Source organism: Rana temporaria, chromosome 6 (assembly GCF_905171775.1).
Source record: "Rana temporaria chromosome 6, aRanTem1.1, whole genome shotgun sequence".
Taxonomy (NCBI): Eukaryota; Metazoa; Chordata; class Amphibia; order Anura; family Ranidae; genus Rana; species Rana temporaria.
In genome coordinates, this window is record NC_053494.1 from 4,627,661 (window position 1) to 4,748,062 (window position 120,402).

At 47.6% G+C, this 120,402-nt stretch overlaps 3 protein-coding genes across 5 annotated transcripts; 1 reads left to right on the forward strand and 2 right to left on the reverse strand.

The window, feature by feature from the left end:
• Window positions 1-6,870: 6,870 nt before the first annotated feature.
• On the reverse strand, window positions 6,871-14,590 carry LOC120942931. Its single transcript, XM_040355895.1, has 4 exons — window positions 14,229-14,590; window positions 12,304-12,430; window positions 9,219-9,292; window positions 6,871-7,197 (listed from the first exon to the last, which is right to left on the reverse strand). The coding sequence occupies exons 1-4, from the start codon at window positions 14,548-14,550 to the stop codon at window positions 6,920-6,922; spliced, it is 801 nt and encodes a 266-aa protein (XP_040211829.1). The 5' UTR covers window positions 14,551-14,590; the 3' UTR covers window positions 6,871-6,919.
• A 32,697-nt stretch (window positions 14,591-47,287) lies between these two features.
• Window positions 47,288-84,400, forward strand: LOC120942932. Its single transcript, XM_040355896.1, has 15 exons — window positions 47,288-47,957; window positions 51,466-51,707; window positions 55,107-55,313; window positions 56,328-56,377; window positions 58,777-59,128; window positions 61,133-61,363; window positions 64,175-64,200; window positions 65,774-66,023; window positions 67,680-67,880; window positions 69,093-69,188; window positions 71,354-71,428; window positions 74,266-74,461; window positions 81,260-81,392; window positions 81,530-81,637; window positions 83,270-84,400. Exons 1-15 carry the CDS (start codon window positions 47,626-47,628, stop codon window positions 83,702-83,704), a joined length of 2,934 nt encoding a protein of 977 aa, XP_040211830.1. The 5' UTR covers window positions 47,288-47,625; the 3' UTR covers window positions 83,705-84,400.
• Window positions 84,401-86,175: 1,775 nt separating this feature from the next.
• Window positions 86,176-112,155, reverse strand: PFAS (phosphoribosylformylglycinamidine synthase). Of its 3 annotated transcripts, none has more exons than XM_040355898.1 (29): window positions 111,858-112,155; window positions 107,827-107,970; window positions 104,523-104,658; window positions 104,175-104,280; window positions 102,322-102,508; window positions 102,121-102,226; window positions 100,793-100,933; window positions 100,540-100,664; window positions 100,150-100,278; window positions 99,932-100,063; window positions 99,721-99,849; window positions 99,492-99,565; window positions 99,239-99,395; window positions 99,102-99,163; window positions 96,445-96,606; window positions 96,245-96,355; window positions 95,407-95,538; window positions 95,085-95,315; window positions 94,813-94,993; window positions 94,644-94,727; window positions 92,105-92,260; window positions 91,826-91,945; window positions 90,730-90,875; window positions 90,136-90,346; window positions 89,967-90,058; window positions 89,770-89,884; window positions 88,304-88,456; window positions 87,976-88,131; window positions 86,176-86,520 (listed from the first exon to the last, which is right to left on the reverse strand). In XM_040355898.1, the coding sequence occupies exons 2-29, from the start codon at window positions 107,942-107,944 to the stop codon at window positions 86,207-86,209; spliced, it is 3,966 nt and encodes a 1,321-aa protein (XP_040211832.1). In that variant the 5' UTR covers window positions 107,945-107,970; window positions 111,858-112,155; the 3' UTR covers window positions 86,176-86,206. The 3 variants fall into 3 exon arrangements, with proteins under 3 accessions (XP_040211832.1, XP_040211831.1, XP_040211833.1); XM_040355897.1 differs by lacking the exon at window positions 111,858-112,155 and adding an exon at window positions 111,722-111,824; XM_040355899.1 differs by lacking the exon at window positions 111,858-112,155 and adding an exon at window positions 111,722-111,823 and having other exon boundaries at window positions 87,976-88,128.
• Between the last annotated feature and the right edge of the window lie 8,247 nt (window positions 112,156-120,402).

Below are 120,402 nucleotides of genomic sequence, written 5' to 3' on the forward strand. Positions count from 1 at the left end.
TGATGGGCACATATGGGTGGCACTAATGGGTACATATGGGTGGCACAGATGGGTACATATGGGTGGCACAGATGGGTACATATGGGTGGCACTGATGGGTGGCACAGATAGCTGGGCACTGGGCATGGATGGGGACTGAGAAGTAGCACTGATGGAAACTGAGGGGTGGCACTAATAGACACTGAGGGGTGGCACTTGTTTATTTACAATTTTTCCAATCAGTGCCCATGTTGCCAGTCAGTGCCCATTTGTGGTCACTGATTGACATCCCCTGTGCATATTTTTTACATGTGGATGGCCATGGGGGATGTACCTGGCCATCCACATGTTTCCTTCAATCCCTGGTGGTCCTGGCGGCTTCCCTGTGGTCTAGTGTGGGCAACCGAGGGGGGGCTGCGCTGATAAACAATCAGCGTGAACCCCCCCCCTGTCAGGAGAGCCGCCGATCGGCTCTCCTCTACTCGCGTCTATCAGACGCGAGTGAGGAAGAGCCGATCAACAGCTCTTCCTGTTTACATTGTGATCATCCGTGATTGGACACGGCTGATCACGTAGTAAAGAGCCTCCGCCACAGGGTCTTTACCGAGATCAGGGATGCAGGGTGTCAGACTGACACACCGCTCCACCGATCGCCGCGCAGCGCGCCCCCACCAGCGCGCGCCGGCATGAAATCCTGCAGGACGTCAATAGACGTCCAGTCAGGATTTCATAACCACTTCCCGGACGTCAATTGTCCATTGACCGGGTGGGAAATGGTTAAAAAGGAGGTCCAGCAGATATAAATACTGCAGCTGCTGACTTTTAATTCTAGGACACTTATGCCGCATACACACCATCAGAATTTCAGATGGAAAAAGTCTGACGGAATTTTTTCATCGGATATTCCGACCGTGTGTGCCTGATCTGAGTTTTTCCACGGACTTAGAAAAGCAACATGTTCTCCTATTTTCCGATAAAAAATCTTCCTATAGGGAATTCTGTTCGTCTGTATGGAACTCCGATGGAGAAAAAAACCACGCATGCTCAGAATCAAGTCGATGCACGCTTTGAAGCATTGAACTTCGTTTTTCTCGGCTCGTCGTAGTGTTGTAGGTCGCCGCATTTTGGACGGTCGGAATTTGGCGTGACAGTGTGTATGCAAAACAGCTTGAACGGAATTCCGTCAGAAAAACCCGTTGGAGTTTTGTCCCTGACGGAAATTCCGCTCGTGTGTACGGGGCATTACCTGTCCAGGAGTCCCGCGATGTCGGCAACCCAGCTGATTTATCAGTCGGCTCTTGGGTGCTGTCACCGCCTTTCATTGTAAAGGAAACTGGCAGGGAAGCCTTGCGGAGCGCGGGGAAAGGAGGAGGCCAGATTTCCAGGGTACCTCGCTGCAGAAGTGGGGACAGGTACCTATCAAAAACAGATAGTCGCTTCCCCCCCGAAAGGTGCCAATTGTGGCAGTGGAGGGGGGAGAGAGCAAACAAGCAGAGCTTCCCCTTTTGGGTGCTGCACCTTTTAACCACTTAAGCCCCGGACCAAAATGCTGCCCAAGGGGTTTTTACAGTTCGGGACTGCGTCGCTTTAACAGACAATTGCGCGGTCGTGCGACGTGACTCCCAAACAAAATTGGCGTCTTTTTTTCCCCACAAATAGAGCTTTTTTTTGGTGGTATTTGATCACCTCTGCGGTTTTTATTTTTTGCGCTATAAACAAAAATAGAGCGACAATTTTGAAAAAAATGCAATATTTTTTACTTTTTGCTGTAATAAATATCCCCCAAAAACATATATAAACATTTTTTTTTCCTCAGTTTAGGCCGATACGTATTCTTCTACATATTTTTGGTAAAAAAAATCGCAATAATCGTTTATCGGTTGGTTTGCGCAAAATTTATAGCGTTTACAAAATAGGGGATAGTTTTTTTGCATTTTTATTTATTATTTTTTTTTTACTACTAATGGCGGCGATCAGCAATTTTTTTCGTGACTGCGACATTATGGCGGACACTTCGGACAATTTTGACACATTTTTGGGACCATTGTCATTTTCACAGCAAAAAATGCATTTAAATTGCATTGTTTATTGTGAAAATGACAGTTGCAGTTTGGGAGTTAAACACAGGGGGCGCTGTAGGAGTTAGGGTTCACCTAGTGTGTGTTTACTAGTGTAGGGGGGTGTGGCTGTAGGAGTCACGTCATCGATCGTGTCTCCCCTATAAAGGGGATGACGCGATCGATGCGCCGACACAGTGAAGCACGGGGAAGCTGTGTTTACATACGGCTCTCCTCGTTCTTCAGCTCCGGGGAGCGATCGCGACGGAGCGGCTATAAACAAATAGCCGCGCCGTCGTCCCGGATCGCTCCCCGAGCGGACCCGACCTCCGCATGTACCGGGGGGGGGGGGGGGGGTCCCCACCCACGTCTAGCAGAGGACGTACAGGTACGTGATTGTGCCTGTCCGTGCCATTCTGCCGACGTAAATGTACATGAGGAGGTCGGGAACATGCGCGAGTCGCGCTACACCTGCCAATTGGCTCCCGCTATGTTCTGGGAGCCGCGTGTTCCCAGAACACAATGAGGGGGGGGGGGACAGGAGGTGACGTCATGCCCGCAGTTTACCTGAGACTGAGTGGCCGGAAGTGGGTGCAAATACCTGTCTTTAGATCCTATTGAGACACCACAAAGTTGGAGACAGTGAGTGTCCTATAGAGATGCATGCACCATAAAGGGGTTCAATACTGTACGAGTGGAAGGGACTCGGGGAGCAATAAATGTCCGTGGGTTAGGGCTGAAAATTACTTGCCTTGCCCCGGCGGGTGCTGACAGCCCACGATAAGAAAATTATTTTACTGTTAGGGGTCCCCACAACTTAGGACATTTTATCAAGGGGTCACGGCACTAGAAAGGTTGAGAACCACTGATTTAAATGGATCACGCCCACCGTCCACCTACTTTGAATTAGGCGGGCTTACGCCGAATAATTTACATTACGCTGGCGCAACGTTGGGAGCGAGTGCTTTGTGAATACTGTGCTCGCCGATCTGCGCTACGTCGGCGTATCGCATATGAGATGCCCTACGCCGGCAGAAAGATGCGCCGATCTACCTGAATCCGGCCCGATAACTTCTGCGAAAACCAATCAATATACACTTATTGGGATTTTTTTTTTTACTAAAAACGTGTAGCAGAATATATATTGGTCTAAATTGATAAAAAAAAAAATGATTTTTGAAATTTTTTATTTGATATGGTTTATAGCAGAAATAATAATAATAAAAAAAAATACGAAAAATATCACCAAGTGTGGGGAAAAAAAAGACGTAGGGGCAGATCCACAGACATCTGCGCCGGGCGCAGCGTATCTAAGATACGCTACGCCGCCGTAACTTATCTTTTTTAAATGGAATCCACAACAAATCCGCGCCATAAGTTACGGCGGTGTAGTGTATCTATCGCGGCGTAGGGGGAGCGGAATTCAAATGGATGTAATGGGGGCGTGTTTTATGTTAATACGTCGTGACCCGACGTAAACAACGTTTTTTTGGCACTGTGCATGCGCCGTCCCTGGGGGTATCCCAGTGCGCATGCTTGAAATTAAACCGGAACCCGCCAATGCTTACGACGGTGACGTCATTCTACGCAAATTCCTATTCGCAAACGACGTAAAAAATTCAAAATTGTACGCGGGAACGACGGCCATACTTAACATTGAGTATGCCTCATAATAGCAGGGGTAACTATACGCCGGAAAAAGCCGAACGCAAACGACGGAAAAAAATGCGCCGGGCAGACGTACGTTCGTGGATCGCCGTAAATAGCTAATTTGCATACTCAACGCGGATTTCGACGGGAACGCCACCTAGCGGCCGCCGAAAAAATGGCAGCTTAGATCCGACGGCGCACAAAGACGTACGCCTTTCGGATCGATCCCAGATGCAGTCGTATTTTGTTTTGTGGATACAAAACAAAGATACGATGCGAGAACTTTGAAATTACGCCGGCGTATCAATAGTTACGCCGGTGTAATTCGTTTGTGGATCTGGCCCTTATTGGGATTTTTTTTTACCAAAAACGTGTAGCAGAATATATATTGGTCTAAATTGATAAAAAAAAAATAAAAGATTTTTTAAATGTTTTATTTGATATGGTTTATAGCAGAAATAATAATAATAATAAAAAATAAAAAAACGCAGAGGTGATCAAATACCACCAAGTGTGGGGAAAAAAAAGACGTAAATTTTATTCATGACCAGGCCATTTTTTGCGATACGGCACTGCGTCGTACGACGCTGCACCCAAATAAAAGTGATGTTCCTTTTTTTCCCCCACAAATAGAGTTTTATTTAGGTGGTATTTAATCAAATCTACGGTTTTTATTTTTTGCGCTATAAACAAAAGAATAGCCGCGATTTTGAAAAAAAAATAATTTTTTTACTCTGCTCTATAAAACATTCCCTCTAATTTCTTCATCAATCAAAATATCGTGCCTGGGGGGGAGTGTATAGTATGCCTGTAAAGTGGCACGTGTTTCCCATGTTTAGAACAGTCCCTGCACAAAATTACATTTCTAAAGGAAAAAAGTAATTTAAAACTGCTTGCGGCTATAATGAAATGTCAGGTCCCGGCAATGTAGATGAAAATCATTGAGAAAAACTGCATGGGTTCTCCCTCATTTTACTAACTCCTCCCCTTTACAAATGTTTCTATGGCAATGACTCAACCACAGAGATGCTCCCCCACAAAGTCTTCATTAATCTGGGATCCTTACATGATCTCTTAACAATAAACAAAATACAGGAAGAGAAGCAGAGTACTTTATTGGGACCTGGAGGGGGGCCTCTCTCATGGACACAGAGAGGGCTTCTGTTAGAAAGACCCCCAGACATACAACAGACATGATACAGGAGATGGTCAGAGACTGCAGACATGATACAGGAGATGGTCAGAGACTACAGACATGATACAGGAGATGGTCAGAGACTGCATACATGATACAGGAGATGGTCAGAGACTGCAGACATGATACAGGAGACGGCCAGAGACTGCAGACATAGTACAGGAGACAGTCAGAGACTACAGACATGATACAGGAGATGGTCAGAGACTGCATACATGATACAGGAGATGGTCAGAGACTGCAGACATGATACAGGAGACGGCCAGAGACTGCAGACATAGTACAGGAGACAGTCAGAGACTGCAGACATGATACAGGAGATGGTCAGAGACTGCAGACATAACACAGGAAATTGTCAGAGACTACAGACATGATACATGAGACGGCCAGAGACTGCAGACATGATACAGGAGACGACCAGAGACTGCAGACATGATACAGGAGATGGTCAGAGACTACAGACATGATACAGGAGACGGACAGAGACTGCAGACATGATACAGGAGACGGCCAGAGACTGCAGACATGATACAGGAGATGGTCAGAGACTGCAGACATATCACAGGAAATTGTCAGAGACTACAGACATGATACATGAGACGGCCAGAGACTGCAGACATGATACAGGAGACGACCAGAGACTGCAGACATGATACAGGAGATGGTCAGAGACTACAGACATGATACAGGAGACGGACAGAGACTGCAGACATGATACAGGAGACGGCCAGAGACTGCAGACATGATACAGGAGATGGTCAGAGACTGCAGACATATCACAGGAAATTGTCAGAGACTACAGACATGATACATGAGACGGCCAGAGACTGCAGACATGATACAGGAGATGGCCAGAGACTGCAGACACGATACAGGAGATGGCCAGAGACTGCAGACATAGTACAGGAGATGATCAGAGACTGCAGACATGATACAGAAGACGGCCAGAGACTGCAGACATGATACAGAAGACGGCCAGAGACTGCAGACATAGTACAGCCTGTACTATGTCTGCAGTCTCTGGCCGTCTTCTGTATCATGTCTGCAGTCTCTGGCCGTCTTCTGTATCATGTCTGCAGTCTCTGATCATCTCCTGTACTATGTCTGCAGTCTCTGGCCATCTCCTGTATCGTGTCTGCAGTCTCTGGCCATCTCCTGTATCATGTCTGCAGTCTCTGGCCGTCTCCTGTACCATGTCTGCAGTCTCTGACTGTCTCCTGTACTATGTCTGCAGTCTCTGGCCATCTCCTGTATCATGTCTGCAGTCTCTGACTGTCTCCTGTGCTGCACAGGAGACAGTCAGAGACTGCAGACATGATACAGGAGATGGCCAGAGACTGCAGACATAGTACAGGAGACAGTCAGAGACTGCAGACATGGTACAGGAGATGATCAGAGACTGCAGACATGGTGCAGGAGATGATCATAGACTGCTGGAGACATAGTACAGGAGATGGTCAGAGACTGCAGATATGATATAGGAGATGGTCAGAGACTGCAAACAATAGTACAGAAGATGGTCCATTAGTCTCCTTTCACACTGGAGGGTTTTTTCAGGTGCTTTAGCATTAAAAATAGTGCCTGACAAAAGCCTTGTCTGCAATCCCAGTGTGAGAGCCCAAGTGCTTTCACACTGGAGCGGTGCACTGGCAGGGCGTCCAAAAATGTCCTGCAAGTAGCTTCTTTGAGGTACTTTACTTTGTGTATACACATCGGCGCCCCCACCCCTGCAGGCGCCTGGGTCCAAAGCACCCTGCCTAGGATCGGCACTGAGTTAGTCAATCTGCAGAGGTTGCCAAAAAGCATGCAGGCATTAGAAAGCCCAGCCCACATTGTAGAAGCATCTAAGGAGTCACACAAAATAAAAAGTTTACATGAACTTGCAGTAAAACAGATGAAATACCGTTATAGCATATAATAGAAGAATCTTAGTGAAATATGTTGATACTCCATATACTATGCACCATACTCATAGAAGATTCCAGAAGCTTGAAGAACAAAGTGGCGAGTCATTTAATAGAGAAGAATTATCTTGATGCTACTTCCTGGAGTGCAAGAAAGAAAAGAGAAATGTTTTATGTTTGGCTCGTTCTTTTTTCGGGTTGATTGACTTTTGCATTTTGAAGTCGACGTCTTCCAGAACTTTGTGCATGAGGTTCAGGAACTGAAGGTGTCTTCCCCGGGTCTCGGTGTGGTCCTCCGCCGTATAGTTCTCCACGGCAACGATCTCCTCCGCCCCCATCCCTTCAAACAGGTCACGGAACTTGGAGAAGTTGCCGCTTGTCTTGTGGGTGAGGACGATGATCGGGAATATTCCTGAGGGCAGAGAAGACCTTCAGTGTGAGGAACCAGAAGCAGAATGGAAGGGGTTGCCTCAAACATATTAATCTGGGGGGGGAGGGGGGGTTACCATCAACCTTAGTAGTAGGATATTGGAAAGGAATACCTGGGGCTGCCCAAAGCATGCCACCAGTGTATTAGGAGAAACAGGACTATCTCAGTACCCAAGGATTAGGCCAAGTTTATGATTAACCGCTTGCCGACTGCGTCACGCACTTATACGTCGGCAGAATGGCACAGGCAGGCAAAGCAACGTATATATCGTATTTATCCGGGTAAAGCACGCACCCCAAACCTAGAATGGGAATTCTAAGGAAAAAAAAGAAATACTTACAGTTTGAATGCCCCTCGTCGGTGTCTTGCGCGGCGTCCATTGGCGGCCTTGTCCGGTCCAGCGTCCATCTGCGGCCTTGGTGGTATCCTCCCCGCTTCTCCCGCGCTATCTCTGAGCGCCGCCGCCGACATATACCTAGCGCAGTACACTCGACTAGGCTCGGCCACGCTCGGTTCCTCTCGCATAAAGCTAGGAGGCGTGACCGCGAGCGGAGCCTAGCTGAGTGTACCCGAGTGTACTGCGCTCGGTATATGTCGGCGGTGGCGCCCGGGAACAGCAGTATCGGCGTATATCGCGCACCCATGATTTTCCCCTGATTTTAAGGGGAAAAAAGTGCGCATTATACGCCGATAAATACGGTATACGTTGTTCTGAATCTGCCGCCTCCGGCATGCACCCGCCACTGTCTCTGTGACCGTGGGACTCGATGTCTACCGGTGTCCCGGCGATCGGGTCACGGAATGGCAGAACGGGGGGATGTCTTTGTAAACAAGGCATCTCCCTGTTCTGCCTGGTGACAGGACAGTGATCGCCTGTTCCCTCTCATCGGGAGCAGTGATTAGTGTCGTGTGACAGTAAGTCCCGCCCCCTAACAGTTAGAATCACTCCCTGGGACACACTTAACCCCTTCCCCGCCCCCTACTGGTTAACCCCTTCACTGCCAGTGTCATTTGCACAGTAATCAGTGAATTTTTATAGCCACTGATCGCTGTATCAATGACAATGGTCCCAAAATAGCGTCAAAAGTGTCCGATCTGTCCGCCATAATGTCGCAGTCACGATAAAAATCGCTGATCGCCACCATTACTAGTAAAAAAAAAAATATTAATAAAACTGCCATAAAACGATCCCCTATTTTGTAGACGCTATAAATTTTGTGCAAACCAACCGATAAACGCTTATTGTGATTTTTTTTTTTTTACCAAAAATATGTTAAAGAATACGTATCGGCCTAAACTGAGGGAAAATGTTTTTTTTTATATAGATTTTTGGGGGATATTTATCATAGCAAAAAATATAGCTTTTTTTCAAAATTGACGCTCTTTTTTTGTTTATGGCGCAAAAAATAAAAACCGCAGAGGTGATCAAATACCACCAAAAGAAATCTCTATTTGTGGGGGAAAAAAGGACGCCAATTTTGTTTGGGAGCCACGTCGCATAACCGCGCAATTGTCAGTTAAAGCGACGCAGTGCCGAATCGCAAAAAGTGCTCTGGTCTTTGGGCAGCCAAATGGTCCGGGGCTGAAGTGGTTAAATAATGGATAGTACAACTAACTTTTGAATATCAACCTGAGACCATTTTATGACTAATGTATGTCCTTTTTTCTGATGTTGGATTTTGGAGATTTTCTCTGTTCCTATGTTATTTACATGCGCCTTGCTATGAGGACAACCCGAGAAATCTGACTTTGTTCAAATGTGATTTCTGTTGATATCGGATCTTTTCAATAAAATTATTAAACGTTTAAAATGAAATGCACCAAGAAATGTGGATTTCTGTATTTTAGTCCCAGTCTTCCTCTGAAAAGCCAAGACCACTCAAATAATAATGATGGCTTTGGACATGACCAGTTACCACATTACCCCCCGGTAGATGCCATCTGATGAGCTTCAGGGTTGAGTGTCTGAGGACGGAGAATGTTGGATTATAGACCCCCTGTACCTGTTAAATTGCGGCAGTTGGTAAGGAAAGTATTTATCTCTTGGGCTTCTGCAGGGGCGACATCTCTCCTCACACTGTAAAAAACACAGATATGATAAACCCCATGGATAGAACCGATAAAATCAATACGAAGACGTTCAACTACCATATATACCCGAATATAAGCCAAGGTACCTAATTTTACCACAAAAAAACTGGGAAAGCGTATTGGCTTGAGTATAAGCCTAGGGTGCCCATCTGCATGCCTCACTCTGCCCATGCCTCCCTTTGCCTCACTGTGTCCATGCCTCACTGTGTTTGACTGTGTCCATGCCTCACTGTGTCCATGCCTCACTGTGCCCATTTGCATGCCTCACTGTACCCATGCCTCACTGTATTCATGCCTCACTGTGCCCATGCCTTAATGTGCCCATGCCTTACTGTGCCCATGCCTCACTGTGCCCATGCCTCACTGTGCCCATGCCTCACTGTGCCCATGCCTTAATGTGCCCATGCCTCACTGTGTCCATGCCTCACTGTGTCCATGCCTCACTGTGCCCATGCCTCACTGTGCCCATGCCTCACTGTGCCCATGCCTTACTGTGCCCATGCCTCACTGTGTCCATGCCTCACTGTGTCCATGTCTCACTTTGCCTCACTGTGCCCATGCCTCAATGTGCCCATGCCTCACTATGCCCATGTCTCACTGTGTCCATGACTAGGCTGCATTTAACATGGGAGTCTATGGAAGGGGTGCCTGGCTTTGAAAAATCGGTGCTCCCCGGCCGTAGGTCCTCCAGACAACAAACTTTGCACACTTGTAGAGGAGAAATGGGGCTATATTGCCTCGTTTCCACTGAGCGGATCGGTTCGGTACGGTTCGGTTCGGTACGCTATTTTGGGTGTTTCCACTACGAAAGTGTGCCATTAAACCGAACCGTACCGGACCATTCTGGGTCCTGCTTCAGATGTGGGGCCATAGGAAATGGAACGGTTCCATTAGGGGAGGAGATGCAATACATTCCACTGATTGGTGGACGTGCTAGGCATTTTTTCTAAATCCTGAATGGTCCCCGACGGTCCGATTTGCAGTGGAAACGCTCACGAGAATAGACCGGTCCATTCTAAACCGCTCCATTCTTACTGACCCGAACCGTTCCGTGCAGTGGAAACAAGGCATTTGTGTGCCAAGTTCCGGGTCCAGGAGACCTACGACCGGCCAGTACCGGGTCCACAAATTCACCAGAAAAATTACCATTTAACATGGGAGTCTATGGAAGGGGTGCCCGACTTTGAAAAATCTGTGCTCCCTGGCCGTAGGTCCCCCGGACAAAATTTTTTGCACACTTGTAGAGGAAATAAGGCTACATGTGTGCCAAGTTTCGGGTCCAGAGGACATACGATCGGTCAGTACAGGGTCCCCAAAATCACCGGAGAAATGACCGTTTAACATGGGAGTCTATAGAAGGGGTGCCCGGTTTTGAAAAATCGGTGCTCCCCAGCAGTAGATCCCCCAAACAACAAACTTTGCACACTTGTAGAGGAAGAGTGTCGCTACATGTGTGCCAAGTTTGGGGTCCAGGGGCCCTCTGATTGGTCAGTACCAGGTCCCCAAATTCCGGGAGATCAGGCGCAAAAAGGTGACTCGAGTATAAGCCGAGGGGGCATTTTCAGCACAAAAGAATGTGCTGAAAAACTCGGCTTATACTCGAGAATATACGGTATATAGAGAGTGTATAGAGTATATACGGTAATTCATTTTAGGTCCCCAAAGTGGACTTAGCATCAGATATATTTTTCACGTTAATTGCGGCGTGCCAGAAATGTGTTATTTTTCTGTCCCTTCTAAATGATCATATTGACATGTAATGATTTGAGTGTTAATGGTCTAATGTTTGTACCTCATGCATTGATATTGTATTCTGTACTTTAAAAAGTGTTTTTTGTCCCTGATGAAGAATTTACATGCACTTTTTTGAAACGTGTCGGTCTCTTCAACTACCTACTACTGCTATGTTATATTATGGTCTCTCTGTCCAATGTAGTTGCATTTCACCACTTGTTCATGTCTATGTATATCCATGCATCAAACATTACATTGCCTTCGGTTACATCCATAGGACTACTGGGCCAGAGACGCCGTCGTATCTCTGTGATCCGCCCGTCCTAACTATGCGGCTGATTCATAGAATCAGTTACGCATAGATAGCCCTAAGATCCGACAGGTGTAATTGACTTACACTGTCGGATCTTAAGGTTGCAATTCTAGGCCGGCCGCTAGGTGGCGAGGCCATTGCGGTTGTCGTAGAATATGCAAATGAATAGTTACGGCGATTCCCGAACGTCCGCGCTGCCCGTCGATCTAACTTTACGTCGTTTCCGTCGAGTTACGCCACGTAAAATTAGGGCTGAGCCCTAGTTGTCCTAAGCCATGTTACGTATGGCCAACGTTCCCGCATCGAAATTGAAAAAATCACGTCGTTTGCGTAAGTCGTCCGTTAATGGCGCTGGACACCATTTACGTTAACGTCAAAACAAATGATGTCCGTGCGATGTCATTTAGCGCAATGCACGTCGGGTAATTTACCCGACGGACCATGCACAGTACGTTCGGCACGGGAACGCGCCTAATTTAAATGGTGCCCGCCCCATTTGAATTGGGCGGGCTTGCGCCGAGCGCATTTACGTTACACCGCCGCAAGTTTACAGGTAAGAGTTCTGAGAATCAGGCACTTACGCTGTAAACCTGCGGCGGTGTAACGTAAATCACATACGTTACGCTGCCCAGGAGCAACGTAATTCTATGTGAATCTTGCCCACTGTTCTTAGGATCTTTTTGTATCAATAAATATATTTTTACTTTTAATGAATTTTTCTTTATTGTCCAAATTGCCTTAAAAATCCCAACATTTTAGGTTATACCTTTTCCATTTAGAAAGGGATGATGGCAATTAACATGCCAATCTACATGAGTCTAACAAAAAAAAATTTCTAGTCTTCTAGCACCACCTCCTGGTAAAAGCGGGTATCACCTCTCCTCTGGCCAATCATAAATGGCAGTACTAATTGCAATAAGAAAATCTCAAATACTTTTTTCTCTGCTTACCTGTAAACGAATATCGGCACAATAATATCCTTGAAATTTGGCTCCACTTCTGAGTCTTCCAACCGGGTCAGCATTTCCTCGAACCCCTGTGTCCACTCAACGTTCATATCAAGAGGGATAAAGTTTCCTGAATAACCCAAAAAAAGAGAGAGAGAGAGAAGATTTAGGTAGCATAATTGTTAAAGTAAATAATTGGTGTTGGCACCAGAAGGTACTTTAACCCCCCCCTTTATGACCAGGCCATTTTTTGGGATACAGCACTGAGTTACTTTAACCACTTCAGGACACCTTCACGCCGATATACGTCGGCAGAAGGGCATGGCCGGGCACTAGCATTTACCTGTATGTCCTCTTTAAAAGCCCAGCCGTGTGTCCCGCGATCGGTCACAGGAGCTGAAGAGGTGAGTGTAAACACACCTTCCCCGTTCTTCATTGTGGCAATGTCAGCGATCGTCTGTTCCCTGATATAGGGAACGACGATCTGTGATGTCACACGTCCAGCCCCGCCCCCCTACAGTTAGAAACACACATGAGGTCACACTTAACCCCTACAGCGCCCCCTAGTGGTTAACTCCCAAACGGCAATTGCCATTTTCAAAAATCCTAACTTGGTTTGCGAGTGTCTCATAAAACGAGCAGGATTCAGGCCAAAGTGGTGTGCAGTACCGCCTTTGCCCTGAGGAGGGGGGCGCCGGAGCCGAACTGAGGTGTTCAGAAAAACTCAGAAATACTACGTTCCCGAGCCTTCCCGAGGTTTGCCTTTCTGGCTGTTTTCAATCCTCTCCGGTGCCCCCCTCCCCTCTGGTCACATGCGGTATTGCATGCCATTGAAGTCAATGCGGAACAAATTATTTTCATTTTCCTTGACTTCAATGGGGAAACTCGCTTTGATATGCGAGTGCTTTGGATTGCGAGCATTCTCCTGGAACGGATTATCCTCGTAATCCGAGGTTCCACTGTAAATACATTCAGAGTCATGGAAACTGAACTACAAAAAAAGTTACATTTAATATAATGTGTCTCATTTCCTGTCCTAATGGCGACCTCACAAGGCTTTAGGTCCATACTCTTTCCTTATCAGTGACCCAGAAGAAAACAATGGGGTAGATTCAGGTAGCTACGCTATAAGTTACGGCGGCGCAGCGTAGTGTATTTAAGCTACGCCTCCGCAACTTACATGAGCAAGTGCAATATTCACAAAGCACTTGCTCCGTAAGTCGCGGCGGCGTAGCGTAAATGGGGCCGGCGTAAGCGCGCGTAATTCAAATGGGGAAGGGGGCGTGTTTTATGGTAATATGTGATGACCTGACGTGATTGACGTGATTTACGAACGGCGCATGCGCCCTCCGTGTACATATCCCAGTGTGCATTGCTTCCAAGTACGGCGTAACGATGTATTGGTTTTGACGTGAATGTAAATTACGTCCAGCCCTATTCGCGAACGACTTACGCAAACGACATAAATAATTAAAATTTTGAAGCGGGAACGACGTCCATACTTAACATTGGCTGCGCCTCCTAATAGCAGGAGCAACGTTACGCCGAAAAAGCCTTAACGCAAACGACATAAAAAACGGGCGCACGTACGTTTGTGAATCGGCGTATCTAGGAAATTAGCATATTCTACGCCGACAACAACGGAAGCGCCCCCTAGCGGCCAAAGTTATATTGCACACAATTCTACGCCGCCGCAATCAAGTTACGTCGGTGGAGGAAGCCTATTTTTTCAGCGTAACTGCCTTTGTGAATCGGCGTAACGCTACGCGGGCGCGGAATTCAAATTACGGCGGCGTATCTGGAGATACGACGCCGCAAAAGGTATGTGAAACTACCCCATTGAAGCCAAGATGGCAGCAAGGCACCCAGGAAACGCGCATTTTCAGACGGAGAGACCACCCTATGGTTGAATTGTGTCGGTAACTCACCGAGTTGGGCGTAGATCTCTCCGGTCTCAAACCCGTTGAGTGTGGAGCATCCTCTGTTGTCCACCATGGTGATGGTGGGGGTTAGTGGGTAGGATTTCCTCTCCATGGTGAGCCCACCTTGTTCTGCCCCGGACACGGCAAACTCGGTGAAGGGCCGCTCCCTGTCCTGAAGAACATGCTTACAGGAGTTTATAAGGGAAGATTTGCCGTGCCCCAGGTAGCCGAAGAGCTGGAGAAGGACCCGGTTGAAGCCTTGGTTGCCCAGGGGGCAGTTACTGAGGTTGTAGGAGAGGACGTGTTCTCGGAGCTTGTCAACATTCATCTTTCTTCTCGTTTTCAGGAGGAAGATCTAAAATCCCCACAAAGATGGAGAATTCTATTGTTACGAAGATGAAACTGAAAGAAACTTCTACGAAACTCCGCCCAGGTTATGGTGGGGAGATGTGGAGGCGACTAAGTGCCGTATACCCTCGGGGACGGAAATCCCTGAATACGAATGTTCAGCGACTTCATTACATCCTTAAAGTGATACTAATACCGTATTTATCGCGGTATAACGCGCTCTGGCGTATACCGCGCACCCCCAAAGTGGCCCCCAATCCTGTGGGAAAAAAAGATTTTTTGTTGTTTTGTACTTACAGTTTTGATGTCTTGCGCGGCGTCCATCTGCGGCCTCGTCGGGTCCGGCGTCCTTCTGCGGCCTCGTCGGGTGTCCTCTTCGGCGGGTCGGGCGTCCATCTTCGGCGGGTCGGGCGTCCATCTTCGGCGGGTCCGGTGTCCATCTTCGGCGGGTCCGGTGTCCATCTTCGGCGGGTCCGGTGTCCATCTTCGGCGGGTCCGGCGTCCTTCGGCGGCGTCCTCCCGCTCGTTTCCCACCACGACTTTGAATACTGCGCCCGCATATAGCGAGCGCAGTACACTCGTGAATCTTCGGGCAGGCTCGGGCGCCTCTCGCACTGACGTCCTGTACGCTCAGGACGTCAGGACGTCAGTACGAGAGGCGCCGAGACTGGCCGAAGATTCACGAGTGTACTGCGCTCGCTATATGCGGGCGCAGTATTCAAACTCATGGCGGGAAATCGGGTATCGGCGTATACTGCGCACCCACGATTTTGCCCTGATTTTCAGGGCAAAATAGTGCGCGGTATACGCCGATAAATACGGTAGCTGGATTCAGAGACAATTACGCCGGCGTATCAGTAGATACGCCGTCGTAACTCGAAATCTACGCCGTCGTAAATTTAAGCGTATTCTGGAAACCAGATACGCTTAAATTAGGCTGAGATACGAGCGGCGTAAGTCTCCTACGCCGTCGTATCTTAGGGTGCATATTTCGGCTTGCCGCTAGGTGGCGCTTCCGTTGAGTTCGGCGTAGAATATGCAAATGACTAGATACGCCGATTCAGAAATGTACGTGCGCCCAGCGCATTTTTTTTTTTTACGTCCTTTACGTAAGGCTTTTTCCGGCGTAAAGTTAGTCGAACAAATAGCTGGCCTAGCCAATGTTAAGTATGGCCGTCGTTCCCGCGTCAAAATTTGAAAATGTTACGTCGTTTGCGTGAATAGGGCTGGACGTAATTTACGTTCACGTCGTAACCAATACGTCCTTGCGGCGTACTTTGGAGCAATGCGCACTGGGATATGTCCACGGGCGGCGCATGCGCCATTCGTAAAAGACGTCAATCACGTCGGGTCACGAATCATTTACATAAAACACGCCCCCCTGTTCCTCATTTGAATTAGGCGCGCTCATTTACGCTACGACGCCGTAACTTAGGAGGCAAGTGCTTTAGGAGTCCCTGCTGCTTGCCGCTGGGTGCCAGAGAAGGAGAAGGTGCCGAGGTGGGTGGGGACAGCAGTGCTGCACTAGGCGCAGGCCTCGCTCCCGGTCTCACTGTCTGAGAGTAAATTGTCACTGGTTGCAAGATGCCAGGCAGCGCCAGCTCTAGCAACCAGTTCTGGAAATGTAGTTACTAGTTAGTAGGGGGGTGACTGTGTCCTCTATTTCATTCCGGGACATTGTATTGTCCCGGAATGAAGGTGCCCGGGACCAGGGACAGACATGTCAATTGCGGGACAGTCCCGGGCAATTCGGGACACGTGGGCACCCTAGACTACATCCCTGGGGGGACACGCTGTGTACATTCACAGGCACGGGAGGAAGGGGAGGCGTGGGGGGGTGACGCTAAGACGCTTTAGCTCCGCCTTCCGTGCCTTATTATTGTATTGAATGTGCGTCTCATCTTAGTTTTTTCGAATTCTATGGGCGTGCTGGGGTGGTGGGAATGGGCGTGTTATCTGGGCGGCGTGTGTTCACCGATGGCAGAACCAGAAATGAGAGCTAGGCTTGTTCTCGTTCTGTCACACGGCGAAAAAAAGCGTCACTGCGCCAATGCGTGATCTCTGAGGAACGTTCCCAACACCTTGTTTTATCTATGCCACCGAAAATGAAGGCCAAAGGGGGGTCCAACCCGCTACCAGCAAGGGGGTAGATTCACGTACGGGCGCGCAATGTTACGGCGGCGCAGCGTATCGTATTTACGCTACGCCGCCAGAACTTACAGGAGCAAGTGCTGTATTTTGTTTTATTTAAATTAAGGATGACCTGACGTGATTGACGTTTTGCGCCGTCCGTGTACATATCCCAGTGTGCATTGCTTCCAAGTACGGTGTAACGACGTATTGGTTTCGCCGTGAATGTAAATTACGTCCAGCCGTATTCACGAACGACTTACGCAAACGACGTAAAAAATTCAAATTTCGAAGCGGGAACGACGTCCATACTTAACATTGGCTGCGACACCTAATAGCAGGAGCAACCTTACGCCGAACAAGCCTTAACGCAAACGATGTAAAAAATTCAAATTTCGAAGCAGGAACGACGTCCATACTTCCCATTGGCTGCGACACCTAATAGCAGGAGCAGCCTTACGCCGAACAAGCCTTAACGCAAACGATGTAAAAAATTCAAATTTCGAAGCGGGAACGACGTCCATACTTAACATTGGCTGCGACACCTAATAGCAGGAGCAGCCTTACGCCGAACAAGCCTTAACGCAAACGACGTAAAAAACGAACGCCAGGCGCACGTACGTTTGTGAATCGGCGTAAGTAGGTAATTTGCACACTCTACGCTGACAACTACGGAAGCGCCACCTAGCGGCCAGCGTGAGAATGCACCCTAAGATACGACGGCGTAAGAGACTTACGCCAGTCGTATCTTAGGCTAATGTCGGCGTATCTTGCTTTCTGAATACAGAAAGTAGATACGCCGGCGTAGCTTTGAATTTACGCTGCGTATCTATGGATACTCCGGCGTAAATCGTTTGTAAATCTACCAGCAAGGTGTTCCTAATAAAGTGGCCGGTGATGTATACTGAGCCTGGAATTCTTTACACTCAGAAGACTGGGGACACCTTGTGTTGTGAAAAGGGTACTGCAGGGGACAACCCTGGATTGAGGGTGAGTATTGCAGCCAGACCTGTTTTTTTTTTTTTTATGTTTTACACAGCATGAGGGGGGGGGGGGGGTAATGAAAATATAACAGTCGGGAACTGAACGCTGATTTGGGTGTTTTTCATGTTATTGGGAATAAAATGAGAAGATGAAATGACGTGAGAAATGTGTTTGCTGTGTGTAGATTCTGGGCTCTGATTGGTGTTCAGACGCGGCGGGGAAAGTAGAATGGGAGGATCAGGCGGAACGTTCACAAGAATTCTCTCCAGTTCCAGGAAATCAGAAGAGAAAGAAAGCTGCAGAGATCTGGAATGTGGAAGTTCCCTGATGTGGGGGAGGGGTCCTAATCCTTTACTGCAGAGAACATTCTGATCCCTATATATATATATACAGTATATATGTACCGTATTGGCTGTCCCCTGATATCGGGACTGCTGGGACTTGTAGTTCTGTATTGGCTGTCCCCTGATATCTGGACACTGGGACTGCTGGGATTTGTAGTTCTGCATTGGGTCTGTGCTGATATCTGGACACTGGGACTGCTGGGACTTGTAGTTCTGTATTGGCTGTCCCCTGATATCTTGGCACTGGGACTGCTGGGACTTGTAGTTCTGTATTGGCTGTCCCCTGATATCTTGGCACTGGGACTGCTGGGACTTGTAGTTCTGTATTGGCTGTCCCCTGATATCTTGGCACTGGGACTGCTGGGACTTGTAGTTCTGTATTGGCTGTCCCCTGATATCTGAACACTGTGACTGCTGGGACTTGTAGTTCTGTGTTGGCTGTCCCCTGATATCTGGGCACTGGGACTGCTGGGACTTGTAGTTCTGTGTTGGCTGTGTCCTGATGTCTGAACACCGGGACTGCTGGGACTTGTAGTTCTGTATTGGCTGTGTCCTGATATCTGGACACAGGGACTGCTGGGACTTGTAGTTCTGTATTGGCTGTGTGCTGATATCTGGACACTGGGACTGCTGGGACTTGTAGTTCTGTATTGGCTTTGTCCTGATATCTGGACACAGGGACTGCTGGGACTTGTAGTTCTGTATTGGCTGTGTGCTGATATCGGGACTGCTGGGACTTGTAGTTCTGTATTGGCTGTCCCCTGATATCTGGGCACTGGGACTGCTGGGACTTGTAGTTCTGTATTGGGTGTGTGCTGATATCTGGGACTGCTGGGACTTGTAGTTCTGTATTGGCTGTGTCCTGATATCTGGGCACTGGGACTGCTGGGACTTGTAGTTCTGTATTGGGTGTGTCCTGATACACTGGGACTGCAGGGACTTGTAGTTCTGTATTGGCTGTCCCCTGATATCTGGACACTGGGACTGCTGGGACTTGTAGTTCTGTATTGGCTGTCCCCTGATATCTGGAGACTGGGACTGCTGGGACTTGTAGTTCTGTATTGGCTCGGTGCTGATATCTGGGCACTGGGACTGCTGGGACTTGTAGTTCTGTATTGGCTCGGTGCTGATATCTGGACACTGGGACTGCTGGGACTTGTAGTTCTGTATTGGCTCGGTGCTGATATCTGGACACTGGGACTGCTGGGACTTGTAGTTCTGTGTTGGCTGTGTCCTGATATCTGGGCAGTGGGACTGCTGGGACTTGTAGTTCTGTATTGGGTCTGTGCTGATATCTGGAGACTGGGACTGCTGGGACTTGTAGTTCTGTATTGGCTGTCCCCTGATATCTGGAGACTGGGACTGCTGGGACTTGTAGTTCTGTATTGGCTGTCCCCTGATATCTGGAGACTGGGACTGCTGGGACTTGTAGTTCTGTATTGGCTCGGTGCTGATATCTGGGCACTGGGACTGCTGGGACTTGTAGTTCTGTATTGGCTCGGTGCTGATATCTGGACACTGGGACTGCTGGGACTTGTAGTTCTGTGTTGGCTGTGTCCTGATATCTGGGCAGTGGGACTGCTGGGACTTGTAGTTCTGTATTGGGTCTGTGCTGATATCTGGAGACTGGGACTGCTGGGACTTGTAGTTCTGTATTGGCTGTCCCCTGATATCTGGAGACTGGGACTGCTGGGATTTGTAGTTCTGTATTGGGTGTGTCCTGATATCTGGACACAGGGACTGCTGGGACTTGTAGTTCTGTATTAGGTGTGTCCTGATATCTGCACTGCTGGGACTGCTGGGACTTGTAGTTCTGTATTGGCTGTCCCCTGATATCTGGACACTGGGACTGCTGGGACTTGTAGTTCTGTATTGGGTGTGTGCTGATATCTGGGCACTGGGACTGCTGGGACTTGTAGTTCTGTGTTGGCTGTTCCCTGATATCTGGACGCTGGGACTGCTGGGACTTGTAGTTCCGTATTGGGTGTGTCCTGATATCTGGACACTGGGACTGCTGGGACTTGTAGTTCTGTATTGGGTCTGTGCTGATATCTTGGCACTGGGACTGCTGGGACTTGTAGTTCTGTATTGGGTCTGTGCTGATATCTTGGCACTGGGACTGCTGGGACTTGTAGTTCTGTATTGGGTCTGTGCTGATATCTGGAGACTGTGACTGCTGGGACTTGTAGTTCTGGACACTAGTAATGAATCTCTATCTAATAAAACGCGGAGATGAGGAAGATTCCCCGCGGAGAGCGGTTGGTGAATGTCACATTCTCCTCGTTATGAATATATTTTGTATCTTTGAATCTCTGGATTGGATACAAAATAAAATCCTTTGTAAGGAGATATTTCCTGTGTGTGTTACTTTGTTATGATGTCATCGATGTATCTGTGACCTCATATCGGGGGGATCTAGGGATTGCTCAGTTAGTATACAGTTAGCGGTGATGAAGGGGTTAATCGGTACAGCGGGGCCCCCTGCTGGTATCGCACTATGACGGTTATTGTGTCACCACCAGCCGCCCGCCCTCTGAACTCCCCGCCATAGAGACCGGAGACAACAAACCGGAGGGAGGATAGAAGAGGTGGATGCGGAGAGGAGGCGCGGGGGGGACGGAGGAGAGGAGACCGTCGGGATGGGTGGGGTACGTATCACTCAGGTCCCCAATCACACCTCGCTGGAAGCTCCAAAACGCTGGAGGAGAAAAAATCTATTATTCTCTATGGAGACGGATCAAATCTCCGTGCCGAGGAACCTGAAAACGCCTGGAGATCAGGAAAGTTCTGGAGATTTCTTTGTAGCCAAAATCTGACAGATTCGAGCGCTTTTGGCGTGTTTTTATACCCATAGAAATTAATGGAAACGCACCATTCGTGCGTTTTTGTGCACATTTGCAATTTTTTTTGCGTGATTTTCTGCTCAATTTAATAATAATCAAAAAAAAATTTAATGGTATGTGAATAAATAAATGTAAAATAAATACAAATAACAAAAAATCATCGTAAATAAATAAGAAAAAAAAATAATAATAATAATAATAATAATACATTAACAACAATGAACCCACCACCTAAAAAAAGAATAAGAAAAAAATAAAATGTATTATTATTAATAATAATAATAATAATAATAATAATAATAATATTAAAATCATAATAAATAAAAAGCCAAACCCAAACAAAAAATAAACACATTGGGCTGGATTCAGGTACAATTGCGCTTTTTTTACGGAGGCGCAGGGCAACGATTTTGCCCTGCGCCCCCACAAAATTACTGCGCTGCCCTTGATTCACGGAGCAGTAGCTTGCCCGGCGTAAGCGCGCGCAATTTAAATGATCCCGTAGGGGGCGGGAATCATTTAAATTAGGCGCGTTCCCGCGCCGATCGTAGAGCGCAGGCTCCGCCGGGAAACTTTCCCGACGTGCACTGCGGCAAATGACGTCGCAAGGACGTCATTTGCTTCAAAGTGAACGTGAATGGCGTCCAGCGCCATTCACGAAATCACTTACGCAAAGTACGTAAATTTCAAATTTCGCGACGCGGGAACGACGGGTATACGTAACATTGGCTGCTCCTGCTAACCGCCGTACGGAAACGACGTAAATTGCGTACGCAGGGCACGCGCAACGTTGTGAATCGGCGTGAGTATGCAATTTGCATACTCTACGCTGAGCACAACGGGAACGCCACCTAGCGGCCATCGCAAGAATGCAGCCTAAGATATGCGGGCATAAGAGCCTTATGCCGCGCATATCTTAGGCTGCAGTCGGCGTAACGAGCAGCATTCGTTACGCCGGAGCAAGTAAGCAATTGCGCTGTGTAACTATGGTTACACAGGCGCAATTGCTTCTTGAATCCAGGCCATTAATAATAATAATATGTATTTATTAATTTTGTGTTAGGATGTTTAGTTATTTATTATTCTTTTTTTCTTTTTTTAAGGATTTGGGGTTAATTATTTATTTTTACTTTAATTTATTACATTTATGTATGATTTATTAATGATTTGTATTATTTATTTATGTATTTATCTTACATAAATGTATTCATTTATTATTAATATTATAATGGCTGACTGGCTTTGATTGGCAGCCACGGGAGCCAATAGCGCCTCTTCTGTGTCTCAGCCAACCAGGGGGAGTGTCCCGGACGGCTTAGACATTCGTGGACATCGCTGGACAGAGATGGGGCTCAGGTAAGTATTAGGGGAGCTGTCTCACACAGAAGGTTTTGTTATCTTAATGCATTAGGATAAAAAAACATCTGCCTTTAAAACCCCTTTATACACAGTACAGGGGGGGGGGGGGCAGAATGGCACAGTACAGGGGGGTAGGAGGGCACAGTACAGGAGGAGGCAGAAAGGCACAGTACAGTACAGGGGTGGGGGGCAGAAAGGCACAGTATAGGGGGGGGGGGCAAAAAGGCACTGTACAGGGGGAGGCAGAAAGGCACAGTACAGGGGGGTCAGGAGGGCACAGTGCAGGGGGAGGCAGAAAGGCACAGTACAGGGGTGGGGGGGCAGGAGGGTACAGTACAGGGGGGGTCAGGAGGGCACTGTACAGGGGGAGGCAGAAAGGCACAGTACAGTACAGGGGTGGGGGCAGAAAGGCACAGTACAGGGGGAGGCAGAAGGGCACAGTACAGGGGGAGGCAGAAGGGCACAGTACAGGGGTAAGGGGCAGGAGGGCACAGTACAGGGGGGCAAAAAGGCAAAGTGCAGGGGGGGTTTCAGGAGGGCACAGTACAGGGGGATCAGGAGGGCACATTACAGGGGGAGGGAAAAAGGCACAATACAGGGGGAGGCAAAAAGGCACATTACGGAGGGGCAGAAAGGCACAGTACGGGGGGGGGGGGGGGGGTCAGGAGGGCACAGTACAGGGGGAAGGCAGAAAGGCACAGTACAGGGGTGGGGGGCAGAAAGGCACAGTACAGAGGGATCAGGAGGGCACCGTACAGAGGGAAGGCAGAAAGGCACAGTACAGGGGTGGGGGCAGAAAGGCACAGTACAGAGGGATCAGGAGGGCACAGTGCAGGGGGAGGCAGAAAGGCACAGTACAGAGGGATCAGGAGGGCACAGTACAGAGGGATCAGGAGGGCACAGTACAGGGGGAGGCAGAAAGGCACAGTACAGAGGGATCAGGAGGGCACAGTACAGAGGGATCAGGAGGGCACAGTATAGGGGGGAGGCAGAAAGGCACAGTACAGGGGGGTAGGAGGGCACAGTACAGAGGGAAGGCAGAAAGGTACAGTACAGGGGTGGGGGCAGAAAGGCACAGTACAGAGGGATCAGGAGGGCACAGTACAGAGGGATCAGGAGGGCACAGTATAGGGGGGAGGCAGAAAGGCACAGTACAGGGGGGTAGGAGGGCACAGTACAGAGGGAAGGCAGAAAGGTACAGTACAGGTTGGGGGCAGAAAGGCACAGTACAGAGGGATCAGGAGGGCACAGTATAGGGGGGAGGCAGAAAGGCACAGTACAGAGGGATCAGGAGGGCACAGTACAGAGGGATCAGGAGGGCACAGTACAGAGGGATCAGGAGGGCACAGTATAGGGGGGAGGCAGAAAGGCACAGTACGGGGGGGTAGGAGGGCACAGTACAGAGGGAAGGCAGAAAGGTACAGTACAGGGGTGGGGGCAGAAAGGCACAGTACAGAGGGATCAGGAGGGCACAGTACAGAGGGATCAGGAGGGCACAGTATAGGGGGGAGGCAGAAAGGCACAGTACAGGGGGGTAGGAGGGCACAGTACAGAGGGAAGGCAGAAAGGTACAGTACAGGGGTGGGGGCAGAAAGGCACAGTACAGAGGGATCAGGAGGGCACAGTATAGGGGGGAGGCAGAAAGGCACAGTACAGAGGGATCAGGAGGGCACAGTACAGAGGGATCAGGAGGGCACAGTACAGAGGGATCAGGAGGGCACAGTATAGGGGGGAGGCAGAAAGGCACAGTACAGGTTTCAGGACGTTGCCAGGATATGGCCATCCTGGGATAGTGTAGTAAAAAGCGTGACTGTTCCAGCAAATCCGGGACAGTTGGCAGGTATGACGTAATGCAAGATTATCATGGGGGCCCCCATGCACCTGTGCCCATGCATTAAGATGGACCTACCCTTCACACTGGTGTAAGGACCAGTTCATCCATATGAATGAAGCCTAACATTCGATCTGCAGGGAATAAAGCCTGAGAACATTCGATTTTGTCCCGTTCACACACAAGGAATGCACATGCAGTTTCATTGGATGGGCAGCTATGAATTGTTTAGAAATGCGCCCCATAGAGATGACCGGCCCCACAATGCGATGGACGCAAACAACCCCCACCCAGACTATAATGCGATGTGATTGTATAGCTGTGAGATAAAGAGAAACGTTTGTCTTTCCCGGTAAGTTGCTGTCCCGTTGGGTTGCTGTCCCGGTGGGTTGCTGTCCCGGTAAGTTGCTGTCCCGGTGGGTTGCTGTCCCGGTGGGTTGCTGTCCCGGTAAGTTGCTGTCCCGGTAAGTTGCTGTCCCGGTGGGTTGCTGTCCCGGTGGGTTGCTGTCCCGGTAGGTTGCTGTCCCGGTAGGTTGCTGTCCCGGTGGGTTGCTGTCCCGGTAGGTTGCTGTCCCGGTGGGTTGCTGTCCCGGTGGGTTGCTGTCCCGGTGGGTTGCTGTCCCGGTAAGTTGCTGTCCCGGTGGGTTGCTGTCCCGGTGGGTTGCTGTCCCGGTAAGTTGCTGTCCCGGTAAGTTGCTGTCCCGGTGGGTTGCTGTCCCGGTAAGTTGCTGTCCCGGTGGGTTGTAAGACGATTCCTTCTTCCTCTTCTTTGCTCCAGAGGTTGAGTCGTAAAGAAGTTTCTTTGGCCGTCTGCTCCAGAGACAGTGAGGAGAATTACCGATGGCTACGAGACCATCTGGAGAACAAGATGTTTCATCGTACAAAGGTGGTCGTCCACCCCGTCTACATATCCAACAATGCCAGCGAGTTCTATAAAGTGGCCCCCCGCCATGACTTCGCCATCCTGTACCACACCAAGAAACGGGGGAGGGTAAACGTCACCAACGTCACCGACTCTCTGTATGACCAGGAGCTGAGATATCTTCATGACAAGCTGGGTGAGTGTCGTCTTCGGGTTTCATTTTAGGAATTCTGTGCCTTCCACACATTCAGCGGGAGCGCAAAGCTGAACTCCAGAATAACGCCGAAATACACACATAAAATACACCGAAGAGAACTGGTCTACCTTCCCATCCATTCCTGAGATCTGGGGGAAGGGGTCTGGATTTTTGGGTTAAAGTGGTTGTAAATCTCTAAAATGAAAAATGTATAAAGCATATGCCTCTAAAGCACGTGCGTCTAACATAAGGCCCGTGGGCCAAATCTGAACTATGCACTCTGTACATAGCGCACTCCTGAACTCTGCACTCTGTACATAGCACCCCCCTGAACTCTGGACTCTGTACATAGCACACTCCTGAACTCTGCACTCTGTACATAGCGCAACCCTAAATTCTGTACATAGCACACCCCTGAACAACCTCTTAGGCCCCGTACACACGAGGAAACATGTCCGATGAAAACGGTCCGTGGACCGTTTTCATCGGACATGTCTCCTGGGAGCTTTTGGTCTGATGTGTGTACACACCATCAGACCAAAATCCCCGCGGACAGAGAACGCGGTGACGTAGAAGACACCAACATTCTCAAACACGGAAGTGCAATGCTTCCACGCATGCGTCGGGATTTCGGGACGCTGGTTACACGTCATAACAAGCGGACATGTCCGATTAGGTGTACTAACCATCGGACATGTCCGACGGACATGTTTCCAGCGGACAAGTTTCTTAGCTTGCTAAGAAACTTTCGTCCGCTGGAAACCTGTCCGCTAGGCCGCACACACGGTCGGACATGTCCGCGGAAACTGGTCCGCGGACCAGTTTCAGCGGACATGTTCGACTGTGTGTACGGGGCCTCACTGGTTGTGGGTAAGTGCACATGAACAGGGACTTGTCCTGGACCAGGAGGAATCTCAATGGCTGAAAATTCACCCCAATCCTCCAAATTGATTCAACTTCTTGACCAATAAAACAGTAAAAGGGTACTTTTGACCTCATTCAATTCTTAGGGAGAGTTCACATCCATAGCTCAGGTCCATACTAGAGCCATGTCCTCCTAATCCAAGGACGGTTCTTCTTATTTGGATTCACAAGGGACACAGTAAAAGGATACTTTGGAGCTCTATTGTTGGGTGAGCCCATGTGTATAGCCCACACCCATAGTAGAGCCATGTCTTTCTATCTAACCCAAGGACAATCCTTCTTATTTGGATTCACAAGGGATGCAGTAAAGGGATACTTTGGAGCTCTATTGTTGGGTGAGCCCATACTCTTAGCCCATGTAGAGCCACGTCTTCCTACCTAATCCAAGGACGATCCTTCTTGTTTGGATCCACCGGGGAAGCAGTAAAATTAAACTTTTAACCTCATTCTATTGTTAGGAGAGCCCACATCCATAGCTCAGGTCCATACTAGAGCCATGTCCTCTCTAATCCAAGGACAATCCTTGTTTGGATCCACAGGGGAAGCAATACAAGTTTTTTTTAGAGCTCTATTGTTGGGGAGCCGATATTCTTAGTCCAAGCCCTTAGTAGGGACTTGTCTTCCTCCCTAATCAAAAGATGATCCTTTTTGTTTATATCCACAAGGGAAGCAGTAAAAGAATACAGTACTTTGGAGCTCTATTGTTGGGGGAGCCCACGTGTAAAGCCCACGTCCATAGTAGAGCCATGTCTTTCTACCTAACCCAAGGACAATCCTTCTTATTTGGATTCACAGGGGAAGCAGTAAAAGGATACTTTGGATCTCGTTCTATTGTTAGGGAGAGTTCACATCCATAGCTCAGGTCTATACTAGAGCCATGTCCTCCTAACCCAAGGACAATCCTTCTTATTTGGATTCACAAGGGACACAATAAAGGGATACTTTGGAACTCTATTGTTGGGGGAGCCCATGTGTACAGCCCACACCCATAGTAGAGCCACGTCTTTCTTTCTAACCCAAGGACAATCCTTCTTATTTGGATTCACAAGGGACACAATAAAGGGATACTTTGGAACTCTATTGTTGGGGGAGCCCATGTGTAAAGCCCACACCCATAGTAGAGCCACGTCTTTCTTTCTAACCCAAGGACAATCCTTCTTATTTGGATTCACAAGGGACACAGTAAAGGGATACTTTGGAGCTCTATTGTTGGGGGAGCCCACATTCTTAGCCCACATCCATAGTAGAGCCATGTCCTCCTACCTAATCAAAGAACGATCCTTCTTGTTTGGATTCACAGGGGGAAGCAGTAAAAGCATCCTTTGGACCTCATTCTATTGTTAGGGAGAGTTCACGTACACAGCTCAGGTCCATACTGGTGTCATGTCCCCCTAGGGCCAAGGAAAATCCTTGTATTTGGATCTACAGCGGAAGCAGTAAAAGGTCACTTTTGAGCTCTATTGTTGGGGGAGCCCACATTCATAGCCCACGTCCATAGTAGAGCCATGTTCTCCTCTCTAATCCAAGGACAATCCTTGTTTGAAACCACACGGGAAGCAATAAAAGGATTTTTTGGAGCTCTATTGTTGGGGAGACGATATTCCTAGTCTATGCCCTTAGTAAGGACTTGTCTTCCAACTGATACAAAGATGATCCTTCTTATTGGATTCACGGTGGAAGCAATGAACGGATATTTTGGACCTCATTCTAGGCCTCAAACACATACATTTACATTTATCAACATTAAAGCTCACTTGCCATAGGATTTAAGTATGTGGTAGCAAAACAGTCTCTAGTAGACAGGTAAGTCACCGACCGTTTGGCTGTGTGTTGATTCACCTGGCAGTATGGTGTTTGGTGAACATTCACTCACTTCACAATGACACATCACGAGTGAGCACCGCTATAGGCCGTATCTAAATAAGTAACAAAACTTTAATTTCTTTCTTTAAAGGTAAGAAAAAGGTTGTGGTTGTGATAGACGATCTGGAGGAGAGCGGTGACCATGAGAAAAACAGAATTCAAAGTGCGCAAGAAGACCTTCATAAGTACGCGTGCAATTTATTCCTCTTCTCCACGACAGATAAAAATCATATCGATGGACAGGGAATGGCCCAAGGAGGAGGAGCAGAAAAACTCAAAGCTTTAAAGAAAGAAATTAAAACAGGTAACGTGTTAAAGCTTTGCCTAAAAGAAGTAAATATTATATAAATTATGTGGCCACAAGTTTGTGAACCCCTGACCATCACCCCAATATAAGCTTGATGGATTGATGGACATCCAAAAATAAACCATGGTCACTATTATGGAGCTGCCCCCTCACCTATTGCCATTAATATGGAGCTGTCCCCTCCCCCATGGCCATTACTATAGACTTGCCCCATCTCCCATGGTCATTAATTTGGAGATGTTCACTTCACCCTTGGCCATTAATATGGACTTCTTAACCCTCCCCTGTACTCCCCATGACCATGGAGCTGTCCCCTCCCTCATGGCCATTACTTTGTACTTGCCCCCTCTCCCATGGCCAATAATATAGAGATGTTCACTTCACCCTTGGCCATTAATATGGAGATGGCCTTGAAGCTATAACATCCTCCGATCTTCTGGGAAGGCTTTCCACATAATGTTGGACTGCAATTGTGAGAATTTGTGGCCATTTGTGATGATGGATGAGAAGACCTGGCTCACAATTTGTATTCTGATTCCTCCAAAATCTGTTCAGTAGAGTTGAGGTCAGGGCTCTGTGCAGGTGACTTGAGTTCCTCCACACCAAACTGGTGAACCATGTCTTTATGGAGCTGGCTTGGTGTGGCTGGTGTGGTGGGGCTCAGTCATGCTGGGGCAATCAAGGGACATCATCAAACTGGGAAAAAATAGGTTGAATTTTGGTCCAGAGCACGAGATTGTGGATTTCTTCAGATGTCTGGCAGAATTGCAGAATTCCAACAGGTGAAAATAGCAGAAACCCAACTAGTATCATCTCAGCAGTCTTCCCATGAAGATGTTCTGTTGTCACCTATGCAGGAGAAAATATATTAAATAATGTATTTAAGTTCTACTTTCACTCTTTCATGTTCACTTTAATTTCATCCACAGGAAGGAGAACAGCAAAGAGGGGAAAAAGCATCAAGGTAAATAGACCGTCAATAGATTTCATTAGTTTATGACATAAAGATCAGGGGTCAAGTCCTGGGGAAAAAAGTGTGGGAACTCCCACCCAAGATCCACTCCCCCACCAAAAAAAAAAAAATGATACGCTCATATGCATCATTACTAAACCGCATGTTTTTTTGTTTTTTCGACCCACTGTACCTTAGTAATCCTTTATGTTACTGGCCGCTTCCTGTATATGGATTCATCGGGTAGTGTGCGGGTATTCCGTCACTTCCTCGATGCCGCAATGACTCCTGGGAGCTTTTGTCATTGTTGCCAGGAGACATTGCGGAGGTCTGCCGCGAGTTATCGTGGGATTTAGAAAGAACTTTAAGCAGACCTCCGCAATGTCTCCTGGGAACAATGACAAAAGCTCCCAGGAGACATTGCGGCATCGAGGAAGTGACGGAATACCCGCACACTACCCGATGAATCCATATACAGGAAGGGGCCAGGAACATAAAGCATTACTAAGGTTCGCCTGCCCCTGACAGTGACTCGAGCTGGGCATCGCCGCTTAGTGAAGGATCGGCTCGGGCGGCTCGGCTGCTCTAGTCCTGCAAAGGGAACTGCGTTCCTGCTGTGAAAAAAGTGCAGGGACTCCGTTCCCACGCGTTCCCGCAGGACTTGAGCCCTGATAAAGTTGGATAGATAGAACAAAATAGAGAATGAGAGACAACAGCAGGGGGAGAGGTGAGAGGTAAGGAATGGAGGTGTGGCCTTGACAGGAAGGGGTGGGTCATATTTACGTTAGAGAGTGCACGAGTTTAGTCAGGCCTAGGGCAGCACAGAAGCTAAATACACCACTGGATAAGAACTGAAAATACACACCCAGCGGTTTCTCTTTATTATTCCTCATTGTCGATCAAACTCTTCTGTTGTTCTCTTCTGTAGTTTCCACCAAACAGGAAGACGCAGCCAGCTGAGCCAACCGGCGACCACCAATGAGGATCCTCATGTCATTGGACTGATTGGGAGAACATGTACTTTTTTTCAGTGTTAATTTGAACCCTTACACTAATCCATGGAAAATAGAAAGGTGTTTCTTTTTTTTTTTTTTGCATTTTGAGCAGAAACAGAAAAGGGGCGGAGCTGTGTTCACCATGATGGTGCTTGTGGATGACTCCTAGGTTGGCATGGATATTGAGTCAGCACCAGACCTCAAAATATACAAATTGTGGATCAGTTTGGCCAGAAAGCTGTAACGGGTCTGGCAAAGTGGAGCAACACAACTCAAGCCGCACCATGATGATGCCGCCTCCTCATAAAAGCTTTCTTTAGCCACAAGCATTTACAGAACGTCCTCCTAACTGCTCCTCCTTGGCATGTTGCACCCCAATATTTGTAGTCCTTGGGTCTTTGGGTCAAATCCTCATAAAAGGAGGATGGAGCGTCATGTTGTTTATTATAAATCTAGAATGAAATATTTTGAAATAGAATATTTACATCTTCGTAAGCCAACGCGTTTCGAGGGGCTTCATCAGGGCTAAAAGAGTATCCATTTTTTTTTTATAAGGTTCCTTTTAGTAAGCGCATGTAAATAATATAATTAATTTAACAATATGAATGAAACATGAATGTAATATTGTGAAAAGCAAAAAATATTTTGTAACTTTTTTAGAGCTTTATTATTATTATTATTATTATTTGAAACCAAAATAAATCTCCTGTTTATATATTTTTATATGACTGGTACACAGTTTAATATTCTGTCACTCTGTATTGTTTTTATGAAAACCAGTAACTGTGGTCACCTTGGATGATCGTGGTGATCACATGACTGGAATCATCTTATAGCTAGATTCACGTACCTGTGCCTAACGTTAGGCAGGCGTAGCGTATCGCATTTATGCTACGCCACTGTAAGTTAGAGAGGCAAGTGCTGTATTCACAAAGCACTTGCGTCCTAAGTTACGGCGGCGTATCGTAAATGTGCCGGCCTAAGCGTGCCTAATTCAAATTGTGATGAGGTGGGCGTGTTTTATGCCAATGAATCGTGACCCGACGTGATTGACGTTTTTTACGAATGGCGCATGCGCCGTCCGTGGACATATACCAGGGGGCAGACTTATTGGTTTCGACGTGAACGTAAATTACGCCCAGCCCCATTCACGGACGACTTACGCAAATGACGTAAAAATTAAAAAAATTGACGCGGGACCGACGTCCATACTTAACATTGACTGGGCCAGCTTTTTGGTGGACTAACTTTACGCCTGAAAACGCCTAACGTAAACGGCGTATCTTTACTGCGACGGGCAAGCGTACGTTCGTGAATAGGCGTATCTCGCTGATTTACGCATTCTAGGCGTAAATCAGCATACTCGCCCCTAGCGGCCGGCCTAAATAGACAGCTAAGATACGACGGCGCCCGCGGTCGTATCTTAGCTACATTTAAGTGTATCTAAATTTGAGAATACACTTAAATATACGACGGCGCAGATTCAGAGTTACGACGGCGTATCTACTGATATGCCGGCGTAACTCTCTCTGAATCTGGCTATTAGACTGGGTGCTATCAGAGCATAGTCTCTGCATCTTTAGGATGTCAGCTACAGCCAGGTCTGGGAACGCAAAACAATGTATTAAAAAATAAACTCATATACTCTCAGCATGGTACAGACTGATGGAGGATGTGACTTCACATTGGGCTGATGTGGTGTGATGATGACATACGGTACTGCACTTCATTTTTTTTTTTCCAAAGAATTAATAAAAAAGCACGCACCTGCCAGTGCATGGGACCTTCATCTCATTGCTAAGGTCTCTGACGTTGCTTTTTGTTCACTTTGTTATTACCAACACTAAAACCACTTCCACCCAAAAAATAGTCCTGCTATCAAACAAGGCTGGACTGGGACAGAAATGTGGCCCTGGACTTCATCCAGACCGGCCCACTTTAACTTTGAGTGTCCCCTTTGCATCAGAGTGTCCCCCATCAGATTCCCCCTTGCATCAGAGTGTCCCCCATCAGAGTGTCCCCCATCAGAGTGTCCCCCATCAGAGTGTCCACCATCAGAGCCCCTCTTGCATCAGAGTGTTCCCCATCAGAGTCCCCCTTGCATCCGTGTCCCCCTTACATCGGTGTCCCTCCATCAGAGCCCCTCTTGCATCAGAGAGTCCCCCTTGCATCAGAGTGTCCCCCATCAGAGGCCCCCTTGCATCCGTGTCCCCCTTACATCAGTGTCCACCATCAGAGCCCCCCTTGCATCAGAGTATCCCCCATCAGAGCACCCCTTGCATCGGAGTGTCCCCCCTTGCATCAGAGATCCCCCCCTTGCAGAGAGTCCCCCTTGCATCAGAGTGTCCCCCATCAGAGTGTCCACAATCAGAGCCACCCTTGCATCAGAGTATCCTTCATCAGAGCCCCCCTTGCATCAGAGTGTCCCCCCTTGCATCAGAGATCCCCCCTTGCAGAGAGTCCCCCTTGCATCAGAGTGTCCACCATCAGAGCCCCCCTGGCATCAGAGTATCCCCCATCAGAGCCCCCCTTGCGTCAGAGTGCCCCCCCCCTTGCATCAGAGATCCCCCCTTGCAGAGAGTCCCCCTTGCATCCGTGTTCCCCTTCAGTGTCCCCCTTTGCATCAGAGAGTCCCCCTTACATCAGAGTATTCCCCCTTACATCAGAGTGTTCTCCCCTTGCATCAGAGTGTTCCCCCCTTGCATCAGAGTGTTCCCCCCTTGCATAAGAGTGTCTCCCCTTGCATCAGTGTCCCCCCTTTCATCAAAAAGCCCCCCTTGCATCAAAGTGTCCCCCGTTGCATTAGAGTGTCCCTCATCAGAGTTTCCCCCTTGCATCAGAGAGTCCCCCTTACATCAGAGTGTTCCCCCTTGCATCAGAGTGTTCCCCCTTGCATCAGAGTGTTCCCCCTTGCATCAGAGAGTCCCCTTTACATCAGAGTGTTCCCCCTTGCATCAGAGAGTCCCCTTTACATCAGAGTGTTCCCCCTTGCATCAGAGTGTTCCCCCTTGCATCAGAGTGTTCCCCCTTGCATCAGTGTCCCCCGTTGCATTAGAGTGTCCCTCATCAGAGTTTCCCCCTTGCATCAGAGAGTCCCCCTTGCATCAGAGAGTCCCCCTTGCATCAGAGTGTTCCCCCTTGCATAAGAGTGTCCCCCCTTGCATCAGTGTCCCCCCTTTCATCTGTGTCCCCTAGGGTGACCACGTGTCCCGGATTGCCCTGGCCGGGAATGCCTGGAGGAGCAGAATCCCGCCCCCTTCTTGTGATTGGAGAAATTATAAATTCCGTCTCTTGTGTCCAATCACTGCGCTGTGATTCGTTTCAGCACAAGCTGATTTTTGGGAAGGGGGGGTGTCCCTGAATGGTAGTTTGGAAATGTGGTCACCCTAATCTGAGGCACCTTTAAAACCAGGAAAAAAGTGATTGGAGGTTTCTCCAGCAAAAAATAAAAGCTTATAGCAATAGGCCAACAGCGGGCACATAGAAATGTCTCTGGTCTATGAGGAGTATGGAGATGCCGGAACTGAAGAGGTTAAAAGTCCAGGACGATGGGTGGTGGTGAAGCCTTCCTTTGCCTTGTACAGGAGCGCCCCCTGCTGGGATCAGTTTTCCTGCCAATAAACTGTCAATAAAGATTCTCCTTTTTATTTGGCTGATTGGACCTCCCAATATACTGGCTCTGAGGTTGGGGCGCCTGCACAGTGGGCAGGATAGCAGAGCTACGGGCACATTAGATCTACCGTAGGTCTCCCCCGACGCCAAGCTTCAGAGGTTCTGTCTGTAGGGTTGTCATTGTCACTGATAGGAGTCGTAGACCTGCAATGAAGGCAGGAAGAGGAAAAGTGAAAGAGAAAGTAGCTGAGCGATTGTTCTCCTCCCCATTCTGATCTAGGAGGAGGAAGAAGACGGTGAGGGCCAGAGGAGAATCTATGAAAGGGTTTCACCGGAGGGAATCACACAGACAGCCGAGGTATGTATCATACGTGTGTCATACTAAGACAGCGGAGGTATGTATCATATGTGTGTCATACTAAGACAGCGGAGGTAGGTATCATACGTGTGTCATACTAAGACAGCGGAGGTATGTATCATACGTGTGTCATACTAAGACAGCGGAGGTATGTTTCATACGTGTGTCATACTAAGACAGCGGAGGTATGTGTCATACTAAGACAGCGGAGGTATGTATCATACGTGTGTCATACTAAGACAGCGGAGGTATGTATCATACGTGTGTCACACTAAGACAGCGGAGGTATGTGTCATACTAAGACAGCGGAGGTATGTATCATACGTGTGTCATACTAAGACAGCGGAGGTATGTATCATACGTGTGTCATACTAAGACAGCGGAGGTATGTATCATACATGTGTCATACTAAGACAGCGGAGGTATGTATCATACGTGTGTCATACTAAGACAGCGGAGGTATGTATCATACGTGTGTCACACTAAGACAGCGGAGGTATGTATCATACGTGTGTCATACTAAGACAGCGGAGGTATGTATCATACGTGTGTCATACTAAGACAGCGGAGGTATGTATCATACGTGTGTCATACTAAGACAGTGGAGGTATGTATCATTCGTGTGTCACACTAAGACAGCGGAGGTATGTATCATACGTGTGTTATACTAAGACAGCGGAGGTATGTATCATACGTGTGCCATACTAAGACAGCGGAGGTATGTATCATACGTGTGCCATACTAAGACAGCGGAGGTATGTATCATACATGCGTCATACTAAGACAGTGGAGGTATGTATCATATGTGTGTCATACTAAGACAGCGGAGGTATGTATCATACGTGTGTCATACTAAGACAGCGGAGGTATGTATCATACGTGTGTCACACTAAGACAGCGGAGGTATGTATCATATGTGTGTCATACTAAGACAGCGGAGGTATGTATCATACGTGTGTCATAGTAAGACAGCGGAGGTATGTATCATACGTGTGTCATACTAAGACAGCGGAGGTATGTTTCATACGTGTGTCATACTAAGACAGCGGAGGTATGTATCATACGTGTGTCATACTAAGACAGCGGAGGTATGTGTCATACTAAGACAGCGGAGGTATGTATCATACGTGTGTCATACTAAGACAGCGGAGGTATGTATCATACGTGTGTCATACTAAGACAGCGGAGGTATGTATCATACGTGTGTCATACTAAGACAGCGGAGGTATGTATCATACGTGTGTCATACTAAGACAGCGGAGGTATGTATCATACGTGTGTCACACTAAGACAGCGGAGGTATGTATCATACGTGTGTCATACTAAGACAGCGGAGGTATGTATCATACGTGTGTCATACTAAGACAGCGGAGGTATGTATCATACGTGTGTCATACTAAGACAGCGGAGGTATGTATCATACGTGTGTCATACTAAGACAGTGGAGGTATGTATCATTCGTGTGTCACACTAAGACAGCGGAGGTGTGTATCATACGTGTGTCATACTAAGACAGCGGAGGTATGTATCATATGTGTGTCATACTAAGACAGCGGAGGTATGTATCATACGTGTGTCATACTAAGACAGCGGAGGTATGTATCATACGTGTGCCATACTAAGACAGCGGAGGTATGTATCATACGTGTGTCATACTAAGACAGCGGAGGTATGTATCATACGAGTTTCATACTAAGACAGCGGAGGTATGTATCATACGTGTGTCATACTAAGACAGCAGAGGTATGTATCATACGTGTGCCATACTAAGACAGCGGAGGTATGTATCATACATGCGTCATACTAAGACAGTGGAGGTATGTTTCATATGTGTGTCATACTATGACAGTGGAGGTATGTATCATACATGCGTCATACTAAGACAGCGGAGGTATGTATCATACGTGTGTCACACTAAGAAAGCGGAGGTAGGTATCATACGTGTGTCATACTAAGACAGCGGAGGTATGTATCATACGTGTGTCACACTAAGACAGCGGAGGTATGTATCATACGTGTGTCATACTAAGACAGCGGAGGTATGTATCATACGTGTGTCACACTAAGACAGCGGAGGTATGTATCATACGTGTGTCACACTAAGACAGCGGAGGTGTGTATCATACGTGTGTCATACTAAGACAGCGGAGGTATGTATCATACGTGTGTCATACTAAGACAGCGGAGGTATGTATCATACGTGTGTCATACTAAGACAGCGGAGGTATGTATCATACGTGTGTTATACTAAGACAGCGGAGGTATGTATCATACGTGTGTCATACTAAGACAGCGGAGGTATGTATCATACGTGTGTCATACTAAGACAGCGGAGGTATGTATCATACGTGTGTCATACTAAGACAGCGGAGGTATGTATCATACGTGTGTCATACTAAGACAGCGGAGGTATGTATCATACGTGTGTCACACTAAGACAGCGGAGGTGTGTATCATACGTGTGTCATACCAAGAGACAGTGTCATGCTAAGACAGCGGAGGTATCAGAGGAATCAGAGAACAGGGATCACCGCTGGAGAATCAGAGGACAGGGATCACCGCTGGAGAATCAGAGGACAGGGATCACCCAGGAGAATCAGAGGACAGGGATCACCCAGGAGAATCAGAGGACAGGGATCACCCAGGAGAATCAGAGGACAGGGATCACCACTGGAGAATCAGAGGACAGGGATCACCGCTGGAGAATCAGAGGACAGAGATCACCGCTGGAGAATCAGAGGACAGGGATCACCGCTGGAGAATCAGAGGACAGGGATCATTGCTGGAGAATCAGAGGACAGGGATCACCACTGGAGAATCAGAGGACAGGGATCACCGCTGGAGAATCAGAGGACAGGGATCACCCAGGAGAATCAGAGGACAGGGATCACCGCTGGAGAATCAGAGGACAGGGATCACCGCTGGAGAATCAGAGGACAGGGATCACCGCTGGAGAATCAGAGGACAGGGATCACCCAGGAGAATCAGAGGACAGGGATCACCGCTGGAGAATCAGAGGACAGGGATCACCACTGGAGAATCGGAGGACAGGGATCACCTCTGGAGAATCAGAGGACAGGGATCACCCAGGAGAATCAGAGGACAGGGATCACCCAGGAGAATCAGAGGACAGGGATCACCGCTGGAGAATCAGAGGACAGGGATCACCCAGGAGAATCAGAGGACAGGGATCACCGCTGGAGGATCAGAGGACAGGGATCACCCAGGAGAATCAGAGGACAGGGATCACCGCTGGAGAATCAGAGGACAGGGATCACCGCTGGAGAATCAGAGGACAGGGATCAGCGCCGGAGAATCAGAGGACAGGGATCACCCAGGAGAATCAGAGGACAGGGATCACCCAGGAGAATCAGAGGACAGGGATCACCCAGGAGAATCAGAGGACAGGGATCAACTTAGATCTGGGGGGGGGCAAGGCCATGTGACACAAAATCTGGAGCCTGCATCCCCTCAGGAGGTGTTAAGGGATTTGTTTTAGGAATTTCTGAAGGTTCCTCTGTCAGTATCAGTATTGGGGGAAGGTCACCTCCCAGAGGTTTGTGCCTCTTCCCCAGTTGTCAGGGAAGTGGGGTAAGCGGATATCCCCGGGTGGGGGGGGGGGGTACAGAGAACCCCAGCAGGTGACTAGGAGACACATGAGCGGTGTCTTACCTCACCAGTGACAGCGGTCCCATCGTGGCCACAGGACGGCACTCTCCTCCTTATCCCTCGCTGAGCTCAGTTACCATTCCATGTTGCCAGCACACAGCACAGACACTTTCCCAACCTGGGCTGTTCTCAGCCCTTGCTCCTCTCCATTCAGGAAATGTCTCACAGCTTCTCCCCAGAAAATGAGAACGGAGGGGTGTGGACGGTGGAAGGCATAGTGGAAGCCCAGTACTGGAGCGTGACTGTGGGGCCCTAGGGCAGTTTAGAGCTGGACTTTGTGGAGGATATGATAATAATATCACAGGGGGGGCTGCAGGGGCCCCCTGCAGCTAGGGGCGGGGTTTACGATTGTGACCCCTGCAACCCCTTATGCTACGCCCATGCACCTACCCATGTTCTTTGCTGGAAGCGGATGAGAAGAAGCTAGAGGGGAAAGATCGCACAACCCATCCCTTCTCCCGCATCTTTCCTCTTCTCCAGATCTGGCTTGTCCCCTCCAGTGCTAGGCTGATAGGAGTAATGAAGCTGGAGTCACTACTCCTGTCAGCATTGGTGTGCACAGCCTGTTGAATTAGGGTGTGCACCCCAAAACTCAGACACACATGAACACCACCTGCTGTTACAGGGAGGAGGCTTTGATGCTAAGAGACAGATGATTAGGAGCATATTATGTTACACCCTAAATACGGGTGTAATGGGTTCCTTAATTTGAACCTAGCCCTTATTATTTATAATGGCAACTGGCACCCCCAACCACCCATCTGGTGCCACCCATGGATAATGCTAATGTACATGGGGTGATTATGGTGTGCCCAGGCACCCCCGGCACACCCTGTGCGCATGCCTATGCCTGTCAGCCTGTAGATAGGAGCTCTCCATGTGGTGCCCTCCCCACTTCACATGATGCCACCATGCCCAGGGCAGCCTCCCCTTCTGCCCATCCCTTGTCCTGACCCTACCGGCCACTGCTGCTCTCTCTCCCCTTGAGCAGAGTTACTGGTCATGTCTCCCTCCTGCAGTGGGTGGACCCTGATAGACCCCTCCCACAGCTCTCCTCTCTGCACAATTATGTACAGCACAGGGATGGTGACACTTCTACTTTTACAAGGTCATATTTGAGTTTGCAAAGGCATTTTGTGCACACAAAGCAGATTTCTGTCCTTTATGGCTATTTAGGAATGTGTTAAAAATTTAAGTTTTTGTGTTCCCTAGAATTCAGCCTTAAAGATCACGCACCTCATGTCACTCTTATGAACAGAGATCTGGATTGCTGTGGAGTAAACCATAAAATGCAAGCAATGAAATAAACTGTTCCTCATGACTTATGTCTGTTGGTTATTCCAGATGGGGCGGAAAACGGTGGCAATCTGCTCCAGAGACAGCGAACAGAATTACGAATGGCTGGTAGATTTTCTAGAGAACAGAATGTGTAAGAACACAAAGATCAACGCCCAACCTGTGTACATAACCAACGACATGTCTACGTTTCGTCAAGAGGTCTCCGGGTATGACTTCGCCATCTTGTATCACACCAAGAAACGTGGAAGGATAAATATCACCAACGTCACCGACTCCCTCTATGACGAGGAGCTGAGATTTCTTCACGCCAAGTTTAGTAAGTAATAGGTCTTTATTCCTCATATGTATTGTAGCGCTACCCTGACAAGGGCTGCAGATGTTAACTGGTTCTTTGATATAGGGCAACGTTCCAAAGCTGGTCTTTAATACCGATTTAAACAGAGACAAATCTATCAGGTGACCCGCCCACCACTCAGCATCCCCCCCCCCCCCCCCATGTACAGCTGAATAATGGAATTTCCTTTTCCCCCTCAAGAAAAGAATGTTGTTGTGGTGATTGACGATCTGGAGAAAAGTGATGAGGATGAGAAGAGAAGAATTATGGAGGGACAAACAGACCTGGGGGAACATGCCCAAGATGTATTCCTCTTCACACAGCAAGATAAAAATCTCACGGAAAAACCTTTGAAGACAATGGGAAATGGAAAAGTACAAAAGAACCTAAAAGATTTAAAGATGTACATTAAGAAAGCAGGCTCTGTCCCAATGAAGATGGGATTAAAGTGGACACAGAGGCCCGGATTCAGGTAGTTCGGCGCATCTTTGTGCCGGCGTAGCGCATCTCATATGCGATACGCCGACGTAACTTGGAGAGGCAAGCTGAGTATTCACAAAGCACTCGCTCCCATATTTGCGCCAGCGCAACGTAAATTGGCCGGTGTAAGCCCGCCTAATTCAAAGTAGGAAGGTAGTGGGCGTGCTACATGTAAATTAACCGTGGCCCCATGCAAATGAAGGGCCTAACGAACGGCGCATGCTCAGAATCACGTCGCATATACTCCCTAAGATACGCCGGCTCAATGCCTATGACGTGAACTTAACCTACGCCCAGCCCCATTCACGTACGACTTACGTAAACGACGTAAAATATGACGGCTGTTCCGACGTTTTCGACGCCCATACCTTAACATGACTTACTAGGGTTGTCCCGATACCACTTTTTTAAGACCGAGCACAAGTACCGATACTTTTTTCCAAGTACTCGCCGATACCGAATACCGATACTTTTTTTTCAATGTCATATGAAGGAAATACTTGCCTGTTTCCACAGTGGGGTTACCTCTCTGGAAGGAGGAGCGAGGTGTCACTGAGAGAAATGCTAAGAAAATGCCACCTCACTTATCCAGCCGGTAAGGGAGTGTGACACCATGAAAACCGACGGGTATTTCTCTGCCACGTATAACGAGAGAACTCCCCAGTTGTCCATCATCAGGACCACCAATGTGCCATGGCCCCTACGATCCAGACCCAGCTAGGATAATAAAATGATTCTCACTCATAATAAATGTAACACATTGCTTTTCTGTTCTACAGATGGAGAAAAACCGAAGAAGAAAGGGAAAACTAAAGAATAGAAGACTAAGCGGACTATCTTAGGATCCTGGACAAGTTGAGAAGAACGCGTGGCCAATGTTGAATCCCAAAGATTGTAAACAATAATTATAGATCACTGTAACCTTCAATCTTCTCTGTATAAAAGATTATGTAATATCATCCCCTATTATAATACAATCTCCTATTACTCTGGACCAGACCTTCTTAAGTAGGGTTCCTCCAGAGGTTGCTAGAGGTTCCTTAAGCAATGGGAAATTTCTGCCTCACAGATAAATTCCTACTGACACCACTGCTGCCTAAACAGGGGGGTACTGGAGTCGGATCAGGTAGGAGGAAGCCTCCAGTGTGTCCAAAATGTTTTATTAGTTACGTTGATTCATAGAAAGAAAACTATAAACAGACAACACATTCCTCAGGGCAATAAGACAGACACAGAAATGACATACAGTGGAACCTCAGATTGCAAGCATAATCCGTTCCAGGAGAATTCTCATAATCCAAAGTACTTGCATTTCAAAGCGAGTTTCCCAATTGAAGTCAATGGAAACGAAAATAATTTTTTCTGCATTGAATTCAATGGCATGCAATACCGCATGCGGCCAGAGGTGGGGGGCGCCGGAGAGCCTCAGAAATGGCCGGAAAGACCCGAGGACAGCTTGGCTGACCTTGGCAAACCTCGGAAAGGCTCGGGAATGTAGTATTTTAGAGTCGTTCCGAGCATTTTCAAATGGCTCTGAACAACGCCGGCGCCCCCCCCCCCACCTCAGGCCAAACGCGGTACTGCACACCGCTTTGGCCTGAAACCTGCTCGTTTTGCGAGAAAACACTCGCAAACTGAGTTAGGATTTTTTTAACCCTCCTCTTATGTTAGCTTTCTGTTACTATCCATGATGTTAATGGGTCGGTTTTGACCCGTGTCTTAAATCAGCCATAAAATACCCTCTGAACAATTATTTATCATCCAATTTGTTTCTTACCTCTTGGTTACCTTGTTAGGCTTCTTTATCCTTGAAAAGATTGGTTTTAATATTTTTGGTGTGATCCCTTAGGCCCAGTACACACCATAGAATCCATCCGCAGATAAATCCCAGCGAATGGGTTTCAGCGGATAGATCCTATGGTGTGTACACGCCAGCGGATCTGTTTCCGCGCATATTTATCCCCTGGGATGGATTCCAGCAGATCGAATATTCGCTGACATGCAGAACATATCCATCTGCTGGAGTCCATCCCAACGGATGGATCCGCTGGTCTGTATAGACTCACCGGATCCATACGTCCGAAGGGATCCCCCGCATGCATCGTAATGATTCGACGCATGCGTGGAATTCCTTATATGACAGCGTCGCGCACGTCGCCGCGTCATAATCGCGGCGACGGCGCGACACGTCATCGCCAGAGGATTTCGGCGCGGATTTCAATGCGATGGTGAGTACACTCCATCGCATTAAAATGTGTGTATGGGGCCTTAGACCTTTCTTTTGATAGCATACCTCTCATTTTCAAATTTAAAAAATGGTAAAATAGTCAGCAACTCTGAAATGTATTGGTCCTATGTTTCTTTACTTTATTTAGAGAAGCAGACAAGCAGGCAAAGAGATAGGCCCCTCCCTAACTACAGCTCACAGGGTTGAGAGGTGATTGGCTGTCAGTGTTACTAAGCAGAGAGAGTGTTTATGATTTCAGTTTTGGCACTTATTAGTGTCCTATAATTCTATATTATAACTGGGTCAGAATTGACCCTAACACCATAAACGTCTAAATTTTTTTACCACAGTATTTAATAATTTAGTGAAAAGGATTCTTTTTCTATTACATTGTTTAAATAGAGGTTCCTGACAAAGTAAAAAAATCTTGATGCAATAAACAAATTTATGTGATACTTATAGACATTCAAAACCTGAAAACGGGTCGGTTCTGACCCTAACACAAGAGGAGGGTTAAATACAATGCTCGTATTGCGAAATGCTCGTTAACCGTGTTACTCGCAATCCGAGGTTCCACGGTATATAAATATGTCACAATCTGGAGTCATGATTTTAAATTGATTACAATTGCCCTGGGGTGGTAATCAAACACCCTATGAAAAATAGGTGCCACATCCTAGAATATATGGATTAAAGAAAAAAGCATTACAGAAAATGTTGTTTTCTAAGAACAAATGGACTTTGTAGGTACATTTGCCTACAAAGTCCATTTCTTCTTAGAAAAATACATTTTCTGTAATGCTTTTTTCTTAAATCCACAATCTGGAGTCAGGATTAGACAGTAGCTGGATAAGTACAGAAGCAGGTCACCCTAGTGGATGACACAGGCTCTCCTGAGGTGCGGAGTCTAAGCACTAACTGGTGTTCACCAGAGCTCCTGATGGTGGAGATGGGTTTCGCTCTATGATAGTACCAGGTCATGGTCCTCAGGATCACCCCACCAGTAGGTGAGCAAGCCAGGATCCAGTAGAAAATATAACAGGTAGGGATAAGCAGAATGTCAGGTCACCTGTGGCCAGGTGACAAGTGCACAGGGTAGTGAACCCTATAGCCGACTGCTGCAATCAGAGAGGAAGCGTGAACCCAAGATTCCCCAGGGCGCGGAGTCTAAGACCCAGCTTTGTGTTCACCAGAGCCTCTAGTGGTGAGGATGGCCTTCGCCGCAGCTGGATCCAGGTCGCGACCCCTGGCATCCCCTAGGTCACGCTCTGCAGGGAGAGAGGGGAAGCAGCAACCAGGACAAGCAATAGTGATGGGTAAGCCGAGGTCAGGGCAACTGGCAGACAAGGGTAACCGAGGGACAGGCAAAAGGTCAGGGTCACAGGCAAACAGGAGAAGTCAGGGACGAGCCAAAAACAGTACACAGGAAGGTAAACGTAGCACACTGCAGACAGGAACTTAAGCTAACAACACAGAAGAAAAGCAAAGCAGACCTGCAGTGCAACAGTTTATATAGACTTCCTGGGATGGCCTGGGGTGGGGCCATACAGGAAGGAGATGTGATAAAAAGGCAGCCAGATGAGAGTCAGGCCTCTGATGGAGACATGAGAAGAAGGTAAGCTGCCAGACATTATTGCATGTCCATGACACAGAAGCATAGTCAGTAACAAGCCAAAGCGTTTCCCCTGATCCCGCTGACGTCACACGCCATTCCACGAGCAGACTGTCACCATCTCCTCTGAAGGAATCAGCCGGCTTCCTCTCTGGCTCCTTGCGGCTTTAATAGCCTGGACTTGGGACTGCTTTGGACACGGTCTAGATGCCGGCAGAAACTACAATGAGATGTTATTCTCCTACGAGCACATCTGTTCTTACCTAGATGTAAGTGTAAGATACTTCTATTGTATTATGTATTAAACTTTACACTCAAAGGCGCTTTTCTGTGCTTTTTTCCATGTTGATATCCTGAGTTGGCTTCACTCTTGAGAAGAGCTGGCCCTTAGTGCTTGTTATTTAAAGACCCTGCCATACATTATCATCATTATCAGCTTTCAAGATCCACCATCTTCCATAATATTTTTATCTTACATGTGGACTTTTTATATTTGAGATTATATCCAGCTTTAGCCCTGTTTTTACTTATTAGTTTTTATCTTTTCTAATTGATTGCGAGCCACTCTGCCAGTATCCTGAGTGCCTAGCATTTTCTGTTTTTATTAACAATCCAAAGGTTGGTAACGAGTGGTTGCAAGTAGGAATAAGCAGAAGTATACTAGAGGAACAAGCCGAAGGTCGGTAACGAGTATTTGCAAGTAGGAATAAGCAGAAGTATAGTCGTGGAACAAGCCAAGGGTCGATAACGAGTGGTTGCAAGTAGGAATAGGCAGAAGTATAGTCGTGGAACAAGCCAAGGGTCGATAACGAGTGGTTGCAAGTAGGAATAGGCAGAAGTATAGTTGTGGAACAAGCCAAGGGACGATAACGAGTGGTTGCAAGTAGGAATAAGCAGAAGTATAGTCGTGGAACAAGCCAAAGGTCGATAACGAGTGGTTGCAAGTAGGAATAGGCAGAAGTATAGTCGTGGAACAGGCCAAGGGTCGATAACGAGTGGTTGCAAGTAGGAATAGGTCAAAGTATAGTCGTGGAACAAGCCAAGGGACGATAATGAGTGGTTGCAAGCAGGAATAGGCAGAAGTATAGTTGTGGAACAAGCCAAGGGACGATAACGAGTGGTTGCAAGTAGGAATAAGCAGAAGTATAGTCGTGGAACAAGCCAAAGGTCGATAACGAGTGGTTGCAAGTAGGAATAGGCAGAAGTATATTCGTGGAACAGGCCAAGGGTCGATAACGAGTGGTTGCAAGTAGGAATAGGTCGAAGTATAGTCGTGGAACAAGCCAAGGGACGATAATGAGTGGTTGCAAGCAGGAATAGGCAGAAGTATAGTCGTGGAACAGGCCAAGGGTCGATAACGAGTGGTTGCAAGTAGGAATAGGCAGAAGTATAGTCGTGGAACAAACCAAGGGACGATAACGAGTGGTTGCAAGTAGGAATAGGCAGAAGTATAGTCGTGGAACAAGCCAAGGGACGATAACGAGTGGTTGCAAGTAGGGATAAGCAGAAGTGTAGTCAGTAACAAGCCAAAGGTTGGTAACCAGTGGTTGGCTTGTTCATCGACTATACTTCTGCTTATCCCTGCTTGCAACCACTCGTTATCGACCCTTGGCTTGTTCCACGACTATACTTCTGCCTATTCCTACTTGCAACCACTCATTACCGACCTTTGGCTTGTTCATCGACTACACTTCTGCTTGTCCCTACTTGCAAAGGTCGATAACGAGTGGTTGCAAGTAGGAATAGGCAGAAGTATAGCCGAGGAACATGCCAATGGTTGGAGATGAGTGGTAGCGAAGATATGGATAGCAACAGGACTGACAAGAGCGAGTTATTGGCCCGGATAAAGCACAATCATCTGGCAAACAGGAGATTTAAAGGCATGGCTTTGATAGGAAGTTCATGGGAGGAGCGAAGGGTTCAAGGTTCACAACAAACAAGGTTCAAGGCTGGATCATTTTAGGGACTTGTCCAGGGAGCTGTCCAGTATTCCAGGTGACTCAACAAGCAGAGACACTACCAGACACAGCAGAGGCCCCGGGTTCAGATCCAGGCCCTGAAAATATATATATAGAGTATAATTTCTGTATTTGTCATAGCCCTGACGAAGGGGGAGAGCTCTGAGCCCCCAAAACACATTGACTGCTTTATGTTTTCTTGCTATGAATCAACATCAATATTAAAATATTTTGGTCTTCCGCTTTCATTAGATTTTCTAAAAGCAATAAAACTCAATCGATTTCTAAACCTTCTCTATTTTATCCAAGGATAAAAAAAGTTTTGAATATCCATACCCTTTATAAAAAATAAAAAATAAAAAGTTTATAGGCAATACCTGATGGAAAAAAAAAACAATGAAAAATTGATTATTTTGTTTTATCCCCCCAGCCTGATTGCCCCTGGCCCACCCCTTTCATTCATTGGATTTCAGTTCTTTCAATGATAAGGGTTTAGCATTGCATGTGTGTGTTACCTAGGGGCGGTCTGTATGCAAATCCTAGCTGCCTAGGAACACCCACTCCTCCAGACTGACACCCACCCGTCAAAATATTTTTTGATATTTGCATAACTCCTCCCAAAAGCCAGCCCACTGTTTGCATCAGGACATCACTGGGGCTAAAATGATGTATAAATGTAATTAGCATGTTGATGAGGGGGGAGGGACTAAGAAGTAAAAATATAAACAAATACTGTATATTTATATATGTATATCTAATATGAGCAAGATACACTTTCACTTTAATTCTTCTCCATCTTTTTCCTTCCCCTCTTCTTTTTTCTCCTCTCTCCCCCCTTCCTATCTCTTCTGGTATTTAGTATATTTAAAAAAATCCTTTTCTGAATTTTTATGCATTTCCACTACACTCCGTCTGTTAGCCGGATTTCTCTTACACACACTGGTGTGCCCGTGCTTGTGTGCAGATGCGCGTCTTTTAGCCGGACTTCTCTTACAGTCGTTCATTGGTACATCAGAGTGACAATAAAACAATAATGCTGACGCGTTTCAGCAATAGCCTTAGTCTTGTGTTGGGACACATCGAGCTTCGGCACCTCTGAGTGGATCTGGTGTATGGATTGGGTTGTCCCTGCAGAGAGCGCTGTTACCTTTCTTCTTTTCCAAGTGGTGGAAGGGGGTGGGAGAGGGGGATGTCCCCTCCAGCTGCTTGTAAAACCTATCCAGTGGCCACTTCGCCAATAGAAGTGCTTTTACAAGAGAGCCGTCCTCCGGCTTTAAACAACTGTACTGGAATGATGCCTGGCATCAGCAGACAACATCCCGGTATAACAACCTGAAGTTTAGTGACGTACCGGTTGGTCGTTGGTCCAGAAGTGGTTCTAATTACATTCATAATATTAACGGAGCGCTGTGCAGTGGTGGGCCATCTACGGTGCCAGTCTGTATCTTCAAAAAGGAGCATTTTCATTGTATCATTTATTGTTTATTTTAAACTCTTCTGAAGTTCATCCATGAAATATCAGAGAATGCAGACGTCCATAAATATATAAGGAAATAAGATAACACAAATTCGCTACAGAAATTGTTATCTGTATGTAGGTGTCTCCTTTGTATCAGAGCTCCGCCTTCCCGTCCTACAGACCTTGAACCCAACATAATCTGTGTGACAACTTTTACAGTGACAGAGAGACCCAATCTCTGCCTTAGATGTGTCGTCCTGGAGGACAAAACCTAACATTGAGATAATCTCATGAAATGAGAGCGTAGGATTTACCCTACGGGACGTGTGCTGATGACATCCTCTAGGACCTTCTACACAGAGACACCAAACCCGACAAAATGCCAGAGGCGGAAGTATACAAGTCACTTTAAAACTCAGAAAGATTTCTATTTGAAAAGCCTCAGTGGAAGACTCTAATGGAGCCACCGAGAAAAGCCAAGATGGAAGGTTCTCCTGGTGAAAGGACACCGAAAGTAAAAGGGGTCAAAAAAGACAGGGGTTCCAATAGGAAAAAAGACAAACATCCAAAGTCTCCCAAAAATGATCAAAAGGTGACATCTCCGCTCAGACCTGGAGAACCAAAGGGAAGCAAGAGCCCTGAATTCCAGAAGACGGGAGGGACTCGGGATGGTGGAGGGACTCGGGATGGTGGAGGGACTCGGGATGGTGGAGGGACTCGGGATGGCGGAGGGACTCGGGATGGTGGAGGAACCTTACAGAGACATAGAAAGTTTGACAAGACACAAAGGTTAGCAGCAATCTCTATCATCTACCCTTATCTGTAATTGCCTTGTGCTCCACACTTGTGGTTTTCCCCTTGTTGATAATGATGACTATAAAAATGCTACAATTTGCAGGCAACAAATACCACAGTACATAAAACAGAAGTGCTGCGCTTTCAGTTACATTAAAGCAAGGATCCTCAAACTACGGCCCTCCAGCTGTTGCGGAACTACACATCCCATGAGGCATTGTAAAACTCTGACATTCACAGACATGACTAGGCATGATGGGAATTGTAGTTCCTGAACAACTGGAGGGCCGTAGTTTGAAGACCCCTGCATTAAAGGATCTTTAAAGACAATTTCCTTTTCTTTTTTAAATAACAAACATGTTATACTTACCTCCACTGTGCAGCTCGTTTTGCACAGAGTGGCCCCGATCCTCGTCTTCTGGGGTCCCTCGGCGGCTGTCTTGGCTCCCCCCTGCAAGAAGATTCCAGTACTGTAGACATTGCTGCGGGCGGGTCAGTGGGCGGCAGAGAGGTCACGAAAGAGGTCACGGCGCCCTCGCTGACAGGCGCTCGTGACTCCTCTAGGACAGTGCACTACACATCGGCGCCGCGCTCGGTGCTCAGCACTATTTACCTGCGGGAAAGCACAACGGTGCTCCGGACACTTTGGCACCCCCTCCCCTCTGGCGCCTGGGTGCAGTGCACCCTGTGCACCCCGTCTCGGATCGGCCCTGCATTCCACCTTTATGGGAGCTCTCTCGCATGGTGGAAAGTTCTTCCGGGCGTGCTCCCGTGATACATCCGGCGGCTATAGCCGCTCACTGTATCACTCGGCCCCGCCCCCCGGCACGCCGCGCCATTGGATATGATTGTCAGCAGCGCAAGCCAATGGCTGCGCTGCTTTCAAGCAACCAATGAATGAGCCGAGAAGCCGACCGAGAAGCCTGCACGTTCACGGCGCGGGACTTTCGAAGGGTCAGGTAAGTAAAATGGCGCTTGGGGGGGGGGGCGCTAATGCTGAGATGTTTTTTCACCTTAATGCATAGAATGCATTAAGGTGAAAAAACATGAACCTTTACAACCCCTTTCGCACCTAAGGGTAAAACAAATGTTAATGCCTAAGCACAATTTAGCAAAAATTGTTTAAAATTAGATTTTTATCTGATATTATGTAATAAAATGTAATACTTTTCTTAAATATCTTATCGTATTTGTGCTCTCCTCGATTACAGACGTTAATACCTCCAATTAAAATCCCATTATCCTTGCGGGAGCGTTGCGTCTCTTATTCTCTTTTTAAAACTACTTTGTATAATAAAATCACACATTGCCCTTTCCCTGGATTCTTCGCAGTGTAGGAATCTCTCTGCAGAAAATATTGTTACAATTTGTAGAATATAAGAAGATCCAAGGTGTGGAAGGATTTATCACAACAGGTGTTTTGTGGGGATCAGCAGTGTTATCTGCTCCCTTTATGGCGGATAGTAAAAGTGATTATTCGCTGATCTGACACTTCGTTCCTCGTTCTGCCTTCTATGGAATGTATAATATCGGCATTTCCTCATTTAGACTCCAGTACAGGGTCATCTCCAGGAAGTATGGGAATAAAAATAATGAAATACACAGAAACGTTCACGTACTCACCTTACAATCTCATTGTACCGTATCCTATACACGTAAAACCCGAATCCAAGCACAACAAGAAAGAAATACCCTTGTCGTGCCCATCCCCCCTCAACCCTTCCCCACCACTACAACTCTAAAGACCAAACCTTTTTCATATTAGAGTAAGGGGGGTTATAACCGCTGTCAGTTTTAATCTTTTTTTTTGTCACCCGGAGTGGCGGCCCATCCATTAGAGGCGCCCAGGTGCCACCCCCTCTCACTACGCCACCACCTATATGCATAATAGATAGATTCAGTCAGGTCCGGACTTACCATTGGGCTTGACTGGGCTCAAGCCCATGGGACCCGCCCAATAGGGGGCCCCGGGAGGAGGAAGCAAGAAGAGCCATGCCACTGCTGATGAAGAGGTAAGAAGTCCCCTTCACCCCCCCGCTCAACAACTACGATCGGTGCCCCCCCCCTCAACAACTTTGATCAATCGGCGGCCCCCCCCACCGCGCAACAACTTTGGTTAGCTCCTCAACCACTTCGATCAGCTTCGATCTCGGCTGCTAACCAACCCACCCACCCCCTGCTCAACAACTTCGATCAGCTTCGATCTCGGCGGCACCCCCTCGCTCAACAACTTAGATCAGCTTCGATCTCGGCGGCACCCCCCCACTCCAGGGGGCCCCTCAATCAACACTCAAGCCCAGGGGCCCCCACCACCCTAAGTCCTGCACTGGATTCAGGTCTATCTACGACCACCGTGAACACTTCCTATTCCTGCGTCCAGCCCCTTTCAAGATGCCGGGCACCTGAATTACAGCGGCTGGGGGTGTTTTTTTAAAGGAACCTGATTAGAGCCGTAAGCTTTAATAGGCTTTAAATTAGGATGGGCTCGGAGCGCAGAGCATTGCACCAGGAGCCCACCCAGGTGTTACAACAGCAAATTAATATTCGCTGTTTGTAACACTGATCCTCAATCTGGCCAATCAGAAGCAGGTCTGAGACAGCCTGAGCCGGATTTCGCACAAGGCCACCGAGGCCAGGCATCGGGGCGGCAGCGGCATGGAGTCCCCCGATGGCCGGAACATACAGTTAAGGGCGGTAAGTTGCTTTCTAGCAGGACTAAATGTAGTGTGGGGGAATCCGCTCGCTCGTTAACAAGTGATGTCGCTGCAAGCACTTGTAAAATGTGTGCTGCCCCCACCCCCCCACATACCTCTCTCTGCTGGCTCTGTTTTCGGGACTCCATCCTCCCCCCGGTCACTGAGTCTGTCTCCTGTCCCCGCCGCCGATGTACACAGTGAGTGGGGTGAGCTGTGCTCTTCCCATCTCAGCTGTGACAGGAGTTCTAGCACAGTGCTAGGACTCCTGTTTTGGAGGTGACAGGGTCAATAAAGAGAACATGTCACCTCCAATTGCTATCACACAGGGAATTGTTTTCTCTTGTGTGATAGTAATAAAGTTAAGTGAAAAAAAATTTATAAGAAAAAAAATAATAAGAAGAAGAAATAATAATTAAATTAATAAAATAAAAAAAGTAATTAAAAAGTAAAGAATAAGAAAAATAATATAAAAAATAATAAGAAAATTATAAAAAAAAAGTAAACGACAAGCTACAAATAAATAAAAAAATAATAATATTTGAACTAACTGTGCTGCCCCTGCCATCCGGTTTCCATTCTCCGTTGATTGGGGGGGGGGGGGGGTGGTTGGTGGGGAGGGGGTGCATTGCGGAACCTGGGCGGCAGGGAGAGCAAATCCGGCCCTGGGTACAGCCTCATCTACAACCCACTGGACTTAACAAGCGCATGTCCCTCATGGTGGGGGGGGGGTAAGGGTATTTTTTGTGTGCCCAGAGGTGGACTTGAACATCTATGTAATGCTGAGCTGTACATTTTCTCTCCTTCAGTTTCAGGGTTCTGATCTTGTCCTGGGAAGTGAGCCGCAATCCCATTGACATTGCAGACCTTTTGAAAGAGGATGATAACATCGACCATTGCTTGTATGTCGCTCTTTCCCCGCCTACAAAGGATATGGACTGGACATTGCCCGTGGGCCAATCCTCCATTGTCATCATCTACACCTCTCCCACATCAGAGAAACCGCTGTACGAGATGGGTCGCTACCTGGAATACTGCGTGGGCAAAAAAGGTGACAGCAAACTTCTCCTGAACTCTCAAAATATAACTGTGCATTGTTATAGGGCAATGTTTCTCAAGCTTTTCTTCAGTCAAGGCGAAAGTCTACACAATCCTGAAGCACCCCATCCTAAAATGTAAAAAACGGAACGACCGGTAATAGTTTTTCGTAACGCAGCAACATCCACACAAGTAGGGCACCCAACATTAGAGGTCATTTATTCTTCCAAAGCAAATGCTGCTTCTGACTAGTATTAAAACACGTGCAAATCGTTTCGGTTTGAATACAAATTCGGTCAAATTTTTGGTTGCATCCAAATCTCTGAATGAAATAGTAAGAAATAGTAACGAACTTAGTTGAAATCTGTTAAGATTTGTTTTGTTTATCCATTTATTTTCTTTTTAAAGGGGGGGCTTCCAGATTCTGATAAGCCCCCTGCTCGCAGACCCTAGCAACCACAGCCCAGGGTTGTCGGGAAGAGCTCCTTGTCCCCATCAACAGGGGAAAAGGTGCTTTGGGGTGGGGCCATGTTGCGGGCATGTTGCCCGGTATGGTTCAGGAGGACGGAGGCCCTCATTTGTCCCCCCCTTCCTGACCTGCCGGGCTGCATGCTCGAATAAGGGTCTGGTATGGAATTTGGGGGGGACCCTATGCCATTTTTTTTATTTTGCCGTGGAGTTTCCCTTAAAATCCATACCAGACCCGAAGGGCCTAGTATAGACTGAGAAGGGACCCTACGCCATTTTTAAAAAGAAAATTGGTGAGGGGTTCCCCTTAAAATCCATACCAGGCGTGAATGGCCTAGTATAGATTGAGGGGACCCTATGCCATTTAAAAAAAAAATTGTCAAGGGGTTACCCTTAAAATCCATACAAGACTTGAAGGGCCTAGTATAGACTGAGGGGTGACTGTACGCCTTTTTCTTTTTTGGCATGGGGTTTCCCTTAAAATCCATACCAGACCTGAAGGGCGTAGTAAAGACTGGGGGGGTGCCTACGCCATTTTTTTCCTTTTTTTGGCGTGGGGTTCCCCTTAAATTCCATACCAGACCTGAAGGGCCTGGTATGGACTGGGGGGGGACCCTACACAGTTTTTTTTTTACATTTTGATGAGGGGTTTCCCTTAAGATCCATACCAGACCCAAAGGGCCTAAAATGGACTGGGGGGACCCTACGCGTTTTTTTTTTTTTTATATATATATTGCCGGCAATGCCAGCACTGTTTTCTTTACATTCATTTGTCAGTGGGGAAGCCCGCTGACAGATGATGACTCATGGATGTTAAGAACGCGGGTGGCCGCTTCCCGGCCTTCTGCTTAACAACCAGCTATTTCTTCAAACAGAATTCAGATCAGTTGATCGTTTTTCGACCGATCTGAATTCTAATTGTTCCAAAAAGTTGGAATTCGTTAGAAAATTTATAAATGAAACACATTTTAATGAAAACAAAACCAAAAATAAAACTAAACTAAACAAATTCCGAAACCAAACTAAACAAATTCCATAACAAAACAAAATTATTAACATAACAAATCTATCCGAAATGAAACACATTTTTCCATTCTGCACATGTCTACTAGTATTCCAACTTTTCGCTTATCTTACAATACTTTAATTGTATACAATATTTGGGGTAATTTTTAGGTATTTTGCCAAGGCACCCCTGAAGAAACCTGATTGAAAAAGGCTGTTATAGGGAACATCTAGAAGCATTATGTTCACCTCCTGAGAAACAGCAGTTCACTTCTTGTTATGTGAGGGTGCCTAGGCACACTTGTGTCTATAGACCTATAGCTGTGTATCTGCAGTGTGGGATCTAAGGCACTGCTGCCTCTGAGTGCTAGTCTCATGGGATTTGGGAGGAGATTTGATGATGTCACTTGTGTGCTTTTTGCTGTTCTCCTTGCTGGAGGCTCAGACATGAGGAAGCAAAGCCCTGCTCTCTACCAAGATGGCCGCCTCCACACAAAGACATATAGCCAGATTCAGAGAGAGTTACGCCGGCGTATCAGTAGATACGCCGTCGTAACTTTTAAGTGTATTCTCAAATTGAGATACACTTAAATGTAGCTAAGATACGACTGCCTGCGCCGTTGTATCTTAGCTGTCTAGTTCCGCCGGCCGCTAGGGGCGTGAACGCTGATTTACGGCTAGAATGCGTAAATCAGCGAGATACGCCTATTCACGAACGTACGCTTGCCCGTCTCAGTAAAGATACGCCGTTTACGTAAGGCGTTTTCAGGCGTAAAGTTATTCCACCAAAAAGCTGGCCTAGCCAATGTTAAGTATGGACGTCGTTCCTGCGTCAAATTTTGAAAATTTTACATAGTTTGCGTAAGTCGTCCGTGAATGGGGCTGGACGTAATTTACGTTCACGTCGAAACCAATAAGTCCTTGCGGCGTACTTTGGAGCAATGCACACTGGGATATGTCCACGGACGGCGCATGCGCCGTTCGTTAAAAACGTCAATCACGTCAGGTCATGGTTTATTTACATAAAACATGCCCACCTCTTCACAATTTGAATGGCCCATTTACGCTACGCCGCCGTAACTTAGGAGGCAAGTGCTTTGTGAATACAGCACTTGCCTCTCTGACTTATGGTGGCATAGCGTAAATACGATACGCTACGCCGGCTCAAACATACGCCGCCCTACGTGAATCCAGCTAATAGTATAGACCAAGGTACGGTAAGTCAGAAATTGGAAAAAGATCAGCTGCAAGGAGACCACAGGTTATACTAGCGACCAGTCCTTTACCCTCTGTTTGTATTTTAGTTTAAAATCTCCAACAATGTCTCTTCATTTGCAGTTTACTGATCCAGCACTGCTTCCTCCTCCACCACCTGACAAGACACACTCTTCTACTTTGCTGCCACCATCAACATCATTATCAAATTAAAAAACAACTGCTTGTATCCAGAAAGGTGTAGAATGAGTAATAGATCATCTAATATAGAAAATAGAAATAATGTAATGTATTGCACTGGTATCCACACTAAAATGATATTAGTTACAAAGTGCATTGGTCCATTTGTGGAGTCCATTATGACTTTCATTTTGAACCTAAACATGGATCTCTAAAGCTGGTCATAGGCAGTTCCAATCTCAACCAGTTCAGCAGGGATCGGCTGAGGTTCAAACGAACTTGGGTACAACCAGCATGTCAGATTTTTCATGCAACTATTGCCAGCATATATAGCCTCTAGTAGTAATCACTGTGTGTTCTCCTGGCCAGGATTGCCCCCCTCCGTTGGTAGAGCATAATGGCTCCAAGGAAGGGATTTAAGGGATTTCCCAATCAACACGGACCATATTGATGGGGGAATTAGGCAAATTTGCACCATCCATGGGCCGACCTTAATTGATGTACATTTTATGCTGTTAGTTGATGTACATTTTATGCTTTTTAGGAACTGATAAAGTGATTGTGGTGATTGGTGAATCAGAAAAGTTGGATAAGCAGTGGATATCTCTGTGGAAGAAAAACCCATTTGCCTACAGTATCAAACCGATACTCGTCTCAACGGCAGACCTGGACTGGATCACCAGAAAAGAGATTCTTCAGGAGATGCGGGAAAAACTGGTCAAGCTTAAAATTTCCCTACTGGGCCATACAGGTGATTATCCGGTGTGGGTGTGCTTGTTCTGACCACGTATGTGACTTGGAGTGCTGTGTAAGATCTTGGATATACCAACATATGAAAGAGGACAACCTCATTAGAAAGAGATGTTTAGGACAATCAGGAATAGGACGGTAACTGTGGCCAGCTAATTCTGTTTTTGGGACAAACAAAAAAATACATAAAAAAAAAACGTAATGCATATAATCTCAACAATATATTAAAAAATATATATATTTATATAACTCAAGATACGTTTTATAACCTATCCTCCAAAAAGAAAAAAAAGGGGGAAGGGGGAAATCACCTAATCATCCACCCCTCCTCATAAACCTCTTTCTGGGGCCAGGGAAAGGACGGCATATAATGTGCTTAAACCATGCTAAAGAAACAAAAGAAGGGGACAAATATATCAAAGTATATAACACAAGAGAGGATTGTATGGATTTTTAAAGTCATACTGTATATAAACTTCAATCTCCATTTATTTTAGAAAGGACAGAGTGTGTTCTGAATTAGATTTATTTTTATCTGATATCAGGGTACGGCGATGGGGGTCAGGTTCACCCCAAGCTGTGTATTTCTAGGATTTACTGTGAATAATTTTAATCTGGTCCAGTTACCCTTTTGGGGTGATCAAGGTCCTGTTTACAAGATTCACTGATATTTTTTACTTGAAATTGGTCAGAAGACTTATTTTTCAGCTGAACAACTTAGTACAGATATACAGAAGTGTTTTAGAAAGATAAGGATATGACATGGGAAAAGGCAAACCGGAAGATATGTGTAAATCAGTTTTGTGTCCCTCCAGTTATTGATAGACCTGCTGGAATGGTTGGGGGGTCAAAAGCAGTGCAGCTGAAACATGAACATACTGTACAGCAAAGATTTTTCAGCTCGGAAACCCTGAACCCTGTACAGGATATTGCTTCCATTCTCTGTGTGATAAATACGTTTAGAATTTTGAATGGTACAGGATCATCAATTTGCATAAATTTTCTTTGATCACAGGTCATGAAAAGAATCCCGCTGGCAGTAGGGAGAAAAACACACCAGAAAGAGTAAGTCCTACATACCCAATCACCTAAAATGAATTATAAAATAGTTTATTTTTATATCTCAAACTGCATTCATGGATCATACAGTATGTGGTTTAGAAGTACTGATTAGCAAACACATATTACATATAGGTCTACAGCAGGGGTCCCAAACTGGTGGCCCTCCAGCTGTTGTGAAACTACAAGTCCCATGAGGCATTGCAAGGCTGACAGTTACAAGCATGACTCCCACAGGCAGAGGGAGGCATGATGGGATTTGTAGTTTCGCAACAGCTAAAGGGCCACCAGTTTGAGACCCCTGGTCTACAGAGCTTCTATTAGGATATGTGTGTTCTGTCTGGTGTTTATTTTTCTGCTTAAAGAAGAAGTGGAAATTAATTATAGCTTTCCATTGTTGCATTTTCCCCTATAAATGCTGCTTTGTTATACAAGAGTGGACATCAACCTAGGAAAATATCTAACTGCATATCAGTTTGTTTCCATATAGTTGGGCTATAATGGGCTATAATGGGCTATAACCTGTACGGTTTAGGAGATATTCCCCTCGCAATGCGCAGGGGGGATCCTCAGCTAAAGGGCCGGCCCTTGCCGGAATGACATTTCCCGCGCGCATGCGCGGGAGTGACGACAGCGCCGCTCCAGCTAATCACAGCGCTGGAGCGGCGATACCCGAAAGACACGCCAGAGCAAGATGACATCTCGCTCGGCGTGGACCAGGTAAGTTCCCTACACCTCGTTTTAAGGTAAGTATTTCATAATGAGCTAGTATGCGGTGCATACTAGCTCATTATGGCTTTTACTTTTCAGGTGTAAAAAAAATAACAAATGCGGGTATACAACCGCTTTAATATCACTTTAAAGAGTCATTTTAATAATTTGATGAAGATCTTTCTTTTGTTTGTTCACTTTGCCACATTCATATAAAAAAATATATATTTTAAATGTCAGCAACATACGATCTTTCAATTATTACCTAAGGGCCAGATTCACAGCGGAGATACGACGGAGTATCTCAGATACTCCGTCGTATCTCTCAGAGTATCTATGTGACTGTTTCATAGAATCAGTTACGCATAGATATCCCTAAGATCCGACAGGTGTAATTGTTTTACACTGTCGGATCTTAGGATGCAGTACCGCGCCCGCCGCTGGGGGGGAGTTTGCGTCGTAAACCAGCGTCGGGTATGCAAATTAGGAGTTACGGCGATCCACGACGGATTTTCGCGTTCGCTACGTCGCTGCTAGTCTAGTTTCCCGTCGCAAAGTTAGTCATCATTTTTGGTGCCCTAACTTTACACAGCAATCGTATTGCTGTATAAATTATGGCCGTCGTTCCTGCGTCGAAATTTGAAAATGTTTCCTTCTTGCGTAATATGTCCGGGAATACGGAAGTACGCTACGCACGTCGCCGTTCGAAAAAATGACATCACTTCGCGCAAAGCACGGCGGGAATTTCGAAACGGAGCATGCGCAGTAGGTCCGGCGCGGGAGCGTGCCTAATTTAAATGGCACACGCCCCTTTGAATTACGCGGGCTTACGCCGGAGGCCGCCAGCGTAGGTTTTCATTGCAAGTGCTTTGTGAATCAGGCACTTGCGATGAAAACTTGCAGCGGTGTAACGCTTGCAACTGCGATATATAGTACTAGTGCGTGACAGTCACAGCAGGATTCAGTGTTCACATCACACAATCTATTTTACTTCCTTACCCGAGGACTGCTCTGCTCTCGGTCCTGCTTGTTCTGCTCTCCGCCCCTCTCAGGCAGTTTCTCATCCTGCTCTCCGCCCCTCAGCACGTTCTTAGGCCGCTCTTTGCCTCCTCTAAGACCGTTCTCTGCCCCCTTTCAGCCCCCGCTCTCCACCCGCTCGTCGCTGGAAAATAAAAAAGTATCAGGTGAAGCTCTCCGCCCCTCAGCACATTCTCAGCCGGCTCTCCGCCCACTCTCCGCCCTTCAGCATGTTCTCAGGCCGCTCTCCACCTCCTCTAAGCCCGCTCTCCACCCCTCTCAGCCCACTTGTCACTGAAAAAAAAAAAAGTATCAGGTGAAGCATCGGGTCATTTGCACGAGTACAAGTACTTGCGCGAATTCTCAGTATCGGTCCAGATACCGATACTAGTATCGGTATCGGGACAACCCTATCCAAAACTCATGATACTTTGTGTGATGGTCAGTGGGAAGAATGATCATTACACTTGTGGTCATTGTGAAAAATAACAGCCCCTCCCCCCTTACAGATAGCTAAAAAGATCAATGGTGTCAGTGGGAATTTATTTGAATTTTTCTCATTGATTGAGAAACCCCTTAGCAACCTCTGGAGGAATCCTGGTTGAGAAGAATCTGAATGAGACCTTGCCTTCGTCCTACTGATTTTATTATCTACATTTTTAATTTTTACATTACAGCAGACCTCAGAAACAGCACAGCCGCAGGAATATGAAAAGGTAATAAATAAAGACCATGAAACCCGTCGTGAAGAAAGAGCAGGAGCTAACCGAACAGACAATGAGGAAATAAATCAGACTGTTGGCTTCTTCTCCCGATCGGCAAGGACAGACAGTGACTGGCTGCAGAGACTTCTATCCTCCCAATACTTCCAGATCACCGTTATATACACCAATGTACCAAATAGCGATCAGAAGAAAGTCACAGAAGTGATCTCCTCCGCTCCCACACTACTTCTCTACTTCACTGAGGAAACTTTCAGGACTTTTTCTTCTCAGCCAGACACAAAAGTGAAGATCCCTCTTATTCCTGGTAGGACAGATATTTCTACATTATATGCTGGTGTTCTATAATATATATTTTTTTTAGCTAAAGTATTCTTCACCTAACTGAATAACTGAAGTAACATACAGAGCTTTGGGGGTGTAACAGAGTGAGGCCTAGCTCCCAACTGTCCCTGATTTACAGAGCTATGGGGTGCGTAACAGAGTGAGGCCTAGCTCCCGACTGTCCCTGATTTACAGAGCTATGGGAAGTGTAACAGAGTGAGGCCTAGCTCCCAACTGTCCCTGATTTACAGAGCTATGGGGTGCGTAACAGAGTGAGGCCTAGCTCCCGACTGTCCCTGATTTACAGAGCTATGGGAAGTGTAACAGAGTGAGGCCTAGCTCCCAACTGTCCCTGATTTACAGAGCTATGGGGAGCGTAACAGAGTGAGGCCTAGCTTCCAACTGTCCCTGATTTACAGAGCTATGGGGAGCGTAACAGAGTGAGGCCTAGCTCCCAACTGTCTCTGATTTACAGAGCTATGGGGAGCGTAACAGAGTGAGGCCTAGCTCCCGACTGTCCCTGATTTACAGAGCTATGGGGAGCGTAACAGAGTGAGGCCTAGCTCCCAACTGTCCCCGATTTACAGAGCTATGGGGAGCGTAACAGAGTGAGGCCTAGCTCCCGACTGTCCCTGATTTACAGAGCTATGGGGAGCGTAACAGAGTGAGGCCTAGCTCCCAACTGTCCCTGATTTACAGAGCTATGGGGAGCGTAACAGAGTGAGGCCTAGCTCCCAACTGTTCCTGATTTACAGAGCTATGGGGAGCGTAACAGAGTGAGGCCTAGCTCCCGACTGTCCCTGATTTACAGAGCTATGGGGAGCATAACAGAGTGAGGCCTAGCTCCCAACGGTCCCTGATTTACAGAGCTATGGGGAGTGTGACAGAGTGAGGCCTAGCTCCCGACTGTCCCTGATTTACAGAGCTATGGGGAGCGTAACAGAGTGAGGCCTAGCTCCCGACTGTCCCTAATTTACAGAGCTATGGGGAGCGTAACAGAGTGAGGCCTAGCTTCTGACTGTCCCTGATTTACAGAGCTATGGGGAGCGTAACAGAGTGAGGCCTAGCTCCCAAATGTCCCTGATTTACAGAGCTATGGGGAGCGTAACAGAGTGAGGCCTAGCTCCCAACTGTCCCTGATTTACAGAGCTATAGGGAGCCTAACAGAGTGAGGCCTAGCTCCCAACTGTCCCCGATTTACAGAGCTATGGGGAGCCTAACAGAGTGAGGCCTAGCTCTCAACTGTCCCTGATTTCAAGGACTGTCCCTGATTTGGAGCAATGTCCCTGATTTGTCCTTCTGTCCCTCTTTCTTCCTCGATTGTCCCTCATGTTGGTCTGCGATCGTGTCGTGAAGCTGCAGAACGGAGAGATGCCTCTGTAAACAAGGCATTTCCCTGTTCTGTGTAGTGACAGGACTGTGATCTTCTGCTCCCTGTCATCAGGACACTTGGGATGGAGAAGGGGATTTGATTACTGGTAGCTGGATGGGTGGTCTTTCAGTCACTAGGGCTGGTGGAATAGATATTAGACTGGGGGCTAAAATGTGACTTGGCTCAGTCTTGGCCAAGGCTGGGAAGGACTTGGCTGGGAAGGACTTGGCTGGGAAGGGTGCTCTTCTAACCTTAAGGTTTGGGGAAGGCTCTTTTCTGTTCCAGTATGCTTGTGCCCATGTGTACAAAGATAAATCCATAAAGACATGGTTTGACTAGTTTGGCGTGAAGGAACTTGAGCCCAGAAACAAACCCTACTGAACACCTTTGGAATGCCGATTGTGAGTCAAGTCTTCTTATCCAACATCAGTGCCTGACTTCACACTTGAGCACAAATTCCCACAGAGACCATCCAAAATTCCAACGCCCTTTGGACCAAAATCCACAGAAAAGTCTGATGGAAGTCCGATTGTGTGTACGAGGCTTATGACTGCTAAAGTGCAATTTATTTTCCAAGAATGTGTAATAATATAATTACGACTGTTCCCGATTCAGATAAGAAGAAGGTGATTGTGGTGATTGATGACCTGGATGGGAAGAGCTCAGAGAAAGGAATAAAAGAACTCTATAAAAAGTCCAGCCTGGGGAAGCGGCCCTCAGACTTGTTCCTGTTCAGGAAAGAGGAGAAGGAAACGGATTATCTCACACACCTCAAACGGGATAAACAGGTCAACAAACAGGCCGAGCAAAGATGGAACCTTTTCCAAAATGAGATCCATGACCTCGGTAAGAGTTCCGTGTAGCTACCTTTTCAGGTGTCTGTTGTACTTTACTTTTTATGTCTAGCGTAGAAAAGTAAGACGTAAGAAAATTAGACCACATAATATTGGTTTTGGTAAAAAATCTACAAATTGCAGAATACAATCATATCTGTATCTATAGCTTCCTTGGTTGCTAGGGGTTCATTGAGCAATGAGCAGATTAGGTAAGCTACAAATGACACCAAAGATCATTTCAGGTACCTGTAAGGCCCCATACACACGACCGAACATGTCTGCTGAAACTGGTCCGCGGACCAGTTTTAGCAGACATGTTCGGTCGTGTGTATGGCCGATCGGACAGGATTCCAGCGTACATTTGCCCGCCAGGCCGTTTTCGAGCGGACAAATATTTCTAAACTTGTTTAGAAACATGCCCGCTGGAATCCTGTCCGTCGGACATGTTCGGTCATCTGTACAGACTTACCGTACATGTCCGAGCGGCCGCCATCCCTCGCATGGGTCGAATGACTTTGACGCATGCGTGGAAGCATTGACCTTTCAGCGTTGCGAACGTCGCCGCGTCATCGTCGCGGCGACGGCGCGAACACGTCACCGCGCTGTCTGTCCGCGCGGATTGACTCTCATTTCTGTATGATGCTGTGTACAGCCATCATACAGAAATCTCCGGGCGGGCATGTCCGCTGAAAATGGTCCGGCGGACCGTTTTCATCGTACATGTTTGCCCGTCTGTACGAGGCCTAAGGCGTCAGTCTTCCCAATATAAGGAGCATTCATCGGTGTTCCAGAGCCCTCTACTGGCTACCAATGTCAGTAGGCAGCTCTTCACTGACCAACAATGTAGGGGTTAAATATTCCATGGAGCGCGTAGACATGGGGCTAGATTCAGGTAGGGGCGCGCATTGTTACGGCGGCGCAGCGTATCATATTTACGCTACGCCGCTGTAAGTCAGAGAGGCAAGTGCTGTATTCACAAAGCACTTGCCTCCTAAGTTACGGCGGCGTAGCGTAAATGGGGCCGGCGTAAGCGCGCGTAATTTAAATGTGGATGAGGGGGCGTGTTTTATGTTAATTCTTGGTGACCCGACGTGATTGACGTTTTCCCCAGCCCTCGTCGTACGTGAATGGTGTACGCCTCGACGTACGTTTCGTAAGATTTACGTCATCAGGAAGCGCTTCCTGATGACGTAAATCTTACGAAACGTACGTCGAGGCATACACCATTCACGTACGACGCACTTCCGGATCTGCTGGTTGTCGGCGCTGACACGCACGCCACATCGTGAGTATCGCTGCTGCAGTACACCGCAACGGAGACCCTCTTTTTCCACCTGATCCATGCCCACAGCCTCAGTGCCGGGATTGTGGCACCTGTTCTGGTGAGGAGCCATTTGGCAAAGTTTTTATTACTAAAGTTTTAATAAAAGGTATCACACTATTGTGGTCTCTCTTCTCATATATGTTTCATCAAAATTGACTGCAAGATTGGAATCTAATCACAAGGGACAGGGTTTCCCTAAAAGCGCATTTGACTTCTTTTTAGTTAAAGAGTCAATTGGAGTCGGTAAGGAGCCATCTTTTATTCGATCACGTCGGGTGTTTTATATATTAACATTATGGTGAAGGCTTTGTGATCACGGATTACTTTTCCCAGCAATCAAAATCACTAATGCACATATCTTGTGTCTATTGTGTAAAGCATTGGATGCATCATGTTTTGGACTTTATTATTGATTTGCACTATTTGAATTTGGTCATGCATGGACTATATACATATGGATGCACATTTAAATTTTGATTTATATTTATATTTATTTTATTTTGTTATTATATATGTTATTAGGGTTTAACTTATATTTATTTGCACGTAGCGCCCCCTACCCTACCTTTTTCAGTGTATAGAGTATATACGGTACTTGATTTCCACACTGTAGTTAGAGACGTTGGCCCAGATTCAGAAAGCAATTGCGCCCGTGTAACCATAGGTTACACGGCGCAATTGCTGACTTGCTCCGGTGTAACGAGTGCTCCTGATTCAGGAACCTCGTTACACCGGCTGCAGCCTAAAATCTGCGCGGCATAAGGCTCTTACGCCTCGCAGATTTTAGGCTGCATTCTTGCGGGGGCCGCTAGGGGGCGCTCCCATTGTGTATCAGCGTGTAGTATGCAAATTGCATACTACCACTGATTCACAAGCTTGCGCGGGCCCCGCGCAAGCCAGGTATGGAGTTTCCGTACGGCTACTTTAGTGCAAGGCTGCCCTTTCTAATAGCAGGGGCAGCCTGTGCTAAAGTATAGCCACGCTCCCGCGCCGTGAAATTTGAATTTCACGGCGTTTGCGTAAGTGATAAGTGAATGGCGCTGGACGCCATTCACGTTCACTTAGAGGCAAATGACGTCCTTGCGACGTCAGTTGCCGCAATGCACGTCGGGAAAGTTTCCAGACGGAGCATGCGCTCTCCGCTCGGCGCGGGAGCGCGCCTAATTTAAATGATTCCCGCCCCCGGCGGGATCATTTAAATTGCGCTCGCTTACGCCGGGCAATTTTGCTGGCGCGCCCTCGCAAGTCACGGAGCTACTGCTCCGTGAATCTAGGGCAGCGACGCTAATTTGCGTGGGCGCAGGGCAAAATCGTTGCCCTGTGCCCGCGCAAATTAGGAGCAAATCTATGTGAATCTGGCCCGTTGTATATTCCAAACCCAAGAGAATCGTTCTTTATTATGTGTCAGGAAGGTAAATAAGCATTTCATGGACACACATCCAGAATACAATGTAACATTTCTTTATTCACTTCCCTTTTCTATTTTCTATTTTTCAGTAAAGCGCCCTTCTCCGCCAACACTGGTAAGATTTCCCTCGTCATCGATGGTAACGTTCTTCTTCTATATATTTTCCTCGTTAACCCCTTCAATACCTGGCTTTTATACCCACCTCCATACCGGGCGTATTCTGGCACTTCTCTCCTACATGTACAAATCATCATTCTTTTGCTAGAAAATTACTCAGAGCCCCCCAAACATTATATATATATATTTTTTAGCAGACACCCTAGGGAATAAAATGGCGGTCATTGCAACTTTTTATCTTGCACGGTATTTGCGCAATCATTTTTCAAACGCCTTTTTTTTTTTTTTAACGGTTTCATAAATTAAAAAATTAAAAAACTGTAAAGTTAGCCCAATTTTTTTTTTTTTGTAAAATATGAAAGATGATGTTAAGTCGAGTAAATAGATACCTAACAAATGGCGCCAAAGTTCGTTACTTAAAAATCTCCATAGGCGACGCTTTGAAAAATTTTACAGGTTACCAGTTTAGAGTTACAGAGGAGGTCTAGTGCTAGAATTGTTGCACACGCTCTAACGCACATGGCGACACCTCACATGTGTGGTTTGAACGACGTTTACATACGTGGGCGGGACTTACGTGTGCTTTCGCTTCTGAGCGCGAGCTACCGGGGACAGGGGCGTTTTAAATATTTTTTTTTTAACTTAAACTTTTACACTTTTTTTTACATTTTTTTTTTATCACTTTTATTCCTATTACACTGAATGCAAACATCCCTTGTAATAGGAATAGTGTGTGACAGGTCCTCAATAAGACCTCACATCTCTCCTCCAGGCTGGAAAACATGAGATTGTGAAAAAGAAATTCACTGATCTCATGCTTACTAGCCGCAATTGTGGCTTTGTTTACTTCCGGGTACCCGGGCGTGACGTCATCACATTGCGCCCGGGCCTCCGACGGTCATAGAGATGACTGGTGACCAGATTACTGACCCAGCACTGCTTCCTCCTCCACTACCCGACAAGACACACACTGTCACCTTATATACAGATTACTGACCCAGCACCGCTTCCTCCTCCACTATCCGACAAGACACCCACTGTCACCTTATATACAGATTACTGACCCAGCACCGCTTCCTCCTCCACTATCCGACAAGACACCCACTGTCACCTTATATACAGATTACTGACCCAGCACCGCTTCCTCCTCCACTATCCGACAAGACACCCACTGTCACCTTATATACAGATTACTGACCCAGCACCGCTTCCTCCTCCACTACCCGACAAGACACCCACTGTTGTATATACTGTACAGTGATCCAGCACCGCTTCCTCCTCCACTATCCGACAAGACACCCACTGTCACCTTATATACAGATTACTGCTCCAGCACCGCTTCCTCCTCCACTACCCGACAAGACACCCACTGTTGTATATACTGTACAGTGATCCAGCACCGCTTCCTCCTCCACTACCCGACAAGACACCCACTGTTGTATATACTGTACAGTGATCCAGCACCGCTTCCTCCTCCACTACCCGACTAGACACCCACTGTTGTATATACTGTACAGTGATCCAGCGGTGCAATTGTTATATCTGTATTTTTTTATTCTATTTTATTGCAGAAACTGGGAACTGTGGGGATTTTCTCTGGGGGTCGGAGAACCGATTACAGGTGGCTGCAGTCTTTGCTGAAATCCCCTAAACTTCAGGACTTGGTGGATGACGTCACAGCCTTCCATATCTCTGAGAAAGGCATTGAAGGGCCCATCAACTGCAGCTTTGGTGTTGTGTATCACCGCCAGAGCCAGGGGGCAGTCCACGTCGTAGAGGAATATGACACCAAGATCATGGACCAGCTCTCCGCCACGCTCGGTATATAGTCCTTGTCATGTCGTTTTACAACTCTTTCTGCTCTTGTCCACCGGAGGACGTCATATGACGTCCTCCACTTTGTGCGGTGATATCTGAATGACGGGGGCAGCTACAGGCATCATTTAGATATCGCCGTCTTCAGCCGCCGATTCGATAGGAACGATCAAAGCGGCGGTTCCTCCGCTTGATCGTTCTTTTAGGCAGGGGGAGGGGACGTCCCACCCTCCCGCCGCCATCCGGTGCTTCTCCGGGCTCTCCCGTGCCATCGGGGGCCCGGAGAGCGAATTGGTCAGCGCTGCTGTAAAGCATAGAGATGACTGGTGACCAGATGGTCACCAGTCATCTCTATGACCGTCGGAGGCCCGGGCACAACGTTATGACATCACGCCCGGTACCCGAAAGTAAACAAAGCCGCAATCACGGCTGTCGGCATGTGATCGTGATTTTTTTCACCGATTTCATGCTTGTAAGCCTGGAGGAGAGATGTGGGGGGAGGGGGTGGTCTTATTGACCACACCTCTCTCCATAAAGAGGACCTGTCACACTGATTCCTATTACAAGGGATGTTTACATTCCTTGTAATAGGAATAAAAGTGACCAAAAAAAAATGCAAAAAAAGTGTAAAAATAAAAAAAATGAAGTAAAATAAAAAAAAAATTGTAAAAAAAAAAAAAAAAATTCAGAACGCCCCTGTCCCCGTAATCTCGCGCGCAGAAGTGAACACGCATGCAAGTCCCGCCCACATATGTAAACGCCGTTCAAACCCCACATGTGAGGTATCGTCGCGTGCATTAGAGCGTGTGCAACAATTCTAGCACCTCCTCTGTAACTCGAAAATAGTAACCTGATAAAATTGTTAAAGCGTCACCTATGGAGATTTTTAAGTACCGAAGTTTGGCGCCATTCCATGAGTGTGCGCAATTTTAAAGCGTGACATGTTAGGTATCTATTTACTCGGCGTAACATAATATTTCATATTTTTCAAAAAAATTGGGCTAACTTTACTGTTTTGTTATTTTTTAGTTCATGAAACCATTTTTTCCCCCAAAAAAAGCCATTTGAAAAATGATTGCGCAAATAACGTGCAAGATAAAAAGTTGCAATGACTGTTGTTTTATTCCCTAGGGTGTCTGCTAAAAAAAACATATATAATGTTTGGGGGGTTCTGATTAATTTTCTAGCAAAAGGATGACGATTTGTACATGTAGGAGAGAAGTGCCAGAATAGGCCCGGTATGGAGGTGGGTATAAAAGCCCCGTATTGAAGGGGTTAATCATATGGTGCTGCTCCAGGTCGGTCAGTCCCGCCCACAATTTTTCCAACGAGTGCAAGCTCAGCTCACTGTACTCACAAAAGTTTAGGGACAGCTGCATTTCAAGAATGTCCATCTTTTTTTGCATCATGAAAGCAACAAAACACAGCAGTATAACACTGTGAGGCATGATAAAAGTCTACGCGTTTCGTGCTACATCAACACTCAATTCAGCACTGATGAAGCTTGAAACGCGTAGACTTGCAACTTATGTTGCTTTTATAATACAATACAGACAGATCTCCAATTATTTTTATTTTCTCCGGTTTGATACCCTAATTTTTTGGTGCAGAATAACCCTTCTATAATAACAGGATGATGTGTGGTCTTTCTGTCTGGCGCAGGGAGGTTCAATGTTCTGGTGATCATCGATGACGTAGAAAATGGCAGCTGGAAGGAGAAGGAACGGATTCTGTACTCTCAGCCCAGGATACGGAAGTGCGCCCGCAATCTGCTCCTCATCACCAAGGAAGAGAAGAAGAATGAAGAGAAGCTCCTGACTGAGCTGAGGGAGGTTCTCTTTGCCCCCGGATTGCCAGAAACCGGTGATTATTATTTAAAGGACATCTCCATTTTATATTAAAAAATTATAATAATAAATGCTTTGCCTGGGCCATTTAAAGTGGTTATAACCCTTACAGACACCCAGTGAAGTGAATGGCCTTGGATGATACACAGAGATACACGCTTTCCCCAACTTGTTTATTCCCTGACTTAGTTGGGGTAGGCAGTACACTTTGGTGGGGGTGGGTCAGCTACGCCCTGTGACCTTTGACCTCTGGGAACCCGCCTTCTAACCTTTGACCTTTGGGGGAGGTCCCTGTTCCGATTCCTGAGTCCTAGCCATATTATTCAATGGGAAACCCTAACCCCTAACTCTGACCCTAACCCTAACCCTAACCCCAACCCCTTCTACATACGTGGTACCCGTTTATCTGCGGTCTTCTCTTCTCTACATCTGTTCAAAGTCCAGAAATTACACAGAGTTTCTGATCTTCCAGAGGCAGGGGGTGGGGATCTGATTTAATACACTGTATAGCATAGAGTAGGGCAGTGATGGTGAACCTTGGCACTCCAGATGTTTTGGAACGACATTTCCCATGATGCTCAGGCACTCTGCAGTGTAGTTGAGCATCATGGGAAATATAGTTCCAAACCATCTGGGGTGCCAAGTTTCCCCATCACTGCAGTAGGGAGTTGAGTGTAATCTGAGACCTGAGTGGAGGAAATGGACACCCCCCCCCCTTCCACACAATCTCATATGGAAACTTGTACAGCTGGGGCTCACTGGAGCTCTCAGTTATCAGAGGCAACCGTTTCAGGAGCAGTAACCCAAAATATACAGGGCCTTGAAAAAGTATTCATACCCCTTGACATTTTCCATATTTTGTCATGTTACAACCAAAAACCTAAATGTATTTTATTGGGATTTTGTTGGTCTCTCACATAAAATCCCAATAAAATACATTTACGATTTTGGTTGTAACATGACAAAATATGGAAAATTTCAAGGGGTGTGAATACTTTTTCAAGGCGCTGTATTCTCGGTCAGTGGAAATTTGCAGTTAATGTTAAAAATTGATAAACATAACGTGATTAGATTCATTATCTGGCACTGTAGTGAAATAAGATGATAAATATTGAAAAAATAATTGAAGTTTGAACCCTTCTATGGTTACTTTATTTTATTTTTTTATAAATATAAAACAACTTGCAAGTGAACGGAGTGTAATCATTTTGTATATAAAACACCACAGGTACCCTCCAATCTCCAGATATTAACGAGCCACAAATAAAGGGAGAGGATCCTGGGACCTCAGACAATAGGAGTAATCCTCCTGGCAAAGACAACGGTGAGAGACGTAATATTTTATTTATTTATCTCAGACAAATAGCTCAGATACAAAGCAACAATATTTATAAAGATCACATTGTTTATAAACATTGCTTAGAGAGAAGATGGAGAGATTCAAAAATAACATTGTTTATAAACATTGTTCCGACAAGAGAGAGATACAAAGTAGCATTGTTTAAAAACAATGTTACTTTTGTATCTACTCAGTTTTCTGAATAGTACCCCCCATCACTCTTGTTAATGGGAGGAATAGTGTCCCATCATTAGTGTCAGTGGGAGGAATAGTGTCCCATCATTGGTGTCAGCGGGAGGAATAGTGTCCCATCATTGGTGTCAGTGGGAGGAATAGTGCCCATCATTGGTGTCAGCGGGAGGAATAGTGTCCCATCATTGGTGTCAGTGGGAGGAATAGTGCCCATCATTGGAGTCAGTGGGAGGAATAGTGTCCCATCATTGGTGTCAGTGAGAGGAATAGTGTCCCATCATTGGTGTCAGTGAGAGGAATAGTGTCCCGTCATTGGTATCAGTGGGAGGAATAGTGTCCCATCATTGGTATCAGTGGAAGGAATAGTGCCACATCATTGGTATCAGTGGGAGGAATAGTGTCCCATCATTGGTATCAGTGGAAGGAATAGTGTCCCATCATTGGTGTCAGTGGGAGGAATAGTGTCCCATCATTGGTATCAGTGGAAGGAATAGTGCCCCATCATTGGTGTCAGTGAGAGGAATAGTGTCCCATCATTGGTGTCAGTGAGAGGAATAGTGTCCCATCATTGGTATCAGTGGGAGGAATAGTGTCCCATCATTGGTGTCAGTGAGAGGAATAGTGTCCCATCATTGGTGTCAGTGAGAGGAATAGTGTCCCATCATTGGTGTCAGTGAGAGGAATAGTGACCCATCATTGGTATCAGTGGGAGGAATAGTGTCCCATCATTGGTGTCAGTGGAAGGAATAGTGTCCCATCATTGGTGTCAGTGGGGGGGAATAGTCTCCCATCCTTGGTGTCAGTGGAAGGAATAGTGCCCATCATTGGTGTCAGTGGGAGGAATAGTGCCCATCATTGGTATCAGTGGAAGGAATAGTGCCCGTCATTGGTGTCAGTGGGAGGAATAGTGCCCCATCATTGGTGTCAGTGGGAGGAATAGTGCCCCTTCATTGGTATCAGTGGAAGGAATAGTGTCCCATCATTGGTGTCAGTGGGAGGAATAGTGCCCCATCATTGGTGTCAGTGGAAGGAATAGTGACCCATCATTGGTGTCAGTGGGAGGAATAGTGCCCATCATTGGTATCAGTGGGAGGAATAGTGTCCCATCATTGGTGTCAGTGGGAGGAATAGTGTCCCATTATTGGTATCAGTGGAATGAATAGTGCCCCCTCATTGGTATCAGTGGGAGGAATAGTGTCCCATCATTGGTGTCAGTGGGAGGAATAGTGTCCCATTATTGGTATCAGTGGAAGGAATAGTGCCACATCATTGGTATCAGTGGGAGAAATAGTGTCCCATCATTGGTGTCAGTGGGAGGAATAGTGCCCATCATTGGTGTCAGTGGGAGGAATAGTGTCCCATCATTGGTGTCAGTGGGAGGAATAGTGACACATCATTGAAGTCAGTGGGAGGAATAGTGCCCCATCATTGGAGTTAGTGGGAGGAATAGTGCCCCATCATTGGTGTCAGTGGAAGGAATAGTGCCCCATCATTTGTGTCAGTGGAAGGAATAGTGCCCATTATTGGTGTCAGTGGAAGGAATAGTGCCCCATCATTGGTGTCAGTGGAAGGAATAGTGCCCATTATTGGTGTCAGTGGAAGGAATAGTGCCCCATCATTGGTGTCAGTGGAAGGAATAGTGCCCCATCATTGGTGTCAGTGGAAGGAATAGTGTCCCATCATTGGTGTCAGTGGAAGGAATAGTGCCCCATCATTGGTGTCATTGGGAGGAATAGTGTCCCATCATTGGTGTCAGTGGAAGGAATAGTACCCATTATTGGTGTCAGTGGGAGGAATAGTACCCCGTCATTGGAGTCAGTGGGAGGAATAGTGCCCCATCATTGGTGTCAGTGGGAGGAATATATAAAGGCAAACAAAGGGCATCTGTTTGGAGACCACAGCTTTAGAGGATTACAACTCTCTGCACATTCCAAGCTAACGGTGGTCTTTTTTTTCAGAGACTGAATCGGTTGACAGCGCCATAGCAGATATCGCGGGAAGCCAAGGGACAAGCGAAAGGCAACAAGCTCAAGGTAGATCTTCCCATCATAGAAATCATGGTTTCCATGTACTGCATTGATGATGACCAAAAAGCCTGAAACAGTTGTATGCAGTATGGAATAAATGGCGTTATATTATATTTAGGTTTGGACTACACACCAGAGGATCTGGAAGTGCGTATGGCCAATAGGGTGGCCTGCATGGCTCCACCACTGCCTGAAACACAGTGCAGCTTGGCCCTGCCTGCCCCCTGGTCTCTCTTCACTGGTTTTGACTGACAACAGCTGGAGTTCCTGTTAAACTTGGCGTAACGCACAGAACTATACGGTGTTAAACTTCAGTAACGCACAGAACTATACGGTGTTAAACTTCAGTAACGCACAGAACTATATGGTGTTAAACTTCAGTAACGCACAGAACTATACGGTGTTAAACTTCAGTAACGCACAGAACTATACAGTGTTAAACTTCAGTAACGCACAGAACTATACGGTGTTAAACTTCAGTAACGCACAGAACTATACGGTGTTAAACTTCAGTAACGCACAGAACTATACAGTGTTAAACTTGGCGTAACGCACAGAACTATACGGTGTTAAAATTCAGTAACGCACAGAACTATACGGTGTTAAACTTCAGTAACGCACAGAACTATACGGTGTTAAAATTCAGTAACGCACAGAACTATACGGTGTTAAACTTCAGTAACGCACAGAACTATACGGTGTTAAACTTGCAGTAAAGCACAGAACTATACGGTGTTAAACTTCAGTAACGCACAGAACTATACGGTGTTAAAATTCAGTAACGCACAGAACTATACGGTGTTAAACTTCAGTAACGCACAGAACTATACGGTGTTAAACTTGCAGTAAAGCACAGAACTATACGGTGTTAAACTTCAGTAACGCACAGAACTATATGGTGTTAAACTTCAGTAACGCACAGAACTATACGGTGTTAAACTTCAGTAACGCACAGAACTATACGGTGTTAAACTTCAGTAACGCACAGAACTATACAGTGTTATACTTGCAGTAATGCACAGAACTATACAATGTTAAACTTGCAGTAACGCACAGAACTATACGGTGTTAAACTTGCAGTAATGCACAGAACTATACAGTGTTAAACTTGCAGTAATGCACAGAACTATACAGTGTTAAACTTGAAAACAATGGGAAACCGCGGCAGTACCGCCCGCAATGCGCCTCTATAGAGTTTTGTGCGTTACTGAAGTTTAACACCGTATAGTTCTGTGCGTTACTGAAGTTTAACACCGTATAGTTCTGTGCGTTACTGAAGTTTAACACCGTATAGTTCTGTGCGTTACTGAAGTTTAACACCGTATAGTTCTATAGAGGCACATTGTGGGCAGTATTAACCCTTTATCGGCCGCTAGCAGGGGTTAATACCGCACCGCTAGCGGCTGATTCCCGCGGCAATCCCGGCGGTATAGTGCCGCTATTTTTAGCGGCGATATACCGCCACCGCGGCTACAGGTCCAATGTGAAAGGGGCCTAACGCACAGAACTATACAGTGTTAAACTTCAGTAACGCACAGAACTATACAGTGTTAAACTTCAGTAACGCACAGAACTATACAGTGTTAAACTTCAGTAACGCACAGAACTATACAGTGTTAAACTTCAGTAACGCACAGAACTATACTGTGTTAAACTTCAGTAACGCACAGAACTATACAGTGTTAAACTTCAGTAACACACAGAACTATATGGTGTTAAACTTCAGTAACGCACAGAACTATACGGTGTTAAACTTCAGTAACGCACAGAACTATATGGTGTTAAACTTCAGTAACGCACAGAACTATACGGTGTTAAACTTCAGTAACGCACAGAACTATACGGTGTTAAACTTCAGTAACGCACAGAACTATACGGTGTTAAACTTCAGTAACGCACAGAACTATACAGTGTTAAACTTCAGTAACACACAGAACTATACAGTGTTAAACTTCAGTAACGCACAGAACTATACTGTGTTAAACTTCAGTAACGCACAGAACTATACAGTGTTAAACTTCAGTAATGCACAGAACTATACGGTGTTAAAATTCAGTAACGCACAGAACTATACAGTGTTAAACTTCAGTAACGCACAGAACTATACGGTGTTAAACTTCAGTAACGCACAGAACTATACGGTGTTAAACTTCAGTAACGCACAGAACTATACAGTGTTAAACTTCAGTAACACACAGAACTATACGGTGTTAAACTTCAGTAATGCACAGAACTAAACGGTGTTAAACTTCAGTAACGCACAGAACTATGTGGCATTTAACTTGCAGTTTAACGCTGTATATTTAATTGCATTGCTGCAAGTTTAACGCCATATAGTTCTGTGTGTTATTGCACGTTTGACGCAGTATATTACAGTATATTATAGTGTATCTGTGGAGTGTGTCTGTGTAGTGAGTACTCAAATTAAAGTGCACCAAACACCACTTTCCATTGATTAAAGTGCATCCATGTACATATTTACACATCTTTATTACATTTTGTTAACCACTACCCGACGGCCGTACGACTTTATACGGCCGCAGTCGGCGGCGCGAGCGCCCGTGCTCGCCGCATCGCTGGGATGCCGATGCGAGTGCCTGGTGGCCGTGATGTCCGCCAGGCACTCGGGATCGGCGGCTACAGGGACAAGATGTGGAGCTCTGTGTGTAATGATGGGGTGTGAACACAGAGATCCATGTCCTGTCAGGGGAGAGAGGAGACCGATCTGTGTCCCTGTCCCTGTGTACTGAATTGATATGAAAAAATGACAACTACGGCAATGAAAGATGAAATTCTGGAACGGTTGTCCTTGAATAATTTCCTCCTCAATTTTCATATTTTAGATCCCATGTTACATCTGCCTCCAGTTCAGTTTGTACCTGAAGAACACATCCAGATTGATAAGAACTGTAAGCTTGGAGTGGGCAGCTTTGGGACGGTGTACAAAGGATGTTATCAAGGCACGGCTTCTGCCGTTAAGAAATTGGATCTTGATGATGAAGACCTCAATGGCATAATGCATGAAATCCAAGTGAGCATGTAAGTTTTATACTCTAAACCAGAAAAGCATTCCCCTATTCCGGCGTTATGCTGTGTTTTATATCATTGGTTGTGTTGTGTGGCTTAGGCCAGCCTTTCCCAATCCTTGAAACAACTTTCCGGTCTCAGGGAATCCGTATTGTGCTAAAAATAGCGCCTGCAGTGCCCCCTGAAGAAGCCGCTCCTTTCTATCCAATGTGAAAGCATGAGGGCTTTCACACTGAAGCGTTGCGCTGGCGGGACGCAAAAAAATAGTCTTGCCAGCCGCATCTTTGAGGCGCAGTAGGGGCGGTTAAAATCTGTGTGTGGGTGGGATCTGTATGTGTGGGTGGGATCTGTGTGTGGGTGGGATCTGTGTGTGGGTGGGATCTGTGTGTGTGTGTGGGTGTGATCTGTGGGTGTGATCTGTGTGTGTGTGTGGGATCTGTGTGTGTGGGTGGGATCTGTGTGTGTGGGTGTGATCTGTGTGGGTGTGATCTGTGTGTGTGGGTGTGATCTGTGTGTGTGGGTGGGATCTGTGTGTGGGTGGGATCTGTGTGTGGGTGGGATCTGTGTGTGTGTGGGTGTGATCTGTGTGTGGGATCTGTGTGTGTGGGTGGGATCTGTGTGTGTGGGTGTGATCTGTGTGTGGGTGGGATCTGTGTGTGTGTGTGGGTGTGATCTGTGGGTGTGATCTGTGTGTGGGATCTGTGTGTGTGGGTGGGATCTGTGTGTGTGGGTGTGATATGTGTGTGTGGGTGGGATCTGTGTGGGTGGGATCTGTGTGTGGGTGTGATCTGTGTGTGGGTGTGATGTGTGTGTGTGTGTGTGATCTGTCTGTGGGTGGGATCTGTGTGGGTGGGATCTGTGTGTGGGTGTGATCTGTGTGTGGGTGTGATGTGTGTGTGTGTGTGTGTGTGATCTGTCTGTGGGTGGGATCTGTGTGGGTGTGATCTGTGTGTGTGTGTGGGATCTGTATGTGGTGTGATCTGCGTGTGTGATCTGTGTGTGTGGGTGTGATCTGTGTGGGTGTGTGTGATCTGTGTGTGGGTGGGTGTGATCTGTGTGTGTGTGTGTGATCTGTGTGTGTGTGGGTGTGATCTGTGTGTGGGTGGGTGTGATCTGTGTGTGTGTGTGTGTGTGTGATCTGTGTGTGTGTGGGTGTGATCTGTGTGTGTGTGGGTGTGATCTGTGTGTGTGTGTGTGTGTGTGTGATCTGTGTGTGTGTGGGATCTGTGTGTGTGTGGGATCTGTGTGTGGGTGTGATCTGTGTGTGTGGGTGTGATCTGTGTGTGTGGGTGATCTGTGTGTGGGTGGGATCTGTGTGTGTGGGTGTGATCTGTGTGTGTGGGTGGGATCTGTGTGTGGGTGGGATCTGTGTGTGTGGGTGGGATCTGTGTGTGGGTGTGATCTGAGTGTGGGTGTGATCTGTGTGTGTGGGTGTGATCTGTGTGTGTGGGTGGGATCTGTGTGTGTGGGTGGGATCTGTGTGTGGGTGTGATCTGTGTGTGTGGGTGGGATCTGTGTGTGTGGGTGTGATCTGTGTGGGTGGGATCTGTGTGGGTGGGATCTGTGTGTGTGGGTGGGATCTGTGTGTGTGGGTGGGATCTGTGTGTGTGATCTGTGTGTGCGGGTGGGATCTGTGTGTGGGTGTGATCTGAGTGTGGGTGTGATCTGTGTGTGTGTGTGGGATCTGTATGTGGTGTGATCTGCGTGTGTGATCTGTGTGTGTGGGTGTGATCTGTGTGGGTGTGTGTGATCTGTGTGTGGGTGGGATCTGTGTGTGTGGGTGTGATCTGTGTGTGGGTGTGATCTGTGTGTGGGTGGGATCTGTGTGTGTGGGTTGGATCTGTGTGTGTGGGTGGGATCTGTGTGTGTGGGTGATCTGTGTGTGTGGGTGTGATCTGTGTGTGTGGGTGTGATCTGTGTGTTGGTGGGATCTGTGTGTTGGTGTGATCTGAGTGTGGGTGTGATCTGTGTGTGTGGGTGGGATCTGTGTGTGGGTGTGATCTGTGTGTGTGTGGGATCTGTGTGTTGGTGGGATCTGTGTGTGGGTGTGATCTGTGTCTGTGTGTGTGTGGGTGTGATCTGTGTGTGTGGGTGGGATCTGTGTGTGTGGGTGATCTGTGTGTGTGGGTGATCTGTGTGTGTGTGGGATCTGTGTGTGTGGGTGTGATCTCAGGGAATCCGTATTGTGCTAAAAATAGCGCCTGCAGTGCCCCCTGAAGAAGCCGCTCCTTTCTATCCAATGTGAAAGCATGAGGGCTTTCACACTGAAGCGTTGCGCTGGCGGGACGCAAAAAAATAGTCTTGCCAGCCGCATCTTTGAGGCGCAGTAGGGGCGGTTAAAATCTGTGTGTGGGTGGGATCTGTATGTGTGGGTGGGATCTGTGTGTGGGTGGGATCTGTGTGTGGGTGTGATCTGTGTGTGTGTGTGGGTGTGATCTGTGGGTGTGATCTGTGTGTGTGTGTGGGATCTGTGTGTGTGGGTGGGATCTGTGTGTGTGGGTGTGATCTGTGTGGGTGTGATCTGTGTGTGTGGGTGTGATCTGTGTGTGTGGGTGGGATCTGTGTGTGGGTGGGATCTGTGTGTGGGTGGGATCTGTGTGTGTGTGTGTGGGTGTGATCTGTGTGTGGGATCTGTGTGTGTGGGTGGGATCTGTGTGTGTGGGTGTGATCTGTGTGTGGGTGGGATCTGTGTGTGTGTGTGGGTGTGATCTGTGGGTGTGATCTGTGTGTGGGATCTGTGTGTGTGGGTGGGATCTGTGTGTGTGGGTGTGATATGTGTGTGTGGGTGGGATCTGTGTGGGTGGGATCTGTGTGTGGGTGTGATCTGTGTGTGGGTGTGATGTGTGTGTGTGTGTGTGATCTGTCTGTGGGTGGGATCTGTGTGGGTGGGATCTGTGTGTGGGTGTGATCTGTGTGTGGGTGTGATGTGTGTGTGTGTGTGTGATCTGTCTGTGGGTGGGATCTGTGTGGGTGTGATCTGTGTGTGTGTGTGGGATCTGTATGTGGTGTGATCTGCGTGTGTGATCTGTGTGTGTGGGTGTGATCTGTGTGGGTGTGTGTGATCTGTGTGTGGGTGGGTGTGATCTGTGTGTGTGTGTGTGTGTGTGATCTGTGTGTGTGTGGGTGTGATCTGTGTGTGGGTGGGTGTGATCTGTGTGTGTGTGTGTGTGTGATCTGTGTGTGTGTGGGTGTGATCTGTGTGTGTGTGGGTGTGATCTGTGTGTGTGTGTGTGTGATCTGTGTGTGTGTGGGATCTGTGTGTGTGTGGGATCTGTGTGTGGGTGTGATCTGTGGGTGTGATCTGTGTGTGTGGGTGTGATCTGTGTGTGTGGGTGATCTGTGTGTGGGTGTGATCTGTGTGTGTGGGTGTGATCTGTGTGTGTGGGTGGGATCTGTGGGTGGGATCTGTGTGTGTGGGTGGGATCTGTGTGTGGGTGTGATCTGAGTGTGGGTGTGATCTGTGTGTGTGGGTGTGATCTGTGTGTGTGGGTGGGATCTGTGTGTGTGGGTGGGATCTGTGTGTGGGTGTGATCTGTGTGTGTGGGTGGGATCTGTGTGTGTGGGTGTGATCTGTGTGGGTGGGATCTGTGTGGGTGGGATCTGTGTGTGTGGGTGGGATCTGTGTGTGTGGGTGGGATCTGTGTGTGTGATCTGTGTGTGCGGGTGGGATCTGTGTGTGGGTGTGATCTGAGTGTGGGTGTGATCTGTGTGTGTGTGTGGGATCTGTATGTGGTGTGATCTGCGTGTGTGATCTGTGTGTGTGGGTGTGATCTGTGTGGGTGTGTGTGATCTGTGTGTGGGTGGGATCTGTGTGTGTGGGTGTGATCTGTGTGTGGGTGTGATCTGTGTGTGGGTGGGATCTGTGTGTGTGTGGGTTGGATCTGTGTGTGTGGGTGGGATCTGTGTGTGTGGGTGATCTGTGTGTGTGGGTGATCTGTGTGTGTGGGTGTGATCTGTGTGTGTGGGTGTGATCTGTGTGTTGGTGGGATCTGTGTGTTGGTGTGATCTGAGTGTGGGTGTGATCTGTGTGTGTGGGTGGGATCTGTGTGTGTGGGTGGGATATGTGTGTGTGGGTGGGATCTGTGTGTGGGTGTGATCTGTGTGTGTGTGGGATCTGTGTGTTGGTGGGATCTGTGTGTGGGTGTGATCTGTGTGTGTGTGTGTGTGATCTGTGTGTGTGGGTGGGATCTGTGTGTGTGGGTGATCTGTGTGTGTGTGGGATCTGTGTGTGTGGGTGTGATCTGTGTGTGTGGGTGTGATCTGTGTGTGTGGGTGGTATCTGTGTGTGGGTGATCTGTGTGTGTGGGTGGGATCTGTGTGTGTGGGTGTGATCTGTGTGTGGGGGTGTGATCTGTGTGTGTGGGTGGGATCTGTGTGTGTGGGTGGGATCTGTGTGTGTGGGTGATCTGTGTGTGTGGGTGGGATCTGTGTGTGGGTGTGATATGTGTGTGGGTGGGATCTGTGTGTGGGTGTGATCTGTGTGTGTGGGTGGTATCTGTGTGTGGGTGATCTGTGTGTGTGGGTGGGATCTGTGTGTGTGGGTGTGATCTGTGTGTGGGGGTGTGATCTGTGTGTGTGGGTGGGATCTGTGTGTGGGTAGGATCTGTGTGTGTGGGTGATCTGTGTGTGGGTGTGATCTGTGTGTGTGGGTGTGATCTGTGTGTGTGGGTGGGATCTGTGGGTGGGATCTGTGTGTGTGGGTGGGATCTGTGTGTGGGTGTGATCTGAGTGTGGGTGTGATCTGTGTGTGTGGGTGTGATCTGTGTGTGTGGGTGGGATCTGTGTGTGTGGGTGGGATCTGTGTGTGGGTGTGATCTGTGTGTGTGGGTGGGATCTGTGTGTGTGGGTGTGATCTGTGTGGGTGGGATCTGTGTGGGTGGGATCTGTGTGTGTGGGTGGGATCTGTGTGTGTGGGTGGGATCTGTGTGTGTGATCTGTGTGTGCGGGTGGGATCTGTGTGTGGGTGTGATCTGAGTGTGGGTGTGATCTGTGTGTGTGTGTGGGATCTGTATGTGGTGTGATCTGCGTGTGTGATCTGTGTGTGTGGGTGTGATCTGTGTGGGTGTGTGTGATCTGTGTGTGGGTGGGATCTGTGTGTGTGGGTGTGATCTGTGTGTGGGTGTGATCTGTGTGTGGGTGGGATCTGTGTGTGTGTGGGTTGGATCTGTGTGTGTGGGTGGGATCTGTGTGTGTGGGTGATCTGTGTGTGTGGGTGATCTGTGTGTGTGGGTGTGATCTGTGTGTGTGGGTGTGATCTGTGTGTTGGTGGGATCTGTGTGTTGGTGTGATCTGAGTGTGGGTGTGATCTGTGTGTGTGGGTGGGATCTGTGTGTGTGGGTGGGATATGTGTGTGTGGGTGGGATCTGTGTGTGGGTGTGATCTGTGTGTGTGTGGGATCTGTGTGTTGGTGGGATCTGTGTGTGGGTGTGATCTGTGTGTGTGTGGGTGTGATCTGTGTGTGTGGGTGGGATCTGTGTGTGTGGGTGTGATCTGTGTGTGTGGGTGGTATCTGTGTGTGGGTGATCTGTGTGTGTGGGTGGGATCTGTGTGTGTGGGTGTGATCTGTGTGTGGGGGTGTGATCTGTGTGTGTGGGTGGGATCTGTGTGTGTGGGTGGGATCTGTGTGTGTGGGTGATCTGTGTGTGTGGGTGGGATCTGTGTGTGGGTGTGATATGTGTGTGGGTGGGATCTGTGTGTGGGTGTGATCTGTGTGTGTGGGTGGTATCTGTGTGTGGGTGATCTGTGTGTGTGGGTGGGATCTGTGTGTGTGGGTGTGATCTGTGTGTGGGGGTGTGATCTGTGTGTGTGGGTGGGATCTGTGTGTGGGTAGGATCTGTGTGTGTGGGTGATCTGTGTGTGTGGGTGGGATCTGTGTGTGTGGGTGGGATCTGTGTGTGTGATCTGTGTGTGCGGGTGGGATCTGTGTGTGGGATCTGTGTGTGCGGGTGGGATCTGTGTGTGTGGGTGGGATCTGTGTGTGGGATCTGTGTGTGTGGGTGGGATCTGTGTGTGGGTGCGATCTGTGTGTGTGGGTGGGATCTGTGTGTGGGTGGGATCTGTGTGTGTGGGTGGGATCTGTGTGTGTGGGTGGGTGGGATCTGTGTGTGGGTGGGATCTGTGTGGGTGGGATCTGTGTGTGGGTGTGATCTGTGTGTGTGGGTGGGATCTGTGTGTGTGGGTGGGATCTGTATGTGTGGGTGGGATCTGTGTGTGGGATCTGTGTGTGTGGGTGTGATCTGTGTGTGTGTGGGATCTGTGTGTGCGGGTGGGATCTGTGTGTGTGGGTGGGATCTGTGTGTGGGATCTGTGTGTGTGGGTGGGATCTGTGTGTGGATGTTCTGTGCATGTTCTGTTTGTGTGTATTCTGTGTGAGCTTTGTTTACATGTGCTCTGTTTGTGGGTTCTGTACTCTATGTACATGTGCTCTGTCTATGCATGGTTTGTTTGTATGCATTATGTGTGTTAGCCCTCTTTCTGCATGTTTTGAATATGCATTGTGTGTGCTCTGGTTATGGCTTAACATCCTCCGGGTGAAAATCTTCAGCATTCTCCTCAGCACTGCACAGTGAGCCCTCATAGACTTGAATGGGAATGAGACCCAATCAAGTCTATGGAGGACTCTACTCAAGTGTGGCCGGAGCTGAGGGACATGTTTAACCTGCTGGAGGTAAATGGCCGTAAAGCTAAGGTTTTTAAGTAAGTAACTGCTTGGGAATCTTGAGGGTGAGCTTGGGTAAGGGTAAATTTAGGTTAACCAGACAGAGGTCATTGTCTTTCTTTGGTTTAACGTCTCGTTATTTTGTTGAATAGGAGACTACATCACCCCCATATTGTGAAGCTCATGGCAGCCACCAAAACAGACCAACATATTCTGCTGGCAACTGAATATATCCACGGGGCAAATCTGGATAGAATCCTTCACAGCACCTCCTGCCCTATAAAGGTAAGCAGAGGACTCAACACAGCTGTGCTGAACCAGACCAAAAATGTTCCCAAATTTTCTCCATTATTTTTTTAATTAAGGGGGGGGGGGGGGGTTGGGCTTTACTGGCTTCTTAACATGTGTGATGTCTTTTACAGCTGTCAGAGGATGACAAAATGTACGTCAGCCTGGAGATTATGTTGGCCGTGGAATACATTCATTCCCAGAATATCATCCACCAAGATATCAAACCCGTCAATATTCTAGTAAGCCATGTTTGTGTTTCATTACTTATTTTTTTGTCATGTAAATGGAAACTGTATTGAGGAAGCATGGAGACTGCCATTGGTGGCTTTTTCCATAAGAAGTGAGCAGTTGCCTGGCTGTCATGTGGATCAAATAGCTAAAAAAAAAAATGCCAAATTACTGACTTGGAACAAGTTTATTGATATAGAGTTGTGACTTTGCGCCAACTTTCCCGATGCACATGATTGTTCCCAGAGTCATTATCTGAAGGCGTGAAACCAAAGACCTCCTCCTTCTGTGTGTAGGCTAGCTATAAAAATCTAAAAAAGTAGATGCATGGAGGGCCAGGGGCTCACTCAGTGTGACTTCCCTTTCGGTGGACGGTGCGGCTTTGCATTTAAAAATGGCGCCGCCCGGCACATAGACGCCACTGCACATGCGCCGTCTGCCCGAGAATAGCCAAACGTTTTCAGGCTTTCCCGAGCAGCGGCGACACATGTGCAGTGTTGCCTGTCGGGGCCGGCAGCAGCCATTTTTTTTTCAGGTGCCGCAGCCAATGCGTTGCTCTTCACCCAGTCCCAGGGCAGGGGGACCTGGAAGCGCCTGCTGCTGTGACTCGTAGGAGTCGGACTCCTGTGATGATCATGTGAGTAACTGACTGAAACTCACATTCTGCGAGCTGTGATGGCCGTACGGCGCCCCTGTTGCTCATGGCGCCCTGTGCGGCCACACAGCTCGCACACCCCAAAGGCTGGCCCTGGCCAGGCTTGTAGTGTTTAAAGCAGCGGCGGTGCGTCCATAAAGGGCGCAGGAGCGCCGCCCCCCCCTCTCCTGTCACTTTCTAATTACCATGAATCTATCTGTCTATGGTCGCTGCTGACACCCCCTATTCAGGTGTCCGGCCCCTTTTTGGCACCGGAATTACAGAAGTGGGGGTGCTTTGATTGGCTCTAATAGGCGCCCAAAAATGTGAGAAGCGCTGTGCATTTGCTTCTCACTCAGCTGTATGTTAGGAAAGCGAAGGAATTCGCTTTCCTAACATTGAACCACCTCTCAGCCAATCAGGTGCAATGGGTCTGTGTTACAGTATCTGTTGCCTGATTTGCTGAAGCAACAGGTGCTGTGATTGGACGCCTATCAGGTGTCCAATCACAACACAGGATGAAAGGAGGAGCAGGCGGGAGAAGACATTGGGTCAGGGAAGATGGAGGACACCAGACACCGCCTGCCGCCATCACCCAAGACAAGGTAAGTTCCTGGCAAGTCCCTAGCTATGATTAAGCACTGTGTGACAGTGTGAAACGTGTCAGCTTCTGTTTTGATTTTTGCTGTGGCATGTATTCTTTGTGATCAGTTTTAATAAAAGGAACGTGTTTTGGAGTTCGGCTGTCCAAGTTTTCCATCATTATTGCATTGCCGGCACCCATGGTTTGGATCCAGTGAGAGGACTCTTTGGTCTCATCTGAGCGGTTACCCTTTCTTGTAAGTTCCAGGCAGATAACAGGGGCGCAGTGGCAACATTTGGGGCACAGTGGCAGCACAAAAATTTTGAGCACCAGCCACTACGGGTTTGAAGAAGGTCAACCAAGGCAGCCTCTATATTTCCTTTACAATTAATCACTAAGACACATAGACATGTTTTCTTCCAACAGGTGGAGGGAAAGACAAAGAAAACTTTCCTAGCGGATTGGGGCATGGCCAACATTCGAGAAACCATCAGAAACAATGTGGAAAAGTCAAAGAAAATTGGACCGATCGGAGGGACGCTTTTATACAAAGCCCCCGAATGCGTCTTGGAAGATCAAATACCGCCAACCAAAATGTCCGACATTTGGTCCGTTGGAGCAACGTTCCTTGAAGTTTTTACACAGAACAAGCCCTGGACAACGTGCAACGGAATGTTGAGGAACATGTTTAACAAAGAACTACCCAAGTCGTTAGCTGCACTAACCGAGAAGCTGCAACCCATTGTGAAAGAATGCTTTTCTTATGAACCCAAAGAACGACCTACTGCTTCTAGAATGGTCTCTGCGATTAAAAGTATGGAAGGGGTGGATCTTGTAAAACACTATGGCTATACATTCTGAATAGACTACCCCTCTCTGTGATATCTAATAGAGCATCAAATCCCACGTGACTCAATATATACACACAAATGCAAAGGAACAAAATCCAGCTCTGCATTTGCTGTTGGTTCTACATTTCAGGATCTCCAAGACATTTTCTTTGCATTGTAAACATTATAGTCCATGATCATGGAGTAATCTGGAAATGCACCTCCCTATGGAGAACAATGCATCTCTCTCTGGATTGGGTGATATTTTCTCCAATTACGAGAGGTGTTTGGCAAGAGGTTGAAAATGGAAGTTGGGTGAGAGTTTGTTGGTGGGGGGGGGGGGTGAAGAACAAGGAGGAACTGCCATCTTTTCTTGAAGAAAATAAAAGGATGTCACCAAAAACGTAGAGATAGACTTCTGCTCCCTCCATCATACTCTATATGCCACGTTCACCCAGGAGGCTATTATTCTACTCCTGTTCTGGGAGATACAGTTTTATGTCTTAGGGGCATCCTAACCATGCCATCAGAGTTGTGGGAGTTATAACCGAAATGTGGAAAAGGAGAAGAGGAGGTGGTACAGAGGAAGTCAAATGAGACTTATACTTTTGTGGACGCCCAGCAGCGGTGGTGTCCTGCACCGCTCTAATCTCCATAGAAAGATTCATGCATTACTGATCGATTATCAGCGCAGCCCCCCTGAGGATGCCCTCACTGGACCACCAGGTATGCCACCCTAGACCACCAGGGATGACAATCAGAAATAATGGATGCCAATCAGTGCCCACAATGGACATCGCTGATTGGCATCCATTAGTACAACACACTACATTAGTGCCACCTATCAGTGTCCATCTATGCCCATCCATGCCACCTATCAGTGCCCATCCATGCCACTTATCCTTGCCAAATATTAGTGCTCATCGGTGTCCATCAGTGCAGTACCATCAGTGAAGGAGAAAACGTACTTATTTACAATGTTTTAACTTTTGTTTTTCTAAATTTTCAGTCATTTTTTGTTGTTGCAGAAAATAAAAATCCCAGAGGAAAGCTCTATCTGTGGGAACAAAATGATAAAAATTTAGTTTGGGTACAGTGTAGCATGACCGCGAAATTGTTATTCAAAGTGCAACAGCGCTGAAAGCTGAAAATTGGTCTGGGCGGGAAGGTGTACAAGTGCCCTGTATGGAAGTGGTTAAATCGGGTGCTTTAAAAAATAAATAAATAAAAAAATAAACACCCTGGCCACTGCAATTCATGGGCCCAGTGCTCTAAAAAAAAGGGGCCGGACACATGAATAGGGGGTGGTCGTGGATAGATTCATGCTATGCATTAATCTATCCATTGCATATAGGGGGGGTGGCGTGGTGAGAGGGAGCACCACCCCTAATGGACAGGCCACCACTGGTGGGAAGAATAGCACCCCCATCATTGGCGTCAGTGGGAGAAGAAGTTCCACATCTAATATCAATGGGAGGAATAGTACCTCACTGTTGGTGCCAGTGGGAGGAATAGTGCCCGATCATTGGTGTCAGTGGGAGAATTTGTACCTCATCTCTGATATCAATGGGAGGAATAGTACCCCACTGTTGGTGTCAGAAGGAATAGTGCCTCAAGGGCTAGATAAAAGGCAAGCCAAGGGCTGCGGGCCAGAGTTTGGAGAACCCTGCTCTAAAGGCATTGGTTGCAGGCCTTTACATTCCTTTAAACCAGCCCTTGTGGCACTTCTCCTCCCATCTGATACAAGACACTGATACAATAAATTGGGAATACAGCGATTCCTGACACCAATATGGGACAATATTCCTCACACCAATACCAACGTTGGGGCACTATTATTCCTGCTGACGCCAGGAAAATTTCTACTATCGCTGGACACAGTCCCGCCACCACCTGCCCAAAATCTGAAGGACAGTAAACTGGCCCTCTGTTTAGAAAGTTTGGAGACCCCCTGATGAAAGGATTTTGCCCTCAGGAGCTCTATTGGTAAGATGTTAGCAATTCAGCCCATCAGATTCCACCAAGAAATTCATTGTCGTCATTTTGGGTGGACCAGACAAGAGGGCAAAACATGAAAAAAGCAGCAGCCCATATTTATTACAGGTATTTACTGTATATAGCGCCAACAATATAAACTGCCCTTTACATATTGTACATTTACATTGGTCCCTGTCCCCAAGGAGCTTACAATCTAAGATCCCCATCACATACATGGGCCAATTTAGACAGGAGCACTTTAATGTCTGCCATGTTTGTTTTTGGAGTGTGGAAGGAAACTTGAGTACCTAGAAGAAACCAAAGAAAGTGCATGTATACACTCCATGCAGATCGTGTCCTGGCTTGGATGCAGACAGAGAACCCTAGGCCTTCAAGGCAGATGTGGCAACACTAGAGGAGTCGATGATGGAATGTGTAGAGGTCAGTAATACACTGCATTAGTCTCTAGTGCAAACATGGTGGAAAAAGTCTGACCTGCGAGAAATAAAACAGAGTTGAGTTTGGCATCACTCTGCTCCCTGAGCCTACACATTGTTCACACAGCGTTTTTCAGACACCAGTTGTATCCGTTCTCAAACAGCCGCATCCAGGGTGAGACGCTAAGCGACTGGTACCAATCTTCTGGCATCCAGGGCCACTGCCAGGTCAGGATGCTGCGTTCTGGATGAGGCATCATGGCGAGATGGCGACCATCCTCAGAGCAGAGTCCAGCAATTCCCAGTGGAGAGCCATTGGGATTCATGGGGTACTCTTCCGTAGGTAGGCCTTGGTCATCGACAAAGCGGACAGAAGCCAGGTGGTGGGAAGTCACATGATCCAGAACCGCCTGAGACCGGAACTTCATCAGACCTTGAGAAAGGGAGGAAGTCAAATGAGCTGTATTACGTCTGGACTCTAAAGTACTAGATTTCAGAAGTCTGATATATTTTATTATTAATAATATGGAGGACCCCATGAGCAGGAGTTTTGGAGATAGAGACAGAATATACAAGCATGATTATCATCATCTGTAGGCCAGGGACCAGAGTTAGGGGGTACTGACCCCTGTGCCCTCCACATGTACTGTAGTGAGTTGGCCGAAGAAGCTGCCACAAGGTCAAAGCCTAGCACCCACCACACCATCCTTGTCATGGACTTCATCCCCTTTGGAATCAGGAGACCAGGTCCATCACACACACACACACACACACACACACACACACACACACACACAAAGACTGGAAAACTCTTTATAGCAATGCCACACCCACTGCCTGCTATCAGAGAACCCAAGTGCCCAATAACGATCTCTGATGAGCTGACAGAAGGTGAGATGCTCCAAAGTCTTTAGAGCACAGGTGTCAAACACAAGGCCCGCGGGCCGAACCCGGCCCTCCAGGCCATTTCATGTGGCCCTCACACCTCTTTTGCAGCTGCAGGAGAGCTCCAGCCCTCCTCTGGTCCTCCTCCAGACCCCTACTTTCAAGCAATGCATCCAGCTTCTTCCCAGCAGTAGCATAAGGAAAGAAAGGGGGGTGCAGTGTGATATAAAAAGGGAGAGTGGGGGGACTCAACTTCTGATGGTGGGGTGGCTCTTGACATCTAATGCAAGGGAGGGGATGCGCTGGAAATCTAATCTTATAGATAAAACTGGCCATTTTGAGGGCAATAATAATGCCGATGCGGTCCACCATGAAATTGAGTTGGACACCCCTGCCCTAGAGCAACATATACCCCCACCACAGTGACCAATACTATAATGAATGACCTATACCACCACAGCTACCGAAACAATACCAATACTCCATCAGAACGACCAATACCCCCAACAGATCTACCTTTACCCAATCAATACTCCACCACAGTAACCTATACCCCCCCCCCCCCCCCATCAATACCATACCACAGCAACCTGTATTATAGGCAAAACCACTTATACCCCATTAATACCATACTAGAGCCACCTATATTATTGGAAAGCTACCTATACCCCCAAAAAGCATTCCCTACACCATACCAATATTATAATGCAACGACCTATACCACCACAGCTACCAAAACGCAACCAATACCCCCATCAGAATGACCTATACTCCTCCAGAGCAACCAATACCTGAACAGAGCTACCTTTACCCTATCAATACTCCACCACAGTAAACTATAACCCCATCAATACCATACCAGAGCCACCTATATTATTGGCAAAGCTACCTATACCCATAAAGCATTCCCTACACCATAACAATACCCCATCAGAGCACCCATTACACCCACTAGAGTACCTCACATCTCTTATTAACTTGATACAACGCAAGAAGTCTTTACCTTCTCCATGAGCCACCCAGACCCCCAGCGATGAGCCGGACATCCCCTGTAGCAGGATAGATGGACCCTCTTCAATTTTCACGGTAACAAAACGGGACTCGAAGCGTCCAGAGGTGTTGTGGTTGAGTAGTATGCCTTGTTTGGGGCCCTGCCCTGCTGGATGGAAAGATAATGTGAATGGACAGCATGAAAGACACATGTAACATGATGTAATAATACAAGGACAGAGATCTGCTGTAACCCAGGACAAAACCAGAACTTGGGAGTGGAATTCCCGAGCGCCACAAATACATGGATGAAGTTCCCCCGGCATCCTGGTTTTACCCACCTGCATCTGTTGGGTTCTCAGCGCCAACCCAGCCTAGAAGAGCCATAAGCTGGCAGCCATTGCAGATTCCCAGACTGAACGTGTCCGATCGACGGCGGAAGGCTTCAAACTGCTCGCGAACACCGGCATTGAACTTCACAGAAGCTGCCCAGCCTGGAACAGAGGAATTCAATGATACTGTACATTAGACATGTGCAATTCGTTTAGTTCCGAATTCGTTTAACAAATTTTGACAAATGAGTTCATTCCGAAGTTTCCGGATCGTTAGGAGTTAGGGTTTCCCCTTCCTTGAAGAATAAGGCTAGGACTCAGGAATTGGAATAGGAACCTCCCCCAGAGGTCAAATTTTATACTGCAGGTTCCCAGAGGTCAATGGTCACAAGGCATGGCTGATCCATCCCCCACCAAAGTTTACTGCCTACCCCAACTAAAGCGGGGGAACAAACAAGTCGGAATACCGAAATTTTGGAAAATTCTAAAATTTCGAATATTTAATTAGGCATTGAAATTTCCTTTCAAAAATGTGTCCGTTAGTGAATGTAACAAATACATCCGAAGTGACGAATTATCGAAAATATTAAATGGAACGTAACGATCGAATAATATAAAAAAAAAAACAAAAAAAACAAACACAAAAACACAAACACACACACACACACACACACACTATTGTTAATTAGTTCCATTCGTTACTTTGGATAATTTGTAACTTCAGATAAACAGACAAATTTGAAAGAAAAATTCCAATACCTGTAATTTAATAGTTATTTTGAAATTTACCGATTTTCTCTTTTTTTCAGATTTTCGAAAATTCAAAATTCCAAAATCGGAAATTAGAAAATTCTGAATTTGGATTTTTGAATTTCCGAAAAAAGCTGAAAAAAGAACTAAATGAAAACAATTTTTTTGGCAGTGCATATGTCTACTGTACATGCGCCAAACCTTTCTAAATCAACTTCACTAAAGTTGTAAGAAACATGCCGTTACCCTAATACTCTATGGGGGAAATTAAAGAGTTGCACAAGCATAATTGCCACTCTTTTAAACTTGGGGGGGGGGGGGGGGATACAATGCTTCTCCCAATTAACAAAAGGGGTGCAAGACTGATGACCTCATCTCTGCCTAGGCAATGCCAGTGACTGGAGCTAAAGGATGGCATTTTAGATGATAAAAAAGGTAAAAGATAAAAGGTGGAGCTTTAAAAAAAAAAAAATTATATATATATATATATATATATATATATATATATATATATATATATATATATATATATATATATATATATATATATATATATATATATATATATATATATATATATATATATATATATATATTCTGGTTGGAATACAATTGGTGGACTCTCTATGCCTGACCTGTCAGCTTCAGGGCCTTCCTAGAGATTTTACCCCACATCCCCCTCCGAATAACTCCAGCATGTTGCAGAATTTCAGGTGATCTTTTACCTTTCGCAGAGCCAAGAACATCAGCATAGCTGAACCCTCCAACAAACACCAGACCCCGGAAGATGTCCAGTGTGCATCCTCCAGATAGAAGATCCTCCATGGTGACATCCCAGACCTGGAAATGAGAGAAGGACAATGAGAGATTGGAGTCTCAGGAGACACAGAATGCCGCACTTCCGATTGGACCCGGCCATTACCTCAAACCCAGCCATCAAAAGTGCCGCCGCCATTTCTCTGTCACCATTACTGCCCTCTTCGCGCACAACAGCCACCCTCGGCTGGGTGGAACCTACGAAGATAAACAGCACATGTAGACAATGCAGAATCCCCCCAAAAAAATGGGTCGTTTAGTTCCTATACACATACCGGCTCCAGCCACAAGAGGGAGCTTTTCATTGGGGTTAAAGGTCAGATGATACTTGGGTCCTTCTCGTCGGAGGAGTCCCGCCTCCTCTTGAGACACATAGCTGGGATTGGCTTGCAGACGCTCCAGTTGGAAGCTTGTCTCCTCCCACATGGCCCTCAGTGTTCCCACCTCATCCCGAAGCACTTCTTCCCCATTCACACAAACTCTGACCTGGAAAAAAAATTAATACCAGAATTGTACAGAACTATAACTGCAGGTAGGCGACATCTACCATGGAAAGGGCATTTTTAGGTTGTGCGTCAATGGCATCAGCCACACACTGCTGTACCAGAGAGCTAAAATCAGCAACCTTTTAGGTGTAGGAGGTCTAAAGACCAAGCGCCATTTCACAAGAAGAAGAAAACAGCGGCACCCAGTTCCATATAAGGAACAACCTTGAAAACCAGAGGAATGAGGGACATGTTGGGAGGGCTAAAAAAAGAACGCAAGATTACAATTTTAAAAACAGAAGCCTAGTATTTATCCTGGCCGGGAGTTCAGCTTTAAAACAGTTGGATGATCAATGAGCCCTTTTCCTTTTCCAGGACACTTACAATGGAAGTCGGTCCTCTCCCATAGGTGCGTCCAATCTTTACACACTGCAGTCCAGATGCTCGGTACTGCTCCAAAACCCGCTCATGTTCTGCCTCCGGGACTTCCAGTACCAACCCCAATTCCTCTGCGAATAGCAGGTCCAGTGCTGGAGAGAAACAAGGGAAGATATGAACATTTGTAAAAAGGTAGGTCAATATTAGTGACAGGCGACGCAAAGAAACGCCTAGTAACCCAAGAGATTAAACCCATGATGTCCATGTGACAGACTGGAGGAGAACAGTGGCAGTGCGTCCATAAAGGGCGCAGGAGCGACACCCCCTCTCTTCTGCACCTGTCAATCACCTTGAGATAGATTCATGCAATGCATGAATCTATCTAATATTGTCACCGCTGCCTCCCCTATTCAGGTGTCCGGCCCCTTGTCGGGCATCTGAATTACAGCAGCTTTTTTTTTTTGGTAGTGCTTGATTAGAGCCGTGGGCTCCAATAGGCATCCTGATTAGAAACAGACTAATAGGCTTCCAAATTGGTAAACAGTGGGTGCAATGCTGTGCGTTCGCTGTTTACACACAGCGTTGCGTTAGGGAAGCGATTTATTTGCTTCCCTAACAGTGGCCCGCCTCTCAGCCAAACATGTGCTCGGGTCTGGTTACCCTGTCACCTGATTGGTTGAAGCAACAGGGGCTGTGATTTGATGCCTATCAGACGTCCAATCATAGCAGAGGATGGGAGGAGACATGAGGACTCGGAGAGTGGAGTACATCGCTGAGACAGGCAAGTGCCAGGCGGGGGGCACAGTGGCAGCAATTGATGGGCACAGCGGTGGCAATTTATGGGCACAGCGGCTGTTTGCAGCCCCCCCAAAAACTTTGCACACCAGCTGCTGGAGAACATGCAAGGAATAGAGCACTATAAGGTCAGACAGGGATAGAAGATCAGCCACCAAATTAGGAGGAGGAAGAGATGACCAGGGCATGGAGGGTGAGGACTCAACATCCTGGCACCGTTCGGGGGACACTAAAGCCAGCAGAAGAATCTGCAGAATCGTCAAAGTTACACAAGGATGTGCGAGTACACAGAGAAACACTTCCTTACCTCCAACGTCTGGGGAGGAAACTTCAACATCCAATCCACAGTTCCCAGCGAACGCCATCTCCAGAAGACACGTGATGAGACCGCCATCACTGACATCGTGTCCAGCACTCAGGAGGTGATCTGAGAACAAGAGACAAGAGAACCATGGAGGAAACCACCAAGTATATGCCAGACATTCCCAGAACAAGGTACAATACAATACACAAAATCTGATATATACAGTATAAAAGGTGTGTACAATAGGGGGACTCTGGAGAAGGTAAAGGGTAGAAAACTCACCTCTAAGAAGCTTCTGAGTGACCTGGAAGCAGGACACCAGTGTCTGGGGGTCATCCAGATCTGGGGATTGTTCTCCCAGCTGTGAATAGCACTGGGCTAAGGCACTACCACCCAACCGGTGCCGACCGGGGCTAACAGGGACGTACAAGAGGATGCCTGGAACCAGAATGCAAAAACAAAAAAAGGAATTATAAACAAAAAATAAATAAAATAAAAAGTCACCAACACACCAAGCCAAGAGAAGAGAAAAATTCTCAGACTACCCAAAAGTATAAGTCATGCTGTACATTATGTATACCAAGCAGGGGCAGACCGACAACTCACTGGGCCACCGGGTAATAGGAGATTATGGGGCCACACAGTAATTATATATAAATATAAACAGGAGTCACTTTTGGGCACAGATTGAGCCAGGAAATAAGGGACATATGTTGGATTGTTTTAGCATGGAACAGTAATCCACAATATTCAGTAATGTCTGCAAAGAACTAATTACAAGTTGTTTGTTTATTCTGACCCCAACAGGTCAATAGAGTGACTCATTCAATGTGTAACATGGACTGTTGAGGTGCTAATTAAGTCTACCTGGCTGTAGTGATGGGGCTTACTGTGATTGCATTCTGTTGTCCATTGTGCCAATTAAGTCTGCTCCAAATATATTTTATTGTGTATGCTAATGACACAGTTTTGTGTGAAAATACTATGGATAATAGATGTGGAATGTGACTTGTCAGCTGTAGTAATCAACTCCTGTAGATTTGGTGCCAGAGAGTCTGTCTGGGATGTGGATTGAGGGGGGAACTCGTTAAGCACCCATTGTGTGATGTTTTGGGTGGAGTGTTTTATTGTCCCTGTGATTACGGCAGCGTGCTTTCAAACTGTATATAACAAGGCTGAGTTACCATTAAAGCATTCATTTGTTTTAACCAGAGAGAACAGAGCTCGTGTCTCGTCTTTCTGGGGGGGAATTCTTATGGATCGTGTCTGCTGGATTGTTGGAGTGTCGGATAAGCTGTCTTGGGTTGGTGGAATGGGAAATCGTAAACGGTGTTAACCCCCTGACTAAAATTATATATATATATATATATATATATATATATATATATATATATATATATATATATATATATATATATATATATACATATACACATACATACATACATACATACATACATACACACACGGTACTGGAGAGGCAGGGGCAGCTATAATTTTGGGATACAGGCATACCCCACTTTTAAGTACACAATGGGACCAGAGCATGTATGTAAAACGAAAATGTACAATACCTTTTTTCACTTATAAGGTGTAGTGGGGGGTCAGGGGGTGTAGTGGGGGTGTTAGGAGCTGTAGTTAAGGTCTCAGGGGCTGTAGTGGGGGTGTCAGGGGCACACTGGAACAGGGCGGGCTATGCTCTCTGAGCTTCAGCTCCTTCTACTGCGGCTGCAAAATGTCTGTACAGTGCTTGTAAGGCACTTTACATACACTCACGGGTATGTCCTTACTCGCGAGTGTATGTAAAGTGAGTGTACTTAAAGCGGGGTATGCCTGTAAACAAAAAAAGTAAGATTTTTACATACTGTCCCTGGTTTAACTGAGGCTGGCAACCCTGATGGGCCCCCTAGTGGCATGGGGCCCTCGGGCAGTGCTCGAATGGTCAGTCCGCCCCCGATACCAAGTGTCATGCAAATACACCTGGGGCAGCCAGGACTGGGTACCACCACTTGGTCTAGCGAAGACATACGGAGGTGTGCCGAATGCTTGAACAGTCTTTACGCTCCAGTTCCCGTTAATGAAAGTAGCCAGAAATTGCGCATAACACCCGGAAGGTAGAGAGGCAGCAGCACAGCAGTGTGATCTCAGGCAAGTAAACCACTGACCAACAAGGATGAGGGTTTGTGTTCTTGTTACAGCCCAAGCCTGCTACCGACCAGCAATTTTTTTTTTTTGGGGGGGGGGGGGGTGCCGATCACATGACTAAACCCAAAAGCACTTGTACAATGATGTTCAGATAAATAGGCTTGTGGGAACACGGCTCAGTCCATGCCTGTATCTGGAATCCAACGGCCTTCTGTTGAGATGGCATGACCAATGCTTTGGCATTTTGTCAGGCGATGGGAACCAGCACAGAAGAGTCAGGTCAATGTTTAAGACCTGGGCAGGGGCGGACTGACAACTCATGAAGCCCCCGGGCAATAGAAGATTATGGGGCCCCCGGGCTTACAGATGGCCACCACGCCAGGAGGCAGTGCAGAGGCGGGGCAGCTAAAATCTCTGGATTTTCACACCAAAAGCATGTCGGTTTCGGACATATCAGGGACAGATTTTTACATACTGTCCCTGGTTTTACTGAGCCTGGCAACCCTGATGGGGCCCCCTAGTGGCATTGGGCCCTCAGGCAGTGCCCGAGTGACTCAATGGTCAGTCTGCCCCTGGACCTGGGTACACCTTGTATATTCCTTGTCTGGAGCAAGAATAACCCAGCTTGGCCAAGCTTTAGGTTGACAAACAGAAGCAACTAGAGGTCTAGACTTACCACCCATGCCAGGCTTCTTCAGGTCCGGGGTGACGGTGGCAGTAATATCTGGACACACGGCATACACCGAGATCACCAGAGACCCTGAAAATAAGACAAGTGATTAGAGAGGAGGATGTAATAGATACATACAGTAGAACAAATGAGGACAGGGGCCATTTTATCCTACCTGGAGCCTTCACAGTTTCCGAGCCAACTCTGGCCGCCATGCTGAGGGAATCCTTCCCTCCATCCACAGCTATGCCAAGCTGTGCCATCACATCACACATGGCCACGCAGGCGTCATACAGTGCAGCGCCCTCTCCTGGCAGCTTAGCCGCCCACATCCAGTTCCCACTGCATTTTACATCCTGTGTAGGATTGCCAGAAGAATAAATGGCAGAATGTTGTGCATTTCCATTGTCCGCATAAACACGCGGATATACAGAATTGGGAAATTACCTTCAAATCAGTGATGAGAGCAAACACGAGATTGGTCAGCGCCTCCCCCACTGCCATTCGGGCCCCAGCCACTGGGTTCAGAAGACCTTTTATTGGCTGCTCTCCGATGGCTGTGGCTCCTCCCACAGTGTCAGTGTAGGACAGTGCAACCACCGCCACATCAGCCAATGGGGTGTGGAGGGGACCCACGCACTGCTGCTGAGCCACGAGGCCGGTGACAGAGCGATCCACCTGCAGATGAAGACCGTGTAAAAAAACAGTACTACAGAACTACTGACCACATATCCAATCAGGATGGGGGGAACTCTGAAGAGGCAGTCACCTTATTGGTCAGATATCTCTTGCTGGCCACGGATGGGAGTCGGAGAACCCGTTCCAGGGCTTGTCTCACGGTGAGACCGTCTGGGAGTGTCAAGGGTCGGAGTTCAGATGAAATTCGGTTTAACACAAACTCCTGAAATATAAAAAGAAACAAAAAAGGTTGAAACAGGAACTCCACTGAGCTGTCCAGAAACATTGTTTGCAAACACCGTTCTAAAAAAGATATTCAGTATCTAGTTGCAAGGACAATGTTTTCTTTTTTTTTTTAAATTGAAGCTTCTGCCTGTGGCCAATCCTTGTCAGCATACCACAACTCAGGAAATCCAAGTCCTCTTGTAGACACCAAGCAAAAACAGAGCTCTTAATGTGTAATGTAAGGGTACGGACAGATTGAAGAAGCATGGGGGGTGGGGACAAAGATAAAAAAGGGGAACCAAAATTGGTCACCCAAGGTCGAACTTTATAGGCACAATGGAGAACATAATCAATAAATTATACAATATTTATTGAAAGAAGTACATGATACATATAAAGCATTTAAAAAAAATTGAAAAACCATACAAAAAATACATGATGTAGAGTGAGCCCCTGTGCGTCAACGCGTTTCGCTGTTAAGCTTCATCAGGACACAGATGGAAGAAGCATTTCTTTAGTGTCCAACCTCCTGTAGGCAACTGTTCATCGAATTTTAACTGGTTTAAAAAGGTAAGCTCTTATTTTTTGCTACTTTTACTTATTAGATCTCTAAAACAGCCCACTTTGAAAAATCTGATCAGGGCATTTAAGTCTTCAGATCGTTACACAATTTACACACTACAGTGAGTGGGGATAGTCTTTACCTTACGAGGCATTTTGCCCAGCACCCATTCCAGTTCCAGGTCCACCGGCACAGAATTTCGGTCACTGTGATCGGGTTTCGGATCCGCCTCGTTTCCGTTCACCAACACGATCTGCGCGGTTGCAAAAAGGGAGGAGATTCAGTGACTGCGCTTCTGAAGAAGGTACAGCCAGCCCGCACTGTGGTGGGGTAGGTACTTACCCTGCCATCCCCAGTGATCTTTCCAACAAAGTCTACAGGGGATCTCTCCCTGCGACAGACCGAACGCAGGAACTCCGCGTCACCTGGGCGGAGGAGTAAGGCATTGGATTCCTGGTACTCCGCACCCCAAATCTCCAAGACACTGAGGGTGGGGTCCCCCAACTGCAAAGAGGGGTAAAAAAAAAAAAACAAAAAAAAAAGAAAGAAAAAGAGAAAAAGAAAAAGAAAGAGAAAAAGAGAAAAGAGAATGGGGAACAAAGGTTTAGGATCATATGGCAAAGTTATCAAAATAAAGCAACCCTGTCACAAGGATAAATAAAAATGACCACCACTGTCCACTACTGCTATATGAAGCCTCTGTGTATCAGATGGCACATTCCAAGCTGGTTCCTCTCAGTAGCTGTAAATGCAATGTAGCCCCCCCCGAGGGACCGCTGACGACGTTGGATCCCCCACTCCCAGGGGCACCGAATCTTCACAAGCACCCCAGAGTCAGAACAGTCCGACTTAGATTTTTGCTATTTATTGAAGGGTAATAACGTGGATAGGGATGGAAAGTTATGGGATGCCCACTTAACTTCAGCACGTGTTTCAGCAAAACTCCAGGGACATTTTCATATATACATTCTCCTTCTCTTGCCTCCTGCACACTCTTGCTTCAGCTGACTCAGTGTAGAATAATCTGACAGGCTCCCAGTCAGGTTTTAGCAATGGCCCATTATAGGCAGGAACTCTTAGCCCCTGGTTGTGTAGCAAAAACGTGAAACAAAAATAGTGAAACAGCTTCCTCTGTGGCCACTGATCCCCCGCACCACATCTTCAGGCACTGCCAACCCACCTGGCTGCAGCTGGCCCTTTCACTAGCCCCCTAGGCCAACTCTCAAACCAGTCTTCCCGACTGACTCTCAGGGGAGGAATGAAGACTTAAGCAAATCACCGTCTTTAGGGGGACTGGCTACAGTCTCCCCCCTTGTTAGTCGCCAACAGTGTTGCTACTTGCTCTGTCCTCTTGTTCCTGTGCCTCCAGGAAAGCCTCCTCCTGTGTGTTTTAGAAGGATCCTTCCATCACCCAAGCCCCAGCCCAGGGCAGGACAACACCCCCACCACCACCCAGCCACCAGACTAGGGGGTACCATTGAGGGCCACCAACAGCCTCCTGAACACCATCTCCATCTTCCACCCAACTGCTCCTGCTGGCATGACCCATGCCTATTTATGAAGCGATCTTAGCCCCCTGCCAGCCTAATTCCAAAAGATTCTCCAACCTCCTAGACTAGGGGGAGGCACCAGAGATCTGCCAGGTGAGAGTCGCCCAGCCCTGGACCCTGACCCAGATTCCATAGCTCAGGCTTAGCCTTGAGCTAAACTAAAAAATGTACCTACTATACGTCTAGCCCACACTAGAGTGCTACAGCAAAAAAGGTCCACGTGGTTTACCAACAAGCCTGCTGGCTGCAGCTGCCACATTGTTTATAAGAAAAACTGCAACTGTATTTCACTTTTTTGGATGATCTATCAATACATAAGGCCTGAAAATTCTGGGCTGTATTCATTTACGGCTTATATAAGCAACACTGAATCCATTTTACAGAAGTCTACCCTAGTAGCACGTGGAATGCAATTGGCTTTGCAGACAAGGGAAGGAAAAGGCCTCAGGGAAAGAAAGGTAAGTGGGATACATAAATGAGTGGTTACTGGTTCCTTCAGAAAGGGTAGGGGCAGCAGAAGTTACAGGGAGGAAGATGGTATAAGGGGCAATCTTTTTTCTGGAGCCAAGGTGAGGGGCAAAGGAAGGACTCGGGTATGGGACGAGAAGTGGAATAAGTAAGGGACAAACACTGATTCCTGCCACCATGGTAAGGGGTGAAAGAACAACTCTGGTATGGGAAGATTGTGGGGGGGCGGGGGACTCAGGGAATAGAAGGTAGGTAGGTAGGATTAGTAAGGGACAGTCATTGATTTCTAAAGCCAGGTTATGGAATGATCCAAGTATAGGAAGGTAGGTGGGTTTAGCAAGGGACGGTCACTGCACCTCAGTGGCGTCCCCTCCTGTAATCATAAAAAAAAAAAAAAAAAAGAAGGGCCCTTTAAGACATTAAGAATGACGTTCTGCAGCGCCGCCCCCTCTGGCTCTCGCAAATAACATACATTCATGCATTGCATGAATGTATGCAATTGTGGCCAGCTGCCGCTGGTCTATTCAGATAGCCGGACATAGGGCGCCGTCTACCTGAATAACGGCAGCTGGTTGGCTGAGCGGAAGTGCCCATCAGAGCCAGCGGCTTTCAGAGTACGGCTCCCGGATGTCTTATCCTCGGAACGTACAGGGGCTGCGTCCCTTGGATAAGGCTGACGGCCGCCTCAGCCAATCAGGTTCACCGATTCTGGTTATCGGTAACCCGATTGGCTGAAGGGTCATCGAGGGCGGGAGAAGACATCGAGGGACACGGAAGCAGAACGGGAAGTGCATTTTACAGGGCACACCGGCGACAATGGGCACAGAGGCATCAATGGGCACAGTGGCAACAATGGGCACAGCGGTGACAATTAATGGCACAGTGGCTGCGTTTGATGGCATGGCACAGTGGCTGCAACTTTATTTATTTTTTTGCATCCCCCCAAAAATTTTGAGCACCAGCCACCACTGATACACCTACCTGGAAGGTTTTGGTGTAGATGATGGCTCCTTCAGGTTCGCTGAGCTCTTTCAGGACGTTACCTGCGGAGTGGATCAAACAAGTCAGGATGGAGGTTTAACTAACAGAAATAACAGGTTGAAGATCCAGGTCCTCACCATTCCCTCCTGCCCCCTGGTCATGTATACTGCAGACAGGATTCTTCTCTCCTCTCTCCACACATGCCCGAACGGCCCGATTCATCTTCTGCTCCATCTCTGCATCTCCTCGCTGAACTGCACCAAAGTCCAAATCGCTGGCGTTGTCCCCCTGAACCTGGAGTATGGTGAAGAAGAATAATGGGTGTTCTCAATCTTCTCATCAACTACTCCTCAATACCAATACAGCCTGGCTCCAGAGACTATCCCTCACCTGAATGGAAGAGGCCGCTCCACCTCCGACACCAATCCTGTACACCGGACCTCCAATCTTCACTACATGCATTCCTACAGGAATAGAACATAAATATGGGATATTTGGCACATTGAAAGTAGGAAATTACTTTAATACCAACTAGAAATTTCTGCTTAAAACCCCCCCCCCCCCCCAACAAAAGTTAGATTTTAAATATTTGATCTGCTCTTCACATCGTAGCCCTCACCTGGTTCCGGCTTCTCCTTTTTCTGGTGAATGTCCTCCATGGAACCAATGCCAGCGCTGAACATGATGGGCTTCACCCACTCCCTTCTCTCTCCGGAGGGCAAGCGTAGGCCGAAGGAACGGGCAAACCCTGTGGGTAGATCACAAAAGGATGAATATAGCTCACCAATGATGATTTGTGTACAGAATAAGATGCGTTGCACATATCTCACCTGCTAGCACTGGCTCTCCAAACTTGTTGCCATAATCAGAGGCTCCATTGCTGGCTTCAATGGCCACCTCTAGAGGCCGGGCAAACTGGACCGGGTACTGAAAGGAGTCTTCCTCCCAAGGAAGGGGGTAACCTGGGTGGAGATGGGCATATAATCAGTGAGCAAAGAACAAGACGGCCATGCAAGGGTAGAAGATTGGTCATATACAGCCAACTTACCTGGAATGTGCAAGTTGCCGAAGCAGTATCCAGCAGTGCCTGCTATGACATGAGCACCCTTCCCTGTGGACTGCACATCCCTAATACGCCCGCCTGTGCCCGTGGTGGCACCACTGAATGGAGCTACACCTGAAAGAGGGGGGGGGGGGGGTTAAGTCACATGACCCTTAGACTTCTAAAACAGAGGCACAGACATGTCACATGATCCTCAGTCCTATAATAGAGATTGTGACATACATGTCACATGACCCTCATTCTTATGATGGGGAGAGACACACGTCTCATGTTAGACCCTCAGACCAACAATATGGTGCAGAAGCATAGACTTGCCACACAACCCTTTTCCTCATGAAAGGTTAGTACAGGGTCAGTGTCACGTGTGGGTCTCACCTGTGGGGAAGTTGTGGGTCTCAGCAGTGAAGATGAGGTGCCGGGTGGAGCTGTGCAGGTGATAGCGGCTGGCACGTAACGGGTCATCAGGAATCAGACTTTTCACCTCTTTCCCCTTGATGGCACTGGGTAGATAAAAAGGCCAACCATCTTATAAAATGGTATTAAATTCATTTCTCACATGACTAGATAATTGTATCCAATAAAGTTCAGACCTGACAATGTACAGCACCAAACCTCTATTCACACCTACCTGCTGTTATCACAGAATTTGATGACATTGTTGGGGTTACTGGTGTCCTGTGTCTTCATGATCAGATCAAACAGCGAGTGAGCCTTCTCCTCTCCGTCTATCACTAACCGACCCTTGAAGAACCAATGTCGGCTGTGCTCACTGCAGAGAAAGAAGGTACAGAAACAAAAATATAAAAAAAAAAAAAAAAAAAAAAAAAAAAAAACGCAAGACACAAAAGTTGGAGAAGAGAGAGAAAGAGAAAGAGAAAGAGAAAGAGAAAGAGAAAGAGAAAGAGAAAGAGAAAGAGAAAGAAAGAGAGAGAGAGAGAGAGAGAAAAGAGAGAGAGAAAAGAGAGAGAAAAAGAGAAAAGAGAGAAAAAGAGAAAAGAGAAAGAGAAAAAGAGAAAAGAGAAAAAGAGAAAAGAGAGAACGAGAAAAGAGAGAACGAGAAAAGAGAAAAGAGAGAACGAGAAAAGAGAAAAGAGAGAACGAGAAAAGAGAATCCCTCGGAAAGGTTGGGAAACCCTTGTTTCAGCTCCCCATGCACCTCTTATGTCCAAGGCACAGGGTAACAGAAAACAGTTATCCACAATATCTCCCAGGATATATGTAAAGACTATTCTTGGTTGGTTTGAACTCAACATGTTAGTTGAGAGAGCTGATCACATTTGCCTTTGTACAATGTAGGAGACGGGCCGACTCCTGCTATTGTGAGAAGGTGTCCTGTATTTATACTTATGATAATGTATAATCTACTGTGTGAAGCTCGGTGACAACAAGTCTGACCTCTAGTGAAATCCTAATTAATCATAACAATGCCCAGGAGGGCACGGAGTCACATCGGCTGCTTTAAGGGATTAGTTAATTAGCTCATGTTAATTAGGTTTCTGGTTATAGGTGTATTGTTAGAGTAATATGAGCAGGATGGGGGGGGGGGACCTCCTCTTCTACTGTATATAAGACTTGTATTCTTGTTCTAATACACAGTTCATGTTTAGCAAACAGACGAATATTGTCTTGTTTGGTGCATGTTAGGGGTTGGAATATCTGATATCTAGGTTCAGACTGGGAGGAAGAGGAAGAGGTATATGACAAAAGCACTCAGAGTGTAGGACGTTTCGTTACAGAGATCATATGATTACTCAGTTACTAGTATACAAAGCAATCTGACACAAATCAAAGGCGGGGAAAAAACCCGGAGCCCTAGAAAGAATTTAATAGAAGTAGCAGGTGATGTTCAGCCATGTTCCTCCACAAATTGGGTAAAAAACAAGTTTTGCAGTGATCCCCATTCACTGAACAATTACTCTTCATCCTGCCGCCCAATACACACAAAGTATCACTGACCTATTGGACTGAGCCAGATCAAAGCACTCCACGCTGCTGGGGTTGCGGCCAACGCGCTGGAAGAGCCCCGTGTAATAGTCCAGATCCCAGGAATCAAACGCCAAACCTGCAGATGGATGGAGAGGATGAATATGGGACTTGAGGAAACATTCCAGAAATCTAATCCCGGGAGAATCTTTCCCCACTATGGGGCGCACATACCCAGCTGACTGTTTGCCTGCTCCAGTGCCGCCCGTCCACACCGGAGCACATCCACCTCATAGACCTGCTCTGGACGCACCGAGATCTTAAAGGTCGTCACCGGAACCGGATACACACATTCCGTCATCCGATCGTACAGCGACGCAACAAGCTTCTGCTTCTCGCTCTCCTCCAGACCTCTCTGGAACTTTAAAAAAAAGTGAACAAGTGATTTTTTTCATTACTTAGAACACAAGGACCAGTTTTTCGGGGCACATTGTAAAGCAAAAAAAAAAAAAACACAAACAAACAAACACCTCAACAACCTGCATTCTGTAACCTCAGAGATAGAGATATATATATATATTAGGGTTGTCCCGATACCACTTTTTTAGGACCGAGTACAAGTACCAATACTTTTTTTTCAAGTACTCGCCGATACCGAATACCGATACTTTTTTTTAAATGTGTCCCCAAATGCAGCCATGTCCCCCCACAGATGCAGCCATGTCCCCCCCCATATCCAGCCATGTCCCCCCCCCCCATATGCTGCCGCATCCCCGCTGCCGCCGCTTAGTTAATACGGGCGGCGAACATTACAGCTGTCATTTGAATAGCTGTAGTCTTTCGCGCCGCGCTGCGAAAGACTAAAAAAAAAGGATTTTTTAATTTATTTTTTATTTTAAATCCTGACTTGGTTTGCGAGTGTTGTCTTGCAAAACGAGCAGAATTCAAGCCATGGCGGTGTGCAGTACCGCATTTGGCCAGAGGCATGGGGGCGCCGGAGCCGATTGGAGCCGTTGGGAGAAACTTGCGAATACTGCGTTCCCGAGTTCAGCCGAGATGTGTTCGAACCTTTCAGAGTATTTCCGAGGCTCTCCGGCACCCCCCCCCCCTACCTCTGGCCACACGCGGTATTGCATGCCATAGAAGTCAATGCGGATCAACTTATTTCCATTGACTTCTATGGGGAAACTCGCTTTGATATGCGAGTGCTTTGGACTACAAGCATTCTCCTGGAACGAATTATGCTCATAATCCAAGGATCCACGGATAGAGATTATATATATATATATATATATATATATATATATATATATATATATATATATATATATATATATATATATATATATATATATATATACACACACACACACACACACACACACACACACACACACACACACACACACAATTTATGCAGAACTTACCATACTGTACATTCACATCAGTCCTTGTCCAAAGGAGCTCACAATCTAAGGACCCTCACATACATTACAGGCTGAATTTACACCAACGAGCTAACCAGCATGTCTTTGAAGTTTGGGAGGAAACCCACACAAGGACAAGGAGGAGAGCAGACTCCATGCAGCTAGCGTCCTGGCTTAGCTTTGGACCGAGAACCCCTATACTGCAAGGAAGACTTCTTAACATGCTCAAAATAGCCCCAATAACCTGCTGTTGAACCCAGGGCCGATCCTAGGCAGGGTGCACAGGGTGCATTGCACCCAGGCGCCTGCAGAGGTGGGGGCGCCAAACATCTAACACACTCTCTAACAGAAGCCCTCTCTGTGTCCATCAGAGAGGCCCCCCTCCAGGTCCCAATGAAGTACTCTGCTTCTCTTCCTGTATTTTGTTTATTTTTAAGAGATCACGTAAGGATCCCGGGGTAATGAAGACTTTGTGGGGGAGCATCTCTGTGGTTGAGTCGTTGCCATGGGAACATTTGTAAAGGGGAGGAGTTAGTAAAATGATGACGCCCATGTGGGGGCGTCAGAAATATTTCTGCACCCAGACGCCTGTGACCCTAGGATCGGCCCTGGTTGAACCCCAATCAACCTCTTTGGGTTTAGTGATCCCCCCCATCCTACCTTTATCAGGAATCTCTTGGAGCATTCTATCCTGTCCACGGCGGTCAGTCCGATGGAGCGGCAGATGGAGACAGCGTTGGTGGAGGAGGCGGTGGAGAAGTTCAGCCTGTAGAGGATGGAGACATTAGAGAACTTCATTAGGGAAGGTTAGAACCCCAGTTAGGTTTTTACTGTTGGCTTTATTCCTGTTTGGGAGATTTCCCGTCTCGCAGCGATCCTTTATTAGTGGCGCTATATTGTCCATTCAGGCCAGAGTAGCAGAGTCCTCGTTGAGCGGTATTCAAACAAAGAGTTTAACTATGAGAGACCTTTATGGTTGGGATGCAATAAATACTGTCTGTGGCTCACCTTGGTCCAATCTCCACGAGCAGGTCTGAGGGTTCCGGGTGTAGAAAAGACACATCTGAAGTGCCCTGGGGGTCGAAGGGGCAGCTGAAAAGCCAACGCAAAGACTCCGCCTCCGCGCTAGGAGGCGGGGCTTCACCTGCACAGAAAAACACAGATACCTTTATGTGGGATGGACAAGATTACCAACGTCAGGCAAGAGGGAAAGAAACTTGTGGATTTAGAGAGGTGGCAATACATCATAACGACTAATTATGGCCAGACAGGGCCGATCCTAGGGTCACAGGCGCCTGGGTGCAGAAATATTTCACATGGGCGTGGTCGTTTTACTAACTCCTCCCCTTTACAAATGTTTCTCTGGCAATGACTCAACCACAGAGATGCTCCCCCACAAAGTCTTCATTACCCCGGGATCCTTACATGATCTCTTAAAGCGGATGTGTCACGGGGAAAAAATATTAAAAGCCAGCAGCTACAAATACTGCAGCTGCTGACTTTTAATATTAGGACACCTACCTGTCCTGGAGTCCAGCGCTGATCGCAGCAGAGGAGGAGCGATCGCTCGTCACTCTGCTGCTCCCTCCTCCATCCACGGTGAGGGAACCAGGAAGTGAAGCGCTGCGGCTTCACTGCCCGGTTCCCTACGGCGCATGCGCGAGTCGCGCTGCGCCCGCCGATTGGCTCACACGCTGTGTGCTGGGAGCCGAGTGTTCCCAGCACACAACGGGCGACAGACGGGAAGTCAGAAAAACCCGTCTTTCGCCCGTAGCGTGTGGCCGGAAGTGGGTGCAAATACCTGTCTTTAGACAGGTGTCTGCACCCCCCTCCCCCTGAAAGGTGTCAAATGTGACACCGGAGGGGGGGAGGGTTCCGATCAGCGGGACTCCACTTTAGGGTGGAGAACCGCTTTAAAAATAAACAAAATACAGGAAGAGAAGCAGAGTACTTTATTGGGACCTGGAGGGGGGGGGCTCTCTGATGGACACAGAGAGGGCTTCTGTTAGAGAGTCTGCTAGATGTTCGGCGCCCCCACCTCTGCAGGCGCCTGGGTGCAATACACCCCGTGCACCCTGCCTAGGATCGGCCCTGTGGCCAGATAAATACAACCATCAATCAGAATCTATTTTTTCCTGGTGAATAGACTACAAGCTGTGATTGGTTCTCTCCAGATTATTTTTTACTCATCATCCGCCCATCACCGATTACGGCTCATCATCCGCCCCATCACGATTACGGCTCATCATCCGCCCATCACGATTACGGCTCATCATCCGCCCCATCACCGATTACGGCTCATCATCCGCCCCATCACCGATTACGGCTCATCATCCGCCCCATCACCGATTACGGCTCATCATCCGCCCCATCACCGATTACGGCTCATCATCCGCCCCATCACCGATTACGGCTCATCATCCGCCCCATCACGATTACGGCTCATCATCCGCCCATCACGATTACGGCTCATCATCCGCCCCATCACCGATTACGGCTCATCATCCGCCCCATCACCGATTACGGCTCATCATCCGCCCCATCACCGATTACGGCTCATCATCCGCCCCATCACCGATTACGGCTCATCATCCGCCCCATCACCGATTACGGCTCCTCATCCATGTTATTTGAATGGACTGCTCTACACTCCAAAAAAAGCACGCCAAAAGTAGGGCCTTTTTTTTTTTCTTTTTTTAAAGCTGAGTTTTGTTTGGTTTAAAAAACACAATTTTTTTCAAAATATATAAAAAAAAAAAAATAAGAAGAAGAATCATCATTTTTGTTGTGTGACAAAAGGTCTGTTTCTTCATCACGTTTGGGGTGCCATCAACAACGAATGCAACCCAAAAGGTGTGGCTATAGCGCCATCTATATAAAACACGATCCAGAAAATCGGGCAGAATCCATTCTTTTATTTTCTATTCCAATTTCGGAAGCTTAGTCCATTCTTTCCAAAAATTCTACATTTTGGAAAACAGCTACATTCTAATACACAATGGGGCAGATCCACTTAGATTTGCATGGGCGCAGCGTATGGGAGATACGCTACGCCGCTGTAACTTACTTTGTGATGCTTTGAATCAACAAAGAATTTGCGCCGTAAGTTACGGCGGCGTAGTGCATCTCTCGCGGCGTAACAGCGCCTAATTCAAATCGGCGAGTAGGGAGCGTGTTTCATTTAAATGAAGCGTGTCCCCGCGCCGAACGAACTGCGCATGCGCCGTCCCTAAATTTCCCGCCGTGCATTGCGCTAAATGACGTCGCAAGGACGTCATTGTTTTGACGTGGACGTAAATTACGTCCATTCCCGATTCACGGACGACTTACGCAAAAAATAAAAATAAATTCAAATTAAACACGGGAACGACGGCCATACTTAACATGGCAAGTCTAACTATACGCCACCAAATAGCAGCTTTAACTATATGCCGGAAAAAGCCGACTAGAGACGACGAAAAGGAATGCGCCGGCCGCTCGTACGTTCGTGGATCGTCGGTAATAGCTAATTTGCATACTCGACTCGGAAAACGAAGGGAACGCCACCCAGCGGACGCCGAAGAATTGCATCTAAGATCCGAAGGCGTACGCCTGTCGGATCTAACCCAGATACCGTCGTATCTTGTTTTGAGGATTCAAAAACAACGATACGACGCGGAAAATTTGAAAGTACGCCGGCGTATCAGTAGATACGCCGGCGTACTCTCTCTGTGGATCTGCCCCAATGTCTTTGAAGGAAATCAGTAATAGGTTTATATTTCAAAATTCATTTGATTACATTTTTCCCCCCAAAATTTGTCTTGAATTTGGATTGGTTATTTCGGACTCGTTTAAAAAGCGTTACTTTTGTAATTCAGAGATTTGGATACATCAAATCTCTGAATACCAAAAACATATTCCGAATATCCATTTGGAACGAGACGAGCCGCACATGTCTACCGGAAGCCCAGGCGACAGGGTGACAACCTGGAAGCATAGTTAGGAAGCTGGGGACAGAGCGTTGTCACCCTATAAACACAGGAAGGACCTGAACAAAGGACCTCCATGGCGGGATCATTTTTAAGGAAGGCTGCAGATATTGAAAAAGACGCTTGCAAAAAAACAAAAACAAACACATATTAAAGTTTCTATGAAGGTTTTGGTGATCAGGTCTACATCTACGTTATAAGAATTGCTGCCTCCGACACTCCCCTGTCTAGGCAATAAAGATTATTGATCATCTAATCAATCCTTTGACACATCAGGACTATTGTTGGCTCAGACACCAAGCCGCAGTCTTGAGGGGGGGGGGGGGGATGGGGGTGTCACTCACCGGTCCAGTTGACGTTGTAGCAGAGCTCTCTCTGAACGCTTCGGATATTCTCCGCTCCGGGCAGACGCAGGGAGTGGGCGGAGCCCTGGAGGGCGCAGTAGAAGTGCAGGACCACCATCTTGTCTGATGAGTAGGGAGGGGCACCTGGGCAGAGAGAAGAACCCACAGAGTCAGAAACCAGAACACTCCGAGACACAAAAAAAACAAACAAAAAAACCACACACACAACCACCAACCAACAACCAAACACACTCTAAAAAGTTAGCCCAATTTTTTTTTTATATATTGTAAAAGATGTTACGCCGAGTAAATAGATGCCCAACATTGGTACGGCTTAAAATTGCGCACACTCGTGGAATAGCGACAAACTACAATACTTAAAAATCTCCATAGGTGACGCTTTAAATCTTTTTGAACGGTTACCAGTTCAGAGTAAAGCCTCGTACACACGATCGGACTTCCATCAGGCGTTGGTCGTGAACAACATTTTCAGCCAACGTTCACCAAACTACGTGTTTTTTCAGCTCTTTACCGCCACCCTTTGGGCAACTTCTGGTATTGTTGTCCGTTTAGCATTAGTTCCGAGCATGCACGTTTGTACTTTGGATTTTAGTTGGACGGACAGTTGGTGAGCATGAACAGCCAACATTTGTTGTCGTTAATTCCGCCAACAATTGTCTGATGGAGCGTACACATGATCGGATTATCCGACACAACACGTCCATCAGACAAATATGGCCATAAAATTGGATTGTGTGTATGGGCCTTTACAGAAGAGGTCTTCTGCTAGATTTGTTGCTTTCACTGCAATAATACCTCACACGTGTAGTTTGAACACTGTTTACATTTGCGTGTGCGACCTGCGTATGCATTTTCTTTGGTGTGTGAGCATGCGGGGAGCTTTAAAAAAAAAAAAAAATTCTTATTTTTACCCTCCCCTTTAAACAAACAAACAAAGGCCCCCAAAACCCATCACATCCCCAGAAACAAGCACAGCCCCAGAACCGAGTGCAGCCCCCCCCAAAACCCATCACATCCCCACAAACCTAGAATGGAGCACAGCCTCTAGAACCCACCACAGCCCTCAATGACCATCCCTTCCCCAGAAGCAAGCGCAGGCCCCCCCCAAAGCCCATGACATCCCCAGAACCGAGCACAGCCCCCAAAGCCCATCACATCCCCAGGACCGAGCACAGAATCCCCCCCCCCAAAGCCCATGACATCCCCAGAAATAAGCACAGCCCCCCCAAAACCCATCACATCCCCAGGACCGAGCACAGAATCCCCCCCCCAAAGCCCATGACATCCCCAGAAATAAGCACAGCCCCCCAAAACCCATCACATCCCCACAACCCTAGAATGGAGCACAGCCTCTAGAACCCACCACAGCCCTCAATGACCATCACTTCCTAAGAACCGAGCTCAGCCCCCCCAAAGCCCATCACATCCCCAGAACCGAGCGCAGCCCCCCCCCCCCAAAGCCCATCACATCCCCAGAACCGAGCGCCGCCCCGAAAACCCATGACATCCCCAGAACTGAGCGCAGCCCCCAAAACCCATGACATCCCCAGAACTGAGCGCAGCCCCCAAAACCCATGACATCCCCAGAACTGAGCGCAGCCCCCAAAACCCATGACATCCCCAGAACTGAGCGCAGCCCCCAAAGCCCATTACAGCCCCAGAACCGAGCGCAGCCCCCAAAGCCCATTACAGCCCCAGAACCGAGCGCAGTCCCCAGAACCAAGCGCAGACCCCTCCCCCCAAAGCCCATCACATCCCCAGAACCAAGCGCAGACCCCTCCCCCCCAAAGCCCATCACATCCCCAGAACCAAGCGCAGACCCCTCCCCCCCAAAGCCCATCACATCCCCAGAACCAAGCGCAGACCCCTCCCCCCCAAAGCCCATCACATCCCCAGAGCCGAGTGCAGCCCCCCAAAACCCATCACATCCCCACAACCCTAGAATGGAGCACAGCCTTTAGAACCCACCACAGCCACCACCCACCATCACTTCCCCAGAACCGAGTGCAGACCCCCCCAAAGCCCATGACATCCCCAGACCAAGCGCAGCCCCCAAAGCCAATGACATCCCCAGAAACTAGAGCAGCCCCCAAAACCCATCACATCCCTAGAACCGAGTGCAGCTCCCAAAGCCCACCACATCCCCAGAACCAAGCGCAGACCCCTCGCCCCCCCCCCCAAAGCCCACCACATCCCCAGAACCGAGTGCAGCCCCCCCCCCCCCCCCAAAGCCCATCACATCCCCAGAACCGAGTGCAGCCCCCCCCCCCCCAAAGCCAATCACAGCCCCATTGATACATCCCAACACTATAATAACGTTATCAGAAGTTTCTTTATTTTGTGTGATTTTATGTTGTACAATAAACAAACACAAATTTATTCCACTTCCTTCCCTCTACAGACAATGGTCACAGATATCCTGGGTGCTCAGTGATTACACAACACACTCTGAATAATTGTACAATGTTCATAAAATGCTGTTCTTCCCTACACAAGATCCTTGCAGTGTAGAGCACAACACACACACACACACACACACACACACACACACACGAGAAGAAATACAATTTTTTTTTTTTTAAAGTTACAGATAATAAAAGCACAACAATCCAGGTTTACAAAACAATGATCAGCAACAGTTCAGAGAAGAATAAAGCACAACCACTCATATTTATAAAATATAGATCAGGAAAAGGAGATAAAGTTACAGATAATTATAAAGTACGTTTCAGGTTTATAAAACAATCAGGATGGACACAGAGCGGAGATAAAAGTTGCAAACGAGAATAAAGCGCAGCAATATTATATATAAATATAAAATCACAATGGGGCGGAGTTGCTTAAACTAGAGCACTCAGATTCTGGTGCAGCTGCGCACGGGAGCGAATCAGCTTTTACCTTCAGCTTGTTCTAGTAAAGCTTTGGCAATAAGACCTGGAAGCTGATTGGTCTCTGTGTAGAAGTGATTTTGCACTCTCCAGCTTTAGTAAAATCCACCTCAATGATCAGCAGAAGAAGAGACACAAAGTTGCAGCCAGGAACTAAAGCACTGCCAGAGGATATTCTGCAGAGTTTGTATGACAGTCACCCTTCCAGGATGTGTATCCTGCCTGGCACCATTGCCAGGCACCCTGCCTGGCACCCAGCACCAATCACTCTGCCTGGCACCCAGCACCAATCACCCTGCCTGGCACTGATCACCATGCACCCAGCGATTGGTTACTGTGCACCCTGCCTGGCACCCAGCACCAATCACCCTGCCTGGCACCCAGCACCAATCACCCTGCCTGGCACCCAGCACCAATCACCCTGCCTGGCACCCAGCACCAATCACCCTGCGATTGGTTACTGTGCACCCTGCCTGGCACTAATCACCCTGCCTGTCACCCAGCACCAATAACTGTGCACCCTGCCTGGCACCGATCGCCGTGCACCCAGCGATTGGTTACTGTGCACCCTGCCTGGCACCCAGCACCCTGCCTGGCACCCAGCACCAATCACCCTGCCTGGCACCCAGCACCAATCACCCTGCCTGGCACCCAGCACCAATCACCCTGCCTGGCACCCAGCACCAATCACCCTGCGATTGGTTACTGTGCACCCTGCCTGGCACTAATCACCCTGCCTGTCACCCAGCACCAATCATTGTGCACCCTGCCTGGCACCGATCGCCGTGCATCCAGCGATTGGTGGCAGGCAGGGTGCACAGTAACCAATCGCTGGGTGCAAGGCAGGGTGCACAATGATTGGTGCTGGGTGCCCAGTGATTGGTGGCAGGCAGGGTGCACAGTAACCAATCACTGGGCACCCTGCACTGAGATCAGAACACAGGATCCCTTTGTAGAGTTCCTGTACCATTCATACAATCGCTCACCTAGACCATGTGCTTCCAGAGCAGAGACTGCTGGAGGAGGGGACACCCAGATATACTGCTATGGAGGAGGGGTAAGGGAGAACAAGAGATGGGGGAGGGGTGACAGGGATGGGAGGCAGCAGAGGAGGAAACTCACAGAGAACTGTCTGTGCTGCTCACATGCGAAGAAGATCTTTGACACAGTTGGTCGGCTTAAACATGTATTGCAATGTATGTGAAGCGAGGATCACAGAGCTGATCCATGGGCCGGACAGAACCAGGGGGGAGGAGGGAATAGCTGGAGTGCGAAGGGTTAATCTTCAGTGAAAGTGAAATCCCGGAGCGGAGTGTTGGGAGGGTGACAGGAAGGACGCGGATCATCGTGCGTAGTCTCAGGCTGATAATTGTCTTTCCGGTCTGATGAGGGTCACCCGTTGTGCGTTAGGCGCTCCGGACCCTCGTGACGTCCTCATGATTGTCCCCGGGTGACCCCCACCTTCCGGGTCAGAGCGCCCTCCACCGGTGAATGATCAGTAGACTGAGGTGTGCTTGCCGCGTAGGGTTGCCAACTCATCCCTTTAAAACAGAACACATATGAATTACACGGGTTCTGAGGCTAATTTAATGCAAATAAGGCACCAAGTGAGTTTAATTACCTCCTTAATCAGCCACAGAACCTGTGTAATTCATATGTGTTCTGTTTTAAAGGGATGAGGTGGCAACCCTATATGCCGCGTCCCGCCTCTGATATTCGGGGGTCTTCCAGAGTCAGAGGAGCTGATTGACTAAAGGAGTAGAAGAAATTCACTTTCCATTATCTGACGTCATTTCAGTACGGGGGGGGGGGGGGGGGGGTTCACATTGTATACTTTACAAATATTCCTGTGCCAAGAAAACATCCGTTGTATAGATGAACTAGCTGAATACCCGGCGTTGCCCGGTCTTCCTATCTTAACCTTTTGGGGAGGAAAATCATAGTAATATAAATATACCCATCTTTTATATAAGGGTGTAGGTAAGGGTTAATGTAACTGTCATATATTTTTATTTGGCATATAAGTAATATGTGTAGCAGGTATTATTGAAATATCTCCAGGCGTACAGAAGTTATGTGGGAACATACATTTCCCATTGATTTGCATGGGACTTTAAACAAAAACCCCGACCCTCACAAATGGGGGTAGTTAAGGGATAAATTAACTATCCTATAGTGTAAGTGGACATATAAGTAACATGTGACCAAGTGTTATGGAAATATCTACAGCCGTTTGGAAGTTATGAAGTAACATGTATTTCCCATAGAGTTGAATGGGGCTTTAAAGGAAAACCCCGACCATGGCAAATGGGGGTGGGTAAGGGTTAAACCACCTATCCTATGTTTGTTGCTGACATATAAGTAACATGTGTGCCAAGTTTCATGTTAATATCTTTAGCCGTTTGGACGTGATGCTGGAACATACATACATACATACACATACATACACACACACACATACATACATACACACACTGGCCCAGATTCAAGTAGAATCGCGCAATATTTGCGTGGGCAAAGAGCAATTTTTTTTCTCTGCGCCCACGCAAATATTGCGCTTTGCCCGCGATTCACGGAGCAGTTGCTCCGTAAATTGCGCGGGCAATATGCAAAGCAGCCGGGCGCAAGGCTGCCTAATGTAAATGATCCCGCCGGGGGCGGGAATCATTTAAATTAGGCGCGCTCCCGCGCAGAGCGAACAGCGCATGCTCCGTCGGGAAACTTTCCCGACGTGCATTGCGGCAAACGACGTCGCAAGGACGTCATTTGCTTGTAAGTGAACGTGAATGGCGTCCAGCGCCATTCACGGTTCACTTACGTAAACGACGGTTTAAATTTGAACGTCGCGAGCGGGAAGCGCAGCTATACTTTAGCATTGGCTGCGCCTGCTATTAGCAGGAGCAACCTTATGCTAAAGGCGCCGTACGGAAACTCCGTACCTTGCGTGAGAAGGGCCCGCGCAACTTTTGTGAATCGGTGGTAGTATGCAATTTGCATACTACACGCCGATCACAAAGGCCGCGCCCCCTAGCGGCCAACGCAAGAATGCAGCCTGGGATGTGAAGGCATAAGGAGGCTTATGTTTATCACATCCTAGGCTGCATTCGGTGTAACGAGGTTCCTGAATCAGGAGCACTCGTTACACCGGAGCAAGTAAGCACTTGCGCCGCGCAACTATGGTTGCGCGGGCGCAAGTGCTTCTTGAATCTGGGCCACTGAGTTTTATATATATAGATTTATGAAAGTGTTTTTTTTTTTTTCCAAAACAATTGCGTTTTGAAAATCCGCTGCGCGAATACCGCGTGGCATAAAAAATTGCAACACCCACCATTTTCTTCTATGGGGTCTCTGCTAACAAATATATATGTATACATGTTTGGGGGTTCCAAGTCATTTTGTGGCATTGATTTTTCCATGTAGGAGGGAAGTGTCAGAGATGGATCGCGTACAAAGTTGTTAAAACCGCGCTGAGCAAATAAGTGATGATCCAAACTACACAAGTACAAAGGTCTCCCCTCCCCCACCAAACATCCGTCACCTCTTACACAACGAGGAGGTCAGGGGAGCAAAATAAGCATTTAACCCTTGCAGTGCTCTGACTGGCATGAGGGGGGTTAACCACTTCCATACCGGGGGGCACTTGTACACCTTCCCGCCCAGATCAATTTTTAGCTTTCAGCGCTGTTGCACTTTGAATGACAATTGCGCGGTCGTGCTACACTGTACCCAAACTACATTTTTATTATTTTGTTCCCACAAATAGAGATTTCTTTTGGTGGTATTTGATCACCTCTGCGATTTTTATTTTCTCCTTCACTGATGGGCACTGATGGTACTGCACTGACGGGCAGTGATAAGGCGGCACTGATGGGCACCGATGAGGTGGCACGGATGTGGTGGCATTCATGGGCACTAATATGCGGCACGGATGGGCACTGATAGGCGGCACGGATAGGCGCCATGGGTGGGCATGGATAGGTGGCACAGATGGGCACGGATAGGCGGCATGGATGGGCACGGATAGGTGGCATGGATGGGCACTGATTGGCGGCATGGATGGGCACTGATAGGTGGCACGGATGGGCACGGATAGGCGGCATGGATGGGCACTGATAGGCGGCACAGATGGGCACTGATAGGTGGCACGGATGGGCACGGATAGGCGGCATGGATGGGCACGGATAGGCGGCATGGATGGGCACTGATAGGCGGCACGGATGGACACTTATAGGTGGCACGGATGGGCATAGATGGGCACTATCGTATGTGTTGTACTAATGGATGCCAATCAGTGCCAAACAATGCCTGCCAATCAGTGATGCCCATTGTGGGCACTGATTGGCATCCATTGCGACACTGAATGGCATCCATTTTTTGTGTCAATGTCATCCCTGGTGGTCTAGGGTGGCATACCTGTGTTTTTTTTTTGCATCCCTGGTGGTCCAGTGGGCAATCCCTGGTGGTCCAGTGGGCATCCTCGGGGGGTCTGTGCTGATAATCGATCAGCACAAACCCCCCCCTGTCACAGGAGCAGCCGATCGGCTCTCCTCTCCTCTGACAGACGCGAGTGAGGAAAAGCCGATAACCGTCTCTTCTTGTTTACATCGTGATCAGCGGTGATTGGACACAGCTGATCACATGGTAAAGAGCCTCCGTGAGAGACTCTTTACCTTGATCGGTGTTGCGGGGTGTCAGACTGACACCCCGCAACAACGATCGCCGCGATGCGCGCCCCCCGGCGGCGCGCATCGGCTCAATATCCTGAGGACGCCATATGACCTCCACTCAGGATATTACAACCACTTTGCCGACGTCAATTTGTCATTGGCGGATTGGCGGGCGGCAAGGGGTTAAATAACACACAAAGTCAAAAGTTTTGGATGGAGTGGAGAAGGATTAGAACCTCTGTCAGGTTTTTATTGCTGCCTGTGCCCCCCCCCCCCCCCGTTACAGAGACACGCCCTCTCTATGTGTTCTCTTTTACCCGCACCATCAAAAGTGAAAGTAAAACAAAATCCCAAATTTTGGGTTGTCACCAGGACAGGAATAATGGGATAAACCTTCCAATGGGGACACTACTACAAAAGGTGACAGGGGTTATAACCCTTTTTTACTTTATTATATATATATATATAAAATAAATAAAAATCCCCTATACAGCGTTACCTCGGATTATGACTATAAAATCCGTTCCAGGAGAATTCTCGTCATCCAAAGTACTTGCATATCAAAGCGAGTTTCCCCATAGAAGTCAATGGAAAACGAAGATGATTCGTTCTGTATTGACTTCTATTGCATGCAATACCGCATGTGGCCAGTAGAAGAGGGGAGAGCCTCGGAAACGTTTGGCAAACACTTGGTAACGGAGTATTTTCGAGTGATTCTGAGTATTTCCGAACGGCTTGGAAAGGCTGCGAACCATTCTGTTTGTCACCGGCGCCCCCCGCACCTCTGGCCAAATGCGGTACTGCACACCCAATTAGACAGAATAAAAACAAAAAGTTGCTCGTTATTCAAAACGCTTGTTAACCACTTAAGGACCCCTTCACGCCGATATACGTCGGCAGAATGGCACGGCTGGGCACATCCACGTATATGTACGTTGTCCTTTAAGCCCAGCCGTGGGGTCCCGGGCGTGACCCGGTCCGAAGCTCCGTGACCGCAGGACTCATGGACCCGATCGCCGAAGAACGGGGAGAGCCGGGTGTAAACACGGCTTCCTCGTTCTTCACTGTGGCGGCGTATCGATCGTGTGATCCCTTTTATAAGGGGACACAATCGATGACGTCACTCCTACAGCCACACCCCCCTACAGTTGTAAACACATACGAGGTCACACATAATCCCTTCAGCGCCCCCTAGTGGTTAACTCCCAAACTGCAACTGTCATTTTCACAGTAATCAGTGCATTTTAAATGCATTTTTTGCTGTGAAAATGACAATAGTCCCAAAAATGTGTCAAAATTGTCCGAAGTGTCCGCCATAATGTCGCAGTCACGAAAAAAATCGCTGATCGCCGCCATTACTAGTAAAAAAAATAATAAAAATGCAATACAACTATCCCCTATTTTGTAAACGCTATAAATTTTGCGCAAACCAATCGATAAACGCTTATTGCATTTTTTATAACCAAAAATAGGTAGAAGAATACGTATCGACCTAAACTGAGGAAAAAAACTTTTTTTATATATTTTTGGGGGATATTTATTATAGAAAAAAGTAAAAAATATTGCATTTTTTTCAAAATTGTCGCTCTATTTTTGTTTATAGCGCAAAAACGAAAAACCGCAGAGGTGATCAAATACCACCAAAAGAAAGCTCTATTTGTGGGGGAAAAAGGACGCCAATTTTGTTTGGGAGCCACGTCGCACGACCGCGCAATTGTCAGTTAAAGTAATGCAGTGCCGAATCACAAAAACTGGCCAGGTCCTTTAGCTGCAGTTTGGTCCGGGTCTTAAGTGGTTAACCGTGTTAGGCTGGGTTCACACTACGGTTTTCCCGTCCGTCAGCCGCATACGATTTCAGTATTGAAAACGTACGGGCCCGGACGGGAAAACGTATAGATAGAGAATGCATTGCAAATCGTATGCACTCGGATGCATCCGGGTGCGTACGATTTGCTGGCAAAACGTTTTTTTAAACGTACGCAAAACCGTGTTCAACCACGGTTTTGCGGTCGTTTTTAAAACAGTATGGCAACCGCATACGTTTTCCTTTAACATTAATGTCAATGGAAAACGTACATATGTGCGGTGCCATACGTTCCCGTCCGTTTCAGCCGCATACGGTTTTACATATAAATCGTATGCGGCTGACGGACGGGAAAACCGTAGTGTGAACCCAGCCTTACCGAGGTTCTGCTGTAGTTCTATAGATATGCCAATTATGTTTATCACGCGTGCTACTTCCATTATTTCTGTTATGTTATTTATATTATTATATTATAGAGGTGCACCAAATGGAAATTTATGGAGTAAGGTCCATAAAGACATGGATGAGTGAGTTTGGTGTGGAGGAACTTGGCTGGCCTGCACAGAGTCCTGACCTCAACCCGATAGAACACCTGTGGGATGAATTAAAGCGGAGACTGTGAGCCAGGCCTTCTCGCCCAACATCAGTGCTGACCTCACAAATGCTCTTCTGGAAGAACGGTCAAACATCCCCATAGATACCCTCCTAAACCTTGTGGACGGCCTTCCCAGAAGATGTGAAGGTGTTATAGCTGCAAAGGGCGGGGCCAACTCAATATTGAACCCTCCAGACGAAGACTGGAATGCCATTAAAGTTCATGTGCGTGTAAAGGCCGGCGTCCCAATACTTTTGATAATTTAGTGTAACGGAATGACCCGTCACACCCAGAGACTTTTGAAGGATGGGGGGGGGTACTCCTGTGCCAGCGTCACTAATGACTCTTGGTCTAGCCAGAGCCCCCCCTTACATCAAAGTCCACCCTGGGAGTCCCCTTTTACTTCAGAGCCCCCCCCTTACATCAAAGTCCACCCTGGGAGTCCCCTCTTACTTCAGAGCCCCCCCCCTTACATCAAAGTCCACCCTGGGAGTCCCCTCTTACTTCAGAGCCCCCCCCTTACATCAAAGTCCACCTCAGGAGCCCCCCTTTCATCAGAGTCTGTCTTAGGAGTCTCCCATATATCAGAGTTCCCATTAACCCCCCCCCTCCCTTACATCAGAGTCTGTGACATCATTGCCCCGCCCCTCTACTCCTCGTCACATACATCAGAGAAAGCTTTGCCTTCATTCAGGAAACACAAAAAGATCTCTGAATGGCCCCTGTGCTGAGAGGCCGACCTCCTGTGCTGACAATGCATGAGCCCGGCCACTCAACACGAGACCTGGAAGCCAGGGGAGATCAGTGTAGCAGAAGAAGAAGTGGGGATCAGTGTAGCAGCAGCAGCAGGGGAGATCAGTGTAGCAGCAGGAGAAGTGGAGACCAGTGTTGCAGCAGCAGCAGGGGAGATCAGTGTAGTAGCAGAAGTTGGGATGAGTGTAGCAGCAGCAGCAGGGGAGATCAGTGTAGCAGCAGCAGCAGGGGAGATCAGTGTAGCAGCAGCAGCAGGGGAGATCAGTGTAGCAGCAGGGGAGATCAGTGTAGCAGCAGCAGGGGAGATCAGTGTAGGAGCAGCAGAAGGGGAGATCAGTGTAGGAGCAGCAGAAGGGGAGATCAGTGTAGCAGCAGCAGAAGGGGAGATCAGTGTAGGAGCAGCAGAAGGGGAGATCAGTGTAGCAGCAGCAGAAGGGGAGATCAGTGTAGGAGCAGCAGAAGGGGAGATCAGTGTAGGAGCAGCAGAAGGGGGAGATCAGTGTAGGAGCAGCAGAAGGGGAGATCAGTGTAGGAGCAGCAGAAGGGGGAGATCAGTGTAGCAGCAGCAGCAGTGGAGATCAGTGTAGCAGCAGCAGCAGTGGAGATCAGTGTAGCAGCAGCAGCAGTGGAGATCAGTGTAGCAGCAGCCGTGGGGATCAGTGTAGCAGCAGCAGCAGTGGGGATCAGTGTAGCAGCAGCCGTGGGGATCAGTGTAGCAGCAGCCGTGGGGATCAGTGTAGCAGCAGCAGCCGTGGGGATCAGTGTAGCAGCAGCAGCAGCCATGGGGATCAGTGTAGCAGCTGCAGCAGCAGTGGGGATCAGTGTAGAAGCTGCAGCAGCAGTGGGGATCAGTGTAGAAGCTGCAGCAGCAGCCGTGGGGATCAGTGTAGAAGCTGCAGCCGTGGGGATCAGTGTAGCAGCAGCAGCGGAAATCAGTGTAGCAGCAGCAGCGGAAATCAGTGTAGCAGCTGCAGCAGCAGCGGAAATCAGTGTAGCAGCTGCAGCAGGGATCAATGTAGCAGCTGCAGCAGCAGCCGCGGGGATCAGTGTAGGAGCTGCAGCAGCAGTGGGGATCAGTGTAGCAGCTGCAGCAGCAGTGGGGATCAGTGTAGCAGCTGCAGCAGCAGCCGCGGGGATCAGTGTAGGAGCTGCAGCAGCAGCCGCGGGGATCAGTGTAGGAGCTGCAGCAGCAGCCGCGGGGATCAGTGTAGCAGCAGCAGCAGCCGCGGGGATCAGTGTAGCAGCAGCCGCGGGGATCAGTGTAGCAGCAGCAGCAGCCGCGGGGATCAGTGTAGCAGCAGCCGCGGGGATCAGTGTAGCAGCAGCCGCGGGGATCAGTGTAGCAGCAGCCACGGGGATCAGTGTAGCAGCAGCCGCGGGGATCAGTGTAGCAGCAGCCGCGGGGATCAGTGTAGCAGCAGCAGCAGCCGCGGGGATCAGTGTAGCAGCAGCAGCAGCCGCGGGGATCAGTGTAGCAGCAGCAGCAGCCGCGGGGATCAGTGTAGCAGCAGCAGCAGCCGCGGGGATCAGTGTAGCAGCAGCGGCAGCCGAGGGGATCAGTGTAGCAGCAGCAGCAGCCGCGGGGATCAGTGTAGCAGCAGCAGCAGCCGCCGGGGATCAGTGTAGCAGCAGCAGCAGTGGAGATCAGTGTAGCAGCAGCCGTGGGGATCAGTGTAGCAGCAACAGCAGTGGGGATCAGTGTAGCAGCAGCCGTGGGGATCAGTGTAGCAGCAGCCGTGGGGATCAGTGTAGCAGCAGCCGTGGGGATCAGTGTAGCAGCAGCAGCAGCCATGGGGATCAGTGTAGCAGCTGCAGCAGCAGTGGGGATCAGTGTAGAAGCTGCAGCAG

Excerpts from the sequence above, each read along its gene's own strand:
- PFAS (XM_040355898.1), bottom strand. The coding sequence starts at position 107,944 with ATGGTGGTCCTGCACTTCTACTGCGCCCTCCAGGGCTCCGCCCACTCC. Across the intron at positions 100,665-100,792 it reads AAATTCTGTGATAACAGCAG|TGCCATCAAGGGGAAAGAGG; the intron begins GTAGGTGTGAAT and ends TTATCTACCCAG. Across the intron at positions 99,566-99,720 it reads AAAGGAGAAGCCGGAACCAG|GAATGCATGTAGTGAAGATT; the intron begins GTGAGGGCTACG and ends CTATTCCTGTAG.
- LOC120942932 (XM_040355896.1), top strand. The coding sequence starts at position 47,626 with ATGGAGCCACCGAGAAAAGCCAAGATGGAAGGTTCTCCTGGTGAAAGG. Across the intron at positions 56,378-58,776 it reads AGAAAAACACACCAGAAAGA|CAGACCTCAGAAACAGCACA; the intron begins GTAAGTCCTACA and ends TTTACATTACAG. Across the intron at positions 66,024-67,679 it reads CCAGCTCTCCGCCACGCTCG|GGAGGTTCAATGTTCTGGTG; the intron begins GTATATAGTCCT and ends TGTCTGGCGCAG.
- LOC120942931 (XM_040355895.1), bottom strand. The coding sequence starts at position 14,550 with ATGAATGTTGACAAGCTCCGAGAACACGTCCTCTCCTACAACCTCAGT. Across the intron at positions 9,293-12,303 it reads GTGCCGATATTCGTTTACAG|TGTGAGGAGAGATGTCGCCC; the intron begins GTAAGCAGAGAA and ends TGTTTTTTACAG. Across the intron at positions 7,198-9,218 it reads CAACTGCCGCAATTTAACAG|GAATATTCCCGATCATCGTC; the intron begins GTACAGGGGGTC and ends CTCTGCCCTCAG.